Genomic DNA, 144,179 nt, shown 5'->3' on the forward strand with positions numbered 1-144,179 from the left:
CTTAGAAACATTAAATACATATGCTAAAAATGAGCAAGTCGATTGGACCCAAAAATACGTACATATGAGTGCGTTACACATGTAGAGTCACACTCATCATCAATAAAGAAATGGCAGATATGGCATCACTCTACGTTACACACGTAGAGTCACACTCATCATCAATAAAGAAATGACAGATATGGCATCACTCCTTATGTTCTATCTCAAATCATGGGTCTTCAACCATTGTTCTTGCCATCACCTTTGCATATTGGGGCAGCCAACTTTGCATTGAAATCAAAACAAAAATAGGTTATAGGCATAACAAACAAGTTTGAACATTCCAATCCCTATCTCACACAACCATGCATTGACCATACCTTATTAGAGGTACAGCCAATTCATAATTACCACACACAAAATTGTCTAGCAACCTGGCATCATTAATAAGGCTATAGCAACACAACTATGCTTGGCATTAAGTGAGTAAATAATCATTGGAATCCACAACCAAATTGTAACACCCAAAATCATAGACAACCACAATGTAAACCTAATGTGAAATCCATAACAATTGAAAGCCTCAAAAGACAAGGAACAATTCAAAAAATACAAACAAATAGTCACCCCACTGAAACTAAGAAAAAGGTGCAGATGCTCACTAGTCATATGGATTATCTCCCGCACATGTGTCAATCTCATCGTTAGCAACCTGTGAACTACTAGCCTCCCCACGTCTTCCCTGATTCCTAGAGCAAGAAGCAAGGGTGGCACATATAATGCAATAAATCTCATCTCTGTCCCCATCAACCCAAGGAGTTGCACTTACATTAACTATACCAAAAAACTAATAAATTAATTGGCCGAAGGAGTTGCACTTACATTAACTACACCAAAAATATTAAAAAATTAATTGATTAAATACTAATATATAAATATCCATATAAATTCTAAATATAATCAAGACGAGGCAACCAAATACCGCACGCATATATGGAGTCGCTTGTGTGTGATCAAGGCCGACTACTACAACCGTCCAAATTCCAAATATAATTGAGACGACGTAACTAATACTCCACACATATACAAAGTCACTTGCGTGTGATCAAGATTGGCTTCTACAACTACCTGGATTTAGAAAGGCATCTTGATCTAAGCCTATTTAGGAGAATCCATAAATAATAGAAAATGTGGGAATTAAATTCCATGAATTACCCTTCATAACATGCCTTGAGGTGAGAGGAAATTGCCCTCAATTATCTCAAAAGAATAACCAATCATGGGCGAGCATCCTTGTAAGATGTTATTAGGATGGATAGGCAACAAGGGCATGGTTAGGTAAGCATTGAGCCTATTCTATGGGATGGCCTTTATACTTCACCAAGAATACCTTGCAAATATTGATATCATGAGAAAGTCATAACAAGGATATGAACTATTAGTTGGTTCGATTAAATAAACGTCAAAAATAGTTTACAATTTTGAATTAAAATTTTCATGAAAAGGTTTGATGGAAAATTTTGGTATTTAGCTCAAGTGGTAGCCGATTGGAATAGGTTTTTACTAGAGTAGGAAGTCTTTTAACAAGGCAAAACTACAATGGTTATACAAAATTTATAATGATATTTCTATATATATGTATTATAAGCTAGTTTTAGAGAATTCTAGGAACATGGACATGACAAGGGAGAACAATCTTTTCTTGGGAGAAAGTCAGGATTTGAGGTACTCTAACCTTTCCTGGGAAATGCTCATTCGTAATGGTTGGATCATCCACTATAGGGTATCCACAAATAATGACATATTACTCCATAATTTGGAAAATTCTAGTACACTTGTAGTGCCCCCCATTGGAAAATTCTAGTTTTTTTGTTATCAACTAAGGATGAGAGAAGGGGTTGAATTGAAAACAGCTTTAAAGATGAAAAGAGGGTTGTTTCAATTCATGGTTATGCCGTTTGGACTTTGCAATTAATGCACTCTCTACTTTTCGAACCCTAATAAACAAGGTGTTTCAGCCCTTCCTCTTCAAGTTTGTGTTGGTATTCTTTGATGATATTCTCATCTATAGAAAGATGGAGGATGAGCATCCCACGCATGTGGGAAAGGTACTTATGGTGTTGATGAGCAATCAATTATATAGAAAGGAAAGAAAATGCACATTCATGGTGAAGTTGAGTATCTTGGTCATATTATGAGTAAGGATGGTATAAGGGTTGATTCAAAGAAGGTGGAGCGTATGAAGAAGTGGCCCAAACGTGCAAATACCAGTCCACTTAGAGGGTTTTTGGGTTTATCCTCTTTCTATATAAGGTTTATTAAGAAAAAAATGCACATTCATGGCCGCAAGTGAAGTTGAGTATCTTGGTCATATTCTGAGTAAGTATGGTATAAGGTTTGATCCAAAGAAGCTGGAGTATTGCATGAAAAAGTGGCCCAAGCATGAAAATACCACTCCACTTAGAGGTTTTTGGGTTTATCCTCTTTCTGTAGGAGGTTTGTTGAGAAGTATGCTCAAGTGGCAATGCCACTCACACTGATAAGCTAAAGAGAGAATCCTTTTTTTGGGATGCCATTATCGACAAAAGCTTTAAAGAGATGAAAAGATTACTCACTTTTGCTCCTATCTTGGTGTGCTTAGATTTCTCAAAGGCATTCACCATTCATGCAGATGCATGTGGTAAACATAACCTTAGCAAAATCTAAGCAATATATGTTATTACTAACTATAGATTAATTTCTATCTACATTTATGGGTGCATACTCAAAACTTTCAAGTCCTTGTGGCATGTCTAAAGGAAGAGACCACCAAACCCCCACCAAAAGCACCTGTTTACATGGAAACCTTGTTTTCTTTCCTCTAAAATCACCCACATATTTGTTCTATTTGCCATCTCTCCATATCCCTCTCTAACCAGCTTCCTTCCACCTCCTAGGCACATGCCGCCATAGGCATAGTGAAATATGCACACATGCATATGCCCACACACACACACACACACACACAAAAATGGGGAGAGAGAGAGAGAGAGGGGGGGGGGAGAGAGGGAGGGAGAGGGAGGGAGAGCATTCATAGAAAATATCTCTTACTTAAATGTCATAATAAAAAAAGCATCAAATTTTATGTTTTCTTGTTATACAAAATCTTCAAATAAATAGTTTTCTTGTGATACAAAACCTTCAAATAAATAGTTTTTGTTCTATTGTAAATTAATGTATTATTGTTTGGATAGCTAATAATCATTATAAAAGTTTCTCTCAAGGTAAAGTTTTTTTTAATCATTACATACGTATTGTATTCATAAAGTAGCATAGGATAAAAATGTTTGACTTGAAACAAAGGTTACATGCTTATATAGGAGCTATGTTCCATGTTTCAAAAAACCACATACACACATTAGAATATTTGACAAACATTGTACATAGCTACAAATTCTGACCACCCATTATGGGGCCATGGTGGAAGTCAATCATAATGCATGAGAGAAAAGACACATGACACTTGGCACAATTCCTAGGTAGCACATGGCACATGGCATGTGACACAAAGCAAGAACCCTAAATCTCAAATTTTTGGTTTTTTGGATAGAAAGTGCAATCTCTCTCACCAACCCTAGTTTTTATTTGAGTTTTATATTTGTAATATAATTGGGATAGTGCGTCTACGACATTCTTTGAAGGAGCCATGTCAATTATATTTGTTTTTCTCCCACACTTTAGTGTTAAGGTAGCATGCTAGTTTGAAAGGGATGTTCAATAGATTCTAGAAAATAACTTTAAGGCTTGTCAAATTATTGCTACTAAAGCTCCAAGCTCCTTACTTTTGATTTAACCCATGTATAATGTATAGGCTTACATAACTTCATAATGGTAGTTTTTCCTCCCATTGTGTAAATCAAATATACTAGGATTCAAATGATATCACATTTTGTTGCCCAAGTTTCTTTGGTGACAAATATCAAAGATAGAGTATTTTAGCCTTTTCATTCTAGCTATGATTGGTTCTCACATAATATGGATGTTTGAGAGTGAGACTCTATGTGGAAGAATTTTTGTATCTAATTATATCCTTCCACGTAGGAGGTGACCTTGCGCATGGAAGAATGATTGTATCCAATTATATCCTATCTTTTTTTGTTTGATTCTATGCATGATTAGGTTTGATTTTCCATGGCATGAAAAAGCTTGAAAAGGATTTTCATGTTCATATGTCATGAAAAGGCTTGAAATGGATTTTTGTGCATGTAACTACCTCATTTCATCCCATTGCATGGGGAATATTCAATGTTTGTAAGTTTGTCGTCATGTGGTGGGTATCCATTATTGTAAATTGAAGCCATGAAGAGCCTCTCTCTCTCTCTCTCTCTCTCTCTCTCTCTCTCTCTCTCTCAAGGTTCTTAGGACAGCTTTGGTCGGATAACCCTTCAAGGGTTATCTTTGGTTAGATAACTCTTAAAGGGTTCTTGATATATTCTTCTAATGATGTAAAAATAACTCTTCTCTTCAAGGGTTCTTGGCATAACGTTGGTTGGATAACTCTTGAGATATTCTCCTACGACATAAAAACAACTCTTCTTAGGGGGGTTTGTTAATAAAAAAACGCTCTCTCACGACCCTTGTGTTGTGGGGACATTTGTGTGTAATAAAAAAGGACTCTCTGGGAGAAAAGGTGGTTTGTGCAAGAGCCCTTATAGAGGCATGGATCCTTTCAAGGGTTCTTGGGATAGTCTTCTCCAAAGTAAAACACCTTTATGACAGTAAAACACCTTTTTAAGGGTTCTTGGGATAGTCTCCTTTTAAGGATTCTTGGGATAGTCTCCTCCAAAGTAAAACACCTTTATGTAATAACAAAAGTGGTTTGTGGAAGAGCCCTTAGAGAGGCACCTCCAAAAGTAAAACACCTTCTTGGGATAGTCTCCTCAAAAGTAAAAGACCTTTATGTAATAAAAGTAAGCCCTAATTGCTCGCATTATTGTATCAAAGGGCCGAACCTTACAAAATGAAAGAAAGTTGGTGGTAGATTTTGAGACGCTCGACTTTGAGCATCGAGATAGATAACTATTTCATTCTGTTGAAGCGCCCATCGTTTACTCTATTTTAGGTAACATCCATAGTAATTATTAGCATCAAATAATTATTTTCAAAGAGCATGTGAAAGCTCTCTTGTATACATTTAAATTTGATACAAAGGTTGTAAATATTATTGGGTCAAAGGTTATCACCCAATCTTGATACAAAGACTTGCACATGAAGAAAAGCATGTTATTTTTCTGTTTTGAGAGCTATTTTGAGTCCCAAAAGCTATTTTTGAGAATAATCGATTAACATATACCATGAGGAAGCATGGGCTCGCTCATGTGAGGGGTCAAATTGAACCCAATCTTGCTATTATCTATGCTTTGTGCAATTTGATTTTATTAGCACTGTGTAATTTAATATGCTCATGTCTTTGTCTCCCAACATATCTAGAGAAGCAAGAATTAGCAATACTATTACAATTTTTTCTCTTAAATTATTTACCTTATAAATTACTTCATTTTATACATGTTGTATCCCATAAAGTAGCATAGAGTAAAATTCAAACAAAGGTCACATGCTTATATAAGAGCTACATATTCTGTGTTTCGAAGGTTGGCATATGCATGTTTCAACATGTTTGACAATAGTGTAATCACCCATGTTGAAAGCCAATATAATGCACAAAAGGAAAGACACAATTAAGCTAGCACATGGCACATGGCATGTGACCCAATCTCAAACTTTTTAGATTTTTGGATAGGAAGTGTAATGACTCTCACCAACTATTTGTGGTGATTTGAGTTTTCTTTTGCAACATGATTGGAATAGTGTGTGAAGGACATTGTTTCGAGGAGCCATGCCCATTGTCTTTGTGTATTGCTCCACTTTTATGGGTATTTCTATGTTAAGTTATCATGATAGTCCCAAAGGGATGGTTGGTAGATTGTAGAAAATATACTTTAAGCTCGTTGTCTAACTATTGCTCCTTCCACCAAAAATAGAAGATGGTGTGTACATAATTGGATTTTTTCCATCCCAAATGTAATTCAAATATATTGGACTAATGATAATATATATGTGGTAGATTTTAAAGAGACCTAAAAGATAATATATGTATGGTAGATTTTAAAGATACGAGGTAAAGACCATCTTGTTTGCACTCAAGTGATATCATATTTTGTTGCCAATGATATCATGCAAATGTCTTTGAGGTTTCTTTTCTTAAGAATATCAAACGTAGGGTTTTTTAAAACCTTTTCATTCTAGGTATGTTTGATGTGCACTTTGTGGAAGCATATTTGTACCCAAAAATAGCTTCTTTTTTGTTGGATTTCATACATGATTGATATTGATTGAGCATGTTCATAGGCTAATGTGTTTTCAAATAGTTTTTTTTTTGGGGTATAAAAAGTAGCTCATCATTGTTATTGCATTTAAATGCATGGGTGGTAGTGTGCGAAAAAAACCCAAATACAGTGTAATTGCATCTTCAAAATTTTAAAAATATTTTCAAAATTAAAATTTAAAGGTATAAATACTTGTAAATTTTGAGAGGTTATAGAACAAGAACCCTCAAAAAAATTTTAAAAAAAATCTTTATTAATAATTTCTCAGATTTGTAGGTGAAGGTTTTGCAAGTTTTGGGAAAATAGTTTTCTTTTTTTTGAGAAGTGATTGTTGGGGGTGGGGGTGGGGCTTCGTGTGGTGAGCATTCACTGTAGATTGACGTCCCAGACAGGCTCCTCTCTCTCACACACACATACTTACACGTGAATCTCTCTCTCTCTCTCTCTCTCTGTCTCTCTCTCTCACACACACACACACTCTCTCTCTCTCTCTCTCTCTCTTTCACACACACACACACACACTCACGCACGCGCGCGCACCATGATTGACATTGAGCAACCTCAGATTCGAAGCATCAAGGAGCTTGTAGATTCGGGACTTCGGCACGTGCCTGCCCAGTATATACGCCTTCCCGAGGAGAGACCTTGCCTCTCCCACACTTCTACCTGCACCCTTCAAACCTTGCAAACTTCCATGGACAAGGCAGAGCCCAAATCATCAATGAAATTGGGCTCGCCTGTGCCGACTGGGGCATCTTTCAGGTACTTGAACACACCAATCAAAGCCCAAATTACCATATGAACAAAAAATCAGGTTTTGATTTGAAATTTCGATGTGATTATGTAAGGTGATTAATCATGGTGTCTCGCCGACCTTACAAAGCCAACTTTGGGGTGCTGTTTCCGACTTCTTTGCATTGCCAACCGAGGACAAAATGCGATTAATCTCGGAAGACCCATCTTGTCCATTGATCTTCTTCACCGGCTTTGTTACCAACGAAAGGGTTCGCGAGTGGAAGGATACCTTAGGATTCAAACCTTCCCCTACCATGGATGTCAAGCTCCTACCACAATTTCTAAGGTAAGCTTCAACCATGCAAAATGCTTAATTTCCTAAGGTTAATTGTAATACAAGAGAATCAAGATTATTTAACCGCTTAATTTCCTAAGGTTGATTGTAATACAAGAGAATCAAGAATATATTTGATCGCTTACTTGGTGTAAGTCCATTATGAACCCTCTCCCATACATTCGACCTTTGATGCAAATTAAATATCTTCATCAAGATATTAGACCAACTAATGCCTCCCCAACCTAGAAAAAATCATAGCTTGTGATCGACAAAGGCTATTGAAAATTCGTCACCATAGGAATTTTTTTCCCGATGCAGAAAAAATTCTTATGGAGATCGAATTTCCTTAGAACAAGGAGGAGGCCGAGGCAAAGATCTCTGAAGCCTATGAGGTGAGTGCCCATGTGATGCTTGCCTAAAGATGCAAGTAAATGAGGAAAGAAAGAGGGAGGGAGGGACGGAGGGAGGGAGGGACGGTGCCTTTCCTTGGGGCATCGTCTACCTTGCACACATGAGAGATGGCGAGAGATGCCTCTGAAACACAGCGTTGAAGCGATGAGGAAGAGATGACGGAAACCGAAAAAACTGCAATGTGTACGTGGTACGCGACGTTTAATTGGTGTCATAATAACGTTTAGATTAAGGTTCCACCTTAATAAAATAAAGTTTTACACGATGTCTCTTGCTTGGTTAATTAATGAATTCGATTTTTTCATCGTTATCAGCCCCTATTGGGGTTGTTGAACCATCATTTTTTCATAATAACAGAGGCCCCATGTTTGACTTTCATAAACAAGTGAATTCCCTTCAACACGTCCTATGTGAAGCAATTTTTACAAGTTTGGCATTGGAGGCTAAGGACTTTAGCAATCATTTTTCTCGAGAAACCATGGCATGCAACTATTACCCTGCTTGTCCTCAGCCAGATCTTACATTCGGGTTGAGTTCCCATTCAGATTTTGGGTCACTCACAATCTTAATGCAAGATGAAGTGGGAGGACTACAAGCTAGAAAAGGAGATGAATGGGTCAACGTGAGACCTATATCAAATTCATTTGTTGTCATCTTGGGAGACCAAATTGAGGTGAGTACCTGACATACATCATGCATGAAGCATTAGGGGCAATCACAACATTTATGACACATCAGGACATCTATATTATCATTTAATGATTTCTCTTGTACATTTCTTTTTCACAGATACTAACAAATGGAGTCTATAAGAGTGTGGAACACCGAGTAGTGACAAACATGAAGAAGCCAAGAATGTCCATTTCTTGTTTCTACGGTCCAAATGACCATGAAAAGGTTGGACCTATAGACAAGTTTATGAGTGATGAAAGTCCAACTATGTATAAAGAAACTATTTTTAATGAATATCTTAAGAATGGATTCAGCAAAGGACTAAACGGCAAGTCCAATCTTGAATTCAGTAGACATTTATCAATTGCCTCCAAGTAAGCAAGTCCATTGTCTTACAAATGTACACATTATAGCAGTTTATGGTCAAACTCAATTGACCTCACTCTATGTAGTAATAGATGAAGAAAATGAACACATTGAGGCTTATGTTAGGTGTGTGCTATATCCTTTGAAGTAATGTGAAAAGAAGGACCTTTTTCCCCTTAAAGTTGAGTTTTTTTAAGTTTTGAACTAGGCTTGTGTGTGTGTGTGTGTGTGTGTGTGTGCACATGCACATACAAGTGGTTGTGTGTATGTGTGTGTAAAGAGTCCTTTTCTTATGTGTGTGTGTGTGTGTGTGCACATGCACATACAAGTGGTTGTGTGTATGTGTGTGTGTGTGTAAAGAGTCCTTTTCTTATAAATAAAACTAACAAAGTATAATAAGTTCAATGGCCTAAAGTAGAAATATTTCAAGTTTTTTCTAAAACCAATGTACATTTACAAATAATAACTTTCGAAGCAATTATAATAGTTTGGGAATCACATAATTGAGTAAATCCTAACCACATTTGTAAATATTACCATTTCATGGGCATGTATACACTTTGACTGCCATAATGTGTGATGTGAGAAACCAAAGATAAGTTCTTTAGTTGTTGGGTTTCATGGACATTCCATGGGCAACAAACCATTATACATATGCGGGTTTATATATAAGACATTTTGAGTAATAAGAAAAGGGGCCAAATTAGGCTTCTTGTAATCTTGTGTTGGTATCTTGGTATGTTCATATGAGTGGATTGTTGCTTGCTTCTTATAAGTGTTTACTTGCATACTTTCTCCTTCTCTCACTCTCTATCTAGCTTTCTCCCTTGCTCAATTTATTGAAACATCATCACAAGGTATTTAGGTTGATATTGACATCTTCCATATGAAGCAAAAAAAAAAGTTCAATCAAATTTGTGAGGATTTTATATATGTAGAAGACTATGTAAATGTATATATTGTAATAATTATGGGATTAGCCAAGCTTACAAAATATAGCTAATTATAGATAATCTCTTAGCTTTTGGTGGGTTTCACTAATATTGCATGGGTGGGCAGTTGGCCCATTATGCATATGAGGCTATGTATACAAGACATTTTAAGTAATGAGAAAAGGAGCAATCCTAGTATCACTATCAAGTTATCACACTTATGCTCTTGTGCAATGTCTCTCTATATGTGCATATGAGTGGATTGTTTCTTACTTCTTGTGCGTGTTTGCTTCTATCACTCAACTATAGTTGCCGATTGAAGAAGCTACAAGATTGGAAAATCATAGCGATTGGAGAAGCTCATGATTGGTGAGCCAGTGCAATTATTCCAACGATTGGTGATCCAGTGCAATTATTCCAACGATTGGAAAAATCTGACAATTGAAAAAACCTACTCGAAAAAACACACATATGATTAGAAAAACTTGTAACGATTTAAAAATAAGACAATTACACACTGTCGAGCGATTAGAGAGCTAGACGATTAGATAATGTGCATTTGTGGATTAAAAACTGCACACGATTGAAGAATTTGATGATTGCATAGAGTGATAATTACAATGTGTGGTGGGTTATCTGCCATGCATTAGAAGCTCATGAAGTGGTGGTTTTTTGGTGAAGCAAGTTTGATAGATCTCGTTGTTGCCAATGGAAATTGTCAACTGCAATAATTAATTGACGAAAGTTTGGATGTTACAATGGACAAAAATGCAACTACCTTCACTGGGTAGTTACAATGGACAAAAATGCAGCTACCTTCACTAGGTAGTTACATTGTATCTCGAGACTGAATGATTGATGTCGAGAAACCGTCTCAGAGACTGGAGACGACGAAGCTGATGACAAAAGTGTTTGTCTGTTCGAGTCTCAGAATGAGCTTGCTCGCTTCTGACCTCGGCTTGAAAAACAAAAAAGAAAACCGATTATTGTGTACCTACCGAGGATTATAGAGTGTGTTACGTGATTGTATGCTATAGTCTATACTCAAATAGAAAACACCAAAGAAGCTCATGTAGCTGACTGTGTGAGCTATTTTCACACACAGGTGTGAAAATTGCACAAAGTAGAGAATTGTTTATAGGCAAGGAAACCACCTGAGCTCCACACTATAGAAAATTAGAAATTTGCACACACTCTAGGTGTGAAAACTCCACAAAGTAGAGAATTAATATAGGTAAGGAAACCACATGAGCTCCACACTACAGAGAACTGTAAATTTGTATGAGAGCAACAAGCTATGGAAAGCTTGTAAAGTTGTGAAACTTGAAGGCCAAAAAAATAAGAAATGGAGAGCTTGGACATAGTGTAGTGAAAATCACCAGAAAGCAAGGTATGGAAAAGCCTTGCTCTGATACCACTGTTAGCTTTTGAATGGAAGAAAAGCTATAAATAGTCACTCACTCAATGTTCACACTACATAGATCAAAGAAAACACAAGGGGGACAGAGAGTGTAGAAGCCTAGTTCACTAAGAGCAAGAGCTTAAGGTATAATGAAGTACAAAATGAACATAAACTGTAAACTAAGGATGAGGTTACTTATACACTAGCTAACGGTAAGTTGCCCATTCACACCTGGATAGCCATGGGGGAAAATCCAATGGGACAAAAGCTCCCATGTCATAAGTGCATGACCTTACAGTGTAGTACTACTATATATCTAACAAATGAAACTTTGTAAGTGTGTGGAGAGCGGTACTACCCCACACACACTTATAAAATTACAGTCACCATTGGACATCATTTGGGAATGATGGGATCGAGAAAACCCACATTTTCTATGTCTGGTCCATCTTGGAGAAACTTGCATTATATTGAGATTAGATCTCCTCGATATCTTTGATGGTGATAAAAGTTTGCAAGTGGGATATCCTACACATACAAAGTGTGTCAACAGGGATACCCCACACACGCTTGCAAAGTTTGGTCAACCATCCAATGTTGTTCAGGTATGAAGAGATCGAGAAAACCTATATTTTCTGCATTTGGGTCCTCTTGGAGAAATCCACATAGAAAACCTGATATGGAGCCCTATATCTCAGTCGAATGATGCCCGATGGTAAGAAAACTTTGTAAGTGTGTGAAGACGTGTACCCCACATACACTTACAAATTTCGATCTACCATTAGACATCTTTTGGGCATGACATGATTGAGAAACTCATATTTTCTACATTTGGGTCGTCCTATTGGAGAAACCTTCATAGAAAACATGAAATGGTGCACCATACCTTGGCTGAATAATGTCGAAAATAATGTTCGATGGTTATTAAACTTTGCAAGTGTGTGGAGAGGGGTACACCAAGCACACTTGCAAATTTTGGTCACCATCAAATGTTGTTTGGGCATTGACAAGATCAACACAAACCTTATATTTTTTTGCATTTGGGTTCTCCAAAAGAAACTTCCACGGAGAAAACGTGAGATGGAGGACCATATCTTGATTGAATGATATCCTATACTAACGAAACTTTGTTGAGAAAAATCATATTTTCTACGTTTGGGACCTCTTGGAGAAACCAACATAAAAACTGCAAGATGAAGCACTATATCCTAAACAAATCTATGATGGTGATCAAACTTTGCAAATGTGTGGAGAGGGATACCTCATACACACTTGCAAAGTGTGCTCACTATCGAACATCGTTCGAGCATGATGAGACTGAGAAAGACCATATTTTTTGCATTTAGGTCCTCACATGGAGAATCCCACATAGAAAACTTGAAATGGAGCACCATATCTCACCCGAAGAATGTCCAATGGTGATTGGACTTTGCAAGTGTCTAGAGAGGAGTACCCCACATATACTTATAAAGTTAAGTCGCCATTCAAGCATGACAAGATTGAGAAAACCCATATTTTTATGTGTTTAAGTCTCGGGGGGTATACTTTTAGGAAGACCTACATACAACGTGCCTTCAAAGGATATTAAAAAATACCTTTTTCTTTACAAACTTATGGGTTTTTTTTTTCAAAATACCATTTAAAATCCCCTTATGTAAGTAGATTTTTGTAAATGTTTCTCAAAATCTTGGTTTAAAAAATCCCTCTTAATGATCGCACGTAGTAGACTTACATATTTTTAAGTAAACCCCCCAAGGTTTGGGTCCCTCCTCTTGGAGAAACCCACATAAAAAACTAAGATGGAGCATTATATCTCACCTGAAGGACGTTCGATGGTGACATAACTTTACAAGTATATGAAGAGGAGTATGCCACACATACTTGCAAAGCTTGATCAACACTAGACATTGTTCAGGCATGACAAGATAGAGAAAACCCATATTTTCTACGTTTGGGCCCTCTTAGAGAAATTTTCATAGAGTAATCGTGAGATGGAGTACCATATCTAGTCCAAACAACATCGAATGGTGACCAAACTTTGCAAGTGTGTGGAGAGGGGTACCTCCCATTCACTTACAAAGTTTTATCACCATTGGATGTCATTTGGACATGATAAGATTTAGGATTTTTTTTTGGGTGCATTTGGGCCTTCTTGGAGAAACCCATGTAGAAAACATGAGATGGAGCACTATATCTTGCTCGAACGATGTTTGATGGCAGTGGAACTTTGCAAGTGTGTGGAGAGGGATATCCCACAAGCATCGAACATCGTTCGAGCATGAGATCATCAAGAAAATCCATATTTTCAATAGTTGGGTCCTCTTGGAGAAACCTGCATAGAAAATGTAAGATGGAGCACTATATCTTGTGTGACAACATTTTATAGTGACCGCACTTTTCAAGTGTGTGGAGGGTACAAAACACACACTTGCAAAGTTTAGTCACCGTCGTATGCTGTTCGGCCATGACATACTACGTTTGGATCCTCTTGGAGAAACCTACATAGAAAACATGAGTTGGAGATCTTACCCGAACGACATCTAAGGGTGACTAAACTTTGCTTGTGGGTGGAGAGGGGTACCCACCACACACTTGAAAAGTTTGGTTTCCATTGTATGTGGCTCAAGCCTGATAGGAATTAGAAAATCAATATTTTCTATGTTTGGGCCCTGTTTGGAGAAACCTGCATAGAAAACGTGAGATGGAGCACCGTATCTTGCCTATCTTTATCTTTTTCCTGCATGGTAATCTAACTAATTCTTATGGGATATTTTTGGGGCTATCTTTTCACAGCCTTGATGTGATTCTGTACAGGAAGAGAGAGAGAGAGATTTTGGGATTGGGCCGACTAGTACTGTTTACCCACTAGACACAATGAATGAGATTGAAGCCCTCTGGGATCCTTGTGGTAGAACCCAGAGAGGACGAGATTGAGAAGGAGGCATACCCAAGATTTCTACGTCCAATGTGGAGGTTGGGTGGACGGACGCCAGAGAAAGCCCTAGATTGGTTGGATTTTCTATTGGTGAATATCTCTTAGAAATGATTATGGTTATTGGGTAAATCTCTTCTTTCTCATGAAGTGTGATGTGATTTCTGAATATTTGAGAAATATTGTGAACTTTTATGTTGAACTAAATGGAACAAAATATCGAGTACATTACAACGTGACTACCTATCACACTAAGCTTGTAGACATTGTCATCAATAGTTTTGCCAGCTACTTCAAAGGTTTCATGTGATTGTTCATGAGCTTCCCAAGCCGTTTTGGAAGTAGCTCAATTTTATGGCGAATTGACTTACAATTGCTCATGTGTTTGTTCATACCCTCTTCGTATAATATGTGTCCATGGGTGGCTACATTGGAATTGATTTTGAATGTCATAAATTGAAATTCAAATTGAAATTCAATAGAACACTGAGGAACCATTTTGGTTGGAGAGGATTGCATGGGCTTCCTCCATGTCTATGCCCCAAACGCCGCAAGAGGTAGAGCCATCTTCTCGAGCATGGTCCGTCTCATAGGCCCTTCTTCAGGTTGACTTTTGGTTCATGGGTGGAGACTTTAACATGATTGAGGAAGTAGGGGATAGACTTAGAGGAGGCACGGCCACAATCTCAGGCACAGAGTACTCTGCCTGGGAGGAGTTGAAAAAGGCACTCAAGGGACAAGATCCTTGGTATCTTCTAGAGTTTGGGCATGGCCCTGGGAGCATGTGCTTCTCACAGTCTCTGATAGGAGGAGCATCGGCTCCAACCTCTCTCGACTTGATAGGTTTTATGTGGATGAGTGGGCTGAGGGCCAAGGGGGCAATGATTGGCATCTTGGCAAGTTATACTTTTTTGGATCACACTCTGGTTATTCTGTCCCTTAGAGGACTCCTAGAGGCAGGACATGCACACGAGCTCTAGGATTCAAGATAGCCTTATACAGGACCTCAAGATTTGCAAGATAGAGCAGATATGGGCAGGGCTGGATATTATTTCAGGCTCTGTCGCATGCACCTTGAATGCGGGCCTTGGTGAGATCAGTAAATTTTTTTTTGGAGGAGGCAGCTCAGAGCGGATTGGAGGGATTTCATGAGAAGGCGAGGAATATGAGGAGGGGTCTTACTTCCCTTCAATGGCTTTAGGAGAGTTCCCTGATAGCCCTTGGATTAAGAGTTAGCTTGCTGCCGCCCCGTGTACGGAGATAAGATCCATTGAGGAGAGGAGGGTGAGCTACAGGTACCATGCCAGAGCTTCCTTTTGGACCCAGGACGGCAGTAGAGTCACAAGGGACTTCTTTGAGATAGCCGGCCCCCACAGGAGGTGAGATGGTATTCACAAATTGCATGGCTAGGATGGAGCCATCCCACTGATTGCATGGTATTCACAAATTGCATGGCTAGGATGGAGCCATCCCACTGATTTTTTTCAATCTCTCCTCACATGGGTTCCCCATTATCCCCATAGGTGATGGACATGTGCGAGAGAGTTTGGCAGCACATGAGAGAGGTGGTTCCCCCCCGCTCTTCAGTCCTTCTTATTGACTCCCTTCACTATAGAGGAGCTCGCATAGGCATTGACGGCTCTTCCTAGGGGAAAATGCCTGGGGGCAGATGGGCTTCCAATTTCCTTCTTTCTTCTCCATTGGGGGACCTCATGGGATGCGACTTTCAAGTTGCCTTCATGCCAAAGAGGCTTTGAGAGGATTTGATACAATTGATTCCTAAGGAGGGTGGTGACAGATTGAAGATCCGGTAGTGGTGGAAACCCATCACCCTTCTTGGGACCGCCTATAAGATCTTGACCAAGGCCATCAGTAGAAGACTTCAGCCTTTCCTCCCTGACTTGATTCATGACAGCTCAAATAGGTTCTGTTCAGAATCGGAGCATTTTGGACAACATTTTCACCTTTTGGGAGGCAACCGCTTTGGCCTAGATACGGCGATAGGACCTCATATTCCTAGTCCTAGACATTGAGAAATATTATGATAGGGTTGATTGGAGCTTTGTGGAGGGCATGATGAGATAGATGCGGTTCTCCTTGGAGTGGATCTGTGGTGTTTTAGGACCTTACTCAGCCTCTCATAGTCAAGTTCTCATTCAGAGAGACCGATAGATTTCCCCTTTCCCACTCAATCCGATGGGCTGTCCTCTTGCACCTTACCTTTTCTTATTCGTCTCGTCCTCGAGACTCTCCCTAGCTGGTAGAGTTGTGGTGCTGAACCAAGTCCTTCTTGCTACCACCATGTGGTACATTACTTCTTGTTGGGCCTTCTCACGAGCATGTATTAGTCTCAGGTACAGTGGTTGATCTAGAACTTCTTATGGGCCGATAGTGAGACGAGAGGCCTGCCAAGGCCAAGGTGGCATGGAGAGTCATTCATCCAACGTAGAGGGGAGCTAGCCATCATTGACCTTGATATTCAAAGCCATGCCCTGCCAGGAAAGCTGATTGTTAGACTCCTTCCCGATGGTGAGCCTTGGAAGGACTTCCTCTTAGACTAGATTTCAACCTGCACCCCGAGTCTAGGGGGACCTTGGCCACAAAGTATCATATGGATCTTCACTGAGATGCGAGCCCGTGGACGTAGCCTAGCTTTGAGGACACATTTTTAGCCGGCCCTTAGGTAGCTAGCTTTGGTAGTCTCACAGGAGCATCTTCATCAGCAACCGATTGATCTAGAACCACCCTGATCCATTTACTCAATGGCCATATGTTGGGGGCCCGCCGACCTCATGTATCATGGGCATATGACCTTAGAGATTGGCTTGCACATAGATACTTACCCCCATAGGTTTAGGAGGGAGGCGTGGCAAGGATTTGGGGTAGAGACAAGTTTAGCATTGACATCGACTCTGCTATTCCTCAGGAGTGGCTGACACCTATCTCAGACCCAACCCCCCCACTATGGCTAGTAGGTGTGTTTACTAGGCATGATATTCTTTTTGCAATCCACGGAGCAGATGAGGGAATTGTTTTGCTCACTTTTTCTATTGGTCCCCATGGAAAATTAGAGAGATCCAAGGCCCCCTTGGAGGATTTCAGGGTTGCACCTTACAACAGGTGAGGGTGATTGTATTTCAGGCATGTGAGCAAGGTGGCCAAGGAGAGATTATAACAGCTATGGATATGGAAGACAATACCTCTCACGTGCCTCCACGTGAGCAAGGTGGCCAAGGAGAGATTATAATAGCTATGGATATGGAAGACCATACCATGATAATATGATGGATGATAATTTTGAAATGAAATACTCCTTGGCTAAATCGATGGAAGCAAGAACTGAAGAAAAATAATGACCTCTAAAATGTCAATCATAGAATCCTACATAGCCTTGCTTGAAAACTTTAGGAAGAAACCCCAAAAAGGAAATGAGGTTACTCAAACTCAATTCCTAAACCCTCTCCTACTGGTGGACCAAATGTGTTGTGTACATTTCCAGTCTATATTGTAATCACTATCACCCCAACTCAAAGTTTCCTTTACCCTAAATATGAATGTAGTAAAATCCTTGTAAAAATTTGGGTCATAGTGTGCAACAACACAACAAATTTGGGTCATGACACAGCATAGTGTAAAACAACACTACAAATGTTACCAGAAATCCAAGAAACCCCATGTGCATATATCAAGTTTCCTTGTCCAAAGAAAAATGACCGAAGGGGTAGAAACGCCCAACGAAGTAGCTAGACAAACTTTATAATACTTCTATTATCATGGGGATAACATAAGGTGGTAGATTGGTGGACTGTCGTACTTGGAGTACTTCAACACCTACACTTCTTGATAGTTCACAACCCCTATGTGATCTGCTATAATGCTATAACCATTCAAAGACCCTACTCTAATAGGAAAATGACACTAAATAACCCTATAAAGCAAGAGTAAAATGCTAAAACAATAAACAAAGATTCCAAGAGCCAAGATTGGGGCCGAAAAAGCATGATGTTATTTCCATTTTATAATATCTTTTTGTATAAAAAGAACCATAACACTAACCACCAAATACATTTTAACACCCTATTTGGTCCCCTTTGGGCCCTCTTCTCCACACACAAGGCCCAAAGATCCTTTCTAATCCACCATTTACAAGTTATTATAGGAGTTAAATGTTTCATTATCCTCAATGAAAGAAAATAAAAGAGGTACAACTCCAAGGATTATAACAATTAGCTAACCTTAGACCATCATCAACCAATGAATATGTTATTTATAAATTTGGTTGCTCCTAAGAAAATGGGCATCCTAATGGGCTCTCACACATGTTGCATACCCCTATGCACTAGCTCTCGTTCTCTTTTTAATAGGAAACTAGCTCCTATGACTAAACACCACCCCTCTTCACACAAAGACCAAGATTAGTTTTATAGAATAAATTGGGTGCCAATGTATGACAATGTTCCATGTGGCATACCCCTATGCACTAGTCATTAGGCAAAATTTGGACTCAAAAAGGGGGCCCTCCAAGAACTGCCATGTCAGCTTTTTCTTTAAAAAATGGGTTGATGGTTAATTTTTTTTGCAAATAAAACCAAAATTTGTTGAAGATTGTAGATTGAGAATCTACTCTTGGAGATCTTTCTGATGATATATAACATGATGGACAATTTTGCATAGGAGATTATAGATTGAGAATCTATTCTTCAATGATATATAGCATGATGGGAAATTTTGCATATTCAAGAAGTTCCCAAATTGGTGATGTGGTAGGTTATGGAAACTTCTTGAATATGCAAAATTGTCCATCATGCTATATATCATTGGAAAGATCTTGAAAAGTAGATTCTCAATCTACAATCTCTGACAAATTTTGGTTTGATTTGCAAAACTTTAACCATCATCCCATTTTTTAAGAAAAAGCTGACATGGCAGTTCATTCTCTTTTTAATGAGCAACTAGATCATATGACTATGACTAAACACCACCCCTCTTCACACAAACACCAAAACCAGTTTTATAGAATAAACCAAGTGCCAATGAGGGAGGTAAGGGGGATAGAAACATTCACATCACTTGCACAAAGAGAGGGGTTCACATGAGAGAAGAGATGCATGAAGACATGGACACATAGCACACACACCAAGCTAGTCACATTCATAATACCAAGAGCCACGTTTCCAACATTATCAAGAAACACACACACACACATGCACAATTCAACACATAGATAGGAAAACACACATACACACACGCACAATTCAACACATATATAAGAACATTTCAGCACACTAAGGAGACGCACTAAGGAGACGTGCTCATATACACCATAGCAATAAGAGAGAGAGAGAGAGAGAGAGAGAGAGAGAGAGAGAGAGAGAGAGAGAGAGAGAGAGAGATGCACACTCATTATCAAGAGAGGAAGAGATGGTCATGATGCACACTCATTTTTTAGAGAGAAAGATATGCTCATCATAGTAATGAGAGGAAGAGAGAGAGAGATCAAATGCAATGAAGGGATCTTAGGATAGAGTAGAACTTTATGGTTGGAGTACTCATAACTAGACTCAATGGCTGGACTCCACATAGGTTGTTCATCAATGCCTAGAGTAGCCATAGGTTCATGAAGAAAGCCATGAAATCTTGTACAAGAAACTAATAGCTCTAAGAAAGGTCAACTGTATAATATGTTAGAAAGGTATCAAAGCATGCCTACTAGGTGACTTATAGAGCCACTATTATTAAGCTTAACTGAATATAATGGTCCAAAGCTTCCTCTCTAGCTAACTACAACTCCTAGAGATCCAGCAACCTCTCTGTATATTCATCTAAACCCATTTCTTGATGCTTCAGAAGAAACTGTACACTGGGAATCTCAACTTCAATGGGCAACATAGCCTCCTTTCCAAAAACAAGATGGTAAGGTGAAAATTCATTAGCTGATTTGACAGCTGTCTTGTAAGCCCATAGTGTTAAGGAAACATGCAAATCCCACTGCTTGGGATGCTCTTCCAAAAACTTTGTCAACATTGTGCACAACTCTCCAGTGAATCTCTCTACTAGCCCATTACATTGTGGATAATAAGGAGTAGAATACCTATGTGGGATATGTAGCTTCTACATGAGCTCATGTACAATCTGTCTCCTAAATCTAGGCCCCTATATGTCAACAGCTCTAATGGCATACCAAATCTGGCACATATATCTTCAAAACAAAATTTGGCAACCTCTTTAGCAATTATTTGTTTCATACATCTAGCTTCAACCCATCTCATTAGATAGTCCACTCCAGTCAAAATATAGGTCTTGCCCCCTAGCAGTAGTGGGCAGAGAATCAATTGCATCCAATCCCCACTTTTCAAAGCCCCATATGATACAATAGTATTTCTCAACTCATAATGCAACACCTTTCTTCCTTGTTTCTGACAGCTCCTGCACTAGTGAGATAAACATCTCTTCTCAAGCTGGGCCAAACATATCCCAGCATAGTCAAATTCTTCCTTAATGTCAGCTTCAAGGCAAAATGCCCTCCGCAGACCCCTTCATGGCAGGAGGCCATAAAATCAAAGATCTCTTCCCTATTTGGCACTCTCCTCAAAATTAGGTCCTTGCCTTTCATATACAACTGATCATTCAGAATAGTGTACTATAAAGCCTTCTTTCTGTCTTTTAGAAAATTTTGTAGGTACAAGACCTATGTGCAAGAAATCTTCAATGTCCTATAAATTCTCTCTTCCAATATATATGGGATGGGCTACAGTGATGGCATGCACTTCCATATCCTTGCCCAACCCCTGCTTTGCTAATGCATCTATAGCTTGATTGAACTCTCTCTTCACATGTTGAATATGGACTTCCTGGAAATAATCTGAAAATTCCATTCTAATCTAGGGTTCTTGGCTTTCCAAATAGCCTGAAGAAGCTGTTTAATGACCAACAAGCTATCTCCTTTAATGATAAGTCTTCAAATTCCTTTCTTGATACATTGTTGAAGACCATACTCCAAAGTGGCATATTCATCTTCATTACTGGTCTATACTTGCAGTTTAATTCCTTCTTAAAATACTTCCTTACCCTCTGGATCTAATAAAACTATTCCTCCACTAGCCACTCTTGAGCTTCTCTTGAAAGCCCCATCAAAAATAGGGTGAAAGCACATGACAACCCTATTTTAGGGTCTTTCCATTTGGGAATCTTCTTCTTTTCCACTGTTTCCTGCTTCAGCACCACTGGATTCTGCCTAGATGTCAGAATATCAGCTCTAGTGCAGCCCTTATGCTATCCTCCACCATACATGTAAATTGAAACTCTTGCAGCTCAATCAACCACTTAGACAATCTTTTAGAAGGAATGTCACACTGAATCAAATGAGGCAGCAAAGAAAAATGGGTAAGAATTGTAAAAGGCTTTGGGAGTAAGTAGGATCTAAATTTCCTCAGAGTAAATACCATAGCCACAATCACCTATTCTGCTTTAGAATAAGTCATCTCCCCTTATGTCTTTGTCTTGCTAACAGAATATACAAGCCTCAGAGAGGAGTGTTCCTTCCCTTGCTGCAATAGTACTGCTCCTAGAGCATCCTCACCCACACTAGGGTTCACAAAAAATTCTCTGTTCCAATCAAGAGGCATGACTATTGGCAAAGTACTCAAGATGTCCTTCACCTGCAGAAAGCCCTCTTCCTTCTTGTCTTGCAAAGTAAAGGTATCCCTTTGGGATGCCTGATGTAATGGATATAAAGCTTGAGACAAAAGAAAGGTAAACTTGGCAAGATATCTTACCTTGTGGGTAAAAGTTAGCAACAATTGCTTCACATTTTGAGGAGCTTCCAAAATAAGAGCAAAGCCTTCAGCTTTTCAGGACCAGCTTCAATTCCATTCTTTGAAACCACATGACCAAGTAGCGTTACTTTGGCCTGAGCCAAATGACATTTGTTAGGGTTTAGCTAACCACCCAGATCATCCAGTCTCTTCAGAGCCAACCTCAGCTTCTCATAATGAGTCCATCTGCCATTGTATATACAAAAATCATCAATAAACTCTGATGAAGGACCTTAGATAGGGCTCAAATACAAAATTCATAAGGTTGTAGGGGCATTTGTTAGCCCAAATGGCATAACCTTGAAAGCAAAACACCCCCAAAGGTGGTCTTCCTCTAATCCTCTAGAGAAATTGAGAGCTGAAAGTAACCTGAATATCCATCACATACACTATATCTTTCATGCCCTAGCCACACTATCCAGAATAATCTCATCTTGTGGAAAGGCAGTGGTGGGTAATGATCTATTTTGGTTACTACATTCAAAGGTTTAAAATCAACACAAACTATTCATTTACCATTCTTCTTTGGGATAATCACTACTAGAGAAGCCCATTCTAAATTCTCAACTGGTATATAAATCATGTCTTTAATAATTTATCCACTTCCTCTCTTAACACCTACTGTTGTACAACTCCCAATCTTCTCAACCTCTATACAACTGGCTTAGCCTTTGGCTTCAACTAGATCTCATGCTGCACTGTAGTCACTCCCTTGGCCTGTGTATAAGAAGAAATGAACAAGTCTTGAAATTGTTGCAATATTCTTATATACTCCTTCCTCTCAGCCTCAGCTAGATCCTTAGCCATCATCTTCTGTAGTAACACTCCTTCTCCCCTTGGCTGAACATAAACTTCAGATTTCAGCTCTTTGCCTTCCTCAATACATAGTTGTATAGACATACACATAAGGTCAGAATCGAGCTACATCAACTGAGCCTCTTCCCCATCATCAGATGAACTAACCTCCTATGTTTCTGAATCCTCAGTAGAGTTGGTTTCCTCCTCTTTTTCTTTAGATGTACTACTGTCTGGAATCAATTCCCTTCCTTTATCCATGTCATATCTGACTTGTCTTCTCATAGGCTGGTCCCCCAAGATTAGATGTCCTCTCCACCAGTCCTACCCTGCTCTCATGGCAATCAGCCATGGCCTCCCAAGAATCAATGGATATTCTTCATACCTTCCAGGAATTACATGCACATCTAATTCTTCTTCTAATCCCAAAACATTTACTTGCAGCTTCTTTACAATTCCCAAACATCTAACTTTACAACTATTTATTTGCAGCTTCTTTACAATTCCCAAACATCTAACTTTAGCACTATTTACCATTCTGACTTTTAACTCAGATGGGGCTCCAACCTTCAGATGTAAAGCCTCCATTGTCTGCTCGGTCATTACACAGACTTGGGCACCACCATCAATATAGACTTTGGGAACTATGTGCTTGTTTACCCAAGCATCCATAACTGGTAGGTAATCTTTGTCTCCCTTCACCTACACTATGTGAATATGTCCACTCTTCTTCTCTTTCTTAGGGTGTCTTGTGCTGACCCATTTACTCCATGTCCTTATGAGTTTGGGGCACAATTGCAAGAGCTAGGTCCATGTTAGACTATGACCCTTCTATTGAAGGTCTCTCATCAATCATACTCTTCCTCATGGACACCCAATGGAAAATTATGCATGCCTATGTGTCTCCTGCACACAAGCACCTTCACTCTCCATGATTCTCTCTCACAACTCTCTCCTCTCTTGCCATCCACACAAAAACCCAATTATCTCAACCATGAAAAATCTCAACTCTCTTCATAGCTTCCCGCCACCATGCGTTTTTCTCCTACCTCCTTCTGTACATGCAATTACTCTCCCTTCAGTTCACTGGAGTCATCACAATGGCTAGTTTTCATTTTTTAGAAAATGGCCACGTAGTAGTCTCTAGTTTCTAAGGTTTCCAACCATATTCCATACTTTGTCTTATTCCTCGGGTCTTGGGTGGGCATCTTCTTTGGGCATATTTCTTGAGCACAAAAAATCCTATAAACGTGTGAAGAATGGAGAATCTACATCGACTTCTCCTACTACATCAAAAGGGCACACTGCTTCAAGGTGTCCACAACATGCCTCCCGAGATGCCTCTAAACAAGAGGCGGGGAACTTTGTATCCAATACCTCTACTCCTAATAAGGGAATCCTTGCGAGATCAGCCCATAAGACCTCCATGAAAACTGCTAGAAGAGAATAGGGCAACTCTCCACACCTGACCGTCGGATATAGGAACCCTAGCTAGCTAAAATAGCCCTACCCATCCACACATGTCCGAACTCCCAACTACCCGACTCCTGCCTAGTCCTATCGGTGTCCTGACACTACCCCCTTTTGGAAGAGTTTTCATCCTTGAAAACAAAGGTAGGATATCGGGTCTTGAGAGTACTAACGTCCTCCCAAGTTAAACCTTCTTCTGGTCTGTCCTTCCACTTAACTAAACACTGGTGTCTAATTTTGTGATGAGTTCGCTTCTCTTAAAAATCCAAGATACACTCTCGCTTATGCGGTAACACCGGAGGCTCAATCAAATCTACAGGAACACCTTTATCCACCACATTGTCATCTTCACCTAGTCGTTTCCCCAGATGACTAATATGAACAACTGGATGAAGCTTAGAATGTTCTCACACAGAGCTAACTTGTAGGCAACTTCACCTACATGTTTAAGTATTATGAAAGGGTCCACAATACCTAGCCGACAACTTTGGCACTTTTCCTATCTTTAAAGTTTTAAAGTCTTTGTCCGCATAATGCTTGTATAATGATCTTGGGCCCGTTTAACATTTTCCTTAGAGATTTTCAGCATATCGTTATGATCTTGTAGAAAATATTTAACCTTTTGAATTGATTCAGTAGCTAACCCCATAGCTACTGGAGATCAGGGTTGAAACCCATACATAAGCATGAAAGGACTAAAGCTTGTAGTGACATGCTTTGCACTATTGTAGGCAAATTCTAACATTGGTAAGTAATCTTCCCAATTCGTTTTCCGTTTACTCACATATGCACTTAGCATATCCTCGGGTACTTGGTGGACCCTTTTTGTCTGACCAAACTTCTCGTCTCTATCACTGACTATATTAGTGGCAGCCCATAAAGTCAATAGATATTCTCAATGAAAAGCCTAGCTAACTTTGACGTTTTCATTGTGGTTTTAGTCAAAATAAACTGAGACATCTTGGTCAACCTGCCCACTACAACCTAGATGGCATCTTTCACACATCCACCCGTCCACACATGTCCGAACTCCCAACTGCCCTAGTCCTATCGGTGTCTTGACACTACTCCCCCCTTTTGGAAGAGTTTTCGTCCTTAAAAACAAAGGTAGGATATCGGGTCTTGAGAGTACTAACGTCCTCCCAAGTTAAACCTTCTTCTGTCCTTCCACTGATGTCTAATTCTGTGATGAGTTCGCTTCTCTTAAAAATCCAAGATGCACTCTGGCTTATGTGGTAACACCGGAGGCTCAATTAAATCTATAAGAACACCTTTATCCCCACCACATTGTCATCTTCACCTAGTCGTTTTCCCATATGACTAATATGAAAAACTGGATGAAGCTTAGAATGTTCTGGCACAGAGCTAACTTGTAGGCAACTTCACCTACATGTTTAAGTATTATGAAAGGGCCCACAATACCTAGCCGGCACTTTTCCTGTCTTCAAAGTTTTCAAACTTATACTTGTTCACCTTCTTTAAATGTGACCACTCTGCGTTCTTTATTCGCATAATGCTTGTATAACGATCTTGGGCCCGTTTAACATTTTTCTTAGAGATTTTCAGCATATCGTTATGATCTTGTAGAAAATATTTAACCTTTTGAATTCTTTCAGTAGCTAACCCCATAGCTACTGGAGATCAAGGTTGAAACCCATACATAAGCATGAAAGGACTAAAGCCTGTAGTGACATGCTTTGCTTTATTGTAGGCAAATTCTAACACTGGTAAGTAATCTTCCCAATTCGTTTGCCGTTTACTCACATATACACTTAGCATATCCTCGGGTACTTGGTGGACCCTTTTTGTCTGACCAAACTTCTCGTCTCTATCACTGACTATATTGGTGGCAGCCCATAAAGTCAATAGATATTCTCAATGAAAAGCCTAGCTAACTCTGGCGTTTTCACTATGGTTTTAGTCAGAATAAACTGAGACATCTTGGTCAACCTGCACACTACAACCTAGATGGCATCATGACCTTTGCTAGTTGTAGGTAGACCTATAGTAAAATCCATAGAGATGCTTTTTCACTTACCATCAGGGATCTCTAACGATTGTAATAGCCTGTCTATCTTAAGACGCTCAGTCTTATTGACCTGGCATTTTTAACACATATTCTTAGAAGTCTCTATAAAAAAGTCCAAGCCAATAGAATTGCCTTCTCACTTAGGCATAGGTCTTCCTAATTCGAGGATGACCTGTACTTGGACTATCATGACACTCATAAAGTATTTGGTGCCTAGTGTTGGAGTCCAAGGATACACACACTCTTCCTTTGTGTAACAAGTACCCATTATCAATGGAAAAATGCTTCCAACGATTAAGCTTGTCCCTAGAAAGAGGAGAGCTAGGTGTGGAACTATCATCTGCACTCGCTACTGCGGAGTGGGAGGGATCCCTGCATGTACCAACTTTCCACACATGTGCATATGACTGATCATGTTCGCACTTACCTTTGAGTGAATCTAAAAGTTCACTTTTCAACTCCGTGAAACTCAACGATTTGACTTAAAGGCATGCGACTTAAGGCATCAGCCACGACATTGTATCGGCCTTTGCGATACGTTAGTTGAAAGTCAAATTCTTGGAGGATTTCTGTCCACCAAGCTTTACGACCTTTCAAATCAGTTTGAGTTGTCAATCATTTGATACTCTCATGATCAAAGAAAGTCTCAAACTTAGTACCGTAGAGATAATGTCTCCACTTGCCTAGAGCATGAATGATGGCATAAAGCTCACGCTCATATGCAAAATAATTCCATTGAGCTCTATCCAATTTCTTGCTCTCAAAAGCTACCGATCTTTCTCCTTGAAGAAGCAGAGCACCAAGTGCATGGCCACTAGCATTCATTTCAACCACAAACAGCTGATTAGGATCTGCTATTGCCAACATAGGTGTGATAGCTATGGCAACCTTAAGGCAATCGAAACTTTGTTGTTGGTGGTCAGGACCCCAAACAAATTTGTGACCCTTAGCCTTTAATTGTTCCATCATGGGAACTGCTAACTTAGCATAATCTCGGATGAATTTGTGATAGAACCTTACCAATCCAAGGAATATTTATAATTCCTCTAAATTGGTTGGATGAGGCCACTTAAGGATTGCCTCTACTTTTGTAGGATCCATCTGAATTCCATCTACGCTGAGATGATGTGACCCAAATAATGGATCTTAGAGGTAAAAAACTCACACTTACTCTCTTTAGCATACAATGTGTTTTGCCTTAGCAATTCGAACACTAATCTTAAATGTTGCAAATGTTCTTCCTTGATGCGACTAAAGATCAAAATATCATCAAGAAATACTACAATGAATCGACCAAGATACAGGCATAAGACACTCTCCATAAGCATCATAAATGTAGCTGGAGCATTAGTTAGACCAAATAGCATAACTAAAAATTCATAATGCCCAAATATGGTACAAAAAGCTATCTTAGGCACATCCTCCATGCAAATGTGAACTTGATGATAACCTGGCTGACCTTAAGTCAATCTTGCTAAAGTATTGCATACCTTGCAATTGATGAAACAGCTCATCAACTCATGGTAACGGATACTTATTCTTTATCGTGATTGCATTCAGACCACAATAGTTCATGCATAAATGCATAGACCCATCTTTCTTTTCACCAATAAAATTGGTGATGCCTATGGCGAATTGCTAAGCCTAATGAAGCCCCTAGCGAGATAGTCAGCAAGCTGACACTCTATCTCACCGGTTTCACTAACGCTAAGCCTATACGGAGGCTTGCAGACTGGCTTTGCATCCTTGAGAGCTTTGATGGCATGCTGGACATTGCGCTCAAGGGGCAAACCAGATGGCAAGTCGCTTGGAAACGCATCATGAAATTCATGCAAAAGACTTTGCAAAGAATTAGAAACTTGTTGAGTGAGCTTAGGAAAGATTTTAGTTTGTTCATTAGTATGCATAGCACTAACATGTTATTTACATATGACAGAATTGAGATATTCAATATTCAAACTGGAATTAAAATCACCACTACTAGCATCATCATGAGACAAAACTGAAGGAGACATGTAACACGAAAAGAGATTTTCTATTTCATGAGCATGTACATGGCAATCCACTTCAGCAGAACAAATTAGTGGAGATGGGGGCACATCATGTTCACCTTGCAAACAAACTTGTTTATCATTGACCTCAAAATCAAAAGTATTATCTAAATAACTATGAGAAAGAGATGGTCCTAAATGAAACAACCATGCATGACCCAAAATAACATCAGCTCTCATAATATGCATAACCTAAAAATCTAAGTGGATTTCATGTACCTGAATACTAAGTGGCAACCACTGTGTCCCATACATGCTTATCATGCCAATTAGCAAGAGATACCATGTATTTATGATCACTAGGGATTCATGTCGTAGGTCGATCGCTCTCACTGAGACTTGGCCTTGCCCTCAAGCGTGAGACTTGCCTCGAGCGCGCGAGCAGCATCAAGAGAATGCTTCAGAAGATGCAAGTTTATCCACTTTTATAAAAAAGTGTTCACTGCATCTTTATTACACTCCTTCTCTTCCCCACGGAACATAGGAGGCTTCATACTCTTGAGTATAGCTGCCACTTCCTGATTCTCGGGCGTTTCGGTGTCTTAAGTTGACCCCCCAGGAGTAGATGCCCCTAGAGTATCAACCGAGACACTTCAAAACCCTGAACTAGCGACCAACTGCTTAAGAGTCTCTTGCATGGTCTCTGAACTTTGAGAAAGAATAAGTAAACTTTGTTCAATACGCTGTGTGCGTGATTCTAACAAAGTATGTGCATGCAAATCCACAAATCCGTGATCACCCACATCTAGATAAGCCATATTGGTATCCAAAGATGGATGACTGCCATCCTCGGGTGCATGGAATCTTCGAGGTCATGGTAACAAATCAAATTCAAATGCGAGATGAAGATGAATACCTGACGAAAATCGGCTTGGCCTTGTTGTTGATTCCACTGTAATCCCCTTGTTGTGTGCGGGCTGTAGAGAAATAGAGAGGAAAATACCTCCTCATTGTGACGGCGGTAGAGAAAACGAGAAAGAAAGCCTCCAAGAGAGAACCTCCTATGGCCTGTATGGGTGCTCCTTCCCATGGCCTGTATGGGTGCTCCTTCGCGTGCGTATAAGTAACGGGAGAGAGAAAGCGGAACTCCCTTCCCGTGCAGTAAGTGAACGAGAGAGAGAGAGAGAGAGAGAGAGAGAGAGAGAGATTAATTTCTCGCTTCACGGGTATACGCCAGTAGGTAGCATCGCGCTGTTGTGGTAGAGAAAAAGCACAGCAAGGAAAAGCTAGCCTTGCTGTTGTGGGTCAGCCGCCTCGTGCCTTGGCTACACCTTGCCATGTTGAGCACCAGCCCCACCTCGCTTGTTGCCTTATTTGCCCTTTCTTTGCGACTAAGAGCCGCTTCCACTTTCCTTGGTGTGCCAAGCGCCTCTCGTCTTCTCTTGCTTTGCACTCTGGCTGTCGTGCGGGTCGCCTCTTGTACGCTTTGATCTCCTCATCGCCGATACAAGAATGAGAGAAAGAGTAAGGTGTAAATTCTCACCGTGTTGAAGCTGTTGGGCTACGCAACGCCTGAGAATGGTCGTGTTGAGGCTGTTGTGCGCCGGCTATGCTATTGGTTGAGCCATACATGATGTTGTGACTTTGTGCGTCATGTCGCTGCCACCCTCCCGTTGCTGTCGTGGCCAACTATCGCCCTGCTGTGCGCAGCGCTGTTTGTTGCCCATGGCCAGCTATGTGACCCGGAGAGGACAACGATATCTCGGCCGGCTGCTGTGGTGGCTGAGAACAGCCGTTGGCTGGCTACTGTTGTGGGAGCGAGTTGGCTGCTGTAGCGCGCAACTTTCTCCTCGTGTTGTGGTTTGTAGTCGGCTAGGTGCGCCTTTAGAGATGCGGTTGCAGAGAAAGAACAAAAGAGAGATTACCCTCCAACGCGGCTGTGTGCCACTTCTACGAGATGATGCAAACAACATGGGTTGTTGTGCGCTTCTTCTCCTCCCACGGTTGATGCGAACCATGGCGATGGTGGCATAGCCTATTGTGAGATTACGCAGAGAAAGTAAAGGATGATAGTACCATGCTGTGATACCAGTGCTAGATCAGCCATGAGATCTCCATGAAAACTACTAGAAGAGAATAGGAAAACTCTCCACCTGACCGCCGGATATAGGAACCCTAGCCTGCTAAAATAGCCCTAGCCATCCACACATGTCCAGAATCCCTTGAACCGCTTGACTCTCTCCTGCCTAGTCCTACCGGTGTCATGACACTCTTATGATAAAGGAGTGTAGTAATAAGCACACATTGTAACTAACAAACCAATTCTTGTACAAGCCTATGTTATAAAGGCTTTCCCCTTGTTTTTGGTGTATGCGTATGTCCAATGCCTTGCCATGTCCCATGGTTAACATTGAGGGGGGGGGGTGTTGAAATTGTTGTATGCTGATAATGAGATAAGGTGTGTGTGTGTGTGTGTGTTTGTAGCAAACCATCTCATGTTGAGATAAGGTTTGTGTGTATCAAACCCTAGCCTAGAAGCTATAAAGGGAAAAAACTCTCTCTCATATGGTGTGAGAGGAGAAAGGCATGTGTAAGTCTTTATTTTAGCTAAAGATTTGATAAGCTTTTTGCTACATTGTCTCTCTCTCTCTCCATGTTGTCTTATCCTTATTTTGCTATTGTCTCTCTCATCCATGCTTCCTTTTATCAACAATTCTTTCCCCCTTTTAGGAATCATCGTCCTCGATGAAAAACTCAAGATAATACTTACGAAACTAAAACTCTATTTCCCAAGTTGCATCTATCAAGGGACGTCCTTTCCATTTTATAAGGAAATCCCAAAGAGTACGTCCTCGATGACAAACCAAGGATAATGCTTACGAAACTGAAACTCTGTCCCGATGAAGCATCTCAATTCTTCGAGGAACAAGTAGAAACATTTTCTCCCCCTCTTTAAAAGAGCTAGCTATCCCCTTGCGATTAGCATACTGAACTGCTCAATTCGTAGCCCGACAGATATAATCTTGAGCTCTAGCTAAATTTAACTACATCTGAGACAAAAACTCAGTTGCACTGTGTGTCTTCTGAGGTAATCCAATTGTGCCTGGCATCAATGGATTATACCCATAATTCAATTCAAATGGTAAATACTTTTCCCAATCACTTTGTCACTCTCCAACATAAGCTCTCAACATATGCTCCAAGACTTGGTTGACTCTCTCGATCTACTAATGGTCGAAGTTTATTATTTAACCCCAAGGTGAATTTATGAACCTGTAAGAAATCTGGTAAAATTTAGGGTATTTTCATAAGTATTAAGTGCTCTACTCTACTCATCGGTGGCACAAATTTTGAATAAACGTATCCTTAAATTCCTCCCAAGTGTCCAGGATTTCCTTGTCCTTTTGACTTTCCTCCACCAACAATGAGCCACATCTTGTAAATTATATGTAGCACACTCGATTCTAATGTTCATCTATGATATCACATAAGGTAAAGCATTGTTCCCACTTAGAAAGCCACTAATCTACTACATTAGCCATGTGAGAAGGTGAAGGTAAAGTGCCAATGTACTTTGGTAGTTTCAAATCCTTTAATGGAAGTTTTGGCTTTAATCCCTTTTTCAGAGTACTCTCATGATTACCCAAGGGATGGGTATCCGAAGTCATTTGAGGTACTATAGGTATTATCATAGTGCCGATATCATTTATAAATAAATTCATTTGCTCCCGCAAATCATGCATTTGTTGGCGAAGAGGGACAAAATCCAATGATTGTGGGGCAAAGTGGTCAGATTTCATTTTTAATCAATAATATGCAAGAAGTACCAAACGACAAAAAAAAGAAGGGTTGAGTGAGTCTCCTGGTCATATGGAAGTCAAACTCGATGAATTTTGAAGCCATGTAGAACTACAGCTTCAAAGATCATGCCAATTGCTATAAGAAATAGTTCACCGAAAAGAAACTCTATTTGCCGAAATAAAAAACCTTCGGCTTTCTCTTCTTGTTTTTTTGTAATAAGCATTTTTTGTTGTAATGAAAATCGTGGGCTTTTTTTGTTTTGTTTTCTCTGTTGGTGACGAGATCGACAGTGGCTATGGCTAGTCCTATAGTCCCATCGAGTAGAAGGTTTTTGGTGGCGGTTCCAGATCTTGAACGCTTGCTCAAACTTGAAACCATGGCTACAAGCTTCACGATGCCCTTACATGTATGGGCACTAGCATCCACAACAAACAACTTATGCCCATGTCACCTCTTCAAAAGAGACTAGCTAAGCATGGAAAGCTTGATGAATGGTGTGGTAGTGCTGGTGGAGTGGCCTGTGAAGTAGCACAAGGACGACACCAAGGTGTGGACTTGCCACCACACCTTGCAAGCGACAGTAGCTTAACAGATGTGACAATGGATGGAGGTCGACGATGATAGGGATGGAACGGTGACAATGGCGGAATTTTAGCATAGCGAGACGGACACAAACAAAATGGACGACTACAGTGAACAATTCTACATGCTTCTCCTTGCTTAAATCAATCACCACAGCCAATAACAAATATAATGAGTAGATTTGGTTGCACATGCACATGGGGGATGGGACTTAGGCACTTGGGCTTAGGGTCATTTACATCTATACTTTTGGGGGCCTTGGGCTATATTAGGCATAGGGATCATGGGCATTATACCTTTTTGATCATATTTTACTCTATAGACATCTATGTCTACTTGGTGCTCATGCCCAAGCTTCCATAGTCTTCTTGGCTATTGCCTTAGGATGGTGACCTACACCCATGCTTACTCCATGCCTAAGCTTTCATGGCCTTCTTGGCTATTACCTTAAGATGGTGACCTACACACATGCTTACTCCATGCCTTGAGTATTACCTTAGGATGGTGACCTACACCCATGTTGTCATTCCATGCTTTGAGTGGCCAACCTTCTTGTAGTGGTATCAGAGCCCTTGGCTTAGATCTTTGCTTAGGGAGTGATTAGATGATAATCATTTTTTATTATTCTTAATCTAATTTTTAAAATATATTTTCTTGATCATGATTAGTGATTACTATTAATTGAGTTTTTCAAAATGCATTTTCTTGATCATGATTAGTGTTAATTATTTTTGAAATTGATTTTTACACAATTTTCAGATTTATTAATTTCTTAACTTGAGAAGATTAGCAATGAAATTTGTGTTGATCATTTTTTAATTTTATTAATCACTATCTTCAAAATCCTAATCCACTTTATTGTTTGATTTCTTGAAGTTCTTGATCTTGATTTTTGAAATTAAGGTTTACAGAAATTTCAGCAACAACAGTATTGAGTGATTTCTTGCTTAGAAAGCATACTTTTTCAGAGATTAGTCCTTAGAGCCCTTATTCTTCAAGATTGAAACCCTAAATTGCCAAATCTTTGAGTTCTTGAAAAAATATTGCAAGGAGAAAGTTGCTGTGTAAAATCTTGGTGCTGTTTCAAGAAGTGAAACCCTAGATTACCAAATCTTTGAGTTCTTGAATATTGCAAGGAGAAAGTTGTCGTAAAAAATCTTGGTGTAGTTTCAGGAAGTGTGCAGAAATTTCAGATTGTTGTGCAAGATATGGTGTAAAAAGTTCATATTACTGTGCAAAATCTTTAGATTGTTGTGCAAAGTTTTCCAGGCTGCTTGTGCAGAGTTTTGGTTCTTGTGCAGAGTTTTCCTGGTTCTTGTGCAGAGGTTTCAGTTCATGTGTAGAGTTTTTGGAGCAATTCACAGTTTTCAAAGGTTGCGTGCACAGTTTTTCAAAAGATTTTGTGTGAAATAGTGCAGAGTATTGAAGATTGTGCAGAAATTAGTTTATTGCAAAGATTTATGTACATATTGCTGGAAACAGTTGTAAGCATCTAATCCCTACTCTCTGCTATAATCCCTACTCTCTGCTATCAATCTTCTTGATTTTTGTGGAAAGAAGATCTTTATCAAGATTAAGGCATAGGGAAGACATAACATGGAAGTGTTGCAAGATTTGTAAATCTTTCTAGAATTCAAGAAAAAAGAGACATTTACATGTAACCTTGGTTCATGCAAAGCAAATCTTGATGCCTAAAAGTTACACGATTGTTAATATTTCAAGGTTTATGTAAAATCCATAACAGTTTGATGCTCAAGAGCAACTTGAATAGTTTCTTGGCCAAGATTAACATACAACGGCAATAGCTTAGCAACAAAACCAGGAAAGTCATTAAGCTTTAGCTATATTGCTATTGTGCAAGCATTTTCAAGGCTATTGATCAATAGAATTTATCTATCATACTGAAAATGCAACATGCATGTTGACATGGTGAAAGATTTGATGTTTGGACACACATGCTAAAGCTGTAATACATGCAAAATACTGTAAAACTACCACAATCTCTCTCAGATTTGAACTGAGACCAATGGTTAGGCCAATGTGCTTCCATTACACCAAGGGATTCTGGTTTTGCCATGCATAATGTTTAAGAGTGGCATATAAAGCAGAGTGCAAGTGACAACAAGAAGCTGAGTCACACATGCTACTAGCCATTAAAGGATACATATGGCATGTAAGGTATTGGGTTAGGTGTGTTAAATTTGCAGTAATGTGATGAGCTATGGTGGATGAAATGCAAGAATCAACATAATTAGCAATGATTAAGATGAGATTAGTGAGCAATTGATCTAATAGCTTAATGTAGGCATGGATACTCAAAAACCAGCAATTTCTCATTAGGCCAATGCCTCAATTTATAGGTTTTACATCCACAAGATGCCAAGCATCCAATCCCACTGATTTCTCCTTGATTTGTGCCACCTCCCCTACATTCGTCGGGGACACCTTTTCCTAGGATATTTCCATACCCCTATATTCACTCATGCTACCCTTGATTCTCTCATCAGTAGATTCCTCTCACCCTTTCACTACTACCCACTTAATTACGGACTCCCTTTTCTAATCTCTTGCTAAGGGCTTGTTCCCCGCACACACCCATTCACTTGCATATTTCAACGCCTCCCCTCAAGTGAATAACTCTAGCACACCTGGACCCTATATACCAAGTTTCCCTCTTACTTGGTAGCCCAAACCAGTGCCTCAAGTCCCTAACTCATAGTCCTTGACACACTCTCTCTATGTGTCCAAGGCTACTACAAGTGCCCATGACCTTGACCAAAGTGCTCACACATATATCTACCACATGGCCTTCATCACATCGGTGGCTTAGAGGTGGTTTTACTTTATTGGGGCAGGTTACATTGGATTGTGGGGTTTCTCTCTCTTTCTCTCTCAGAAAAGATGTCCTAACTCCTCTTCTTTTTTAAGAGTCTCCATGAAGTTTACCGATATCGATCCTTCTTCATTGGGTTTGCTGAGCAGTCTCTAGCCATATGTCTTGGCTTCCCACAATTGTGACAAGTGAAGGTCCTTCCTCCTCCCCTACCTCTTCCTCGTCCTCGTCCTTGTAAGAGTCCTCCTCGAGTGTAAAATGCTCTCTCCTCTCCAATTGTTGGGTCCAACCCTTTCTTCTCTTTGACCTTGTTCTCTTGCTCTAGTAGAGCTCCTTCTATCTCATGTAGCTTCAATTCTGGTACATTCTTTAAGGTTGCCACAATGTTCTCATAATCTCCTTTGTCCACACTCTTCAGAAGCACTGCTAATGTCTCATCATCCTCTACCTTCTTACCAATAGCTACAAGTTATTGCTTAATGCTTTTGTATTTGTTCAAGTGTGGTTAGAGGTTCACTTTCCTTCATTTCAAGTTTGTAGAATTGTATTAGAAGATTTATCTTTGAATTTTTGCTTGAGTGCCAAATAATTTGTTAAGTTCATCCCATGCATCTTTAGCCCGTTGTATCCCTGCAATGTGGTGAATGATTTCATCATTTAAGTTAAGTGCAATGAGTCTTAATGCTTTCTCATTCCTGCTCTCCCTAATCTTCTCTAGACATTCATCTCTTCCCTCAACTAACCCCCACAGATTCTTCCTCATGAGCAAATACATGGTCGTTGTTTGCCATGTATGGAACTACTCTCCATTAAATTTAGCTATTTCTTGTGCAGTACTCATGAAGGGAGTTTTACCTCTTTATCCAATTCAAAATTCAAGAGCAATGTCTACCCTTTTACATGTCCAATTTGATGTTTAATGATGATTACAATAAGTTTATCAACATGAATTCACCAAAAATTACATAAAGCCAAAGGTAACTGAGCTGTACTAAATGGTTGGGATATCAAACCATCTCCGATTTGTAATATGAAGTGATAGGGATATGTATCAGATACCCAATGGTAAAATTTGAACCATCGATTGCACTAAAATAAAATGATTACTACTAATTAATCTTGATTAATAAAATAATCTCTTATTTTGTGTACAAAAAATAAAGTGTACTAGGAGACCAGATCTGGTACCTTAGAGTTCAAATGAGCTCAAATCCTTTCAAAGGGATCAATAGCAATTATTCTAGTAGAGAATCAAGCCAAAAAACAAAAGATTTGACCAAACATTGAATGCTTAGTCTCAATTTTACCAAAGTCACTTGTAGATTTGATGCAGAGCTTGATTCCACTTCTCCTTGAAGAATTTCAAGATTCTGAGGTCATATGCATGTAGAGCACCCTTGAAAACCCCTGGGCTTAGAGAAATTAGACTAATTCCACTTATAGAAGTGTAGATCTAGGTTTTTCTTCAAAAAACTGACGCCTATAGATTCGTGAATTTCGATAGCTTCGAGCAGCGATTCGACTCATCGATTCGATGGACTGACGTGGATAAGGTGGCTATGTGTGCCTAAGAGCTTGATGCCTACTATTAAGGCTGGAGGGAGATCAAGCCCCTTCACCAGCTGGGGGTGCAGAAAGTTAGTTGAAAAAGAGCTTAAAATGGATTAACTCTTAATTATAATTAATAGAGTAATTAACAAGATAATTAGGCTCAAAATTCAAATAAATACTAAGCTTAGCTCTGATACCATGTTAAATTTACAACAATGTGATGAGATATGGTGAATCAAATACAAGAATCAACATAATTAGCAAGTAATTAGATGATGATTACAACAAGATTAGTGAGCTTCTAATAGCTTAATGTAAGCATAGATACTCAAAAACCAACAATTTCTTATTAGGCCAATGCCTCAATTTATAGGTTTTACATCCACAAGATGCCAAGCATCTAGTCCCACTGTTTTCTCTTTGATTTGTGACACCTCCCTTACATCTGGAGATACCTTTTCTTAGAATCTTTCCACACCCCTATATTCACTCATGCTACCCTTGATTCTCTCATCAGTAGATTCCTCTCACCCTTTCACTGATACCCACTTAATTACAGACTCCCTTTTACAATCTCTTGCTAAGGGCTTGTTCCCGCACACACCCATTCACTTGTATATTTCAACAAGGTGTAGATTGAAGTTCTTACAGAGAGAAGCTGTTAGAAGCACAGCATTCCTGCATAATACCAATTTCAAGCCCATTAAGTGGCTATAATATTGGGTGTTTGGAGTGAGATAAGCTTACAATTACAAAATAAAGATTCCTTGTAAGGCTTCATCACCTTGATTATTCAAGGCTCAGCATAGCAAGTCAAAGAGAGTGAATAAAATTAGTCACCAATGACACTTGATGCAGGTAGAACTTAAGATCTACAAAGTTTTTATCTTGAATGAGCAAATTCTCGCACAAGTTCATGGCATCAAAGTGCAACAAAGGTGCTCTGCCTTTGTGAGAGCATCCAGTGAGGAGATTTGGGAAAGCTGATGGAAGGATGGGCTACAAACATAAGTGCAATTCGCAAGTCAAAAGATACAGCTAAGTGTAGATTCTACAGCTGGCTTCATCGCCTCTCTGAGGCCTTGCACAATGCTCTTTGCAAATCAGTGCAACTCGTACTCTCTACAGCACTTCAATAGTGGACGAGCAGTGGTATTTGCAGCTGCATGTGCAAGATCTTGAGAAAGGAGCACTGTAGCCTCGCTCTAAGCTTGCAACAACGCTAGGGTAAGGGAACGTGCAAGACAGAGCTTCCATTGTAAGCAAGACGCAACAGAGCTTGTCATCATCAAGCTTCATTGCTTTTTTCTTTCGACGACTAATCCAAATTTCAAGCGTATCATTGCTTCATACTCTTCTCAGCTTCTACAGAGCATCTTAACCATAGCTACAGAGAGCTAGGTGTAGTGTTTTTGGCATTTGAGGCCACAACAGACCAAGCCCGAGGCAGTAAAGATGAAGTTGTCATGGAATTGTCTTTTGTATCAATGAGAGTGCACATTCATGTGAGAGGAAAGACTGTTTGGAAACTGGCGAATCTACGGGGGTGTGAAAATGCACATGAAATTGGTTCAATAGCGTACACAACTCATGGAGAGGGGAAGGCATCCACCGACAGACGTGTGGTTCATAGACGGCAGCATGGACAAGCAACGCGCTACTGTTTTAAAAAATAGATAAAAAGCAAGCAACGTTGACGTTTAAAGGAACGCTTTCTATTGCCGTCTCTTACAGTGCGTAAGGTCGTCAGCGCCATTACCTTCAGGCTTCAAATGTCATTTTGCATTTTAAACAAACAGAGAGAAAATAAAAAAAGTGCTTCATCACCTTCTTTTTGGTTAAGGCTCAAATCAGCCAACACTGCTGCGCATCCAATTTTATCAGGCGCGCCAACGTTTCCTGTCTACTGCAACACGGCACGAGTTCCTTCCTTGGCCACAACCTGCAGCATGCTTTTTGCACGAGCTACAAGCATAGCAGGTGCTCATTGTTGGCAATGTAGCGTAGCTCACAACCTCGCGAAGAAAGCGTTTCAATGTATATTGCATGACAATTTGGTTGCTTAGGGTTCGTTTATCCTAAAACCTAAATCTATAGCACCTCTCAAGTGGCCGTCCGCCCACATGCCCACCCACATTTGTGTTTTCAAGCCATTCACACTTGCCTTGATCTCACAAATTGTCTTTATGCCCTTGTCTCTTTTTTCATTTACACTCACGGTACATACATACACCCCTTGAGAGAGAGAGAGAGATATGGGCATGTTTGGAGATTGATGGGGTTGTTTAACATGTGAGTTACTACATCGACATCGGACATCTGTGATGTGCACCATATCTATCCATTTGACCCAGGAGGGTTGACCAACCGCGTCATCGACATTGGTTCTCCACATTTTCCATTCAATCCAGGTGGTTCGAGGGCCATTGCTTTGGAGTCTACATGGTGTGGGTTTCTCTTTTATCCAAGCAGATACGGTTGTATGAATTACTTCATCTTTGGGGCGACATTCATATCTTTTCCATTTGACCCTAGAGGATACCTGACTGGCCTCATCATCATCGAGAGGAGTCCTTTATCTTTTCCATTTGACCCCGGGGGTCGTGAGATTCATGTATTGGTATTGGTGCTCTGCGATGGTGACACTTAGTCATGTATTTAGTTCCTTGTATGTAGCCTTTGTATTTGTTTTGTGCACGACCGCCCTTCGATTTCGAGGACGAAATCATTGTAGGAGGGAATGGTTTGTAATGAAGTAGATTTGGTTGCACATGCACATAGGGGATGGGGCCTAGGCACTTGGGCTTAGGGTCATTTACATGTGTACCTTTGGGGGCCTTGGGCTATATTAGGCATAGGGATCATGGGCATTGTACCTTTTCGATCATATTTTACTCTATAGACATTAATGTCTTTTTGGTGCTCATGCCCAAGCTTCCATGGCCTTCTTGGCTATTGCCTTAGGATGGTGACCTACACCCATGCTTACTCCATGCCTTGAGTATTACCTTAGGATGGTGACCTACACCCATGTCATCATTCCATGCTTTGAGTGGCCAACCTTCTTGCAACAAAAGCCGAAGATTTGATACCAAATGTCAGGCCTCCAAGGCAACCCAAATCTTCGATTCAAGCCTCATGCAAAAAACGTGATAGAGAAGAAGATGAACTCAAGAATAGCAAAAATAAACCTAGCTTGGCATACCATGTTTAACCACCCAGCCATTATATATACTAGTGACCTTGGGGCATCTAGTGTGTACATTACCAGCCACACACCATACTCACACACCCCTGTGTCCTCGCTAGTACCCCCATGCTACACATCATTGAGTCTTTGGCCTACAACCGTCACCCACGAACATTACCCCTTCACACTTATTATTATAAGTGATGATGTGCAATAGTATGCCACCATTGGTTTTCCCACCCAATGCCCACGTGTCCCACGCATTACTGGCATGTAAATCATGTGTGCACATCCCATGTGCTGCCACATGTGAGTCCCACATGTTTCCACGTGTAAGGGTCATAACACTCCTTGGGAGTTCGGTTGTGCTTGTCTGGACATGCGGATAGACTTGCACATAGTGAGGTCCATCACAAGAGACATCACTCACTCACTCACTCCCACTCTGTGTGTGTGTGTGTGTGTGTGTGTGTGTGTGCTCACTTGTGTATCCTCTCTCTCTCAACCCACACACGAGCACACACACACGCACGTGCGTGTGTGTGTGCTTGCACCCAAGGAGGTCTAGCTACATTTGTGGGGTTAGAAGTGCAACTCATAGTGGCCTTGCCTAATGAGCAAGTGCATGATGCTATAGTTAGCAAGTATGCATCTAGACTGGGTGCAGGTGAACGTAGCCAGACACTTGCTCCAGCAACCAAAATCACCGCCATAGCCATTGGCAACGAGGTTTTCTTAAGCACAAGTAGTACTATCAAGCAACTAGCCACCTTGCAAGCCATGTGAAAACGTCGATGTTGCTTTGGCTGAGCTTCATCTAAACACCCAAATAAAGATCTCTAGCTCTCATTCTCTTGCTACCCTCTCTTTCTCATTCTTTTGCCACCCTCTCTTCCTCTTATCCCCTTGCCTTTGATAGCTCCATAGCCAACTCTAACATCAAACCAACTCCTACATGTGTATCACTGCTTTGCATATGTATCAATGTACTCTCTCTTAGTTATGCTCTTTTTGAGAGAGGTTATAGATGTTATAAAAAAATGAATCAATTAGTAGTTTGCTTTAGCTCTCGCTCCAGTAATGAGCTCCCTTGCTTTTTAGAAAACCCACTTTCTATTCTTTCATGGCACATCAAAACCTATGAGGAACGTTTCACCTACCTTAGTGCAACCATGTGCAGTGAGGGTGCAGAGTAACAAGGGCGTAGAGAGAGTCCATCATCCTTGATTGATATTGGTCTATGTGTGCCAGCACCCACATCTTCCTGTGTTGCTTTAAAATGATCCCCTCAACAACTCTTTGTGTATAGGCTAGTGGCTATATATCCCCATGAGCACAAGGTCCCCGAGTCACTCCGACAATGACCTATGCAACCACTCTCGTCGTCCTCTCTAAGTGAGAAGCATCTCATCAACCTTACATGGGGCTGTAGTACATGAATATCTTTGATGCATAGCTTGACAGGCTGAGAGAGAGAGAGAGAGAGAGAGAGAGAGAGAGAGAGAGAGAGAGAGAGATTCCTCTCTGCCGTGGGATGGTGAAGCCCCTACCTCATTGAGGTTGGAGTGCCTCAAAGAGGCCCTTGTGCCCTAGCTCATGCATATGAAGGGTGGTACTCGCTTTGGCATTGGGAGGATCTCTATGCAAAGGTGGTAGTTTTCAAAGGAGGTGGTTGCTTCATTACTTGCATGAGGAACAGTGTTTTCTTACGAAGGAGCTTAGATAGGAATGGGAGAGATTTCGTGAGCGCTTAGGGTGAGCTCTCAGAGCTTGACTAGAGTTGCACTCTCATAAATCTTTCTCTCTTGTGGTAGTACATACCTCATGGTCCTCGTAGGTTGGGCATACAAGTTTAGGGCAAGTTGATCGAGACGTCTAGGGCATGTGCTCCGAAAAGATGCAAGGCGTGTGCTGCGACATGGGGGTGGAGGAAATTCAAAATTCTCACTCTCCTAACGCTCACCATGTGTCAGCCTCCCAAAAGTCTCACGCTCCTCTCACAAACTCCGCCATCTCGCAACACGAGTAAATAAAAGTATATAAGGCACCAAAATGTTCTTTTGTATTAATTAATCAACGTAGAACCTCAATAACGTCAGCATCGAATTACGAACCTCAGCATCAAATAAAGGTTTTAATTTAGCAATGATTCAATGTGGACATATGTTCGTCTCTCTCCCCACTTTTGCATGCTTCTCGACGGGCACTCGACGGCGCCTTAACCGAATAAAACCAGCACTCGACGGCGCCTTAACCGAATAAAACCGACACTACACAGCCATCATCAATTGTTAATGGACTCAGGCTAAAGGCATTCCACTCAGAGTAAATTGGGGTAGAGTCAAGTTGGAATAGTCGCTTGATAACCCGCCACACACTGCCAAGTAGATCTTCTGATGATAAACATCAGAAAAATTTGATGAGAAGAAGAAACCAATAGAAAAGCCCATGCTTTCCGATGAATTCGTGCTGTTGAACCTTGGGGAGCTCATAATAGGCAAGAAGGCGCCATTGTCATAGGTTGCAATGGGTGCAGTTTTGACAAAGATGAGAAGTATACTTTTTACTTTTTAGAGAGGTCAAGTCAAGAGCTCTTTTGTAAAGGCGTGCGTAGGGTAACCATAAGGTTGGCGATGGAGAAGAAGAGAGGCATGCATAGGGCTCGTCAAGGGAGGGAGAGAGAAGAGGAGGAGACGGAGGGGGTGGCCGTGGAGCATATGACCACGACGACGGAGGGGGTGATGGTTGCCGTGCAAGCTAGGCGGACTAAGGTCCATGTTTATTGCATTAAATAATGCTAACGTGGCATTATTTGAGCAATATAAACGGTTTGTCATATAGAATATAAGCGGTTTGTCTCATCTAAATAGAAGTATATATATATAGAGAATATAGATAGATAGATTAAAGACGCCATGTGGGCTCCACGTGGCTTAAATCTGGCCATAGCAGTCGTCAAGAGCTCTGCCGTTACTAGTTTCTGATGGCGGCGAAAGTAGAAGAGCTCCCACCACCGCCGCCGGTCCCTCTCCTGCATCACCGTCAGCCCTCGCCGCCGCCTCACCACCATCACCTCCCGCCTCCTCACCACCATCACCCTCCGCCTCCTTTTCACCCCCACCACTTTCAACTCCCTTCACCTCCCCCTCCTCCGCCCCACCACTCTTTCCATCACCACGGCCCCTTCTTTCCCCACCACCACTACCATCACCACCTTCACAACGTCCCCCCTCCACCGCCTTTTCTCTGTAGCCGCTGCGGATTATGGAACCTTCCCCCCTCATTACCCTTTCCTTACCCCAACCCCAACCCCAACCCTAACCCTAACCCTAACCCGGTCCAAGCTGCCGATTGGAAGGCCCCAGAAATCCTCTCTGAAAGGTCAGTATGCTTCATCTCATTGTTTTCTCGTGCTTTTGGGCAGTTTCACCTAGCATATTTTCTATTTTCCTGGATATCTCAGATGCCAAGAAGTAGAGGATGAAGAAGAAGGAGAAGAAGATTATGAGTTCGTGCTGACTGACGAGTGGATGGAGTTCTTTGCAAAGTCCGAAGCTCGCCGCCAAGAGAGTAATACAAACACACACGCACGCGCACGCGCGCACGCACACACGCACATACATAGATGCATACGTTTCACAATATGAACTGGTGTTACATGCATATCTACTTACATACTTACATATCTATGCTTATCTTGTGTTACCCTGGTTTGTTTACAGAGAAGAGGCAACAAAAGAAAAGTGCTAGAGATGCACGGAGGGCAGCAAAAGAAACTTCCCAAGCTCAGGAGCCTTCAATAGTTGAATGAGGAGGCTACATGATGGGTATGGTGCCCCATTACGTTTCCCTTAAGTGTAAAGATGTTCAACACTCCATCAGAGTTCACCCCTTTCAACATATCCTTGCCTGTCGAAGACTCTTTGTGCTCTCATAAGCGAGCCACATCATAATGAGCCACATTTGGCATAGATATAGTGTATCCACATAAGGGTCGCCTTTCAATGATTTTAGTATGACCTTCTCAACCTGCTTCTAAAGCTTTCAGGCGAGTTCATGTTTACCATAACCTGCAAGCACTAGCTTTCAGGCGAGTTCATGTTTACCATAACCTGCAAGCACTGCAGTCCACAAGCCTAACAATCTCAGGATGCTGCAAGCTTTCAAGCAACAAATATAACTGGTGGCATATGTCAAAACACCTTCCAGCTCTAAGTTCATTTGTGGCATGCCCTGTAATTAATGTACTCCAAAATACTATGTTCTGAACCAGAAGCATGTTAAACATTTCACGCACTTTTGCAAATGACCCACATTATTGTCTTGGCCACTCATGGCAAGCCCCTTTTTAGCCATCTCAGCTTGGTTGTGGCTCCTACGTTGCAGGCAAGCTGAATTTAGCACCTCATTTAGCTTAGAAGACCACCATTTAGCCATGTATTGTGGCTGTTATGCTGCGTCAATCTTTCAGCCTCAAGAGCATTGCAACATGCAACCAGTATGATTGTGTTTTACACAAGGCCTTCTTTCTACCTTTATTTAGTGAGCATGAAGCAAACCACTTTAATCTTTATTCACAGGAGATAGAGTTGTAGAGAGAGAATGTAGAGTCGACACCAGATTGGGTCCCAATTTACCCACGTGAGGCCCCCCTCCCGCAAGCAGGAGTATTTGCTTTATTGCTTTGGAGAACTTCTTTACAATGTAGAAAACTTACTGAAGACGGTTGACTGAGTATTGCCAAACGCAAGGATGATGTAGACCAAACGTTGGCTGAACCATCAAATAGTCTAAAGACAACTGTGAAGCCACTTCGGAAGCCATATACACACCCAGATCTGCTGAGGGAGATGCAAGAATGAAGGCTGAATGCTGAAGAAGACTTTGGGATGCCCTGGACTGAAGCGCACAATGAAGTGCTTGGCTGAAATTATGTAAGCGCAAGCCCTAGGACTTAAGCACACATACTTCTGCACTAGAGAATGAGATGATTTATGCTTATATATGCTCATATGCTGCTGGTCAGTTTTCCTTACTGCTGTGGGCCAGTTTATCATGCTCACAACTACTCAAAATAAGCATTAAATGCCGCATTCCATGCTATCGCCTCACACGTGCAAGAATGGCTGTCCTTGCTATTGGCTGAGAGGCCTGAATGGGCTGCCAGCTGGCTGCTGGCCTTGCTGGCCGCTTGGTAGCACTAGGTGGCCCTTGGTTGGCCTCCTTTTGGTGGTTGACAAGTTCAAGGCAACTAGGCTGGCCCTTGGGCTGGCCTCAAGCCTTGACTTATCAATGCTTCTACATGCTATATGGACCCCTATGCTAGGATGACCTACTTGAAGTGACTGTTCTTGTCATGGCCCTGTGAAAATGGAGCAGGACAAGTGTGGGCATGGTGGTTGCAGAGTCAGAATATTTTATGATTCACATGGGGGGTGCCCGGACAGTGTTTAAGATGTGTGGACATCCCTAGGTGTGAAGGGGGGAACTAAAAACATTAAGTTTTAATGTTTATTGGAGTTTGCCCCTAGGCCTTAGTGGCCCTAGGAACTTATTAAAGTTGGGGCCCTAGGGATTAAATTGGGGAGGAGTTTTCTCTCTCTTCTCTCTCTCCCTTCCCTTTTTGGGGAGTCGTGTAGCAAAAGTGGAGAAGCCCTCATGCGCTTGAGAACTAGCGTGGAAAAAGCTCAAGAGAAAGGAGAAGGCGACTGATTTGCTGTGTGCTGTAGCTGTTTTTCTGAGTAGAATCAGCCGTACAGCACTGTACGGCCAGAACTGGGCACACTCTCTCTCTCTCTTTCTCCTCTGTTGCTGGCGGCGCACAGAACTGCTGCTGGTTTGGCTGCACAGAAGCCCTGTACAGGCTGTACAGTCTGTTTTCCAGCAAGTACACATTGTACAGCTGCCGTACAGTGTACGGGCAGCAAGGTACAACAAGTACAGTCGCTGCAGAGGTGCTGACAGGTGGCTGGACAGACCTGAATACACAGATTCAGGCAGGTACAGAAGTGGACAGCAGGCTGTTTATGCTAGTACAACTCCTGGCACGTATCCCGAGGCGGTACAGACGGGTACTGTGCTGATTTTCAGATCTGTACTTTTCAAGGACAGCATAAGAGTGAGCATCAGGAGGAGGATACAGGCAAGTGCAAGCACATGTGTGAAGCAGGGTTGTGGATTCAAGTGCCTGCAGGCACAGATTGGTGCTGTTGCTTCCTCCAGTGCTGTTTCACGAGCTGAACTTGGTAAGCTCTGTTTCTGTTCATCCATCTCTCTTTCTATTGCTTGATGTCTGCTGCAGGTATGTGTTATCTGACTCCTTGTGAGAGGAGGGGTATGGCAGATTGACAAGAGATTAAGACAGAGATTGGACAGCACATGTATGTTTGAGCTGAGAAGATGTATCATGCTCTTGAGTTATGCCAGATGTATGCCCATGGCTGGCCTGCTTAGTGATCTTGGCTGATCAGAGGGAGGTCACGAAACCACTTCCATATGATAATCTAACGCCTATGGGAAAGGCGAAGGATTACAAGGAAGGGGGAGCTGCAGTGAAGTTTGACACTTTCAGTGGGGCCAAGGATAAATTGAAGGCACTTACCTTTTTACAGCAGTTTGATGCTGCTTTTTCTGGTGGGAATTACACAGAGTCCTCGAAGGTGAGGAAAGCTGCCACTTTTCTCAAGGGCAATGCTTTGCAGTGGTGGTCTACTCTTCTTTTGCAGGGCATAGCACCCACCACATGGGTCCAATTCAAACAGGTTTTCTCTTCCGTATGGCTCACATCTACATTTGAGGTGGATGTTATGACTGCATGGCACAAGCTGGATGCTTCAAAGTGTGATAGTTTGGAGGATTATAACAAGAAGTTTTGGGAAGCTCTACTCCCAGTGACTTCTTATCGTGCCGTGCCATTATCTGAGCAGGTTGAGAAGTATTGTTGTGGGCTGTCCAAGGAGGTACGAGATTACTGTATAAAGACGAGAGTAACGAACATGTCACAGATGATTGAAAATGCTATGACAGCTAATGCGTTACTCACAGGTGGTTCATCTGGGTTTAAAGGCAGTAAGAAATTGAGCAAGAAAGCTGAAAAATTTGGGCATGCTTCTCGTGATACTAAAGGGTCTTCAGAGACAAAGTATAAGAAGTTGCCAATGCCCAAAAGGACTTCTGAGGAAAGACAGGCTTTGAGAGATGCTCAAAAGTGTTTTTACTGTACTGAAGAGGGACATATGTCATTCAATTGTCCCAAGAGAACGTCCAAGAAGGACCCTGACAACAAAGGAGAGCCCAAGCCAAAGAAACCAAAGCCTTCTGCAGGCTTAGTTCCTGATCTTGTGGGGGAGCAGCTAAGTGGTGAAGCATCAGAGTTGTGCAGGGCATGGGGCAAAGTGAGAGATCAGAATGCTTTGATCTTCTTTGACACAGGTGCTAGAGCCAACTTCATTTCACCAGATTTGGCTGGCCGATTGGGGATTCGCGCAGAGGAGATGGGGCCGTTACATGAGGCAAATATGGCTTGTCCAGGGTATGCAGAACCCGTTACTCCTATTATTGGGAAGCTTCGGCTTCATTTGCAGGGTTATGTGGACAGTGAGGAGTTCTTCATCATGCCTTTGGATGGCTATGATGTTTTGTTGGGGATGCCATGGTGCCACAGGGTACATGCAGTGGTGGATACTTACAATAGGAAAATCACTCTGACTCATAGAGGGAAAGAGCATGTATTGGATGTAAAACTCAAAGGGGAATCTGTTCCTATTGTATCCGCTTCGGCGATTTCATCAGTAATGAAAAAGCATCTTTCCGCGTACTTGATTTATGTAAAGGATGCACAGGATGATGAGTCTAAGTCTAATTTGTCAATGTTAGATAAGGACAGGGCTGATTTCTTAAGTGGGTTTCAAGACTGTTTTTCCGAGTCATTGCCAGGAGAATTACCTCCTGAGAGGCCAGAAGATCATGCCATAGATCTGATTCCTGGTAGTACTGCACCGAATAGACCGCCGTATCGTGTTAGTGCAGCCCAACAGGAAGAGATTATGAGTCAGGTGCAGGAGCTATTGAATAAGGGGTTGATTCAGCCTAGCTCATCACCCTTTTGCTCACCTGTGCTCTTAGTGCAGAAGAAGGATGGTTCTTGGCGCATGTGTATTGATTACAGGGCGCTCAATAAGAATACCATCAAGAATCGATTCCCCATACCGAGGATCGATGACATTTTGGACCGCTTACAGGGCTCCACAGTTTTTAGTCGTATTGACTTGAAAAGCGGGTATCATCAGATACGCATTAGACCTGAGGATGTGCATAAGACAGCATTCCGAACCACGTTTGGGTTGTATGAGTTCTTGGTTATGCCCTTTGGTTTGACGAATGCGCCTGCCACATTTAACAGAATGATGGACAGGATTTTCAGACCTCATAGAGAGTTTGTGGGCACATTCTTTGATGATATGATTGTGCATTCACGAACTGAGGAAGAGCATAGAAGGCATTTGGCCATTGTGTTTGCAGAACTCAGAAACCATAGATTGGTGGTTAATGGCAAGAAGAGTGAGTTCTTTTTGCAGGAGATACATTTCTTGGGGCATATTGTGTCTGGTCATGGAGTCCGTATGGATCCAGCAAAGGTGGAAGCAATACTTAATTGGCCAGCTTTGAGGACCGTGCATGATGTACGCAGCTTTTTAGGATTGTGTTCCTATTACAGGCGTTACATACGGCACTTTGCTGAAACTGCTTCGCCTCTTCATGCTTTGACGAAGAAAGCAACTCCGTTTAGATGGGCTGATCGGGAAATTACAGCATTCAAAAAGCTCAAAGAAAAGCTTACTTCGGACCCAGTATTGGTGTTACCGGACCTCCGAAAGGCTTTTGTTGTCCAGTGTGATGCATGTGGAAGTAGCATTGGTGCAGTTCTCATGCAAGAGGGACATGTGATAGCCTATGAGAGTAGAGTTTTGCAAGATGCTGAGAAGCATTTGCAGGTGTATGAGAAAGAGATGTTGGCTGTAATTCACGCTCTTTCTACATGGAAACACTACTTGCTTGGGGCTGATTTCACTGTGCAGACAGATCATCAGACCTTGCGATATTTCCTCACGCAGACTAAGCTTTCAGAGAAGCATATGCGTTGGGCAAACTTTTTGTCAATGTTTCACTTCCAGATTGTGCATGTGGAAGGCAAAAAGAATGTAGTGGCAGATGCTTTGTCACGCAAGCCACAGGTCTCCGCAGTTTCACTTGCTTATCATCATGAGCTTGATGAAATGAAAGAGCAGTATGCCCATGATGAGGATTTTGAAAGGTTGTATGACCAGATGTCTGAGGGTCAGCGGCATGAGCATTACACTCTCAGAGATGGGTTTTTATTGATGCATGGCAGACTGTGTGTTACCAGGCCATTGCGCCTCAAGGTTATGATGAAAGTCATGCTCCACCGTATGCAGGTCATAGAGGTATTGACGCCACGGTCAAAGCAGTGGAGACTTTCTTTTATTGGCCAACCTTGAGAAGAGATGTTGATGCCTTTGTGAGGCAATGCATCGTATGTCAGAAGGTAAAGTTTGACCGTCAGAAGACACCAGGGTTATTACAGCCTTTACCTATTTCGGATAGACCTTGGGAGAGCATTGCCATGGATTTTGTATTTGATCTTCCACGGACACAAACGGGAAATGATGGCATCTGGACTATCATATGCAGGTTCAGTAAGCAGGCTCATTTCATTCCTGTGCGGAAGACAATTAAAGTGGATCATATGGTGAAGTTGTTCATGGCGAACATCTTCAAGTATCATGGCTTGCCTATGAAAATGTGCAAGAAATGGGTGCTGAAATGTGCATTAGGATCACACGTGAGAGAGAAGGAAGAGAGAGAGAAATGTGAGAATGGAGGGGGCGTGGTGAATCCCACGATCAGCCCCCTTTATTCATGTTAATAAAATTAAAAATATACATGTCCTTTGGTTACATCATTATTTGTACCTTAATGTTTGGTACTTACTTTGTTCATCATCTAAATAAATGTCCTTGTGCACAAATGTGCACCTAGATTGATTTCATTATTTCTAACACTCCCCCTTAATGATCAATCTATTTTCTTTTACATTCATCATATTTCTAAATCTTTCCAACTTATCTCTAGACAATGCTTTAGTATGCATGTCTGCTGCTTGATCTTCAGTAGAGCAATAAACAAGCTCTATCTCCTTTGCTTGCATCTTCTCACGAACAAAATGATAATGGATTTCAATATGCTTTGTCCTTGCATGGAATACTGGATTCTTGGCAATCTGAATACAGCTTTGATTATCACAATAAATCACTGTTGCATTTGCCTGTACATGATGTATTTCAGCCAATAAAGATCTCAGCCATACTGCTTCACAAACGGCACTCTTTGCTGCAATATATTCAGCTTCTGTTGAGGATAAAGCAACCGTAGGCTGCTTCTTACTTTTCCATGAAATAACTCCGGAACCAAGTGAGAAACAAAATCCTGAAGTAGATCTTCTGTCATCAATACTGCTGGCCCAATCAGCATCACAATAACCAGCCAGCAATAAATCACAAGATGCAACATATTCGAGACCATAATTATAAGTACTCTTCATATATCTCAATAACCGCTTTGCTGCCTTCATGTGGCTTTCCTTTGGATCAGCCATATACTGACTTAGAGCACTCACAGCATATGAAATATCTGGCCTCGTGATAGTAGCATAAATAAGACTGCCAATCAGCTTTCTATAACCTGTGCCATCCACTTTCTTTTCATCTCCACGTGAGGTTAGCTTTTCATTCAATTCCATGGGGGTATGCATTACTTTTGAATCTGCCATTTCAAATTTTTCAAGTACATCTTTCACATACTTGGATTGGGTCAGGAACATACTATTTTCCTGCCTCCAAACTTCAATACCAAGACAGTAATGAAGCTGTCCCAAATCCTTCATGTCAAATTCAATTGACAAACTCCTCTTTATGCGCTCAATCACTGAGGCACTGCTTCCTGTGATTACCAAATCATCCACATAGACAATAATCAACAATAAATCTGCATTTTCATGAAAGATATACAAGTTGGAGTCATTCTTACTCCTCATAAAGCCATTCTTTGTAAGATACTCATCAATTCTTGAGTACCATGCCCTGGGAGCTTGCTTTAAGCCATATAACGCCTTTTTAAGCTTGCACACAAGCTTTTCCTTGCCTTTGATTTCAAAGCCTTGTGGCTGTTGCACATACACCTCCTCTTCAAGGATGCCATTGAGAAATGCAGACTTGACATCCATTTGTGCGACAGACCACCCATGATGAGTAGCCACCGCCAAAACCAATCGTATGGTTGTCATCTTTGCAACTGGAGCAAATGTCTCCTCATAATCAATTCCTTCTTGTTGCACATAACCTTTTGCAACTAGCCTTGCCTTGTACTTGTCCAAGGTTCCATCTGCCTTGTACTTTATCCTGTAAACCCACTTAGTACCAATGGTCTGCTTCCCATGAGGTAACTCAACAAGAGTCCAAGTGTTATTCTTCATAATAGAAGAGTATTCTTCTTCCATTGCTTCTTTCCATTTGCTGTTTTTTATTGCTTCAGAAAATGAAGTGGGTTCATCATTAGAAAGAACTTTTGCCATCAAAGCAAAGTTCACATGAGTCATACCTTTGTCTTTGATTCTTTGTGATCTCCGCAGCCCATCATTGCTACTTTCAGCTGATTCCAAAGTACTACCATCTTCAATGGTTTTAATGTACCATCTAGGCAATTTCTTCACACTTTGTGAATTGTCTGCATCAACATCTTCCATGGGAACTACATGTGGACTGTTTGGGGCTGATTCATGCACATCTGGAGGCTGAATACCATCATTCATACCTGCTGGTCTGTTTTGGACAGCCTTGAATCCTTCATCTTTCATGTCTCCTGTCTCTTCATTAACCTCAAAGAAGATAAGAGGATCTTCATCCTCTTCCACCAAATGAAAATCAGCACTATTCTTTGTCTCATCAAACAATACATCTCGTGTGAGTAGAACTTTCTGACTCACAGGATCATAAAGTTTATAAGCCTTTGAACATGTTGCATATCCAATAAAGATACACTTAATTGATTTATCATCCAATTTCTGCCTGTTTTGCTTGTGCACATGAGCATATGCCAAGCATCCAAACACACGAAGATGAGACACATTTGGTTTCTTACCATAATAAACTTCCTCTGGAGTCATACCATCAAGTGCTTTTGTTGGAGATCTATTTTGCAAATACATGGCTGTGTGAACAGCCTCTGCCCAAAACTTACGTCCCAATCCTGAATCTTTGAGCATACATCTTGCTCCTTCCACCACAGTTCGGTTCTTTCTTTCCGCTACTCCATTTTGTTGAGGGCTATAAGCTGTAGTAAGTTGATGAAACATACCACTTTCATTGCATAACAAATCAAACTCATTTGACATAAACTCACCTCCTCTGTCTGTGCGGAGGGTCTTCACTTTCATACCGGTTTCATTTCCCACATGAGATTTCCATTGCTTGAACACATCAAGAGTTTCACTCTTACTTGTGAGAAAGTACAGCCAGCACTTGCGTGAATAATCATCAATAAGAGACATAAAATAACGTGATCCACCAAGTGAATTCACTTGAGCCGGTCCCCATAAATCACAATGTATCAATTCAAGAATATGAGTTGCTCTCCATGAGCTTGCTTTTGGAAATGGAGTCCTTGCATGCTTGCCCAAGGCACAAGGCTCACATATACCCGGAATCTCACCAATCTTTGGAATTCCTGTGACCAAGCCATTGTCAAATAAATACTTAAGTGCTTTCATATTTAGATGACCATACCTCCTATGCCAAAGCTGAGAGGTTTGCTCTGTTTGAGACATCAATACTTGCTGGTCACACATTGTAATGAGCTTGTACAGCCTGTCATTGCTTCGTATGCCACGAGCAACTTCTTTTCCCTCATTCTTGAGGTCTTTAATGATGAAGTACTCCTTGAAAAACTCAACACTCATGTGCTGATCTGTTATGCAGCCCACAGAAAGCAAATTTCTTGCCAAATTAGGAATCCATAAGACATTTTTGAGAGTACCAATCTCACCATTTTTGAGCTTGATAGGTATGTCGCCATATCCTTGAATGTTTTGAGTGGAATCATCACCCAAAACTACTTTATTACTGCCTTCTTCATCAACATATTGAGAAAACCAATCACCATTGCCGGTCATATGAGCCGTGGCACCCGAATCAACATACCATTCCCCACGATAGTGGGACTGATTTGTATGACCAGCCATCAACAAAAACTCATCCTTGCTTTTTCTTTCATCATTCTGATTTCCTTCACCCACAAAGTTGTTGCTATTTTGCCTTTGCCAATTTGAGAAGCCTCTGCCTCTCCCTCTTGTTTGCTGTGCATGCTGTTTTATGCGACATTCACTCTCCACATGACCATCTTTTCCACAATAGTAACACGGGCCTCTTCTTGAAGTATAGGAGCTGCGTCCTCTTCCACGAAAGTTGCCTCTATATCCTCCTCTTCCTCGAGGGGTAAATGGCCTTCTTTCTTGATAGGAGGAGTTTGAATCTCCCCCTTCTTCATGGCTGCCCTGATTTTGCCTTTCATTATTCCGATTCCATCCACCTCTTCCACGGCCACGCCATGGTCTTCCTCTCACGGTGAATGCTTCATCTTTATTCTTGGAACTCTTCATTCCGCTTCCTTGTCTTCTTAACTCTTCTTGTAACAAGAGAGCACTCAACTCCTCAAAGCTAGGAGTAGTCTCCCTCACCATAAGTGAAGTCACCAAGTGTTGCCATGGTGAATTGCTTTCATTCATGGTAAGCCCATTCATGGCTATGCTTACCATATCCACATCTGTTACCACTTCATCCACTGAGAGCAATTGGTCAGTGATATCCTTCAAACGAGTCAAATAAGCAGTGATTTGCTCATTTGGTTCCTTCTTAAAAGCATGCAACTTTTGTTTAAGAAACAACAACCTTGTTGTATTTACCGATTCAAAGAGAGTTTGAAGGATTGTCCATGCTTCATCTGGAGTTGTAGCACCACTTATTTGAGGAATGATGCTGTCCTTCACATTCATGTTGATATAACAAAGAGCTTGTTGAGCCCTTTTATCAAATTTTGCTTGAACTTCAAGTTCATCTTCATACCTTTTGTCCTCAGCCCTTTTCTCTTGAGGTGTCATACTAGGCACCATAACTGGCTTCATCACATCAGGTCTCCCATCTTTGCCTTCTACAATCTCCCACAAGTCTTTCAACTTCAAGAGATTCTTCATCTTAAACTTCCAAATTGGATAGTTTTTGCCATCAAGCTTTCCACTTTCTGGGAGCACAAAATCAACCTTGCTGTCCGCCATTTTTACTGAATTTCAGCAAGCAACAAATTAGAATAATCACCCCAAAAATGCACTTCAAACACACAGCAAATACCTTGCTGTTTTGGGGTCTTCAAATCCTCAATTTAGAGGTCTTTGGCTGGTCTTTTGGGCTGTAAATCTTCTACACTTTCATGCCTTCTTCATTGCTGGTCATGCATGCCATTGGTCCTCTTCCCGGGCATTCTTTTACATGCAAAATTCTTCAAACCTTCAAGATGCTTGTCTTGCACAAGCACATGGATTGTGGACAGCAGCACATTGCTTCCATCTTTGACCTAAAATCAGGTCCCATCTTCAAGAATTCATTCAATGGACACTTTCTAGTTGAAGTGCCTCCTCTTGCCTTGAAAAATCAGCAATTAATTGACCAATTTGTCAACATAGGCATGGCTGGAGCAGCAATCTTCTCTTGGACAGCAACTTGGGCATCATTTGCCTCAACATTCTCCATGTTTTGGAAACCCATTGATAGGGCCATCAATTAATCATTCATTTGCCCCGATTTGGGCAAGTTTTCCATCAATTTTGGAAGACAAAACAGGGCTGAAACCCTAATTTTAGATTTTTCATACCTTCAATTGAGAAATTGGCATTGTTTTTGGGGCTGATTTGCAGATTTTTGAGGGCTGAATCATCTCCAAGCAGGCCTTCATGAAATCGCCTCTTTATGGGGCTGATTTCTCCATTTTTCTGCATCAAATCTGGTCGCCCCTCTTCTCTGGTGCAGGCTGGTTCAAATCGCCTCTTCAGTGGGCATCCTATGGGCTTGAATTAGGGTTTTTAACCCTCTAATTCATTGCTGGTCTCTCCTGGGCAGAAATCGATTGCATCAAGGCTCTCCAATTCCCACGAATATGCTGTCTCTAGACTCCCCTTCTTCTCCTCTACACGATTTGCTCTGATACCATGAAAATGTGCAAGAAATGGGTGCTGAAATGTGCATTAGGATCACACGTGAGAGAGAAGGAAGAGAGAGAGAAATGTGAGAATGGAGGGGGCGTGGTGAATCCCACGATCAGCCCCCTTTATTCATGTTAATAAAATTAAAAATATACATGTCCTTTGGTTACATCATTATTTGTACCTTAATGTTTGGTACTTACTTTGTTCATCATCTAAATAAATGTCCTTGTGCACAAATGTGCACCTAGATTGATTTCATTATTTCTAACAGCCTACGTCTATCATTAGTGACCGTGATCCACGGATGACGAGTTTGTTTTGGAGAGGGTTGTTTGACAACATGGGTACAACTCTCAAGTTTTCATCGTCATTTCATCCACAGACAGATGGTCAGTCAGAAGAGGCTAACTCTACAGTGTTGGATCTTCTCAAGTGTTATGTGTCAGAGCACAAGCAACAATGGGAAAAGTATCTTCCTTTGGTGGAGTTTGCATATAACAACACTGTACATAGCTCGACAGGCAAGGCGCCTTTCGAGATTGTAGAAGGATGGAAGAAGATACCACCCATTTAAAAACTTGATCGCTCGCTGAAGCTCCCGCCTCCCCCTGCTCTGCGCGCCATCGCTCCCCCCCCCTCCTCGCGGCCTTTTTCCTTCCGCCCCCCGCTTGCTCCCCTCTGCTCGCCGCTGCGCCCCCCCTCTCCTTCCTCGCTGCTGCGCCGCCCCCCCCTCCTTCCTCGCCGCTGCGCCTCCCCCCCCTCTTCGCCAGTTCGCCCCCCTCCCCCTCTTCGCCATTTCGCCATCCCCCCCCGCTGCCGCCTGTTCGCCATCCCCCCCCGCTGCCGCCTGTTCGCCCCCCCGCCTCTTCGCCTCCTCACGCCCGCCTCCATTCAGCAGCGCCCCGCCCCCCTCCTTCTCGCGTTGTCGCCGCCCCCCCCCTCTGGGCCTCTCCTCCGTTTTTCGCCGCCCCCCCCCTCCCTCCTCTGTCGTGCTGCTTTTCACCCCTAGGGGGTTTTTGTTTTTTTTTCCCTCATCGTCATCCGTCCTTCCGCCTCTTGGTGTGCAGCCCGCTTCTTGCAGGTTTCCGCTTTCGCCTCGCCTTCGCTTGAGCTTCAGACTCTGATGGAGACTCCTCCCGCCTCGCCTCAGAGGGACTCTTCCGCAGCCCCCTCGCCCGCCCCCGAGGTCATCCCCATCAGGCTTTCTCTTTCGCTGGAAGAGGAAGCGAGCCTCACCGCAGAGGTGGAACGCCTTCAGGCTCACTCCACCATCTGCCGTATAGTCGGCACTCGCCCCAGCAGAGGGGAGATCAGGGATCTACTTCAGGCTCGCCTTCTTGCAGATGTGGGCAAGATCCTGGATGTACAGCTCTTGGGCCGGGGACATTATCAGATCGAGTTCGAGGCCGCCCAGAGCGTTGCCAAGGTCCTTGCCATGAGTCCTCTGGATATCAGGGGTGCTCGGGCTTTCTTCAGGCCTTGGCAGCATGGATTTGACCCAGCTGCGGCGGAGCAGGGAGAGCGCCTCTTCCATATTACAGTTTGTTTCCCTGGTCTCCGCCGGAGTATCTTCCGCTCCTCTCCAGGCTCGGAGCATTGGTGGGCTCGGTTCTTGAGACGGGCCCCTCAGCAGCTTCAGTGGTGGCCAGAGCAGCTGGGCTACCTTCGGTCAGAGTGTTGGTATCTGACATCTCCTCCCTTCCTAAGGTCATTCAGCTACCTAGGATAGGGGGGGGGTGGATAGATCAGAGAGTGGAGTTCTCGGGGCTCCCGAACCAGTGCTTCATTTGCAGGCAGGTCGGTCATTTGGCCAAGGCCTGCCCTCGCAGGAGACCTCGGCCCTCACCACAGCAGCAGGCCACGGATGGCCCGCCCACAGATTCGGCTCGGCAGGCTGCCTCAGGGACACCTGCTCAGGCCACAGAGACCTCGGAGTGGCAGCCTGGACAGGGGCGCCGTCGAGGGAGACAGCCACAGCAGCGCGACCAGATACCGCTTCAGCAGCAGCCACAGTCTCAGCCTCACTGGGTTCCCGTGAGGAACAGATTTGCTCCCCTTCAGGAGGAGACCCCTGCAGCGACCGAGGACCAGGAGATGCCAGCTCCCCCTCCTTCACCTCCCCCACACCCACCCCCTCCCACCGCCTCGCGTCCACCATCGCCTCCTCCCGCCCCCGCTCCGGTCTCGGCAGCGGCTCCCTCTCCTCCTCCCTCGCCTCCCCCTCCTCCCCCTCCGCCCGCCTCGCCTTCCCGGGAGGTCCTGGCAGTTCCCTGGCGCTCACCTGCAGTCCGGAGGGCGCTGAGCACTGACCTCGCTCGAGCATCACAGAGGAGACCCATGCCGATTAGGGCCTCACGGATTTCATCTATCCGCAGTCGGCTGAGTCGCCTCGGCATTGGACAGCGCTCGGAGTTGTTTGATTATACCTTTACACGGCTTTTTGGAGCAGAGGGCCCTCATGAGCCAGCACCCATCCGAGTGCATGTAGTGATACCTCCGGCCCGCGGGGAGGAGGCACTAGACTCAGCGGTGGCCTTCTCGTTCCCTCTATGTGGACCTTGTGACCGGGAGTGGACTCTAGAGCTCGCTCTCAGCACGTTGAAGACTCAGGCAGTTGAGTTTTCGCATCACATGAGCGATTTGGAGGTTACAGATGTGATAGGCCGACTTTGGGAGTTGGCTCATTTTTTCTTGGATCCCGGGAGTGTGGACACATCCGGGATTCGGCATTTGGTCGTGCGCATAGTTGCAGATTTGGCACGCGACCCAGGATATGTGAGTATACACGAGGTTACTATGTCAGAGCAGGAGGCAGTCGCCATGGGTCACAGCCACTGGTGCCTGATCCGGGATTCTTGCAGTACACCGGGTGGGCAGGCTCGCAGCCGTTCGGATGGGGACTACTCTCCATCCAAGCCGCTTGCGAAGGCTCGCCGCACGGCTGAGACAGCATCCACCTCAGTAGGACATCCATGAGGATCATCTCATGGAATGTACAGGGCCTTGGCGGAGCACACTTTATACGCTATCGAGGGTGCTTGAGGCAGGAGCTACAGAGATGCCTGGTTGGGGGCAGCATTGACATTCTGATGATGCAGGAGCACCACTTGGGTGAGAGCAAGATCCGGAGATATGGTTCGGTGATGCCTGGTAGATGGGACACTTTCTGGTCTGCAGGGTTTGGTCCTTTGGGTGGACAGGGAGGAGTATGCATGGTTATTGCAGATGCATGGCGGCAGGCCATTGTGGATCGAGGGATCATTGTGCCTGGTAGAGCACAGTATGTCATTCTGAGGATGCATGATGAGCTATTGGGTGTGCTCAACATCTATGCGCCCAATCATGCTAGTGCCAGAGCAGAGTTCTGGACTCAGGTTACAGATGCATTGCCAGAGGCCGCACATTGGTGTGTTGGGGGAGACTTCAACATGCTTGAGGACCCGGCAGATAGGGTGGGAGGCAGTCATGTTACAGTGCACGGCACGGAGCTTGCAGCTTGGGACCGGTTTTGCATGTCACTAAGGATCACTGATGCATGGCAGCATGGGGCTTTCTCCCGGTCTCAGGACAGTCTTAGTTTCTCTCGGTCGGATCGCCGGCAGGGAGGGACTAATCTATCTCGGATTGATCGCTTTTATGTGGGCGATTGGTTGGGGGAGCGAGGGGGCTCCGTCGGCATTCTTGCTGGTACCTCATTTTCAGATCATGCGCCAGTTATATTGACTTTGGAGGAGGGGACACGGGAGCCCAGCTTGCAGTTGAGGATCCCAGAGCGGGTACTTGCAGACCCCAGTCTCGCTGAGGACATTGAGAGGATCTGGCATGATAGTCAGTGCTCTGACCAGGATGCAGTGGGCCAGTGTGCCCAGGGACTCATTGATCTTAGCTCTTTTCTGCACGCTGCAGCTTTGACTCGACTGGGAGAGATTCGCGAGCGGGAGCAACGGCTGAGACGCAGCCTTGCTTCGCTACAGCGCCTTCAGGAGCAGCAGCCAGCATGTGAGTGGGTGGCGTCCCAGCTGAGCCAGGCACGCCAGGAGGTTAGAGAGGCAGAGGAGCAGAGACATGAGTTTTACTATCGTCGTCAGGCCTCTCAGTGGACGCAGCTTGGTGATAGAGTGACTGGGGAGTTTTTTGAGATCACTGGACCCCGTCATGCGCGAGCAGGGGTTCGCCAGCTTGGTAGACCGGATGGATCGATAGCTACTGAGCTCGGGGAGATCAGAGCCATTGCCACTGCTTTTTATAGTGACTTGCTTTCAGCGGAGCCAGCCACTGAGGATTGAGATGTATGCAGACAGACTGTGTGGGCCCATGTGCAGAGGAGGGTCACAGACCATATGCGCACAGTTCTAGGTGCGCCTCTGTCAGAGATTGAGCTTGCCGAGGCCTTGAGGGTCCTGCCGCGACATAGTTGCCCAGGGGAGGACGGACTGACGCCGGCCTTTTTTATGCGCTATTGGGACCTTTTAGGGCCAGGCCTCCGCAGGGGCTTTCAGCATGTTTTGGACACTGGGGTGATGCCGCAGAGCTTTTCAGAGGGCTTGATCTATCTTATCCCCAAGGGAGAGGGAGTATCAGATGATATTCGGCATTGGAGGCCTATTACGATCCTCAATACTGTCTACAAGGTCTTGGCAAAGGCCTTGAGTTTGAGGATCCAGCCTTTCCTGGGGGAGTTGATTCATGCTACTCAGACAGGATTTGTCAAGGAGCGCAGTATCCTTGACAACATCTTTACTTTCTGGGAGGCGACGGCCCGAGCTAGGTTTCTTGGCGAGGACTTGGTCGTGATGCTTCTCGATTTTGAGAAGGCATACGATAGAGTTGATTGGGGATTCTTAGAGGGCACTATGCTACGCCTGGGCTTTGAGCCAGGATGGATCAGAGGGGTGGCAGCTTTGTATTCCACAGCTCGCAGCCAGGTGCTGATTGCAGGAGGTCGGGGGCCGAGTTTTGAGCTGACCAGATCAGTCCGTCAGGGGTGTCCTCTCGCCCCTTTCCTTTTTCTCTTCTTTGCGGAGGCTATGAGTATGTATTTGTCGGCAGAGGAGGTTGGTTTGAGAGGACTTCAGCTCCCAGTCCGGGGGGAGGATTTGCTTGATGCTGAGTTTGCAGACGACACGGGCTTATTTTTGCATGGCCAAGAGGCCAATCTTATTCGGGCAGAGCAGTCGCTCCAGGTTTTTAGTGCAGCTTCGGGAGCATTGATCAATTGGCGCAAGACAGTGGCCTTTTGGATCAGTAGTGCTCCCACTCCGGCATGGAGTCCGGACCCCGGTTTTAGATGGATTCCTCCCGGCACAGCAGTGCGGTATTTGGGATGCCAGATTGGCCTTGATTTGTCACCTGAGCAGCAGATTGCCCCGCTTCTTCTGAGCATTCGGAAGAAGCTATTGTATTGGAGTACAGCTCGACTATCCTTGGCTGGGAGGGTGGTGGTGGCAAATCAGGTGCTGTTAGCGACTATGTGGTACATTACGTCTTGCTGGATTTTCTCGAGCTCTTGCATCAGCCAGGTACAGAGGCTGATCAGGAACTTTCTGTGGTCTGGGCGGGACGGTCAGCCAGCTCGGGCAAAGGTTGCATGGGCAGTTATTACACTTCCGCTGGCTCAGGGCGGTTTGGGCATTATAGATCCAGTCGATCAGAGTAGAGCCTTATTGGGGAAGCTTATTGTTCGGGGGTTGCTTCCAGGCGCTGAGCCTTGGAAAGAGCTCCTCTTGCAGCGACTGCAGGCCCGGGCGCCTCCTGCAGGGGGTACTTGGGCACCAGAGATTCGCTGGATCTTCATAGAGATGAGGAGGACAGGCCTCAGTAGAGGATGGGAGGACAGATTTGCTTTGAGTATCCTGAGAGCTTGGGAGTTGCTGAGACCGGGGCTTTCTCAGCGGCCTCCTTCTTGTGTTGAGGAGCGGGCCAGGCAGCCGCTCATCTGGAGCCCAACGGTTCGTACAGAGCAGGGTCATATGCTGGGTTCTCGGCCTCGTCTAGCCTGGGGACCTTTAGCGGCAGGCCCAGCTCGTAGTTTTGGAGACTGGCAGGCTTTCTGCAGTCTACCAGAGGAGACCCAGGTGGAGAGGCTGAGTCACTTCAGAGGGGGGTTGATTATGAGGGATGATATTCAGGAGGCCCTTTCAGAGGAGTGGTTCACACCTCTCGAGCCAGTGGCCCCACGGTGGATGGGAGCCTTTACACAGTTGGAGATCCTGATTGCTGTCAGAGCTAGCACTGAGGATGGCAGATGCCTCTATTATGAGATTCAGGATGAGGGCAGACTCCAGAGAGTGGAGGTGGAGTCGCCTTTGGTTGCAGAGTGCACCTTTCAGAGGATTCGGGTAGTGGCTGCCGCTTCTCGGAAGTGGCATATTGACCCCGACCCGGCTGACGTGCTCCCGGATTGGCGCATATGGGCATATGCAGCGCGCCCCTTGGCCCGGCTACAGTGGGACCCCGGAGAGTACGAGTGGCATGATCCTTATGCATCCCTTGAGGCCACAGAGATCACATTTTTCCAGTATACTGTTCGGCTGGGACGGCATATTTTGACGGCGAGGAGGACGGTTTCTCCAGCGGCAGCGGGGCATTGGCGATTGCAGGGACTATCACAGGAGTTCCTGGAGGATTTTTGGGCTAGTCGACAGGCCCGCAGGATCTCGGTTTTTCAGTGGCTGGTCGCCCACAGGGGCTCAGCAGTTGGCACTTGGCTTGTTTACAGCGGTCTTTCGGCGGCCTGCGTCCGATGCGGCCACCCTATGGAGACACAGAGACACTGCCTTTGGGACTGCCCTCAGGCACAGCAGATTTGGCTGCGGATGCTGCGTATTCTGGCCCCCCTCTCTCCAGAGGATATGTTTACGTGGGGTGCCGCTGCTTGGTCGACTTCGTCAGGGCCTGCTATGGGCTATGAGATGGAGCAGGGCAGTCAGGCCATCAGATTTATTAGGGGCCAGCCTCGCCTGGTTCCGGCACCGGATTTCTCGTCCGCCAGCTGGACACAGGAGAGGGATTTACGATGGGAGCTCCTCAGCAGCCTCACCATCTGGTTCACCTGGAGGGCCCGGTGCTTTACGGCCTTTGAGGGGAGATTAGAGCCACCAGCAGAGACTGTTCGGGGGATTTGGCAGGAGTTGATCCACACCCTGCGAGGACAGTACGACCGCATCCGGGGAGACTCGGATGAGGCGATCTTACGGCGCCAGGCCTTTCATACCACTTGGCGCTGCGGCCCGTTCTACACCCTACACACGGGATCCCCCCGTTGGCACTACAGGCCACCTGTTTGGCTCTTTCCCCCCCCCATTGTATGATTTAGCCGCTCAGTCCTTTAGACTGATGCTTGTATTTTGCAGCACCTAGGGAGAGTCTCCCGGGCTGCCATGATGTATTCACTGCTCTTCTCTCTGTTAGGAGCAGCAGAGATCTCTTTTGTAGCCCTACGGGCGTTTTTTACATAACTAATGAAAGGATCTTTTCTCGGAAAAAAAAAAAGATACCACCCATTTTGCATACAAAGGATAAGATCTTTGAGGCTGATCAGTATGTGGAGAGCTTGGATGAAGCTTATCGGAGAGTTAAGTTGGCCCTCCAGAAAACTCAGCAGAAGCAAAAGAAAGCCGCAGACCGTCACAGACGTGATTTACAGTTTGCATTGGGTGATTGGGTTCTTTTGCGCTTTGAAAAGGCTAGACTCAAGAAGATGAAGGGTAAAGAGCGCTTATTCCCTAAGTTGAGCATGCGATATTATGGGCCTTTTCAGGTTTTGGAAAAGATTGGTGAGGTAACCTATCGTTTGAAGTTACCAGATCACTGGAGGATTCACAATGCTTTTCACGTGAGTCTTCTTAGACCTTTCCGTGGGGATGTGCCTGAGGATATATCAGATGAGGCTCAGCCGGAAGTTGAGGAACTTGATGAGGTTCTGATTCCAGAGCAGATACTGGCACATAAAGAAAGGAAGGTACGAGGTAAAGTTTCCCGTCGCTATCTTGTGAAGTTCAAGAACTATTCACCGATGGATGCGAAGTGGATGGAGGAAGGTGACTTAACAGATTCACCTCAGGTTTTGCAGCTTTATCTCGATGCCTTTGAGTTAGAGCCGACTCTTATTGTGGCTCATTCAGGTTCAGCAGAGCATGGGTCTGGAGCATTACCTGATGCTCAAGAGGGGGGTAGCACCTCCACTCCCTTGATACAGACAGGCTCAGATGACATCTAGAGGTCGCTTGGTGCAGATTTTATCTCATCCGAAGGTACTGAGGCTGACAGTACATCTGTTTATGGGACTTCTATGATATATGTGTACTAGTCACATGGACATTTTTGTGATATGTATGGTTCACAGTGGTATACAACTTGGACTATTACTATGCCATTGGTTTGCAGTGAATGTTGATACATGTGTATGGCTCAGAGAGATTGGGACGCTGATCTTGCCATATTGTATATTTCACTTTGGATATTTTGATGCATCACCAGAATGCAATCGAGGACGCTTGCCATCTTTCAAGAGGGGGGTATGTCATGGCCCTGTGAAAATGGAGCAAGACAAGTGTGGGCATGGTGGTTGCAGAGTCGGAATATTTTATGATTCACATGGGGGGTGCCCGGACAGTGTTTAAGATGTGTGGACATCCCTAGGTGTGAAGGGGGGAACTAAAAACATTAAGTTTTAATGTTTATTGGAGTTTGCCCCTAGGCCTTAGTGGCCCTAGGAACTTATTAAAGTTGGGGCCCTAGGGATTAAATTGGGGAGGAGTTTTCTCTCTCTTCTCTCTCTCCCTTCCCTTTTTGGGGAGTCGTGTAGCAAAAGTGGAGAAGCCCTCATGCGCTTGAGAACTAGCGTGGAAAAAGCTCAAGAGAAAGGAGAAGGCGACTGATTTGCTGTGTGCTGTAGCTGTTTTTCTGAGTAGAATCAGCCGTACAGCACTGTACGGCTAGAACTGGGCACACTCTCTCTCTCTCTTTCTCCTCTGTTGCTGGCGGCGCACAGAACTGCTGCTGGTTTGGCTGCGCAGAAGCCCTGTACAGGCTGTACAGTCTGTTTTCCAGCAAGTACACATTGTACAGCTGCCGTACAGTGTACGGGCAGCAAGGTACAACAAGTACAGTCGCTGCAGAGGTGCTGACAGGTGGCTGGACAGACCTGAATACACAGATTCAGGCAGGTACAGAAGTGGACAGCAGGCTGTTTATGCTAGTACAACTCCTGGCACGTATCCCGAGGCGGTACAGACGGGTACTGTGCTGATTTTCAGATCTGTACTTTTCAAGGACAGCATAAGAGTGAGCATCAGGAGGAGGATACAGGCAAGTGCAAGCACATGTGTGAAGCAGGGTTGTGGATTCAAGTGCCTGCAGGCACAGATTGGTGCTGTTGCTTCCTCCAGTGCTGTTTCACGAGCTGAACTTGGTAAGCTCTGTTTCTGTTCATCCATCTCTCTTTCTATTGCTTGATGTCTGCTGCAGGTATGTGTTATCTGACTCCTTGTGAGAGGAGGGGTATGGCAGATTGACAAGAGATTAAGACAGAGATTGGACAGCACATGTATGTTTGAGCTGAGAAGATGTATCATGCTCTTGAGTTATGCCAGATGTATGCCCATGGCTGGCCTGCTTAGTGATCTTGGCTGATCAGAGGGAGGCACAGTGTGTTGTTTGAAGACAGAGATCTGTGTGCATAGATCCTCTGTGCTGAGAAGGATTTGTGGGCAGTCAGATTGGACTTACAGGTGTAAACTCTTGGCTGGTCTTTGTGTTGTACTCAGCCATACATATTATTTTAATGGAATAAAGAAATACCGCAAGGGGCGCCAAGCTTTGGGGCCAACAGGTGTCGTTGTGTTTTCAGATTTGGGCACTCTAGCTCCAATCTGTGTTTTGTTTCTCATCTAGACTACAAGTGGACGGGTGATTGCTCCTACCGCACTCTGGTTTTCTATCAGAGGCCGGTTTCAGTTCTCCAAGTGGATTAAGTGGTAGACTTGACACCTAAGGCTTGAAAAGACCTATGTAGCACGTGCCTGACATGTCCCTAGATTGGGGCTCAGAATGGGGTCACGACGTACGACAAATAATTCTAAAAAAGTTATGTAGCACTGATGAGCGAGTGTGTCACATGGCACCTCAGTGCATGGGTGCATGTGACATTCCCTCCTGCTTAGCTTGGCGGTAGTTGCATGGCATCCAATTAGTTCACCAATATCTATCTATGAGTACTCTTGGAAATCTGCTCGGGCTCGATAACCTCTACTTCGTCGACCACTTCAGGCTGTTGCTCATCCGGAACCTCTTGCAAAGATGGTCCAACAAAGGCTTCAACCCATGAGATGTGAAAGACATCATGCATAGTCCAATTGTGTAGAACACTTGTGCCTTTGTGCTAGGGTTTTTCAAAGATAGAAAGAAGAGTGCAGCGGAATCACACATACAACTCCTAAACTACTGCATTGTATTATGTACAAGAAAGAAGTAACACAACTGAGATTCAAACACAAGATGTGGCTGAAAATCTCGGGGCGGTCACTCGTTAGAAATGTATGATATCACTTGAGTTAACAATCATGCCATATACAATGTATACAAGGGGTATATTTATAGGGTTCCTTTGTAGTATTTATACATAGGAGGTGTAAAAAATATGAAAGGATACATGCATACATACATTAAGCCCTTTTATAGGAAGGAGTTTGTATATACGATAGGGGATCCTTTAAAAACAAAAAAAAATGTAAAAAGGGGGTTTATATATAGAGCCTTGAATGTACGTGATATGGACATCTCTTGAAGAGTTGCTGTCTTGGGTTGAGAATGAAGGCATCAAATCATAGCCTTGTGATCTACTGTAGCTAGCACTTCGCCCATAGAGAAACACTCTACACTGAGGAAAGCCGATAAATATGACGATTTGGCCACCCACGTTTATATATGCACGAATGCTCCTATTTTGTCGGCTATACACGATTGCCACATCGTCGATGCCATGTCATCAGTAAACGTTACCACCGCTATATCATCATTGCCATGTGGCAGTGCCACTTGTCACTTGCGCTGTATGACTCTGTCTCTTGGTTGCTATCTGATGTCTAGCTGTGCCTTTGTGTCACATTCTCCCCTACTTGCATGTAGTAGGTCATGCACCACTGAATTGTTGGATTTTATGGCCTCACAAACAAGTACCACTATAACTGCCCGATCGAGTGGAGATCCTGAATTGTTTGAAGCGAGCTGCACGGTCTCCATATAAAGTGCCCTTCCATAAAAGAAAAAGTTCTAAGCAAAGTGTCACATGCACTCTAGTGCATGGTGACAAGATGGCTCATCATCATCATCAGTGCAACATTGTCTAGTATTAGCACCCTTTAGGATGATATTTGTCGTACGCCGTGACCCCATTGTAATCCTCAATCCAGGATATGTCAGGCATGAGCTACGTAGGTCATTTCTCAGCCCATAGAATTAGTCGGTCAATCAAGTCCCTTAACCCACTTGAAGAGATTCATTCATGCATGTAGAGTCAGTAGAAACCTTAGGGTTTGCATTAGAAAGCACTCTGCATATTGCATATCATTTATCCATTGCATATAGTCCATTGCAGAAGCCTTGAAATAGCATCTAGTATTTTTAGAATATTTATTAGCATTTATCTGGCATTTTTTCCATAATTTACAGCATTTAAATATCATTATTTTACATGAACAAGTCGTGTAGCATTTTATGCCACATTCGTTCAGCATTAAATGCCAGCCGACTAGCACTTGTGCATATAAATAGGCATGCTTTTGCATCATTCCATCATTCATATCATAAATCAGCAATCAAGCATTAACGTTGGAGCCTTCAGCATAAGGAGCAGAAGCGATTGAAGCATTCATCACCTCAGCCCTCAACGTTTCATCCTTTAGTATCTAGGAGCATCCATGCATGTGCGATCAGCATCCATCATCAAAACGCATTAGCATACAGCATTCAGCCATCGGGATTCCTTGTGTTTTCTGCATAGGAGCAGTTTTCAGCACTGAGGATACCTATCTTCATCGTTTTGCTACTTCACTTTGGTGAAGGTTAAACTCAGCATTCATATTCATTTCAGCATTCATTCATAGCCTAGAAACAGTCCCAATCAATCCCTACCTCAGCCTCAGATTTGCAGCCTTCCCTCATTTCATTGGGAAGAGTGTATAGGCTCGAAATCGGTCATCATTGGTGCTTCTACAGCTAGTACGGTCTCTCTCTCTCTCTCTCTCTCTCTCTCAATCTCTTAAAGTTTGAAGTCATAAAAGTGGATTGCTAAACTCGCGAAACTGAGGATGCAGAAGGCGGTGTGAGACTTGTGTGACAAGATCCTTAATTACAAATACTTTTGTTGTATGTTACATTGGTATCAGATTCAGCTTGTCCACACATACTGCATCCTAGCGTGAGGTCATCCTTGGATGGTCAGATTGCGTTCTGGTACGACCACCGACTTCAGCATCATGTCTACAGAGGAGAGTACACATCAGCTGAAAGACGTCTCCCCCGAAGGAGACCTTGCTCTTTCGACTACCGCAAACACCATAGCTCTACTCAGGGCTCATAACCAGCTTCTTATGGAGCGTCTCCAACTTTTGGAGGCAACAACAGCACGACCTCCTCCTCCTCCAGCAACCCCTGACTACATCTCTCTCTTCTTTTAGATGGAACAACAAAGAAGAGAAGACGAGGTTCGACGGAGAGAAGAAAAAGCTGAAGCTGAAGCAAGAAAGTAACAAGAAAAAGCAGATAGACGAGACTATGAGGAAGCCCAACGCAGGATCGAAGAAGACCGGCGTCAGGCCGAACTCGCCGCTCGGGAGCACCAATGAGAGCTCGATCGAGAACGTATGCTACTCGAGCACCAAAGGGAAAAGGAGGCCATGCATCTGAGATATCAGCACCTCTCTTCAGTTTCCCTAGCCTTAGATGCCACTAGCCAGCAGCCCGCGACGTCAACTACCGTCATTCGAACTCCACCAAATTTTAGTAAGTATGATGGTAAGTGTGATTATTTTGCAGTTAATCAGTTCATTCATCAATTTACAGCTCATTTTCCATTAGCTAGGATTACAGATCCTCAGGATAGAGTCCACGTAGCGGCTCCCCACCTTACGGGTGAGGCAGTCACTTGGTGGCAACATTGGTCTAGTCTTCATATAGACTAGACCATAGGTGTCACAGCTTTCAGCTGGGATACATTTGTCCATGACCTAAAGACCAGATTTCTCCCTCCCCAGTATATGACCAGCTTGGCAGATGAGTTCTATGGACTCAAACAAAACGGGCACCAGTGCTTCAGTTTTTCGACAAGGTTATAACTTTAGCACAACAGTTAGGGTTATCTGAGGAGGCCAAGATGGATCAATTCATTCATGGATTAGATCATAATATCCGGTTCACAGTTCGTAACTTTGAACCCATGACCGGGTTTTGACTCTGACTCAAAATGAAGAAATGAAGATGAACGGAGGCAAGCCTAAGGAGTCGTCGCAGTCTAATATCAAACCCTAGCAGCAACAATTTGTTGCGCAGCTAGGGAAAGGTAATGCATCTTCTAAAGATGCTAAGGACGGCAGTAATAGCTCTAGTTTAGGAGGTAAGAAGGATAAGGAATCCAAGCCTAAGAAAACCCCTGAGGAAAAGGCTAAAGCATGCATCACTAGAGGTTATCTTCCTCTAGAGTAGCAAAGGAAATACTAGTCAGAACACAGATGCTTTTTCTGTCATACCATCGGGCATGGTAAGAAGGATTGCCACAAATGGCAAGCAGAGCAAGCCTCCAAAGCCTCTTCTGCCACAGTTGCCACAGAATCTTCCGCTTCTCCAGCCTTGCCTACTACCGCAAATGCAGTTCAGCTTTTACCTTCTATGCATCCCATGCCATTTGTGGTATTTGATGCTAAGCAGGAGAGTGAGAATGATTTTGCACAGAAAAGCCTCATCCGAGCGCTTATGGCTCTGCCAAGGGCCGACAATTTGTAGTCCTATTTGACATGGGCATTTCTGAGGACGCCATCTCTCCCCAGTTGGCTAACAAGATGAGCTACACATTAGTGCCATATCATTTTGTCATGTGCATCAGCAATGCCATGGACCTTCTCAAGACTAAATCCAGAAGGGGCAAGCAGATAAAGACTGAACCAGTAGAAGATGGACATGGAGTAGGACTTGGAGCAAAGCATGGATCAGAAGGGCTGTCGGCTGCATGGAGGCCGACGTCAGCAGTACCAGAGGGCTGTCGGCTGCAGGACAGAGGGTGCTGGCAGCAGGCGCATCCAGAATACCCAGTCGGCTGCACTTAATGGATTTTATGAATTAGTAACTGGCCGACCAGCAGTCGGCCAGTTTTCCCACATGCTCCAAGGCCTATATAAAGGCACACTTGCTCTTTGTTTTATTCATTCAACCCACTAGGGGTTTGAGTCAGTAGGAGTCCTAGTCTAGGGCAGCAGTTTTGGTGTGTTTTTGCATCAGAAGGTTTCCAAGAGTGTTTAGGGCTGAAAGAAGACTACCCAGAGCTTCCGCATGTTACATTGGTATCAGAGCATCAGGCTCAGCAAAGCTAAACACTGATTCAGTCCCATATGATGGTGTACAGGTCCAAGGTACAGGAAAGTACACGGATTCGAAGCCCAAGGCGGGAACACAGATCGGGAAGAACTCCCAGGAGGTTTGTTGGTGGTGTTCCACAGTGCCAGATGGGGATGGCAGTTCCGTGAGCCAGATAGGTTCTAAGGGAACGGTCCCAAGGGAGGTTGATCCTCCAAGGGTGATGTGAGAGTGCGAGACTCAGTTCCAGGAAAGAAGACCAAGACGGTGTTCAGAGTCAGGGCAGGAATGGATTGTGGACTAGAGGAAGACCAGATGCATAGATCTTCATCAGAGACAGAGTGGTTTGGAGAACAGACCGGATTTTCAGAGAAAAAAGGTTTGCCAGGGATGGATGATGACAGAGGGACTTCGGAACAGGATTGGGATGATGACAGTCATCCAAGAGCAGGTTGGATTCCCGTCATCAAGTTTAGCAGAGGGGGATGTCATGTGCATCAGCAATGCCATGGACCTTCTCAAGACTAAATCCAGAAGGGGCAAGCAGATAAAGACTATGAACCAGTAGAAGATGGACATGGAGCAGGACTTGGAGCAAAGCATGGATCAGAAGGGCTGTCGGCTGCATGGAGGCTGACGTCAGCAGTACCAGAGGGCTGTCGGCTGCAGGACAGAGGGTGCTGGCGCATCCAGAATACCCAGTCGGCTGCATTTAATGGATTTTATGAATTAGTAACTGGCCGACCAGCAGTCGGCCAGTTTCCCACATGCTCCAAGGCCTATATAAAGGCACACTTGCTCTTTGTTTTATTCATTCAACCCACTAGGGGTTTGAGTCAGTAGGAGTCCTAGTCTAGGGCAGCAGTTTTGGTGTGTTTTTGCATCAGAAGGTTTCCAAGAGTGTTTAGGGCTGAAAGAAGACTACCCAGAGCTTCCGCATGTTACACATTTGGATGTGGACGGGTTCACACCTGGTCTCCGCACCCATATATCTCAGAAGGCACAGCAGTTTGCCTTTGAAGTTCAAAAGGTCTCATTCCAATGAGATTTCATTGCCTCGTCTCTTCTGGGGTGTGACATGATCTTAGGAATCCAGTGGGTTTGTCAATATTATGCTTAGGGACGATCTCCCGTCCACTGAGAGGCCTGGAGACGATAGTAAAACTCATGTCTCTGCTCCTTTGCCTCTCTAACCTCCTGGCGTGCCTGGCTCAGCTGGGAGGCCACCCACTCACATATAGGCTGCTGCTCCTGAAGACGCTGAAGCGAAGCAAGGCTACGTCTTAGCCTACGCTCCCTCTCGCGGGCCTCTCCCAGCCGTGTCAAGGCTGTAGCGTGCAAAAAAGAGCTGAGCTCGATGAGTCCTTGGGCACATTGGCCTGCTGCATCCTGGTCAGAGCTCTGACTATCATGCCATATCCTGGTCAGAGCTCTGACTATCATGCCATATCCTCTCAATGTCATCAGCGAGACTAGGATCTGTAAGTACCCTCTCTGGGATCCTCAACTGCAAGCTGATCTCCCGTGTCCTCTCCTCAAGAGTCAAAATAACTGGCGCATGGTCTGAAAAAGAGGTGCCAGCGAGAATGCCAACGGAGCCCCCTCGCTCTCCTAACCTGTCGCCCACATAAAAGCGGTCAATCCGTGATAGATTAGTCCCTCCCTATCGGCGATCCGACCGAGAGAAACTAAGACTGTCCTGAGAGCGGGAGAAGGCCTCATGCTGCCATGCATCAGTGATCCTCAGTGTCATGCAAAATTGCTCCCAAGCTGCAAGCTCCGTACCAGGCACTGTAACATGACTGCCTCACACCCTATCGGCCGGGTCCTCAAGCATGTTGAAGTCTCCCCCGACACACCAATGTGCGGCCTCTGGCAATGCATCCGTAACCTGGGTCCAGAACTCTGCTCTGGCACTAGCATGGTTGGGCGCATAGACATTGAGCACGCCACAGAATGACATACTGTGCTCTTCTAGGCACAATGATCCCGCGATCCAGAATGGCTTGCCGCCATACATCCACAATGACCATACATACTCCTCCCTGCCCACCCAAAGGGCCAAATCCTGCAGAGACCAAAAGGTGTTCCATCTACCAGGCATCACCGAACCGTATCTCCGGATCCTGCTCTCACCCAAATGGTGCTCTTGCATCAACAGAATATCAATACTGCCCCCAACTAGGCATCTCTGAAGCTCCTGCCTCAAGCACCCACGATAACGTATATAATGTGCGCCGCCAAGGCCCTGTACATTCCATGAGATGATCCTCATGGATGACCTGCTGAGGTGGATGCTGTCTTAGCCGTACGGCGGGCCTTCGCAAGCAGCTTGGATGGAGAATAGTCCCCATCCGAGCGGCTACGAATCTGTCCACCCGGTGTACTGCAAGAATCACGGATCAGGCGCCAGTGGCTGTCCCCCATGGCGACTGCCTCCCGCTCAGACAGAGCATCCTTGTGTATACATACATATCCAGGGTCGCGTGCTAAGTCTGCCACAATGCGAACGACCAAATGTCGAATCCCTGAGGCATCCACACTCCCGAGATGAATGAAAAAATGAGCCAACTCCCATAGTCGGCCTATCACATCTGTCACCTCCAGATCGCTCACATGGTGAGAAAACTCAACTGCCTGAGTCTTCAAAGTGCTAAGGGCGAGCTCCAGGGTCCACTCCCGGTCGCAAGGGCCACAGAGGGGGAATGAGAAGGCCACCGCTGAATCAAGTGCCTCCTCCCTGCGAGCCGGAGGTATCACTACATGAACTCGGATGGGTGCTGGCTCATGGGGGCCCTCTGCTCCAAAAAGCCGTGTGAAGGAGTAATCAAAAGCCTCCGAGCGCTGTCTGGTGTCGAGACGACTCAGCGGACTGCGGATAGAGGGTATCCGTGAAGCCCGAATCGGCATGGTAAGTCTCCTCTGCGGTGCTTGAGCAAGGTCGGTGCTCAGAGCCCTCCGGACTGCAGGTGAACGCCAGGGGATTGCCAGGGCCTCTCGAGGAGCTGAGGTGAGCGGGGGGGGGGAGGAGGGGGGGAGAGGGGGGTGGGGAAGGAACCGTTGCCGGAACCGGAACTGGGATGGGAGGAGGCGAAGGAGGAAGCGAGGCGGGAGGGGGGGTGGGGGCGAAGGAGGGGGTGCTGGCATCTCCTGGTCCTCAGTCGACGCTGGGGTCTCCTCCTGGAGGGGAGCAAAGCTGTTCCTCACGGGAACCCAGTGGTGCTGAGTCTGTGTGGCTGCTGCTGCATCGGTCTCTGGGCGTGCTGCTGGGGCTGTCTCCCTCGGCGGCGCCCCTGTCCAGGCTACCACTTCGAGGTCTTTGTGGGCTGAGCAGGTGTCCCGGAGGCTGCCTGCCGAGCCGCATCTGTGGGCGGGCCATCAGGGACCTGCTGCTGCGGTGCAGGTCGGGGTCTCCTGCGAGGGCAGGCCTTGGCCAGGTGGCCGACTTGTCTGCAAATAAAGCACTGGTTCAGGAGCCCCGAGAACTCCACTCTTTGATCAATCCATCCCCCCCTATCCTAGGTAGCTGAATGACCTTCGGAAGGGAGGAGATGTTAGGAACCAAGACTCTGACCGAAGGTAGCCCAACTGCTCTAGCCACCATTGAGGCTGCAGTGGGGCCAGTCTCGAGCACCGAGCCCACCAGTGCTCCTAGCCTCGAAAGGAGCGGAAGGTACTCGCGGTGGAGTCCAGGGAAGCAAACAGTAACATGGAAAAGGCGCTCTCCCTGCTCGGCCGTTGTGGGGTCAAAGCCATGCTGCCAAGGTCTGAAGAATGCCCGAGCGCCCCTGATGTCAAGGGGACTCATGGCAAGGACCTGGGCCACACTCTGGGAAGCTGGAACTTGATCTGAGTGTCCACGGCCCAGAAGCTGAACGTCTAGGATCTTGCCCACTTCTGCAAGAAGGCGGGCCTGAAGAAGATCCCGGATCTCCCCTCTGCTGGGGCGAGTGCCGACTATACGGCAGATGGTGGAATGTGCCTGGAGGCGTTCCACCTCTGCGGCGAGGCTCGCTTCCTCTTCCGGCGAGAGAGAGAGCCTGATGGGGGTACCCTCGGGGGCGGACGAGGGGGCTGCAGAAGAGTCCCTCTGTGGTGGGGCGGGAGGAGCCTCCATCAGAGTCTGAAGCTGTGGCGAAGGCGGAACAAATGCGAAACCTGCAAGAACGGAGCTGCACACGGAGGGCGGAAAGGGTAGGCGAAAGGATTAAAAAAAAGGAAAAAAAGGAAAACCCCTAGGGGGCGGAAAAACCAGCAAGAAGGGAAGGGGCGGGGGTTGGGATAATGCGGCAAAGAATAGAAAACCCCCTGGGGGGGGGGGGGGGGGCAGCGCGAAAGGAGAGGCGGGGGGGGGAGAGATCTGGCGGAGGGGGGAGGACGGGGCGCAGGCGAGGGGAGGGGGGGGCACGATGGCGGCTGAAGGGGGGCGGGCGCTTCAGTGCGCAAGAGGGCGAGCAGGCGAGAAGAGGGGGGGGGGGGCGATGGCGAGATGAGGGGGGGGCGCAGAAGCGATGGCAGGCGGGGGGAGGAAAGGGGCGCGAGGGAGGGAAGGTGAGGGGCGAGCAGGCAGCGCGAGCGTGAGCAGGGGTGAAGGCGGGAGCTTCAGCGAGCGAGTGTTCGGGCTTCTTTTGCTATCCTGGTTTGTGCAATTTCGGACCAGCCTTATGGTCCTTACCCAAACATGCATTTATCCTCTTTGTGAGGTGCTTCCCATGCACTTTTTCAGCTAACATGGCTGAGGCAAATACTTGTTGAAAATTCTTACGAGGGTAGAGGTCTAAGCTGTCCTGAATGATAGGTTGTATACCAGCTTCAAACTTTCTCAGCTTTTTTGCCTCAGAGATATGCAGAAGAGGTAAAACCTTGAGGAAGACTTTCCAAAAGCCTGCATGGTATGATTGCCCTTTTCATGCTCTTTTTGCTCAAGAGAGTCCCACTCTTTAATGATCTCTCTCTCGAAATGGGGAGGTAGAAACTGTTTGCGGAATGTCTCTTTAAAACGCCTAGAAGCTTCTCGGCGAACCACCAAGAGCTAGCAGTACCCTTGAGATGCTGGCCCACTTGTTGAAGCTTTTATTTCTCTATATAAATCTTCTTCCAAAAAGGCTAGATCAAATTGAGATGTAAAGGCGAGTGCCTCATCTACATGCAAATCCCCATGATAATCATCATCTTTACCCGTTTATTACCCTGTTTTAAACTCTACACTCCCTCCATACTGAGGGGTGGAGTCCTCTGAGCATCTTCCATATTACATACATCCTCCTTTCTTCTCCCTTTACCTGCATCATTAGGCACTGCATCACCACCACACATTTGTCCTTTGTTCTTCTTTAACACATACATTAGGCACCTTGCCATAAATGTGGCTTTTGGAATTCAATGCATAGCCTTTCCTGCAGAGGTTTTGGGCTGCGAGTCACCATGGCTCTCTTTCTACTGGTTGGCTACTTGACCAGAAGTCGTCTTCCTGGAAAGGGATTTTCTTCTTATCCCCTTTTAAAGGATGTTTGACCTTCAGCCCTTGTTCGGACCTTAAGGGCACATTGCAAGCTACAGGGCTACCCAAGCCTGTCCAAATCTGTCTGGTCTGGTCTGATCTGCACCTGCTTTTGCCCAAAACTGTACACATGCACAAGGTCGTTCCATTGCAGCCCCTTGTCTTCTGTTGCTCTTTGGCTCCTAGTCTGCTCATTTTCATTGGTCTATTTCCTCAGGGAACTATTCAGAGGCCGTAGAGTATAGTCATGAAATGAAGCGGGTTTTTATATTACGCTCCACAATAAATATTGAGCTTGTATGTGGAGTAATTGCTGCAGTACCTTATTTTTTGAGGTGTTGAGTTGTGAAGGGACAGGTGCAGCTTGGAAATAACTCTTCTTGTTTGGCTCCAGGATGTTGATGATAATTTTCTTGGATGCAGGCTGCAGCTGGAAGGAAAGTACTTGAAAAGTGGAAGCTGGTACAACCCTCGGAATGTTTTTAAAATTTTGAAGTATAACCGTGGCGACGGTATCATTGGCTGCAAAGAAGATGCCATGAACTCACTTGTTTGTGGCCTAGTGCATCTCTACGAATTGTTGTGTTTCAAATATACCTTGATTGAAAAATTAGTAGGTCATGTTTATACCACCCAATGGGCTACTTCCTTGTGTGTATGTTCGTGTGCATGTGTGCCTGCGTGTGGGGTTTGATCAACAAAAAGTTGTCCTCGTTTGATTGTTAGTGGCAGATGTCGATAAGCTGGTGGTGGGTAGCTTCATGAGTAGACGCTTACTGATCACAATATTGAGATACGAGAGGTTTGTACAGTAACGTATGTCTATAATTCATAACATGAGTGGGGTTGCCATGATACATAAGTGGTGACATGTCTGATGGAGGTGGTAGATAGGGATGCTGTAGCAAGAGCATTGCATGGGGGGAACCTATTAATTACTGATCAAGGATGTTAGAATATGGAACGGTCCATGGCTAACTTTTATTGGGAAGCCTAGGGTTGATCGCCATATTGCTTACCTGAAAATGCAAGAATAGAATAGAGTTAGACTATCTAGATTTCAGATAAAGGAGCTAATTTGGTGGTGGCGGTAGGGTATTTGACATCCCAAAATCCTAGCACAAATTAAGAGATTCTTAGTACAAGATGGCATGCTGTATAAACTTACTCGTCTTGTTTTGAGTCAACAAGTCTTTAGATCTCCCACCTTGCTTGGTGATCCAACAAAGCCTTTGAGTAGCAACTCAAGCATGGCATTGAAGGATGGATCAGATTGTTTTTTTCTTTCTACAAATCAGAGATTAGTATCATTTGTCATCTTTTTTGAAGGTGCAAAAATGTCAAAACAATTGAGATATGGTTAGATGATGTTTGTCAAACCCTAGGGATTCTAAAATGTAAATGGAGTCTTCAAATTTGAAACAAAATAGAAGTTTTGTCTTTGTTCATATTTGAAATTGCCAAAAACCATTTACCTTTTTAGTAGGATTTAAAGCTAGGTATGGGCAAGCAACTATTCATCAAATTGATTTATTTTGAAATGTATGTCTTTATTTTGTTTGCATAGACAATCAAAATCATGAACATGGAGCCATAAATTTTTGTTTGTAGGTCTCTTGGGGAATATATGCCACGTGTAGGCCATAGGTTTCATCACCCAACACGTATGTGAAAAATTAATAATTACAAGATCACATGGGAGTTTAACTTGCAAGAGCATGGCGTATAGCAGACAAAACCCAATATACAATAATCCAACTACTCATTAAAAATAAAGGGTGTTGACTCCTATGTTAAGATGAGCATTTGGTGGTATTAATAAGTAGGCTAATAGTGTTTGGCTACCTAAGGGGATGCCTAAAGCATATTCAAAAGCCTTCATATTCTACCTCGTCGTCGTCGTCCTCCTCTCTCTCTCTTCACACACACGCACACACGCACGTGCGACGGCATGCACACATGTATATTTTTTTACTGTTGTGGGTAACTTACAAAATAATGGGTTTAAAGAAGTTGAATTCTAAAAAGTAGTTTTTCTTTTTTAAAAAATAAAAAGGTGTCATTTCAATGCTCAAAATGCACAAATAGGGGACAATCCTTGAGCCATGTGATATATAGGTTTTTAATAGTGGACCCCCCTTAGAAAAGAATGCTAAAATATCTACAAAAGACATTAAGTAGGATATTGACAATCTCAAAAAGACTTATGTTGAAAATATAAACCTCACTTAAATTGAATGATATTGATTGATGTAAAAATGTATATGTTTCATAGCGATGAGCTATAGGTATAGTTTGTGGATTGTATAAGAGTGGGTTTTTTAGCATTTACTAGTTTTGTCTAGCCTTATATATATTTTAGTTGGATTATTTTAAAACTTGCATGTTAAACTGGTTTTCAATTTCTAGATGCTCTCCTCCATACATGAGTAGGGATAAGTGTCACGAAAATGCACTATATCAGTTGTAAACTTTATAAGGTGTTTTTTGAGAAAAAGAAGAGAAGAATGGATGTTTTAGGTTTATGAATACTTGAGAAGTCTTGAGAAAATAAAACCTTCCAATTTTGCAAACTTTTACATGTTTTTATCATTGCATATTCACACTCCATGCAACTACATGGTTTCTGTTTTTGTGTGCATATTTTGAAAAATTATTAAAATAAAGAAAAGATGTTAAAGTGAGTCCCATTAAAAGAAAAATTGCATAATTTATGGTTAGGAGACTCAATTTGGCCAAAAACATCTATTTCTCGAAATTTAAAAATTATCATTTTTTTGGTTTGTCCTCTAGTTTTTTACGCTTGTGAAAATTGTTTTACACATGCTCGAAAAACTTCTTGAAAACACATTGTGATTTTAGGGATTGTCTTGTAAAATATATAAAGTCCAATAGTATTGTATCTTCTCCTTCAAAAATCCAATAGCCTTTTGGACTATGCCAAGGGACTATTTGGATTGCAAGTAGAGAGACTGAACAAGAAGCTCAATCATCTGACTATGGTCAAGTAATGAGTAGTGGATTAAGCGAATGGTGAGGGTAGGAAAGTTACTCAAACAACAATAATAGTTTAAGAACAGACTCTTGATATTATGTCTGAACAACCACAGTTCAACTAAAGTAGTTCGCCCACAGTTGATTCCCCACACTAGGAGAGATGTTGCTAGTGCTCTTAGGATTGGAGAAACATTCTTTCCTACTATGGGGAATTGGAAGTAGAGAAAGAGGCTAGAGAAGCACAACTATGAATACAAATGTTTAATCCCAGAAAGCAAGGCTTGGATGTGTGAAGAGTTAATGTTGAGTGGGGAAACAATGAGAGACTACAAGCTCTAGAATCATTTGAATTTTAGCTTAAGCTTCGAGAAGATGCGGCTACACAAGCCCACGATCTAGTTTTTAGAAGGCTTGAAGGAGGTTTTGGGAGACAACTACACAACCTAATGTTGTAGAGCCTAACCTTGACATGATGAAAGGACTATTTGTATAGAAAAGGAAGAATAAATAATCTATTGTCTGACCCAGAGTTCCTCACACACATGCAAACATTATTGTCATAAAATCATGTGAGAACTCTAGTCGAAGACATCTAAGCTAGAGGTCAATAAAACTCTTATATTTAACACTTCATATTCTCCCACACCTCCACTTGAGGTAGGAAACTTGCTTTTACATGAGTTCATAGCCTGGTCACTATGTCCCCTTTCAACCTTAGACAATGGACATGAGTTTTGGTGTGTTTCTCACAACAACATGAGTTTTGATTGTGTTTCCCATAAGGTTCAAGGTCAATACATGGTCCATCGAAAAGGATGTATTGATGTAGGAAATGACAATACCTCTTCAACAAAAAGGACCAATAGGCCAATGATAGACTTGCAACTTCTCGAGGAGTTGGTGGTACTCGAGGATGAAGAGCAAATTCAAAATCTAGAAACAACTAAATCTCTATTGGCAAAATGTCAAGTAAATTTTGAGGGAAAACTAAGGGCTAACAAGGTGCCGTCCAGAAATGTTGTATCCATGCGATGAAATTTGGAGTGAAAGAGGATTAAATGCACTTGAGCTAATCCTTGAGCTAAGCAGAGAGGAAGAACATAGCTCTGACCATTACTCTAGCTCTGACCATTACTCAGGAGATGATCATATGGCACATATGTTTGCAAATGAAGATGCAATTCTTCCCCAAATGATTATATAGAAAAACCCACCATGGAAAACAATAAATCAGGAAGAGACCATGCGATATGGCCACTCTTGTAGTATTCATATCATCATAGATTAACATGCTAATAAGGTCGTTGCTCTGCAAAGTACCTTACACTATGGGTGTAGACCAAAAGTTAACCATGAAAGGGTGCTAGTTGAATCCACACACGAAAGGGGTTTTTTTCTTAGCAATACACTGTAGCATGTTCTCTTCTGCGCTTTTTGCATGTGGCTCCCCTTTACTTGCCGTCACCATCTCCCCCTCCCTCATCTTCGCCCCTTCTGCTTCCGCCCCTCCTAGCCCCCGTTCCCCTTTCCGCCTCTTCCCCCTTGTGTTGTGCAATGCCAACCCGCTGTTGTGCCGCCCCCTGCTGCACAGCCCTCTGTTGTGCCACCCCTGCTTCTTCGCTCTGCTAAGTTTTCCCCCCCTCTTTCAGCATCGCCCCCCCCCCCCCCCCCCCCCCCCCCCCCCCCCCCCCTTTTGCGCCATCCCCCCTTTTTTCCTCTCCTACCAGTGCTCTCCCACACTCCCTTCCCTCGCTGCGCCCTTGTTTTTCCCCAGCCTCTCCCCTTCTCCATTTCTCAGCTTGCCACCCCCCCCTCCCCCCCCTTTTTCTTTGTTTTTTCCCTTGCCATTTTTTCTCTCGCCACCCCTCATCCTCCTCCCGTGTCTCCCCTTCCTTCTAGCCTCTCCTCCATTTCGCCTCCTATGTCGTCTTCAGGTAGACTTCTCCGTTCTAGGGGCTTTCTCCTATCGGGAAGTATCCACTTTTTTTTATCTTCACCCTCAGGAGGACTCCACGGCAGCCGCTCCATCAACCTCAACCAGGACTGCCATTACTTGCTTATCTTTTTTCTTAAGTGGACCTTCAGGTTCTTGCTACAACTCTTGCATCATTAGAGGCATCCACTCTGACATGCAAGATTGTTGGTAGCCGCCCAGCATGTGGACAACTCAGAGATATTTTGCAAGCAAGCCTCATCGCAAAGATCATAGAAATTTATTCACTAGGGCGTGGCTACTATCAGGTGGAGTTCGACTTGCCAGCAATATCAGATCGTGTCATGCAACTGAGCCCTGTTGCACTGCGTATGGCCCATGCCTTCTTTGCACAGTGGCAACATGGCTTTGACCCCATGTCCAACCCTTTAGCTAGTGTATTAGGCTTCCCAGTGATAGTCTACTTCCTAGGTCTAAGGAAGGAATACCTTCCTCTTATCTCAGTGATCGATGGAGCCATAGGGAGAGTGATGGAATCCCTCCCCCATTGCTGCCTCGTCTCTCGCACACGGGTGGCCAGGATTTCATCCCTTCGCATTTGTATTGCCTTGCTAGAGATAGTGCCTCATGTCATATCTATCCCATGTCTTCGGGACAACCCCATCATTCAGTGAGTGGAGTACTTAGGCCTTACAGGCCAGTGTTTCATTTGCAAGTAGATGGTAGATCTTGCCCTCGGTGCCAGTCTAGGAGATTGCTGCCAATGGTCTCCCACGGTCCTTGTTCATATTCTCAGCAGGGGGTAGAGAGAGAGAAAAGATCTCAGGTAGTGGAGCACTAGAATCTAGCCGTGGATGACCCTGTTGCTAGAGAGTGGCAGACGGTTGGCCCATACTCGGAGCACCAGCAGCAGCCGACTGCGAGAGCTGAGCATCGTCACTATACGCGCTAGGTTGGTAGAGTACAAAAGGATTTGGTTCTATGAGAGAACCATTTTGAGCATTTATCACAACACCCACCCATCGGTGATGGTACCCCTCCAACCATCGAGAGGGTCCCTCTAGCCCCTCCGATTTGGCGGTCACTTCCCCACGGAGATTCCCCCTCCAATTTTGAGTTTCCAATGAGGCCAACTGGCTCCACTAAACCCCCAACAAGGCCCTCCCAGCAATCTCCCTCTTCGATGGATCACTCTTAGTCCCTTCTCCTTCCTCTTCACTGCCCCACCCCTTCCCCCCCCTCCACCTCCTTCCCCATTCTTGCCTCTGACTTTTCTCGTAGCAGTTCCCTCCGCCCCATCCTTTTCTATCGAGTCCACACTCCCATCTCCCTTTACCTCTCAAGAGCACTCCCATCCGCCGCCCGCGAGTAGTACCCGACCTAGAGAGCAGAGGTAGTCGACGAGTTTTGTTTGCTGTTTGATCCATAGATTCTTGGAGCTAGTAGAGATGACCATTGATGCTTCCTCGGTGTGTGGGCTCTCCTGCTAGAGTCCCGGGTGGGCCCCCTAGGATCTTGGGGCTACCTATGGATTATAGTTTCTTTCATTGTCTCCCAGTAGAGGGGGCATATCTCTTTTTGAGGAGATAGTAGTGCCCATTTGGATATGTGTGGTGTTCCATCACTCCAGACCTTCTACGTGAGAGAGTGGCGTGATGATCAATTCTTTTCCTTTGAGTGCATCCTCGGAGACGGAGTGGGACTCAAAGTCGGTGTGGCTATCACAATCCAAGGGCAGACAATCGAGCTTTCTCACCATCTTCATGATCTTTGCATTAGTGATGTGCTCACCCATCTCTAGCCCTTGGCAGGATGGAGGTTGGAGGTTCAGGCCATAGGGACCAAGATGGGGAGGTGGCCGCTAGCTTGGAGGTACTTCTCTTTGTGCTCCTGCATATCTTAGTAGCAGTATCACTCTCCCTCTCGTATAAATACCTCCATTTTAATCGATGGAGTTCAGAGTATGCCTACTCTCACACTCGGGCAGATTGACAATGCGTGGAGGATAGGATCCGCGCCCACTTGTTGGCGTGCCTACGCCCCAGGACTGATAGTGATTATTTCCCATCTAGACCCATGCCCAAGACTCTTCGAGTGAAGGGAAGCTCTGATAGTTTCGCTTCCCATAGAGATTCGTATGCGGATAGCCTCATGGAAACATTCAGGGTTTAGGGGGGCCGTAGTGCTTTTAGAGACAAGGCATCCTGAGAGGCGAGCTTCACAAACCTAGAATTTGGGGATCCATTGGCATTCGCTTCTTCCTCGAGGAGCATCACCTCTCTAAGGGCATACCCGCCGCACGGGAAGATTTTACCGGGCCACTTTTTAGTCACCCTCTGTGTTGGCCCCTCGGGGATGCAGGGAGTTTGCATCTCTGTCAGTGAGGAGCTCTTAGCGGCAGTGATAGCCTCAGGTATCATAGTCTCTAGGCAAGCATAGTGGGTCACCGTTGCGATTGGAGAGGATTGCATGGGCTTCCTCTATGCCCCGAACGCCATAGGAGGTAGAGCCATGTTCTAGAGCATAGTCTATCAGGCCCTGGCTGACTTTTGGTGCATGGGGGGAGACTTCAGCATGATAGAGGCAGCATAGGATAGATTCAGAGGAGGCACATCCATAGTCTCAGCAGGCGCAGAGTACTCTACATGGGAGGGTTTGATGCTCACAATTAGGGGAAAAGATCTTTGGCATCTACCAGAGTTTGCACGTAGCCTTGCGAGCGTGTGTTTCTCGCGATCTGATCGGAGGAGCACTGGCCCCGACCTCTCTCGACTTGTCATATTTTATGTGGATGAGTGGGCTTGTGGCCGTGGGGGTATGGGTAGTTTTCTCTCAGCATAGGAGACCAAGATTTAGGGATTGCATCAAGAACTTCTAGACTCAGAGTTTGCATATGACATAGCAACTTACCTTTTAGGATATGTGGGGAATCTTCATAGATTTGCATAGGCGATCGAGATCTTTTATCACGCATCAGGAGCATAGATCAATTGGCACAAGTCATGTGGTTTTTGGGTAGGCTTTACACCCACCCGACTTGGCGCCACCCAGTTGAGGCTTTTCAGTGGATCTAGAGGGGCACTCTAGTTTGCTATCTTGGATGCCAGCAAGCAGCAAGTGAACATTGACATCTCTTGTGAGAAACAATTCGCCCCTCTTCTTCTGAGTATTTGGAAGAAGCTTTTGTACTAGAGTTTTGTGAGGCTCTCCCTAGCTAGTAGAGTGGTGGTGGCGAACTAGGTTCTTCTTGTGCTACCATGTGGTACATCAATTCATGCTGAGACTTCTCTCAAGCATGTATTGGCCATGTGCAGTGGTTGATCTAGAACTTCTTATAGGCCCACAGTGAGGGGAGTCCTGCTTGGGCCAAGGTGGCATGGAGAGTGATCATTTAACCATGACGTAGAGGGGGGCTAGGCATCATCGAGCTTGCTATTCAGAGTCATGCCCTACTGGCCAAGTTGATTGTTAGAGGACTCCTTCTTAGTTGAGCCTTGGAAGGACTTCCTCTTGGCCTAGATTTCAGTTTGCACCCCAATTCTAGGGAGATCTTGGCTGTAGAGTACCAAATAAATCTTCACAGAGATGCAAGCCCACGGTTTTACCGTAGCTTTTGAGGATAAATTTACAGCCAATTTACTTCAAACTTGTGATCACCTTAGGCCGCCCTTAGGCAGATAGCTCCGGTAGCCTCAGCAGAGGAGCAGCTTTGGCATTGGTCTGGAACCCCCTGATCCATTTACCCAGTGGCCACATATTTGGGGCTCGACCTCATGTATAATGGGGTGCATTGAGCATAGGACCTGCTAGGTCCCTTGGAGATTGGATTGCACACATGCAATTACCCCCAAAGGTGCAGGAGGAGAGAGGCCTGATAGGGATCCAAGGTAGAGACAAGCTTAGCATCGACATCATCAACTCAATTATTCCTCAGGAGTGGCTGACTCCTATCCCAGGCCCAACTCCCCCAATGTGGCTATGCATGTTTACCACACACATGATATTCTTGTAGCAGTCCACGGAGTGGATGAGGGTAGTGGTCTGCTCACTTTTTCTATTGGATCCCATGGAAAATTAGAGAGATTCGAGCCCCCCTTAGAGGATTGCAGTGGCTGCACCTTATAGAGGGTGAGGGTGACTAGATTTCAAGAACAGGAGTGGCACATAGACCACCACCGGCCAAGGTGGCCACGGAGAAATTTTGGTGGCTATGGATATGCGAGTGCCGACCTCTCACAAACCTCTAGTGGGACCCAAGAGAGTGGACTTGGCATGATCCCACTTATCGGGAGGAGACTTTGGATGCCCCTTCTTTGCGTATACAGTGTGGCTAGGCCGTAGGATCCAAATGCCAGAGATTGATGACACCTCGACACAGCAACAACACATTGGCAGTCATAGAGCCTCTCACAATGCTTTCATCATAGATTTTTGGAAGAGGATCTGGGATAGTTTTTGGCCTCAAAAGATCACCCTCTTTCTCTGGTGGCTGATGGTACTTAGGAGCTTGGTGGTGGGCACATGGTTGGCCATTGGAGGTTGACCAACAGCTTGCAGAAGGTTTAGTCACCCTCAAGAGTTTCAATGACATTATCTTTGGTGTAAGATTCCTCCCGAGCCTCTCAAAATGTCCAGCATCTTCCCCTGTAATCAATCCCTCCTCAGAAATATAAAAGACTTGTTTCTAACTGTCTTAATCTAGAGAGAGAAAATATTCTAGAGAGAGAATATTCAGATTTTTAATATTTTTGGATAGAAAATTATCTCATCTTATTAAAATAAGTTCCCCTTAAACAGAAATTCAAAAAGAACTTTCCAATGTGCAATTGGAATGAATTGGAAATGGGTATAAAGGACCTTAGCAGCCTAAGGGTCTAGATTTTCAGAAATTTTTGGATTATGATCCAATTAAGGTTCCTATGGGCCAATAGCATCAATCCATGTGTAGGGAGGAGATAAATCCAATTTTGTAAAAGAAGATACCTAAAAATGAGTAAATGCTCACATAAGATGAAGAGTTGAAAATGTACAAGGTTTATTAGTAAAAAACTATGAGCAATATTAAAAATATGAGATATTTTGGGTATCCAAAAATGAGTAAATGCTCACATAAGATGAAGAGTTGAAAATGTACAAGATTTATTAGTAAAAAACTATGAGCAATATTAAAAATATGAGATATTTTGGGTATAATGATTTCATATTGACACTATGTAAGAAAGGGGAGTTCTTTAAAGGAGGTGCATATTTCACATAAGATGAAGAGTTGAAAATGTACAAGGTTTATTAGTAAAAAAACTATGACACATATGTAAGGAAGAGGAGTTCTTTAAAGGAGGTGCATATTTTACATAAGATGAAGAGTTGAAAATGTACAAGGTTTATTAGTAAAAAACTATGAGCAATATTAAAAATATGAGATATTTGGGTATAATGATTCCATTTTGACACATATGTAAGGAAGGGGAGTTCTTTAAAGGAGGTGCATATTTCACATGCTTGAATGAGTTTTAAACTCATAAAAATTGAGATATTTTATCTCTCCTCTCTCTTAATTCAAGTCTAGTTACAAAAAGTTAGCTCAACTGACCTAAAAATGGTCAAAAATTGACCAAACTGAGTTGGAAAATTCTAAAATCAGTTTGTTTGGTTAGGAGCTCAATTTTTCCTATAAATAGAAGCCTCCCCTTATTGAAAAAATAAATATATAGTGTTTATGCATTGTTACTCTACTCCACCTAAGCCAAGAACTATGAATTCATTAATAATTCATTAGTTTTTGGCACTTCTCTCTTTCTTCAATCCCCATTGGTGGCTCCATCAACATAATAAACCAATTGATTGGTTGGGGGCCTCTACCGTGAACAAAGAATCAAGCAATTTGTAAGGTAATTAGTGAATATTGATCTTTTCTATAATTTCTCAATGTTTCTCTCTTCTCAACCCCTCTCAAGCTTGAGAAGCTTAATTGGTATGGTTTTTTTTAAATGCTATTGAAGTTAATTGGTGAATAGTAGTGAAGAGTTACATAATTTTTAAATGATATTGAAGTTAATTGGTGAATAGTAGTGAAGAGTTACATAAAGAATTACATAAGTTCTATTTATGTTTAAATTCTAATGGTTTTTATGTAAATTCTCTCTCTCACTCAAGAAATGGTCATACTCATGACCCATTCTCAATCCAAATAAAGCTTTTCCTTAACCCAAGATTAAGCTATGCTTGAGGCCAAATTAATGCCTTTTTTCTATGCTTTTAGTTTTTGTATATTGATGATTCAATCCATTATGGATTAATGATCTAATTAAAGATCATTTTAATTATTTTCTTAATGATAAGCTTTATCCCTTAGAAAATTGAGATTTATCAGTCATAGTAGCGGAGCTATGGCAAAATTTTTATAAAAATTATGCATAAAATAATTTCATTCAAAGCATAAAAAGAGGATTTCCTACCATATTCTAGGAATTATCATCCTAGATTAATTGAAAGAATTTCATTATAATCATGGAGATATTGAATTTTAATATTATGCATAAAGGATAAGTTTTTATATCAAAAGTGTTATTTTTACCATTTTTATTTTCATGCATAGAAGTATGCATAATGGATAAATTTTTATATCAAAAGTGTTACTTTTATCATTTTTACTTTCATGCATAGAAGTATGCGTAATGGATAAATTTTTATATCAAAAGTGTTATTTTTATCATTTTTATTTTCATGTATAGAAGTATGCATAAAGGATAAATTTTTATATCAAAAGTGTTATTTTTACCATTTTTATTTTCATGCATAGAAGTATGCATAATGGATAAATTTTTATATCAAAAGTGTTATTTTTATCATTTTTACTTTCATGCATAGAAGTATGCATAATGGATAAATTTTTATATCAAAAGTGTTACTTTTATCATTTTTATTTTCATGCATAGAAGTATGCATAAAGGATAAATTTTTATATCAAAAGTGTTACTTTTATCATTTTTATTTTCATGCATAGAAGTATGCATAAAGGATAAATTTTTATATCAAAAGTGTGACTTTTATCATAATTGAATTTCATGCATAAAGGTATGCATAAAAGTTGATTATTTTATTATAAAAGTGTGACTTTTATTATAATTGAATTTCATGCATAGAGGTATGCATAAAAGTTGATTATTTTATTGTAAGAGTGTTACTTTTATCATATTGGATTTCATGCATAGAGGTATGCATAAAAGATATTCTTTTTATACTAAAAGTGTGATTTTCATCATAAATGGATTTTATGTATAACTTAGATGCATAAGAGAAATTCTTTTATTCAAAAAGTGTAATTCCTACCAAATTGAATTTATGCATAAGAAGATGCATAAAAGTTTGATTTTTAATTCAAAGTGTTATTCTCATCTAAATTGAATTTATGCATAGGAAGATGCATAAAAGAATAAGATTTCAATTCAAAAGCGTTATTCTCATCCAAATTGAATTTATGCATAGGAAGATGCATAAAAGATGGATTTGTAATTCAAAAATGTCAATTCTTATCCAAATTGAATTTATGCATAGGAAGATGCATAAAGATTGAATTTTAATTCAAAAGTGTCATTTTCATTTAAAATAAAAATTATGCATAGGAAGATGCATAAAGGATTGATTTTTAATTTGAAAGTGTTAGTCTCCTTAAATGGAATTTATGCATAAATAAAAATGTAGAGAAATCTTATATTAAATATAAGAATTCTCTTGTATTCTATAAAAAGATATGAAATGTGATAAGACGTGATAAGAGGTGTATGAGATGTGATAATATGTGATAAGATGCGTATGGGAACTGATAAGATGTGATAAGAGGTGTATGAGATGTGATAAGATGTGTATGAGATGTGATAGGATATGATAAGATGTATATGGAATGTGTAGGGCGAGAATGGATGAAATATGGATGTATGGATGAAGATACGGATATGTATGTATGAATGTGAATGTGGATGTGGATGTGTATGTATGAATGTGAATGTGGATGTGGATGTGGATGTATGGATATGAATGTAGATGTGGATGTGGATGTATGGATGTAGATACGGATGTGGATGTATGTATGTGGAAGTGGATGTATGAATGAGGATGTGAAAATGGATGTATGCATGGATGTGTATATAGAATAATGAATGTGAATGTGTATGGAAATAATGTGTCGTCGATATGAGTGAATGGATGATGATGAATACATATGAATGGGATGTGGAATAAGTAATGTGGACTAAGGAGGATAAAATGGAAAAGACGAGAGTTCGATATAGAAACTATATTTTGTGAACTGTTTGTAAATGACTATTTTATGTCAAGAATGCTGGGGAAGCATTTTGACCGTCTTGTGGATTAAGGTCATGGAGACCTAACTAATAAAGTTGCAACTGCTGACAGAGAGTCAATGGAGGACGTCTCGCGTAGCAAGGTCGGCCGAGGTCTTGACCAGCCTCAGTTCGATTCAAATGGTGAGCTTCCGGTACGGTGGATTAGGGACCAAGGAAGCGGCCTATGAGTGAAGCGCTAGGTCACCTGTGCGAAGGATCCTAGAGGGTGCTGACCATACGGTGCTCGGGCTCTGGGTCGCCGAAGATACCCACACGTGCGTCGTGGAAGATATTAGAACAAAGAGTAAGAGTTGCTTTCTGAAACCGGGCATGGATCTGGTTGATTGACCTTGCTGGTCTTCAATGGATGAGTCCATGGCTCTTTTTATGGATCTGTTGGTTGATCTTGCCGATCTTCAACGAGAGTCCATCTAGATTTTTATAAGTGATTATATTGCCGAGTATTATGGGCTAGGAACTATTGAAAAGGCCCCTGAGTGGACAGGTGGGGAGCGTTCTAGTTGCCAATGATGCCATAGATACTCTGATGAAGGAATGATGGGAAATTATGAATCAACCGGATAAATTGGAAGATTGTGATCAGTGGTACTATGGTTTCATTAAAGGATTGTTTTAAAGTTAGCTGATGCTAAGAAAAAGGCAATTTCATATTGGGTGTGTAAGTGGTGTGGCTAGTTTTATGTTTGCATGAACTTCTGGCTAGGGGGCCTTGGAACTCTTTTCCTTGGTACCCGGGACAAAACCTAACCAAATTCCAAATTGGATCCCATCACTACAGTGGTTGGGCGGTTGGCTAACCCATGGGATTGGATGGGGTTAGGCTGGACTGATGGATCCATAAATCGAGACTCAACTTTTGTTATTACGATAGATAAAGTAAATCCCGGATAGTAATTGTTCTATGGATAGGAATCAACGGCTGTGCCTCTTGAATGGGGAAAAAAGCGTTGATCCCAATGATCCAAGTGCAAGTTCTTCCTTGATCCGACCAAATATTTTATAGATGCAATTGGATCAGTTTGATCAGAAATGATCTTGACTACGTTAGAGTAAAAAGTTATCCTGGTGGAATCGCCCGTGCTTTCCGGTAAAGGAAGTTTTTTCGGGTTCGGTTTTGGAACAATTGACGGATTAGTCTCTTATCCGGATATCCGTGGGTGAGGCCCCGACGAGTGTGGGACCCCTGTCTCGCGCGAGAAGTGCTACTTCCGCTGCTAGTACCCCGAATCCGTTGCTCGGTGGGAACAGGGATCTCACAGTTGGTATCAGAGCAGGTTTAAAACTAATACGGATAAGCAAATTCTTATCATAAATTGATAATAAAAATTCAAAAAAAAGCATTTTTCATAATGTATTTTCATTCCGTAAGCATCTTTAATGAAGAATTTTTAATCAAAGAATTTTTTATTATAGATGGAAGTTCCCTACTTATCTGGTATTCCCGACCTCACCCAGTCTCAAGATATGACTGCGTTCGCCTTCGAACATCTCATCTCTTCCGCTTCTACTCAATCAAGCCGAGCAAGACTCGCACGCCATTTCGCGGATTTATATTTTCCTACCCCAGCGGAGAGAATACAGCATAAGTGGTTTGCAGGGCAATATGTCCATGCCCCTTGTTTGCGACCGCGGTACAATGCTGTGGCAGAATCTCTCATTGACTATGATCCTGTTAAAGCTGAAAATGGTGCGTGGTGTCATTCTATATCATTCGACGCCTCGAAATTTCAGACTTTCATGTCGAATTTATAGACTCCTTAGTCGATTTATCCCTAAAGAGAAAATAATAACTCCCTTCGCAGTTAGAGAACTTATGTAATAGGGCATGACTATGGCCCAGTATGGTCCTCTTATATGTCTTCCGAGGAGATTTTGAACTCAGAACCGAGTTGCTCTATGTACATATTGCAACTTTTATATAAATAAAGAAACGTTTTTCGGTGAAAAAAATTCATGTTGGATAAATGATTGGACGACCTGCTGCTGATTTTTTTTAATAATAAAAAAAAACTTTTATCGGACATATGTCATAGATCTCCATTAAGATCTTGTCTTGTATAAGAAATTATTTTCCGAACTCTTAAGTCTTAGGATCTCGTGAATAATATCAAAATAAAAATTTAATAATATATAAATTTTGGCAGAATCATGAGACGAGGAAACCGTGGTCATTAGCCAGGACCCTTCAAAGGAGAAGGGGAGAACCTGGGCGAGGCTGTGGAGAAATGGGTGGAAGCCTTGTAAGAGTATTTTAACGTCACAGGATACAATCATCAGAGCAATTGGCTAATAAAGATCAACTGAGAAGCCAAATATGTCAAAAATTTATCAAGAAACACAAAAAGATTGTAATTGTGTGATATAATTCATACAATTTGATATTCAAATTGAAAAATTTGTAATTTAGTAATTGGGTCTTCAAATGGAAGTACCGCAATTATATAGAATCCCTGACTTGCTTGAGGCCTAGACATGATGGTATCTATCTTATAGTTCCAAGTATCATGACTACCCGTATATACCGAGAGTATAACTGCAGCTCTTTACTGACAGTATATATGAGTAAATCTAAGACTTGAAATTATAAGCGTTAATGCTATCCAGAGGATGATTTCGAATGTGGTTGATATGATTTTTAATTCTGTTTGAGAATTGATGAATTGATTTGGATTCTGATTGAAAAATGATGATCCCTGAAAATTGGTTGAAATATAATAAGCTGAGCGAAACCTCAATGAGGATGAATGGGACGAGTCCCTGTGATGATATTCATAACTGGAATGATGATAATGATTTCAGCAAATCACTATGAGATTAGTGGATTGTGCTGTCAAAGTGCTACTGTTAACACTTGACTCGGTATATCAAGTTAAGGGATGACAAATTGAAAACTTGCTTGACTGAAATTCCCGTGGAGGAATGTTCAGAAAGAAAAATTTTCGATCTGATGGACCATTATCGTGTTAAAGATATGAATGATATGACCTGAAATGAATTGTTATTTAATGATGAGTTCTATATAAGGGATATTTATCCCCGTATTCTGTTGGGTTGACCAGAATATAAGGAACCCCAGAATAAATTGGATCTTAAGAAAAAGAGTTGTCCTCTACTTTACGAGATGAGGACATCTCGCACTTTTTTAAGTGGGGTAGAATGTAAGATTCCTCCCCAGCCTTCGAGGTATGCAGGAGTAAGAACCTCCTTTCTGATCTTATAAATTATTCCCTCTCTAAAATAAAAGAAAGATTCTGTTTAAAAAAGGAAGACACTTTACCCAGATTACCTTCTCAGGAGCCCACTTGTTTTAAGGATTCAGAACAATGAGTTCAGAGGTGAAAATCGGTGTTTTGGATACCAAGGTTTTGGTTTTCATTTGAGTACGGCCCAAAAGAATTCCTTTATCTCTTGGGAAGTATAAGAAGTTATCCCCCAGATATTGTGAACCTTATATCTGAATTCAATGAAAGTAGGTGACTTAGTCTACAAGCTTCTTTTACCTCCTCATCTCAAAGTTCTTAATGTATTTCATAGAAATATGTGCCAAACCCAAATCATGGAAAGACGGTAAAACTTCAGTGACAAGATACCGTTGGCTTCTAAGTTACGCTAACTCCTTCCTTTATATAAGTCGTAACTTTTACCTGTCGCTCACAGTAATATTACTCCCATCGATCTCCTTTCTTCTTAATATCCTTCATGGCTTGGCAACAAGAATTAGTTTTATCCATAATGATTCCTCACCTTCAAGACGCAAGCGAGTCTGTGAAGAAAGATTTTATAGAACAGTATGAGCGCTCACTTTTTCCTCACCTAGGAACTTCTGTAGCTCAGACCAAATGGCGGACCTATCAAGACATAACTAGGGTAACACCCTAGGGTCAGCACTTTCGTAACAATGTCCGCTTGGCCATGGTTATTGAAGCTTTGGGTTTGGGTCCCCGATATTACTGTGTCATGAGATCAAGGCATCTTGGGTTTTCTGAGCGGGTCTTCTTACTGGCGTGTTTTCTTCCTCATCAGAAGATATGCCTTTACCCCGTTTTTGGCTTGCCTCTCAGAGGTCCTTTTGTTAGATCACCTCATACCACTGAGATAGGTGCGGCAATAACCAACAGAATTATTCCCATAGATGAGTTACCATATACATGCGCAGCTTGTGAGTGCTGCTTTTGTGATCATATGATGGACGGGCTTATGGAAGTGTAAAGAGTTCTTCTATCTTTACTGTATATGTTCCAAGAATGAATAAAGTTTAAATCTTGTTCTTGTCTTGACCCTTACTCTCTTTGAGATTTTTTAATTGGTGGTTAATCTTAATTAAAAATTTTCTCTCAGTCTCTTACTTGTACATCTTGCGAAATTACCCCCAGTTTGCGAGATGAGGGCATCTCACATTTTTCAAGTGGGAGAGAATGTAAGATTCCTCCCGAGCCTCTCAAAATGTCCAGCATCTTCCCCTGTAATCAATCCCTCTTCAGAAATATAAAAGACTTGTTTCTAACTGTCTTAACCTAGAGAGAGAAAATATTCTAGAGAGAATATTCAGATTTTTAATATTTTTGGATAGAAAATTATCTCATCTTATTAAAATAAGTTCCCCTGAAACAGAAATTCAAAAAGAACTTTCCAATGTGCAATTGGAATGAATTGGAAATGGGTATAAAGGACCTTAACCTAAGGGTCTAGATTTTCAGAAATTTTTGGATTATGATCCAATTAAGGTTCCTATGGGCCAATAGCATCAATCCATGTGTAGGGAGGAGATAAATCCAATTTTGTAAAAGAAGATACCCAAAAATGAGTAAATGCTCACATAAGATGAAGAGTTGAAAATGTACAAGGTTTATTAGTAAAAAACTATGAGCAATATTAAAAATATGAGATATTTTGGGTATCCAAAAATGAGTAAATGCTCACATAAGATGAAGAGTTGAAAATGTACAAGGTTTATTAGTAAAAAACTATGAGCAATATTAAAAATATGAGATATTTTGGGTATAATGATTTCATATTGACACTATGTAAGGAAGGGGAGTTCTTTAAAGGAGGTGCATATTTCACATAAGATGAAGAGTTGAAAATGTACAAGGTTCATTAGTAAAAAAACTATGACACATATGTAAGGAAGAGGAGTTCTTTAAAGGAGGTGCATATTTCACATAAGATGAAGAGTTGAAAATGTACAAGGTTTATTAGTAAAAAACTATGAGCAATATTAAAAATATGAGATATTTGGGTATAATGATTCCATTTCGACACATATGTAAGGAAGGGGAGTTCTTTAAAGGAGGTGCATATTTCACATGCTTGAATGAGTTTTAAACTCATAAAAATTGAGATATTTTATCTCTCCTCTCTCCTAATTCAAGTCTAGTTACAAAAAGTTAGCTCAACTGACCTAAAAATGGTCAAAAATTGACCAAACTGAGTTGGAAAATTCTAGAATCAGTTTGTTTGGTTAAGAGCTCAATTTTTCCTATAAATAGAAGCCTCCCTTTGTTGAAAAAAAAAATATAGTGTTTATGCATTGTTACTCTACTCCACCTAAGCCAAGAACTATGAATTCATTAATAATTCATTAGTTTTTGGCACTTCTCTCTTTCTTCAATCCCCATTGGTGGCTCCATCAACATACTAAACCAATTGATTGGTTGGGGGCCTCTACCGTGAACAAAGAATCAAGCAATTTGTAAGGTAATTAGTGAATATTGATCTTTTCTATAATTTCTCAATGTTTCTCTCTTCTCAACCCCTCTCAAGCTTGAGAAGCTTAATTGGTATGGTTTTTTTTAAATGCTATTGAAGTTAATTGGTGAATAGTAGTGAAGAGTTACATAATTTTTAAATGATATTGAAGTTAATTGGTGAATAGTAGTGAAGAGTTACATAAAGAATTACATAAAGTTCTATTTATGTTTAAATTCTAATGGTTTTTATGTAAATTCTCTCTCTCACTCAAGAAATGGTCATACTCATGACCCATTCTCAATCCAAATAAAGCTTTTTCTTAACCCAAGATTAAGCTATGCTTGAGGCCAAATTAATGGCTTCTTTCTATGCTTTTAGTTTTTGTATATTGATGATTCAATCCATTATGGATTAATGATCTAATTAAAGATCATTTTAATTATTTTCTTAATGATAAGCTTTATCTCTTAGAAAAATTGAGATTTATCAGTCATAGTAGCGGAGCTATGGTAAAATTTTTATAAAAATTATGCATAAAATAATTTCATTCAAAGCATAAAAAGAGGATTTCCTACCATATTCTAGGAATTATCATCCTAGATTAATTGAAAGAATTTCATTATAATCATGGAGAAATTGAATTTTAATATTATGCATAAAGGATAAGTTTTTATATCAAAAGTGTTATTTTTACCATTTTTATTTTCATGCATATAAGTATGCATAATGGATAAAATTTTATATCAAAAGTGTTACTTTTATCATTTTTACTTTCATGCATAGAAGTATGCATAATGGATAAATTTTTATATCAAAAGTGTTATTTTTATCATTTTTATTTTCATGCATAGAAGTATGCATAAAGGATAAAATTTTATATCAAAAGTGTTATTTTTACCATTTTTATTTTCATGCATAGAAGTATGCATAATGGATAAATTTTTATATCAAAAGTGTTACTTTTATCATTTTTATTTTCATGCATAGAAGTATGCATAAAGGATAAATTTTTATATCAAAAGTGTTATTTTTACCATTTTTATTTTCATGCATAGAAGTATGCATAATGGATAAATTTTTATATCAAAAGTGTTATTTTTACCATTTTTATTTTCATGCATAGAAGTATGCATAATGGATAAATTTTTATATCAAAAGTGTTACTTTTATCATTTTTACTTTCATGCATAGAAGTATGCATAATGGATAAATTTTTATATCAAAAGTGTTATTTTTATCATTTTTATTTTCATGCATAGAAGTATGCATAAAGGATAAATTTTTATATCAAAACTGTTACTTTTATCATTTTTATTTTCATGCATAGAAGTATGCATAAAGGATAGATTTTTATATCAAAAGTGTTACTTTTATCATATTTGAATTTCATGCATAAAGGTATGCATAAAAGTTGATTATTTTATTATAAAAGTGTGACTTTTATTATAATTGAATTTCATGCATAAAGGTATGCATAAAAACTGATTATTTTATTATAAAAGTGTGACTTTTATCATAATTGAATTTCATGCATAAAGGTATGCATAAAAGTTGATTATTTTATTATAAAAGTGTGACTTTTATCATAATTGAATTTCATGCATAGAGGTATGCATAAAAGTTGATTATTTTATTGTAAGAGTGTTACTTTTATCATATTGGATTTCATGCATAGAGGTATGCATAAAAGATATTCTTTTTATACTAAAAGTGTGATTTTCATCATAAATGGATTTTATGTATAACTTAGATGCATAAGAGAAATTCTTTTATTCAAAAAGTGTAATTCCTACCAAATTGAATTTATGCATAAGAAGATGCATAAAAGTTTGATTTTTAATTCAAAGTGTTATTCTCATCTAAATTGAATTTATGCATAGGAAGATGCATAAAAGAATAAGATTTCAATTCAAAAGCGTTATTCTCATCCAAATTGAATTTATGCATAGGAAGATGCATAAAAGATGGATTTTTAATTCAAAAATGTCAATTCTTATCCAAATTGAATTTATGCATAGGAAGATGCATAAAGATTGAATTTTAATTCAAAAGTGTCATTTTCATTTAAAATAAAAATTATGCATAGGAAGATGCATAAAGGATTGATTTTTAATTCGAAAGTGTTAGTCTCCTTAAATGGAATTTATGCATAAATAAAAATGTAGAGAAATCTTATATCAAATATAAGAATTCTCTTGTATTCTATAAAAAGATATGAAATGTGATAAGACGTGATAAGAGGTGTATGAGATGTAATAATATGTGATAAGATGCGTATGGGAAGTGATAAGATGTGATAAGAGGTGTATGAGATGTGATAAGATGTGTATGAGATGTGATAGGATATGATAAGATGTATATGGAATGTGTAGGGCGAGAATGGATGAAATATGGATGTATGGATGAAGATACGGATATGTATGTATGAATGTGAATGTGGATGTGGATGTGTATGTATGAATGTGAATGTGGATGTGGATGTGGATGTATGGATATGAATGTAGATGTGGATGTGGATGTATGGATGTAGATACGGATGTGGATGTATGTATGTGGAAGTGGATGTATGAATGAGGATGTGAAAATGGATGTATGCATGGATGTGTATGTAGAATAATGAATGTGAATGTGTATGGAAATAATGTGTCGTCGATATGAGTGAATGGATGATGATGAATACATATGAATGGGATGTGGAATAAGTAATGTGGACTAAGGAGGATAAAATGGAAAAGACGAGAGTTCGATATAGAAATTGTATTTTGTGAACTGTTTGTAAATGACTGTTTTATGTCAAGAATGCTGGGGAAGCATTTTGACCGTCTTGTGGATTAAGGTCATGGAGACCTAACTAATAAAGTTGCAACTATTGACGGAGAGTCAATGGAGGACGTCTCGCGTAGCAAGGTCGACCGAGGTCTTAACCAGCCTCGGTTCGATTCAAATGGTGAGCTTCTGGTACGGTGGATTAGGGATCAAGGAAGCGGCCTATGAGTGAAGCGCTAGGTCACCTGCGAAGGATCCTAGAGAGTGCTGACCATACGGTGCTCGGGCTCTGGGTCGCCGAAGATACCCAGACGTGTGTCGTGGAAGATATTGGAACAAGGAGTAAGAGTTGCTTTTTGAAACCGGGCATGGATTTGGTTGATTGACCTTGCTGGTCTTCAATGGATGAGTCCATGGCTCTTTTTATGGATCTGTTGGTTGATCTTGCTGATCTTCAACGAGAGTCCATCTTGATTTTTATAAGTGATTATATTGCCGAGTATTATGGGCTAGGAACTATTGAAAAGGCCCCTGAGTGGACAGGTGGTGAGCGTTCTAGTTGCCAATGATGCCATAGATACTCTGATGAAGGAATGATGGGAAATTATGAATCAACCGGATAAATTGGAAGATTGTGATCAGTGGTACTATGGTTTCATTAAAGGATTGTTTTAAAGTTAGCTGATGCTAAGAAAAAGGCAATTTCATATTGGGTGTGTAAGTGGTGTGGCTAGTTTTATGTTTGCATGAACTTCCGGCTAGGGGGCCTTGGAACTCTTTTCCTTGGTACCCGGGACAAAACCTAACCAAATTCCAAATTGGATCCCATCACTACAGTGGTTGGTGGGCGGTTGGCTAACCCATGGGATTGGATGGGGTTAGGCTGGACTGATGGATCCATAAATCGAGACTCAACTTTTGTTATTACGATAGATAAAGTAAATCCCGGATAGTAATTGTTCTATGGATAGGAATCAACGGCTGTGCCTCTTGAATGGGGAAAAAAGCGTTGATCCCAATGATCCAAGTGCAAGTTCTTCCTTGATCCGACCAAATATTTTATAGATGCAATTGGATCAGTTTGATCAGAAATGATCTTGACTACGTTAGAGTAAAAAGTTATCCTGGTGGAATCGCCCGTGCTTTCCGGTAAAGGAAGTTTTTTCGGGTTCGGTTTTGGAACAACTGACGGATTAGTCTCTTATCCGGATATCCGTGGGTGAGGCCCTGACGAGTGTGGCACCCTTGTCTCGCGCGAGAAGTGCTACTTCCGCTGCTAGTACCCCGAATCCGTTGCTCGGTGGGAACAGGGATCTCACAGTTGGTATCAGAGCAGGTTTAAAACTAATACGGATAAGCAAATTCTTATCATAAATTGATAATAAAAATTCAAAAAAAAGCATTTTTCATAATGTATTTTCATTCTGTAAGCCTCTTTAATGAAGAATTTTTAATCAAAGAATTTTTTATTATAGATGGAAGTTCCCTACTTATCTGGTATTCCCGACCTCACCCAGTCTCAAGATATGACTGCGTTCGCCTTCGAACATCTCATCTCTTCCGCTTCTACTCAATCAAGCCGAGCAAGACTCGCACGCCATTTCGCGGATTTATATTTTCCTACCCCAGCGAAGAGAATACAGCATAAGTGGTTTGCAGGGCAATATGTCCATGCCCCTTGTTTGCGACCGCGGTACAATGCTGTGGCAGAATCTCTCATTGACTATGATCCTGTTAAAGCTGAAAATGGTGCGTGGTGTCATTCTATATCATTCGACGCCTCGAAATTTCAGACTTTCATGTCGAATTTATAGACTCCTTAGTCGATTTATCCCTAAAGAGAAAATAATAACTCCCTTCGCAGTTAGAGAACTTATGTAACAGGGCATGACTATGGCCCAGTATGGTCCTCTTATATGTCTTCCGAGGAGATTTTGAACTCAGAACCGAGTTGCTCTATGTACATATTGCAACTTTTATATAAATAAAGAAACGTTTTTCGGTGAAAAAAATTCATGTTGGATAAATGATTGGACGACCTGCTGCTGATTTTTTTTAATAATAAAAAAAAACTTTTATCGGACATATGTCATAGATCTCCATTAAGATCTTGTCTTGTATAAGAAATTATTTTCCGAACTCTTAAGTCTTAGGATCTCGTGAATAATATCAAAATAAAAATTTAATAATATATAAATTTTGGCAGAATCATGAGACGAGGAAACCGTGGTCATTAGCCAGGACCCTTCAAAGGAGAAGGGGAGAACCTGGGCGAGGCTGTGGAGAAATGGGTGGAAGCCTTGTAAGAGTATTTTAACGTCACAGGATACAATCATCAGAGCAATTGGCTAATAAAGATCAACTGAGAAGCCAAATATGTCAAAAATTTATCAAGAAACACAAAAAGATTGTAATTGTGTGATATAATTCATACAATTTGATATTCAAACTGAAAAATTTGTAATTTAGTAATTGGGTCTTCAAATAGAAGTACCGCAATTATATAGAATCCCTGACTTGCTTGAGGCCTAGACATGATGGTATCTATCTTATAGTTCCAAGTATCATGACTACCCGTATATACCGAGAGTATAACTGCAGCTCTTTACTGACAGTATATATGAGTAAATCTAAGACTTGAAATTATAAGCGTTAATGCTATCCAGAGGATGATTTCGAATGTGGTTGATATGATTTTTAATTCTGTTTGAGAATTGATGAATTGATTTGGATTCTGATTGAAAAATGATGATCCCTGAAAATTGGTTGAAATATAATAAGCTGAGTGAAACCTCAATGAGGATGAATGGGACGAGTCCCTGTGATGATATTCATAACTGGAATGATGATAATGATTTCAGCAAATCACTATGAGATTAGTGGATTGTGCTGTCAAAGTGCTACTGTTAACACTTGACTCGGTATATCAAGTTAAGGGATGACAAATTGAAAACTTGCTTGACTGAAATTCCCGTGGAGGAATGTTCAGAAAGAAAAATTTTCGATCTGATGGACCATTATCGTGTTAAAGATATGAATGATATGACCTGAAATGAATTGTTATTTAATGATGAGTTCTATATAAGGGATATTTATCCCCGTATTCTGTTGGGTTGACCAGAATATAAGGAACCCCAGAATAAATTGGATCTTAAGAAAAAGAGTTGTCCTCTACTTTACGAGATGAGGACATCTCGCACTTTTTTAAGTGGGGTAGAATGTAAGATTCCTCCCCAGCCTTCGAGGTATGCAGGAGTAAGAACCTCCTTTTTGATCTTATAAATTATTCCCTCTCTAAAATAAAAGAAAGATTCTGTTTAAAAAAGGAAGACACTTTACCCAGATTACCTTCTCAGGAGCCCACTTGTTTTAAGGATTCAGAACAATGAGTTCAGAGGTGAAAATCGGTGTTTTGGATACCAAGGTTTTGGTTTTCATTTGAGTACGGCCCAAAAGAATTCCTTTATCTCTTGAAAAGTATAAGAAGTTATCCCCCAGATATTGTGAACCTTATATCTGAATTCAATGAAAGTAGGTGACTTAGTCTACAAGCTTCTTTTACCTCCTCATCTCAAAGTTCTTAATGTATTTTATAGAAATATGTGCCAAACCCAAATCATGGAAAGACGGTAAAACTTCAGTGACAAGATACCGTTGGCTTCTAAGTTACGCTAACTCCTTCCTTTATATAAGTCGTAACTTTTACCTGTCGCTCACAGTAATATTACTCCCATCGATCTCCTTTCTTCTTAATATCCTTCACATGGCTTGGCAACAAGAATTAGTTTTATCCATAATGATTCCTCACCTTCAAGACGCAAGCGAGTCTATGAAGAAAGATTTTATAGAACAGTATGAGCGCTCACTTTTTCCTCACCTAGGAACTTCTGTAGCTCAGACCAAATGGCGGACCTATCAAGACATAACTAGGGTAACACCCTGGGGTCAGCACTTTCGTAACAATGTCTGCTTGGCCATGGTTATTGAAGCTTTGGGTTTGGGTCCCCGATATTACTGTGTCATGAGATCAAGGCATCTTGGGTTTTCTGAGCGGGTCTTCTTACTGGCGTGTTTTCTTCCTCATCAGAAGATATGCCTTTACCCCGTTTTTGGCTTGCCTCTCAGAGGTCCTTTTGTTAGATCACCTCATACCACTGAGATAGGTGCGGCAGTAACCAACAGAATTATTCCCATAGATGAGTTACCATATACATGCGCAGCTTGTGAGTGCTGCTTTTGTGATCATATGATGGACGGGCTTATGGAAGTGTAAAGAGTTCTTCTATCTTTACTGTATATGTTCCAAGAATGAATAAAGTTTAAATCTTGTTCTTGTCTTGACCCTTACTCTCTTTGAGATTTTTTAATTGGTGGTTAATCTTAATTAAAAATTTTCTCTCAGTCTCTTACTTGTGCATCTTGCGAAATTACCCCCAGTTTGCGAGATGAGGGCATCTCACATTTTTCAAGTGGGAGAGAATGTAAGATTCCTCCCGAGCCTCTCAAAATGTCCAGCATCTTCCCCTGTAATCAATCCCTCTTCAGAAATATAAAAGACTTGTTTCTAACTGTCTTAACCTAGAGAGAGAAAATATTCTAGAGAGAGAATATTCAGATTTTTAATATTTTTGGATAGAAAATTATCTCATCTTATTAAAATAAGTTCCCCTGAAACAGAAATTCAAAAAGAACTTTCCAATGTGCAATTGGAATTAATTGGAAATGGGTATAAAGGACCTTAACCTAAGGGTCTAGATTTTCAGAAATTTTTGGATTATGGTCCAATTAAGGTTCCTATGGGCCAATAGCATCAATCCATGTGTAGGGAGGAGATAAATCCAATTTTGTAAAAGAAGATACCCAAAAACGAGTAAATGCTCACATAAGATGAAGAGTTGAAAATGTACAAGGTTTATTAGTAAAAAACTATGAGCAATATTAAAAATATGAGATATTTTGGGTATCCAAAAATGAGTAAATGCTCACATAAGATGAAGAGTTGAAAATGTACAAGGTTTATTAGTAAAAAACTATGAGCAATATTAAAAATATGAGATATTTTGGGTATAATGATTTCATATTGACACTATGTAAGGAAGGGGAGTTCTTTAAAGGAGGTGCATATTTCACATAAGATGAAGAGTTGAAAATGTACAAGGTTCATTAGTAAAAAAACTATGACACATATGTAAGGAAGAGGAGTTCTTTAAAGGAGGTGCATATTTCACATAAGATGAAGAGTTGAAAATGTACAAGGTTTATTAGTAAAAAACTATGAGCAATATTAAAAATATGGGGTATAATGATTCCATTTCGACACATATGTAAGGAAGGGGAGTTCTTTAAAGGAGGTGCATATTTCACATGCTTGAATGAGTTTTAAACTCATAAAAATTGAGATATTTTATCTCTCCTCTCTCCTAATTCAAGTCTAGTTATAAAAAGTTAGCTCAACTGACCTAAAAATGGTCAAAAATTGACCAAACTGAGTTGGAAAATTCTAGAATCAGTTTGTTTGGTTAGGAGCTCAATTTTTCCTATAAATAGAAGCCTCCCCTTGTTGAAAAAAAAAAATATAGTGTTTATGCATTGTTACTCTACTCCACCTAAGCCAAGAACTATGAATTCATTAATAATTCATTAGTTTTTGGCACTTCTCTCTTTCTTCAATCCCCATTGGTGGCTCCATCAACATACTAAACCAATTGATTGGTTGGGAGCCTCTACCGTGAACAAAGAATCAAGCAATTTGTAAGGTAATTAGTGAATATTGATCTTTTCTATAATTTCTTAATGTTTCTCTCTTCTCAACCCCTCTCAAGCGTGAGAAGCTTAATTGGTATGGTTTTTTTTAAATGCTATTGAAGTTAATTGGTGAATAGTAGTGAAGAGTTACATAATTTTTAAATGATATTGAAGTTAATTGGTGAATAGTAGTGTAGAGTTACATAAAGAATTACATAAAGTTCTATTTATGTTTAAATTCTAATGGTTTTTATGTAAATTCTCTCCCTCACTCAAGAAATGGTCATACTCATGACCCATTCTCAATCCAAATAAAGCTTTTCCTTAACCCAAGATTAAGCTATGCTTGAGGCCAAATTAGTGGCTTTTTTCTATGCTTTTAGTTTTTGTATATTGATGATTCAATCCATTATGGATTAATGATCTAATTAAAGATCATTTTAATTATTTTCTTAATGATAATCTTTATCCCTTAGAAAAATTGAGCTTTATCAGTCATAGTAGCGAAGCTATGGTAAAATTTTTATAAAAATTATGTATAAAATAATTTCATTCAAAGCATAAAAAGAGGATTTCCTACCATATTCTAGGAATTATCATCCTAGATTAATTGAAAGAATTTCATTATAATCATGGAGAAATTGAATTTTAATATTATGCATAAAGGATAAGTTTTTATATCAAAAGTGTTATTTTTACCATTTTTATTTTCATGCATATAAGTATGCATAATGGATAAAATTTTATATCAAAAGTGTTACTTTTATCATTTTTACTTTCATGCATAGAAGTATGCATAATGGATAAATTTTTATATCAAAAGTGTTATTTTTATCATTTTTATTTTCATGCATAGAAGTATGCATAAAGGATAAATTTTTATATCAAAAGTGTTATTTTTACCATTTTTATTTTCATGCATAGAAGTATGCATAATGGATAAATTTTTATATCAAAAGTGTTATTTTTATCATTTTTATTTTCATGCATAGAAGTATGCATAATGGATAAATTTTTATATCAAAAGTGTTACTTTTATCATTTTTATTTTCATGCATAGAAGTATGCATAAAGGATAAATTTTTATATCAAAAGTGTTATTTTTACCATTTTTATTTTCATGCATAGAAGTTGCATAATGGATAAATTTTTATATCAAAAGTGTTATTTTTACCATTTTTATTTTCATGCATAGAAGTATGCATAATGGATAAATTTTTATATCAAAAGTGTTACTTTTATCATTTTTACTTTCATGCATAGAAGTATGCATAATGGATAAATTTTTATATCAAAAGTGTTATTTTTATCATTTTTATTTTCATGCATAGAAGTATGCATAAAGGATAAATTTTTATATCAAAAGTGTTACTTTTATCATTTTTATTTTCATGCATAGAAGTATGCATAAAGGATAGATTTTTATATCAAAAGTGTTACTTTTATCATATTTGAATTTCATGCATAAAGGTATGCATAAAAGTTGATTATTTTATTATAAAAGTGTGACTTTTATTATAATTGAATTTCATGCATAAAGGTATGCATAAAACCTGATTATTTTATTATAAAAGTGTGACTTTTATCATAATTGAATTTCATGCATAAAGGTATGCATAAAAGTTGATTATTTTATTATAAAAGTGTGACTTTTATCATAATTGAATTTCATGCATAGAGGTATGCATAAAAGTTGATTATTTTATTGTAAGAGTGTTACTTTTATCATATTGGATTTCATGCATAGAGGTATGCATAAAAGATATTCTTTTTATACTAAAAGTGTGATTTTCATCATAAATGGATTTTATGTATAACTTAGATGCATAAGAGAAATTCTTTTATTCAAAAAGTGTAATTCCTACCAAATTGAATTTATGCATAAGAAGATGCATAAAAGTTTGATTTTTAATTCAAAGTGTTATTCTCATCTAAATTGAATTTATGCATAGGAAGATGCATAAAAGAATAAGATTTCAATTCAAAAGCGTTATTCTCATCCAAATTGAATTTATGCATAGGAAGATGCATAAAAGATGGATTTTTAATTCAAAAATGTCAATTCTTATCCAAATTGAATTTATGCATAGGAAGATGCATAAAGATTGAATTTTAATTCAAAAGTGTCATTTTCATTTAAAATAAAAATTATGCATAGGAAGATGCATAAAGGATTGATTTTTAATTCGAAAGTGTTAGTCTCCTTAAATGGAATTTATGCATAAATAAAAATGTAGAGAAATCTTATATCAAATATAAGAATTCTCTTGTATTCTATAAAAAGATATGAAATGTGATAAGACGTGATAAGAGGTGTATGAGATGTAATAATATGTGATAAGATGCTTATGGGAAGTGATAAGATGTGATAAGAGGTATATGAAATGTGATAAGATGTGTATGAGATGTGATAGGATATGATAAGATGTATATGGAATGTGTAGGGCGAGAATGGATGAAATATGGATGTATGGATGAAGATACGGATATGTATGTATGAATGTGAATGTGGATGTGGATGTGTATGTATGAATGTGAATGTGGATGTGGATGTGGATGTATGGATATGAATGTAGATGTGGATGTGGATGTATGGATGTAGATACGGATGTGGATGTATGTATGTGGAAGTGGATGTATGAATGAGGATGTGAAAATGGATGTATGCATGGATGTGTATGTAGAATAATGAATGTGAATGTGTATGGAAATAATGTGTCGTCGATATGAGTGAATGGATGATGATGAATACATATGAATGGGATGTGGAATAAGTAATGTGGACTAAGGAGGATAAAATGGAAAAGACGAGAGTTCGATATAGAAACTGTATTTTGTGAACTGTTTATAAATGACTGTTTTATGTCAAGAATGCTGGGGAAGCATTTTGACCGTCTTGTGGATTAAGGTCATGGAGACCTAACTAATAAAGTTGCAACTATTGACGGAGAGTCAATGGAGGACGTCTCACGTAGCAAGGTCGGCCGAGGTCTTAACCAGCCTCGGTTCGATTCAAATGGTGAGCTTCCGGTACGGTGGATTAGGGACCAAGGAAGCGGCCTATGAGTGAAGCGCTAGGTCACCTGCGAAGGATCCTAGAGAGTGCTGACCATACGGTGCTCGGGCTCTGGGTCGCCGAAGATACCCACACGTGCGTCGTGGAAGATATTGGAACAAGGAGTAAGAGTTGCTTTTTGAAACCGGGCATGGATTTGGTTGATTGACCTTGCTGGTCTTCAATGGATGAGTCCATGGCTCTTTTTATGGATCTGTTGGTTGATCTTGCTGATCTTCAACGAGAGTCCATCTTGATTTTTATAAGTGATTATATTGCCGAGTATTATGGGCTAGGAACTATTGAAAAGGCCCCTGAGTGGACAGGTGGTGAGCGTTCTAGTTGCCAATGATGCCATAGATACTCTGATGAAGGAATGATGGGAAATTATGAATCAACCGGATAAATTGGAAGATTGTGATCAGTGGTACTATGGTTTCATTAAAGGATTGTTTTAAAGTTAGCTGATGCTAAGAAAAAGGCAATTTCATATTGGGTGTGTAAGTGGTGTGGCTAGTTTTATGTTTGCATGAACTTCCGGCTAGGGGGCCTTGGAACTCTTTTCCTTGGTACCCGGGACAAAACCTAACCAAATTCCAAATTGGATCCCATCACTACAGTGGTTGGTGGGCGGCTGGCTAACCCATGGGATTGGATGGGGTTAGGCTGGACTGATGGATCCATAAATCGAGACTTAACTTTTGTTATTACGATAGATAAAGTAAATCCCGGATAGCAATTGTTCTATGGATAGGAATCAACGGCTGTGCCTCTTGAATGGGGAAAAAAGCGTTGATCCCAATGATCCAAGTGCAAGTTCTTCCTTGATCCGACCAAATATTTTATAGATGCAATTGGATCAGTTTGACTAGAAATGATCTTGACTACGTTAGAGTAAAAAGTTATCCTGGTGGAATCGCCCGTGCTTTCCGGTAAAGGAAGTTTTTTCGGGTTCGGTTTTGGAACAACCGACGGATTAGTCTCTTATCCGGATATTCGTGGGTGAGGCCCCGAGTGTGGGACCCCTGTCCCGCGCGAGAAGTGCTACTTCCGCTGCTAGTACCCCGAATCCGTTGCTCAGTGGATGTAAGATTCCTCCCCAGCCTTCGAGGTATGCAAGAGTAAGAACCTCCTTTCTGATCTTATAAATTATTCCCTCTCTAAAATAAAAGAAAGATTCTGTTTAAAAAAGGAAGACACTTTACCCAGATTACCTTCTGAGGAGCCCACTTGTTTTAAGGATTCAGAACAATGAGTTTAGAGGTGAAAATCGGTGTTTTGGATACCAAGGTTTTGGTTTTCATTTGAGTACGGCCCAAAAGAATTCCTTTATCTCTTGGGAAGTATAAGAAGTTATCCCCCAGATATTGTGAACCTTATATCTGAATTCAATGAAAGTAGGTGACTTAGTCTACAAGCTTCTTTTACCTCCTCATCTCAAAGTTCTTAATGTATTTCATAGAAATATGTGCCAAACCCAAATCATGGAAAGACGGTAAAACTTCAGTGACAAGATACCGTTGGCTTCTAAGTTACGCTAACTCCTTCCTTTATATAAGTCGTAACTTTTACCTGTCGCTCACAGTAATATTACTCCCATCGATCTCCTTTCTTCTTAATATCCTTCATGGCTTGGCAACAAGAATTAGTTTTATCCATAATGATTCCTCACCTTCAAGACGCAAGCGAGTCTGTGAAGAAAGATTTTATAGAATAGTATGAGCGCTCACTTTTTCCTCACCTAGGAACTTCTGTACCTCAGACCAAATGGCGGACCTATCAAGACATAACTATGGGTAACACCCTGGGGTCAGCAGCACTTTCGTAACAATGTCCGCTTGGCCATGGTTATTGAAGCTTTGGGTTTGGGTCCGCGATACTACTGCGTCATGAGATAAGGCATCTTGGGTTTTCTGAGCGGGTCTTCTTACTGGCGTGTTTTCTTCCTCATCATAAGATATGCCTTTACCCCGTTTTTGGCTTGCCTCTCAGAGGTCCTTTTGTTAGATCACCTCATACCACTGAGATAGGTGCGGCAATAACCAACAGAATTATTCCCATAGATGAGTTACCGTATACATGCGCAGCTTGTGAGTGCTGCTTTTGTGATCATATGATGGACGGGCTTATGGAAGTGTAAAGAGTTCTTCTATCTTTACTGTATATGTTCCAAGAATGAATAAAGTTTAAATCTTGTTCTTGTCTTGACCCTTACTCTCTTTGAGATTTTTTTAATTGGTGGTTAATCTTAATTAAAAATTTTCTCTCAGTCTCTTACTTGTGCATCTTGCGAAATTACCCCCAGTTTGCGAGATGAGGGCATCTCGCATTTTTCAAGTGGGAGAGAATGTAAGATTCCTCCCGAGCCTCTCAAAATGTCCAGCATCTTCCCCTGTAATCAATCCCTCTTCAGAAATATAAAAGACTTGTTTCTAACTGTCTTAACCTAGAGAGAGAAAATATTCTAGAGAGAGAATATTCAGATTTTTAATATTTTTGGATAGAGAATTATCTCATCTTATTAAAATAAGTTCCCTTGAAACAGAAATTCAAAAAGAACTTTCCAATGTGCAATTGGAATTAATTGGAAATGGGTATAAAGGACCTTAGCCTAAGGGTCTAGATTTTCAGAAATTTTTGGATTATGGTCCAATTAAAGTTCCTATGGGCCAATAGCATCAATCCATGTGTAGGGAGGAGATAAATCCAATTTTGTAAAAGAAGATACCCAAAAACGAGTAAATGCTCACATAAGATGAAGAGTTGAAAATGTACAAGGTTTATTAGTAAAAAACTATGAGCAATATTAAAAATATGAGATATTTTGGGTATCCAAAAATGAGTAAATGCTCACATAAGATGAAGAGTTGAAAATGTACAAGGTTTATTAGTAAAAAACTATGAGCAATATTAAAAATATGAGATATTTTGGGTATAATGATTTCATATTGACACTATGTAAGGAAGGGGAGTTCTTTAAAGGAGGTGCATATTTCACATAAGATGAAGACTTGAAAATGTACAAGGTTCATTAGTAAAAAAACTATGACACATATGTAAGGAAGAGGAGTTCTTTAAAGGAGGTGCATATTTCACATAAGATGAAGAGTTGAAAATGTACAAGGTTTATTCGTAAAAAACTATGAGCAATATTAAAAATATGAGATATTTGGGTATAATGATTCCATTTCGACACATATGTAAGGAAGGGGAGTTCTTTAAAGGAGGTGCATATTTCACATGCTTGAATGAGTTTTAAACTCATAAAAATTGAGATATTTTATCTCTCCTCTCTCCTAATTCAAGTCTAGTTATAAAAAGTTAGCTCAAATGACCTAAAAATGGTCAAAAATTGACCAAACTGAGTTGGAAAATTCTAGAATCAGTTTGTTTGGTTAGGAGCTCAATTTTTCCTATAAATAGAAGCCTCCCCTTGTTGAAAAAAAAAATATAGTGTTTATGCATTGTTACTCTACTTCACCTAAGCCAAGAACTATGAATTCATTAATAATTCATTAGTTTTTGGCACTTCTCTCTTTCTTCAATCCCCATTGGTGGCTCCATCAACATACTAAACCAATTGATTGGTTGGGGGCCTCTACCGTGAACAAAGAATCAAGCAATTTGTAAGGTAATTAGTGAATATTGATCTTTTCTATAATTTCTCAATGTTTCTCTCTTCTCAACCCCTCTCAAGCTTGAGAAGCTTAATTGGTATGGTTTTTTTTAAATGCTATTGAAGTTAATTGGTGAATAGTAGTGAAGAGTTACATAATTTTTAAATGATATTGAAGTTAATTGGTGAATAGTAGTGAAGAGTTACATAAAGAATTACATAAAGTTCTATTTATGTTTAAATTCTAATGGTTTTTATGTAAATTCTCTCTCTCACTCAAGAAATGGTCATACTCATGACCCATTCTCAATCCAAATAAAGCTTTTCCTTAACCCAAGATTAAGCTATGCTTGAGGCCAATTTAGTGGCTTTTTTCTATGCTTTTAGTTTTTGTATATTGATGATTCAATCCATTATGGATTAATGATCTAATTAAAGATCATTTTAATTATTTTCTTAATGATAAGCTTTATCCCTTAGAAAAATTGAGATTATCAGTCATAGTAGCGGAGCTATGGTAAAATTTTTATAAAAATTATGCATAAAATAATTTCATTCAAAGCATAAAAAGAGGATTTCCTACCATATTCTAGGAATTATCATCCTAGATTAATTGAAAGAATTTCATTATAATCATGGAGAAATTGAATTTTAATATTATGCATAAAGGATAAGTTTTTATATCAAAAGTGTTATTTTTACCATTTTTATTTTCATGCATATAAGTATGCATAATGGATAAAATTTTATATCAAAAGTGTTACTTTTATCATTTTTACTTTCATGCATAGAAGTATGCATAATGGATAAATTTTTATATCAAAAGTGTTATTTTTATCATTTTTATTTTCATGCATAGAAGTATGCATAAAGGATAAATTTTTATATCAAAAGTGTTATTTTTACCATTTTTATTTTCATGCATAGAAGTATGCATAATGGATAAATTTTTATATCAAAAGTGTTATTTTTACCATTTTTATTTTCATGCATAGAAGTATGCATAATGGATAAATTTTTATATCAAAAGTGTTACTTTTATCATTTTTATTTTCATGCATAGAAGTATGCATAAAGGATAAATTTTTATATCAAAAGTGTTATTTTTACCATTTTTATTTTCATGCATAGAAGTATGCATAATGGATAAATTTTTATATCAAAAGTGTTATTTTTACCATTTTTATTTTCATGCATAGAAGTATGCATAATGGATAAATTTTTATATCAAAAGTGTTACTTTTATCATTTTTACTTTCATGCATAGAAGTATGCATAATGGATAAATTTTTATATCAAAAGTGTTATTTTTATCATTTTTATTTTCATGCATAGAAGTATGCATAAAGGATAAATTTTTATATCAAAAGTGTTACTTTTATCATTTTTATTTTCATGCATAGAAGTATGCATAAAGGATAGATTTTTATATCAAAAGTGTTACTTTTATCATATTTGAATTTCATGCATAAAGGTATGCATAAAAGTTGATTATTTTATTATAAAAGTGTGACTTTTATTATAATTGAATTTCATGCATAAAGGTATGCATAAAAACTGATTATTTTATTATAAAAGTGTGACTTTTATCATAATTGAATTTCATGCATAAAGGTATGCATAAAAGTTGATTATTTTATTATAAAAGTGTGACTTTTATCATAATTGAATTTCATGCATAGAGGTATGCATAAAAGTTGATTATTTTATTGTAAGAGTGTTACTTTTATCATATTGGATTTCATGCATAGAGGTATGCATAAAATATATTCTTTTTATACTAAAAGTGTGATTTTCATCATAAATGGATTTTATGTATAACTTAGATGCATAAGAGAAATTCTTTTATTCAAAAAGTGTAATTCCTACCAAATTGAATTTATGCATAAGAAGATGCATAAAAGTTTGATTTTTAATTCAAAGTGTTATTCTCATCTAAATTGAATTTATGCATAGGAAGATGCATAAAAGAATAAGATTTCAATTCAAAAGCGTTATTCTCATCCAAATTGAATTTATGCATAGGAAGATGCATAAAAGATGGATTTTTAATTCAAAAATGTCAATTCTTATCCAAATTGAATTTATGCATAGGAAGATGCATAAATATTGAATTTTAATTCAAAAGTGTCATTTTCATTTAAAATAAAAATTATGCATAGGAAGATGCATAAAGGATTGATTTTTAATTCGAAAGTGTTAGTCTCCTTAAATGGAATTTATGCATAAATAAAAATGTAGAGAAATCTTATATCAAATATAAGAATTCTCTTGTATTCTATAAAAAGATATGAAATGTGATAAGACGTGATAAGAGGTGTATGAGATGTAATAATATGTGATAAGATGCGTATGGGAAGTGATAAGATGTGATAAGAGGTATATGAGATGTGATAAGATGTGTATGAGATGTGATAGGATATGATAAGATGTATATGGAATGTGTAGGGCGAGAATGGATGAAATATGGATGTATGGATGAAGATACGGATGTATGTATGTATGGATGAAGATACGGATATGTATGTATGAATGTGAATGTGGATGTGGATGTGTATGTATGAATGTGAATGTGGATGTGGATGTGGATGTATGGATATGAATGTAGATGTGGATGTGGATGTATGGATGTAGATACGGATGTGGATGTATGTATGTGGAAGTGGATGTATGAATGAGGATGTGAAAATGGATGTATGCATGGATGTGTATGTAGAATAATGAATGTGAATGTGTATGGAAATAATGTGTCGTCGATATGAGTGAATGGATGATGATGAATACATATGAATGGGATGTGGAATAAGTAATGTGGACTAAGGAGGAAAAAATGGAAAAGACGAGAGTTCGATATAGAAACTGTATTTTGTGAACTGTTTGTAAATGACTGTTTTATGTCAAGAATGCTGAGGAAGCATTTTGACCGTCTTGTGGATTAAGGTCATGGAGACCTAACTAATAAAGTTGCAACTATTGACGGAGAGTCAATAGAGGACGTCTCGCGTAGCAAGGTCGGCCGAGGTCTTAACCAGCCTCGGTTCGATTCAAATGGTGAGCTTCCGGTACGGTGGATTAGGGACCAAGGAAGCGGCCTATGAGTGAAGCGCTAGGTCACCTGCGAAGGATCCTAGAGAGTGCTGACCATACGGTGCTCGGGCTCTGGGTCGCCGAAGATACCCACACGTGCGTCGTGGAAGATATTGGAACAAGGAGTAAGAGTTGCTTTTTGAAACCGGGCATGGATTTGGTTGATTGACCTTGCTGGTCTTCAATGGATGAGTCCATGGCTCTTTTTATGGATCTGTTGGTTGATCTTGCTGATCTTCAACGAGAGTCCATCTTGATTTTTATAAGTGATTATATTGCCGAGTATTATGGGCTAGGAACTATTGAAAAGGCCCCTGAGTGGACAGGTGGTGAGCGTTCTAGTTGCCAATGATGCCATAGGTATTCTGATAAAGGAATGATGGGAAATTATGAATCAACCGGATGAATTGGAAGATTGTGATCAGTGGTACTATGGTTTCATTAAAGGATTGTTTTAAAGTTAGCTGATGCTAAGAAAAAGGCAATTTCATATTGGGTGTGTAAGTGGTGTGGCTAGTTTTATGTTTGCATGAACTTCCGGCTAGGGGGCCTTGGAACTCTTTTCCTTTTATCATTTTTATTTTCATGCATAGAAGTATGCATAAAATGAGATTATTTTATTATAAAAGTGTGACTTTTATTATAATTGAAATTCATGCATAAAGGTATGCATAAAAGCTAATTATTTTATTATAAAAGTGTGACTTTTATCATAATTGAATTTCATGCATAAAGGTATGCATAAAAGTTGATTATTTTATTATAAAAGTGTGACTTTTATCATAATTGAATTTCATGCATAGAGGTAGGCATAAAAGTTGATTATTTTATTGTAAGAGTGTTACTTTTATCATATTGGATTTCATGCATAGAGGTATGCATAAAAGATATTCTTTTTATACTAAAAGTGTGATTTTCATCATAAATGGATTTTATGTATAACTTAGATGCATAAGAGAAATTCTTTTATTCAAAAAGTGTAATTCCTACCAAATTGAATTTATGCATAAGAAGATGCATAAAAGTTTGATTTTTAATTCAAAGTGTTATTCTCATCTAAATTGAATTTATGCATAGGAAGATGCATAAAAGAATAAGATTTCAATTCAAAAGCGTTATTCTCATCCAAATTGAATTTATGCATAGGAAGATGCATTAAAGATGGATTTTTAATTCAAAAATGTCAATTCTTATTCAAATTGAATTTATGCATAGGAAGATGCATAAAGATTGAATTTTAATTCAAAAGTGTCATTTTCATTTAAAATAAAAATTATGCATAGAAAGATGCATAAAGGATTGATTTTTAATTCGAAAGTGTTAGTCTCCTTAAATGGAATTTATGCATAAATAAAAATGTAGAGAAATCTTATATCAAATATAAGAATTCTCTTGTATTCTATAAAAAGATATGAAATGTGATAAGACATGATAAGAGGTGTATGAGATGTGATAATATGTGATAAGATGCGTATAGGATGTGATAAGATGTGATAAGATGTGATAAGAGGTGTATGAGATGTGATAAGATGTGTATGAGATGTGATAGGATATGATAAGATGTATATGGAATGTGTAGGGCGAGAATGGATGAAATATGGATGTATGGATGAAGATACGGATATGTATATATGAATGTGAATGTGGATGTGGATGTGTATGTATGAATGTAAATGTGGATGTGGATGTATGGATATGAATGTAGATGTGGATGTGAATGTAGATGTGGATGTGGATGTATGGATGTAGATACGGATGTGGATGTATGTATGTGGAAGTGGATGTATGAATGAGGATGTGAAAATGGATGTATGCATGGATGTGTATGTAGAATAATGAATGTGAATGTGTATGGAAATAATGTGTCGTCGATATGAGTGAATGGATGATGATGAATACATATGAATGGGATGTGGAATAAGTAATGTGGACTAAGGAGGATAAAATGGAAAAGACGAGAGTTCGATATAGAAACTGTATTTTGTGAACTGTTTGTAAATGACTATTTTATGTCAAGAATGCTGGGGAAGCATTTTGACCGTCTTGTGGATTAAGGTCATGGAGACCTAACTAATAAAGTTGCAACTGCTGACGGAGAGTCAATGAAGGACGTCTCGCGTAGCAAGGTCGGTCGAGGTCTTGACCAGCCTCGGTTCGATTCAAATGGTGAGCGTCCGGTACGGTGGATTAGGGACCAAGGAAGCGGCCTATGAGTGAAGCGCTAGGTCACCTGCGAAGGATCCTAGAGGGTGCTGACCATACGGTGCTCGGGCTCTGGGTCGCCGAAGATACCCACACGTGCGTCGTGGAAGATATTGGAACAAGGAGTAAGAGTTGCTTTCTAAAACCGGGCATGGATTTGGTTGATTGACCTTGCTGGTCTTCAATGGATGAGTCCATGGCTCTTTTTATGGATCTGTTGGTTGATCTTGCTGATCTTCAACGAGAGTCCATCTTGATTTTTATAAGTGATTATATTGCCGAGTATTATGGGCTAGGAACTATTGAAAAGGCCCCTGAGTGGACAGGTGGTGAGCGTTCTAGTTGCCAATGATGCCATAGATACTCTGATGAAGGAATGATGGGAAATTATGAATCAACCGGATAAATTGGAAGATTGTGATCAGTGGTACTATGGTTTCATTAAAGGATTGTTTTAAATTAGCTGATGCTAAGAAAAAGGCAATTTCATATTGGGTGTGTAAGTGGTGTGGCTAGTTTTATGTTTGCATGAACTTCCGGCTAGGGGGCCTTGGAACTCTTTTCCTTGGTACCCAGGATAAAACCTAACCAAATTCCAAATTGGATCCCATCACTACAGTGGTTGGGCGGTTGGCTAACCCATGGGATTGGATGGGGTTAGGCTGGACTGATGGATCCATAAATCAAGACTCAACTTTTGTTATTACGATAGATAAAGTAAATCCCGGACAGTAATTGTTCTATGGATAGGAATCAACAGCGGCTGTGGCTCTTGAATGGGGAAAAAAGCGTTGATCCCAATGATCCAAGTGCAAGTTCTTCCTTGATCCGACCAAATATTTTATAGATGCAATTGGATCAGTTTGATCAGAAATGATCTTGACTACGTTAGAGTAAAAAGTTATCCTGGTGGAATCGCCCGTGCTTTCCGGTAAAGGAAGTTTTTTCGGGTTCGGTTTTGGAACAACCGACGGATTAGTCTCTTATCCGAATATCCGTGGGTGAGGCCCCGAGTGTGGGACCCCGGCCCCGAGTGTGGGACCCTTGTCCCGCGCGAGAAGTGCTACTTCCACTGCTAGTACCCCGAATCCGTTGCTCGGTGGGAACAGGGATCTCACATTTGGGATTTCCCAAAGGCTCAATAGGTTTGGCAGTGGGTTCTTTGCATCTTCATGATGGATAGGGCCTCAAATTGAATCATTACTTGGGACACTATTGCATGGGCCACAGAGGCTGAGGTGGTAAGGGCTTATGATGAGGAGGATTGTGGGGGGATAGCCCTTCAAGTCTCTCGTCTCTGCATTTTGGTAGTACTAGTCCCAGCCTCATCTATAGATCATTGGCAAGCCTTTGGGCTTATGAGGATGGTGGTAAGGGCTTATGAGGAGGATGGTGGGGGGATAGCTCTTTAGGTCTCTCACCTCCGCATTTTGGTAGTACCAATCCTAGCCTCATCTATAGATCACTGGTGATCGGGCTCATGTCAGGGAGATTTCCAGTAGTATTGCAGCCTGAGATGCCCTTGAAGGACATGTTGAAGAAGAATTCATATAATTCAAATGGTGCAGAATATGAAAATATCCAAGATGAAGCTGCCGAGAAGGCATGCAGGGCAATGTCCTTAATGATGTAGATAAATCTTGTCGACAGATATACAACAGAGTGGGTCTCAATAGAATAGCCAAAATACATGAAGAGAAGGAAGAAGATTAGGCATTCTGTCTACATAAGGAGATGGAAAACTATTTGAAGGCCCACCAATCTAAGATCTCTAACCCTTACTTCTCACTCAGGTGCTCAATCATGTCGCCAAAAGACCTCTCAAGGAGCCTAAACCGGAGGAACACATGCAGCGGGTGCTGCTACCAGCAGATCAGCCCACATTAACAGCCGAAGATGTACAAGAAGGGCAGGCCATCTTAATGGAAACTAAGGATGCAATCAAGCAGATAAAGAAAGATCAAACGAAGAGAATAGATACAAGGATGAGGGGAGTAATAACCGATGTAGCAGAGTCACACAGACTAGAGGAAGAAGTGGCCAACGAAATTCGGACTTACCAGGAGGCACTGAAGGAAAATATCCTTAGTTAGGTTACATAGGAACCCATCAACAACATACTCCCCCAGCCAGCCCTGCTCAACTCATATTTACCGACCTATCTCCTCTCAAGGATTCTAGTCTGCCAGACACACCCATAGAAATAGCTCCAGAGGTAGCAACACTCATACAAGGTGAAGAAACAAGAGAAGAAGATGCAGCCCCAGCCCCAAGTACTAGAACCTGAGGTAACCATGGAGGCAAGTAATCGCCAAAGAACTCGAGAGCCGTCCAGTCCGAGCAAGAGGAGGAGATTGGAAGACAAAGAAAGACCACCACAGCTTGCCTCCCTTCAAAATATCGATTACCAACAATCCTTGCAGGAGATTGTAGAGGGCTTTGATGAGCTGCTCAACCAACCAGCAAACTGGGCTGGAGATAGAATCAGGGACCAACGCAATATGGGTGCAGGAGCAGAAAGTGTGACGATGCCATCTACCAACAACACATATGCTCCATGACCGCAACAATGCACTGTGGAAGCAAGTCAAAGATTCATCAGCACAAGTGCAATAGTTATAGGACAACCTGAAAGCAGTAGAGTCAATCCACAAGGAAGTCATTTTGAAGAGTTTGAAGGCTATAGAAGAGCAAAAAAAAAGGTTTAACTTGCTGGAGAATAATAACCTTGTGTTGAGCCAGACAATAGTACATAAGATCAAAGAGAATGCGGAGCACAATGCCAAGCTGGAACAAGCAAAAGAACAACTCTAGAAAGAATTAAAATACACAAAAGAAATCACGACATTGCATGCGCAGCAAATACAGGTCTTTTAGGACAATGCCAGGACCAAAGAAGCCGCATTGCAAGATCATATTACACAACTAACAACACTGCTCAAAAAGTAGAGGAAGAGAAGACACTACGTCTGGAACAGGAAAGAGAACAGACCAACACGGCACATGATGAAAAGATCAAAGGTCTCAATGATACATTAGCTGCATGCCAGGCCCCGAAGCACACAGAGGTGAGTTGGCACACAAGGCAACATTGGCAAAATGCATGGAACAACTTCAAGGCACCGAGAGGTTAGCAGCACGACTACAATAGATCACCGAGGCTCAGGGAAAGGAAGAAACAGCTAAGTGAGCCCAAGACGAAGCCACCTGAAGATTTGAAGAACTAGATGCTGCACGGATGGTCATAGAAACTACAATATCAAATCTCATGAACAACATAGAATCCCACATGCAAGCATTGGAAGGCCAGCTCACCATACAAGAAATAATTCAGTGGCCAAAATGCAATGAAGACCTTCGTCTACTCCTTGAGCGAGCCTCCGAGTCTTGGGGCAGTTTGCGAGTAACTCCTCGGGCCCCTCCTCACACTCTCTCTTTGTTTTTGTTCTACACTAACCCTCTCTTTACTTCAATATGACATAAATCTGGCTAATGATATAGGCCTAGGGGAATTGACCCTAATCAAACAAAATACAAAAAGAGACACTGATCCCACCATAATCATGGGAATTTTGTGGGGTGATGTAGTATTGACTAACCCTCAGGATATCTTTTTCTATCCTCTACATCCTATCGTCTCTTAAACCTTCATAGTTGGTGTCGCGTGTTCCAAAACTCAGAAATTCTGGACAACTGTGTCGAAAAATTATACCTGTTTGTCCTAGATGACATTCGAGAGACGCCTGCCAACTACGAAGTCATAGCACATAGCTACCAGTGGATCATATGTCACGTGGCTGGTTAGAGGTCTATAACACTCACCAACATCTAAACCTCTGTGAGTCCACTCTCTATCGCCCTTATGGCATTCTAAAACTACAGTAATATTTACAAACATTTAGAATCTATGCTGACAACTGTATAATACAATTTTGATGCTACCCATATAGAGTATCCAACTATAAACGAAGAGGAAATTCCAGACTTACGAGAATTTTTTAGTCTCATAAGCCTAGTCACCCGCCACCTAGCACACGACAAGGTCTAGAATAAACTTCTTCTTCATTTTCAAAATCCACTTACCCTGTATATGCTAATGTCGCTAGTAAGCTACTTAACCCATATCCTAGCTCAAAACCTACTAACACCTCTCAGGCAGCAGAATGCATTTTCTCATCTTTTTATCCTCTTGAAATAGATTTTCCCACTAGCACTCTCGCCGTCGAGGAGGTACTGGCACCTACCCCATCTCCAACAAGGCACGCTCAAGAGGTAAGACAAAATGTACCACAAGATAATCTGCAACTGTTTACTCATGAAATAGTATTGGATTCTTTGTCAGCTCTGTAGGATACGAGGGACTCATAAGAGAAGGCAATCCTCTTTTGAAGCCCAAACTAATGCTCAAGGTACTAATGCAGATTATTCCCTTTGAGCCTACACGACGGATCATGCCTGAAGCATACTCAGAGGTCACTCCAACAAAGCAACATAATGTACCATGCCCTCTCCGCGCCCCATGACTTGTTGCACCTTATGGGCAAATGTGGCCATGCACACAGCTCACCAACCCACAATTAGCCAACTTACTGGTGGAGATCAAAATAGTAACATTTATGATCAGCTACTATTTCCGTTAGGTGGCGAAAAGCGAACCCCGTGCTGCACACAAGAGGCGGCTATGCCACAATCGTAACTACTAAATAACGAGCACTCTTGCCTAGATGATTTCAGAATTCAACGCGAATGGAGGAAGGAGTACCTAGTGATTCCAGAATAAAGCCAGGTGTACATGACCGCGCCACCCACATTGCGGGTCGATCCATTATACATGCCAATTAAAAGACAATGGATGCAGTTGGAGTTTCATGAAGCCAAAAGACGTGATTCTCATGTGTGCTACAACTTCCCAATCTTTGTACTAGCAACTTTTGGCCACTTACAGGAAAAAAGACAATAAATATTGACATGGATCTAGGCATGGCGCAACATCGCCGACCCCGCTATTATAGCTAGTGTCATATTTTTGAAGTTAGTGGTGGCCGTCATAGACCAACCAAAGGAACATTATGATGATCATAAGGCAGAAAACTTGAGGTTCGACATGAACCAAGGCCCATCAGATACAGGGATCATGCTTTATTACCACCGTCTTTGTTGTTCTCCAGGATACATGCACATCACTTTTGAAGATATGGTGGATACTGGATTTTGGACATCCCATTCAGCTTTTAGACGTACACTTAAAAAGCTCCAATGTAGAAGAAATTTTTATTGACATGAGTTCGGTGACCAGGTCTTCTGACCTAGGTAATAGGTTATGGATAGAACCTACATCAGGAAGGGGGGGATGTTAATCCCATTTTGGATTAACCAACATGATTCTCAATTGAGGACATTAATAAGTGTCATGAAACGGAACTATAAAAGTTGTACATTATGAGATATTGGCCACCCAAGGCCTCGTAAGTGAGTTTTGGGTGTCCAAGTGTGAATAAGGGCCAAATGTATATAAAGCATTTTCTCATAAATGAAAAGACACAATCCCCTTTGTTCTATTGAGAGCTCTCCCTTGTGTCTTGTGAGAGATTGGAGGTGTGAGAACATTCTAGCATTGTGCCTCTTTCATGCTTGTGTGATTCATGCTTGTGTGAGAGAGAGTGATTGCCTATGTGAAGGTGTGAGCGACTCCGCAGTGGCAGTGTGGAGGTGGAGCTTGGAGTTTGGAGCTTAACGAGCAAGCTTGGAGGCCTCAAGGGACTCAAGATCCAAGCATTGGTAAAAAGTACCCTACAACAATTGTGATCTATTGCTCACCCATTAGGTGAATGTGTAGAGCTCCCTCTTGGAGGTGTGGTAGCCCATAACAATGGGTGATGATGATCATAGTGATAATTCATGGGATACATTTGGTGAGTTATGGCAAGGCAAGATTCGATCCTTGAAGGATGCATATCAAGCATTCTTACACTTTCGTCACTCTATCACAGTGGTTTGCATGGGCCTTGATAGCTTCTATGACTCACCCATGACATCGACTAGCCATCATCTCATTGATTCTCATTTACTTATACCAACCCATTCATTATATTATGATGGGGATGATGATGTATTGTACACACACACATGACGATATTGATGTATCGCACACACCTGCACATGGTCGTAGTGATATACGTACACATGATGTAATTGACATATATGTACATGATGATAATGTATGTGATAGTGATGTGTGTGAGTTAGATCATGTGGGCATGATCTCGAGACGGCAGAGATGGTAGTGAGCATAGCGAGCATACTGAGCATTGACATTTCTATGCCTATCATCTTTCCTACGGATCTTGAGGATACTCTAGTTGATTGTGTTGACATTCTAGAGGATCATGTGCATTTTATTAGTGTCTCATCCATTAGCACATTTGGGATGGTTGAGATACCATTACGATAAGCAAAGTTGTACTCCTCATGCAAAGGAGGACGGTTCACCATATTTTCCTATGTTAAACACACATTAAAAAAGAACAATTTATATAATTTTTAATTCTTTGGAAACCAAAGTTTTGAGTACAAAGTGTTAAGGATTTAAATACTTACAAATTAAGCAAGGAAAGATGGCCTTCCAAGTTCCGATCCAAGATAATATAGCTTGTGCATAGAGCATATGACAGCATAGAGCCTATAACAACATGCATAGAGCTTATGACATGCATAGTGCTTAAAGCTTAAATAACATAAAACTTCTCTAAGATTAAATAACACAAGAACACATTAGAACTCTTATACTTCTCATGTGATATTAGAACTTTATTAAGTCCTTCTAGAATATTGCTTCTTAGATAAGCAGGGTGGATAGTGCCCTTTTGGATCGTAGCTTCTAAGTACTTTCCACTGTAAAAGCTAAAGAAAACTTCTCTTTTACAAGAGAAATATAGTGAAAAATTTGAGGAATCCCCCTCCACTATAGCCACCTACTTGCAAATAACAACTCCTAACCTGACTTAACCAACATTATAAATGGCCTATAATAATGCCCCATATCTGTATACATAAGGCTTATGCATAGAGCTTATGCATAATCTCTATCCATAAGATCTATGTATAAGCTCCATGCATAAGCCTTTTTCATAAGCTCTATGCATAATCCTTATGCATAAGCCTTATGCATAAGCCTTATGCATATGCTCTATACATAAGCCATAAGCTCTATGCATAAGCCATAAGCTTGCAATCCAAATAAAGTATAAGAGAATATAAAAATTGAAACCCCAGCACCTAAGGATGCAAACCAAATAAATGAGAAGAATAAAAACATTAGAGTTTACCTTAAGAGATAGAGTGATGCTCGGGATACTCGAGTCTCTCTATGTAGATAGGACATAGAACTTTTTCACTACTCTAACATAAGAATGCTTAAAGCTTAAATAACATAATATCTCTCTAAGCTTAAATACCACAAAAATGCATTAGAACTCTTATAATTATCATATGATATTAGAACTTTATTAAGTCCTTCTAGAATATTGCTTAGACAAGTAGGGTGGTTAGTGCCCCTTTTGGATCGTAGCTTTTGAGGACTTTCCACATGCTCCCCACTATTAAAGCCCAAGGGATAACCACTCCTAACTTGACATAACCAACATTCTAAATGGTCTATAATAATTCCCCATATCTATTATCACTTCACTAAAACTATGCAATGCAAGACATACAAAACATAGCATGAAAAAACTATTAGTAACACATTTATGCGCATAAGCTCTATGGATAAGCCTTATGCTCTATGCATAAGACATGCATAATGCTTGCATAAGGCTTATAAAAATAAGCCTTATGCAAGCTTTATGTACAAGGCTTATGCAACCTTACGCATAATAAGGCTTGCAAGCCTTAAGCATAAGCTTGCATGAGGCTTATGCACAAGCTCTATGCATGAGGCTTATGCACAAGCCTTAGGCAAGCTTTATGCATAACAAGAGACTTGCAAGCTTTAAGCATAAACTTGCATAAGGCTTATGCAAAGCTCTATACATGAGGCTTATACAAGCTTTATGCAGAAGACTTATGAAAGCCTTATGCAAACTTTATGCATAAGAATAATGCATAATATTTATCCATAATGCATGTCTTATGCATAATGCTTATACATAAGCTTGCATAAGGTTTATGCATAAAGGTTACATAAGGCTTATGCAAAAGCTTGCATAAGGCTTAAGCAAAAGCTTGCATAAGGCTTATGCATAAGCTATAAGCCTTATGCACTATACTAAACTCTAAACCCAGCACACAAGGGTAATAATATTTATCCATAATGCATAAGTCATGCATTATGCATAAGACTGCAAACTTTATGCATAAGAATAATGCATAATATTTATCCATAATGCATAAGTCTTATGCATAATGCTTATACATAAGCTTGCATAAAGCTTAAGCATAAGCTTGCATAAGGCTTAAGCAAAAGCTTGCATAAGGCTTATGCATAAGCTATAAGCCTTATGCACTATGCTAAACTCTAAACCCAGCACACAAGGGTGCAATAAACATTATCTTTCATTAACTAATTACATGAATAAGAGAGCTTACCTGGACAATGTCAAGCCAAAGGAGGGGGAAACAATGCAAGACCTACAAAATGTAACATCAAAAAAGTGATTAGTAACACATTTATGAGGAAAAACAACACATGGTTTAAACTTTATGCACCATGATGTCCACAACTATAAAGCTTAATATTCTTAGTATTCAGCTTAATATACTAACTCTAATACATTAAGCTTTAAGCTCCTCTATGCATGATCTATATGCATGCATGCATGAATAGAGCCCAAATAGAGCCTATGTATTCTTTAATAAGCTAGAGGATCCCTCTTCACAATACTTTCTAGACCTCCTTACATTAGCATGCAATGTCACTTCTCACACTGAACTCTAACATACAGAGGCCTAGTAAGCATTGTGATGACTATGTCTATACACATGTAAACTTTATGAATAGAGAGAATACCTTATGCATAGAAAAAGAGAGCCTAAGAAATATATGCTATATGCAGAGAGTATAAACATTCAAAAAACTTATACTCTCCATCCATGCATAGAACTCCACATCAAAAAGGATTTACACATAAAAACATAACACATGAAGTCTTTTGCATAAAGATCATCCACAAGCTTTATGCATAAAACCTTTGGTATTAAGCTTTATGCATAAAAACATATGCACTAAGCTAAACGTAAACCCGGCACCCAAGGGCGCAATAAACAAAGAACTTGCATTAAAGAATACAAGAAAAAGAGAGCTTACCTCTATATTGTCAAGCCAAAGGTGAGGATTAATGCAAGACCTACACAACATAAAATGACAAAAGAGGGATTAGTAACACATTTAATGAACTCTACCTACCAAAAAAAAAGACATACAAAAGACCAATACACATTGAGCATGGCCACAAAGAGGAGAAGAAGAAGAAGCTAAAGTAAGGTTAGTACTCTAAACTTTGACCCTAATCTCATTATGTTTCCTATATTAATCAATAGGTTAAGTTTAATAGAAGAAAACCTTCATTAGGTCACACCATCACTTGTAGAGTGATGAATAGGAAGAGGAAGAGGAAGAGGAAGAAGAAGGAGGAACAAATGCATTAGGGTTAAGTAGAAGAGAAGAATACCTTCAATAGCTCACACCATAGACATTTAGTGTGAATAAGGAGAAAGAGAAAGATTAAGATGAAAAGGAAGGGAAAGGGGAAGAGGAAGAAGAATATAAAGATTACAAATGCATGTGATAGACCTAGATTGATGGAGGAGTCAATGCAGTCACTCAAAGAAAGGAGTGGAGGAATTTTTTTGGGGAAGAAAGATAGGCGCAGAGCACTGTAGATTCAAAAAGTTAAATTTCCCACCATCGCTATAAGTGCCACTATAAGCATTACTAAAAACGATGCCCAATGTAACTTATAGAAACATTTATAGCGATGCTAGGGAACACTACAACACGTCAGGAGCATAGCAGCATTTGGAAGGAAAATATCGAGGGTTTTCAAGATGCTCAGCAACAACGATCTATTGCTGCTCCACAGCAGTGCTTTTAGCAACGCAATATTGCTACCCAGCAGCGAAAAAGCGTTGGCCCCAGCAGCATCTATAGCAGTGAAAAATAAAGCGTTGCTTAGCAGTGTTTATAGGAGCAGCGAAAAATGCTGCTATACTATAAAAATATCCCGCTTCTTTTACCGTCGCATAGTTTTATCTTTTAAATACAATAAACTTGTACTCTGAGTTTTTTTTTGTAGGTTTTTGCCTTGTCTATTACTTATACCTCTCCTACCCTATCCTCCTGAAGCTTAAGGTATGTCTACTGTTTTCATTTATCTCCTATGCAAACAAGCTTTCCACCATGAAAGCTATCTTTTGAGTATTTCCTCTCTCTTTTAAGTTTTTCTTTTCTTCTTTTTCACTTATTCTTTTTGCCTAATTAAGAGCTCTCCATTAAAGATTCATATGGTAAGAGATCTTGATTTTTCTTAATACTTTTTTTTTCTTGACTTGGTTTAATTTTGTAGGTTCTCAACACATACAAGCCTCACAAGAGATCTCTTTCTTTTATGTTTCTTCTTTCATGCTTTATATGTTTATAGGGTTTGTAAGTTTTAGGGCTTTTAAGATTAGGGTTTATTATTAATACATTTTTTCCTTATTTTGGTTTGATTTTGTAAGTTTTCAATACATAAAAGTCTCACAAAGGTAAGAGATCTCTTTCTTGTATGTTTCTTCTCTTATGCTTTTACATGTTATAGGGTTTGTAAGTTTAGGGTTTTAAGATTAGTGTTTTTTTTAAATTTTCCTATTCTCCATGCTCTATGCATGCCGATAGCTACCTATGCATGCCAGTACCTTCCTATGCATGTCGGTACCTACCTATGCATGTCAGTAGCAACCTATGGAAGCTGGTAGCAACCAATGCATGCCGGTAGCTTCCTACACATGTCGATAGCAACCTACGCATACCAAAAGTAACCAATGCATGCCGGTAGCTTCATGCGCATGCCGGTAGCTTCCTACACATGCCAGTAGAAACCTATGGAAGTTGGTAAAAACCAATGCATGCCAGTAGCTTCCTACGCATGCCGGCAACTTCCTACGCATGCCGGTAGCAACCAATGCATGCCAGTAGCTTCCAATGCATGATGCCGGTAGTTTCCAATGCATGCTAGTAGCTTCCAATGCATGCTAATAGCAACCTATGGAATCCGGTAGCAACCAACACATGCTGGTAGCTTCCAACATATGCTGGTAGCTACCAACGCATGCCAGTAGCTTCAACCAATGCATGCCGGTAGCTTCCTATGCATAAGAGTTTTAAGAATTTATGTTTTTTCTTGGATAGATGGCAAATAACTTGAGGCGTGATGTTACAAGCAAAGGAAACGTCGATATCCCAAAATAATATTTGTAAGTAGATACTAGCCTCAAATTGTATCTTATCTTTGAATTAAAGAAGGTTATCTTAAATAACAACTTGCTAAAATGTTCATTTGTTTGTATGTCTATAGCTTGAAGCACTGGACCGCCCCCTACTACGCAAGATGAATATGATTTTGTATTACAACGGGGTCTGCAAGCTCTATTTGATAGGGTGCAAGATGAAGGATATATTGTTATTACTGGTGGAGATGATTGGCAGGCATGACAAGTAAGTACATTCCTAGACCCTAAACCTCTTTGTTTTTGCAAAACTAATTCTCAGTTATGTTAGTTTTATTGTGTTTTCGGATCATGTAACTAGAAATGGTGGTGCAAATGTCCATGCCGGTAGCAATGGAAATGTGAGAAGCGAAGGGGTTGGATTTATGACCACTTGGAAGTACTTCAAGATCACTTTAAAGTACCCATAAGTTCTTTATGATATTTTAAACACTTTAGGACCACCTAGCACCTAAAAGTGCTTTAGAGCTATTAAAAGTACTTCATGGACGTTGCAAACTACTTAAGGATCATGTATTAGTACCTATACATGCTTCTCAAGTAATTTACACTGGCCCTAAAGTATTTTTAAAAGCTCTAAAGTACTTTAGAAGGTCCTACAAAACTTTCAATGGCACAAAAGTACTTGTAAGTATTTTCAAGTGATACTAAAGTTTTTCCAAGTGGTACTCAAATACTTGATGGTACTTCAGTATAACTTTAAATTTTTTACAAGTTCTTTTATGCCATTGAACGTTCTGAAGGATCACCTAAAAGTGCTTTTCAGAGCTATTAAAAGTACTTTAGGACCATGTATAAGTTTTTTAGGATCACCTAAAAGTGCTTTTCAGAGCTATTAGGGCTAGTGTAAAGTACTTTAGGACCATGTACAAGTTTTTTAGGACAACTTGGAAGTACTTCAGTATCACTTTAAAATACTTACAAGTTCTTTTCTACTATTGAACGTTATGTATGACCACCTAAAAGTGCTTCAGATCTATTAAAGGTGTTTTAGGGCCAGTGTTAAGTACTGTCTACTTTATACAAGTTTAAGAGTTTGTTAAGGTGCTCTAGGACTGATTTTAATTTTGTTTTGATAAAAGTAGAGTACGAACTTGAGGCTCATCAAGCAAATGTATGGAATCTTTACAACAACATGTCTCCCCGTCCTCTTCCTACAAACATCTTTTTTGTTGGGGGAGACTCATGCCTCAGTGTCCACCAAAACTAAAAAACAAGACCTTTAACCTCATGTGTGATGATGTTCCTTTGAGGTTGCTATCTTTGGCATGTTTGCAGGGACAAGACTCCATCCTCTTCTAATTGTAGGCGAGCATTGGCTACACAAGGTTTCTCTAGTGGATACCTAGAACCTTTTCTACTGCAAAGCTAATAGATTCGTTGTTGCCACCATGTCCATTGAAACCATTACCATTAAGTACCATCATTAGAGATGACCTCTTCAAGAAAAGTTTATCTTTTGATCGAGGCACTTTGACATGTGTCAAAGTGTTGCGAATGTTGCCCAGCATAACTCCTTTTGCAACCCATTCCTTAAGGTTGAACATACCTGAAATTGGGATGAAGGAGGAGTTCTTCAAATATTTACATACGAGTAGCTTTGTCGAAGCCCTTCATCTACTCGTACCAGGAGTTAGCTACAACTCTACAAATCTTCTTTCTTTCCTTCTCATTGACGACGGACCTATTCTCTTCAGCCCTTCGATTTTCCTTGGCTTTCTGTTGATGCTCCCTTTGCTTTGCAGCCCAATATTGCCTGATTTTTTGAGTGCCTTCTTGACCAATTCTTTTAGGATTAATAGCATTTTCCAGTTCATCAAAAGTTGGTGCATCAGTTTCTTGAGCATTTTTCCCTTGCAGTAGCAAATGAGGCAATAGGCAAAATCTATTGAGTATCCAAAAGACATTGACACTAATAATAAACCATCAAACATGTATGGGGAATTGGCATAATTATGTTTGTTTAATTCCATCATAGGATAGACAAAATTTTCATTAATGAGAAAATTCCTACTGACAATGATTTTCTTTGTAAGAGGATTGTAGAGACAATAGCCTTTGGTTTTTGAACTATAGCCAATAAAAACGCATTTCATTACCTTATTATTAAGCTTAGTCCTACTTTGTGCTGGCACATGTGCATATGCCAAACAACCGAAAACACATGTGCAAGCTTAGGTTTTCTATTGAACCAAGCTTAATAAAGAGTGATGGTTTTCAAAGCTTTGATGGGGAACCTGTTCAGCACATAGGTAGTGCAAATAATTTCTTCCATCAGAACTTGTGTGGAAGTTGCTATTAACCATGTATCTAACCATCTCCATGAGAGTGCAGTTTTCTTCTCTCAATAACACCATTTTATCATGGTGTATAAGCAGTTGTGCATTGATACATGATGCCTTCTTGTGTCAAAAAGTCTTTGAAAGCATTAGATAAATATTTTCCCCCTCTATCTATACGAAGGGTTTGGATTTTTAAACCAATTTTATTCTCAACCAAAGCAAAAAAGTGTTAAAAATGTGAAAATACCTCTAATTGGGGTAAGAACAGCCGAATTTGTTGTAATTATCAATGAAGGTCACAAAGTAATGATTTTCTCCCAAAGATGGAGTCCATATTAGACCACACACATTACTCTATATGAGCTGCAATTTGTGGTCATCTCTATCTGTTGGCATTCTTTGGGAAAGGCTGGTAGGAGCGTTCTCCAAGGATACATACTTCACAAACATATACATACAAATATGTGGGGGATCAAGTTGAGGAAGGTCCACATCCCATGTTTCTACAAAAGCATTAATTGATTTATGGCCAAACCCAATGTGCAACAACTGGGAACCTTTCATTGCATTTGAAGTGTGCCAAACAAGCATTGTCACACTTATTATCATACATGTCTTATATGTACAAACCATGGTTTGAGAGTCCCAATAAGCACATTGTGCTTGTCGTCTTCTCTATCAGAGAATCCATTTATCAACTATGAATTCAACATTAAGACCCCCCTTGCTAGAGTGGGCACTAAAAGCAGAGTTTTCTTTAGATAATAACTTGTAAATGGTGGATTAGAAAGGATCTTTGGGCCTTGTGTGTGGAGAAGAGGGCCTAAAGGGGGCCAAATAGGGTGCTAAAGTGTATTTGGTGGTTAGTGTTATGGTTCTTTTTATACAAAAAGATATTATAAAATGGAAATAACATCATGCTTTTTCGGCCCCAATCTTGGCTCTTGGAATCTTTGTTTATTGTTTTAGCATTTTACTCTTGCTTTATAGGGCTATTTAGTCTCATTTTCCTCTTAGAGTAGGGTCTTTGAATGGTTATAGCATTATAGCACATCACATAGGGGTTGTGAACTATCAAGAAGTGTAGGTGTTGAAGTACTCCAAGTACGACAATCCACCAATCTATCACCTTATGTTATCCCCATGATAATAGAAGTATTATAAAGTTTGTCTAGCTACTTCCTTGGGCGTTTCTACCCCTTCGGTCATTTTTCTTTGGACAAGGAAACTTGATATATGCACATGGGGTTTCTTGGATTTCTGGTAACATTTCTAGTGTTGTTTTACACTATGATGTGTCATGACCCAAATTTGTTGTGTTGTTACACACTATGACCCAAATTTTTACAAGGATTTTACTACATTCATATTTAGGGTAAAGGAAACTTTGAGTTGGGGTGATAGTGATTACAATATAGACTGGAAATGTACACAACACATTTGGTCCACCAGTAGGAGAGGGTTTAGGAATTGAGTTTGAGTAACCTCATTTCCTTTTTGGGGTTTCTTCCTAAAGTTTTCAAGCAAGGCTACGTAGGATTCTGTGATTGACATTTTAGAGGTCATTGTTTTTCTTCAGTTCTTGCTTCCATCGATTTAGCCAAGGAGTATTTCATTTCACAATTATCATCCATCATATTATCATGGTATGGTCTTCCATATCCATAGCTGTTATAATCTCTCCTTGGCCACCTTGCTCACGTGGAGGCACGTGAGAGGTATTGTCTTCCATATCCATAGCTGTTATAATCTCTCCTTGGCCACCTTGCTCACATGCCTGAAATACAATCACCCTCACCCGTTGTAAGGTGCAACCCTGAAATCCTCCAAGGGGGCCTTGAATATCTCTAATTTTCCATGGGGACCAATAGAAAAAGTGAGCAAAACACTTCCCTCATCTGCTCCGTGGATTGCAAAAAGAATATCATGCCTAGTAAACACACCTACTAGCCACAGTGGGGGGGTTGGGTCTGAGATAGAGGTGTCAGCCACTCCTGAGGAATAGCAGAGTCGATGTCAATGCTAAACTTGTCTCTACCCCGAATCCTTGCCACGCCTCCCTCCTAAACCTATGGGGGTAAGTATCTATGTGCAGGCCAATCTCTAAGGTCATATGCCCATGATACATGAGGTCGGGCCCCCAACATATGGCCATTGGGTAAATGGATCAGGGTGGTTCTAGATCAATCGGTTGCTGATGAAGATGCTCCTCTGAGACTACCAAAGCTAGCTACCTAAGGGCCGGCTAAAAATGTGTCCTCAAAGCTAGGCTAAGTCCACAGGCTCGCATCTCAGTGAAGATCCATATGATACTTTGTGGCCAAGGTCCCCCTAGACTCGGGGTGCAGGTTGAAATCTAGTCTAAGAGGAAGTCCTTCCAAGGCTCACCATCAGGAAGGAGTCTAACAATCAGCTTTCCTAGCAGGGCATGGCTTTGAATATCAGGGTCAATGATGGCTAGGTCCCCTCTACGTTGGATGAATGACTCTCCATGCCACCTTGGCCTTGGCAGGCCTCTCGTCTCACTATCGGCCCATAAGAAGTTCTGGATCAACCACTGTACCTGAGACTAATACATGCTCGTGTGAGAAGGCCCAAAAAGAAGTAATGTACCACATGGTGGTGGCAAGAAGGACTTGGTTCAGCACCACAACTCTACCAGCTAGGGAGAGTCTCGACGAGACGAATAAGAAAAGGTAAGGTGCAAGAGGACAGCCAATCGGATCGAGTGGGAAAGGGAAAATCTATCGGTCTCTCTGAATGAGAACTTGACTATGAGAGGCTGAGTAAGGTCCTAAAACACCATAGATCCACTCCAAGGAGAACCCCATCTATCTCATCATGCCCTCCACAAAGCTCCAATCAACCCTATCATAATATTTCTCAATGTCTAGGACTAGGAATATGAGGTCCTACCGCCGTATCTAGGCCAAAGCGGTTGCCTCCCAGACGGTGAAAATGTTGTCCAAAATGCTCCGATTCTGAACAGAACCTATTTGAGCTGTCATGAATCAAGTCAGGGAGGAAAGGCTGAAGTCTTCTACTGATGGCTTTGGTCAAGATCTTATAGGCGGTCCCAGGAAGGGTGATGGGTTTCCACCACTACCGGATCTTCAATCTGTCACCACCCTCCTAAGGAATCAATTGTATCAAATCCTCTCAAAGCCTCTTTGGCATGAAGGCAACTTGAAAGTCGCATCCCATGAGGTCCCAATGGAGAAGAAAGAAGGAAATTGGAAGCCCATCTGCCCCCAGGCATTTTCCCCTAGGAAGAGCCGTCAATGCCTATGCTAGCTCCTCTATAGTGAAGGGAGTCAATAAGAAGGACTGAAGAGCGGGGGGAACCACCTCTCTCATGTGCTGCCAGACTCTCTCGCACATGTCCATCACCTATGGGGATAATGGGGAACCCATGTGAGGAGAGATTGAAAAAAATCAGTGGGATGGCTCCATCCTAGCCATGCAATTTGTGAATACCATCTCACCTCCTGTCGGGGCCGGCTATCTCAAAGAAGTCCCTTGTGACTCTACTGCCATCCTGGGTCCAAAAGGAAGCTCTGGCATGGTACCTGTAGTTCACCCTCCTCTCCTCAATGGATCTTATCTCCATACATGGGGCGGCACCAAGCTAACTCTTAATCCAAGGGCTATCAGGGAACTCTCCTAAAGCCATTGAAGGGAAGTAAGACCCCTCCTCATATTCCTCGCCTTCTCATGAAATCCCTCCAATCCGCTCTGAGCTGCCTCCTCCAAAAAAAAAAATTACTGATCTCACCAAGGCCCGCATTCTCAAGGTGCATGCGACAGAGCCTGAAATAATATCCAGCCCTGCCCATATCTGCTCTATCTTGCAAATCTTGAGGTCCTGTATAAGGCTATCTTGAATCCTAGAGCTCGTGTGCATGTCCTGCCTCTAGGAGTCCTCTAAGGGACAGAATAACCAGAGTGTGATCCAAAAAAGTATAACTTGCCAAGATGCCAATCATTGTCCCCTTGGCCCTAAGTCCACTCATCCACATAAAACCTATCAAGTCGAGAGAGGTTGGAGCCGATGCTCCTCCTATTAGACTGTGAGAAGCACATGCTCCCAAGGCCATGCCCAAACTCTAGAAGATACCAAGGATCTTGTCCCTTGAGAGTGCCTTTTTCAACTCCTCCCAGGCAGAGTACTCTGTGCCTGAGATTGTGGCCGTGCCTCCTCTAAGTCTGTCCCCTACTTCCTCAATCATGTTAAAGTCTCCACCCATGCACCAAAAGTCAACCTGAAGAAGGGTCTATGAGACGGACCATGCTTGAGAAGATGGCTCTACCTATTGCGGCATTTGGGGCATAGACATGGAGGAAGCCCATGCAATCCTCTCCAACAAAAATGGTTCCTCAGTGTTCTATTGAATTTCAATTTGCGACATTCAAAATCAATTCCAATGCAGCCACCCATGGACACATATTATACGAAGAGGGTATGAACAAACACATGAGCAATTGTAAGTCAATTCGCCATAAAATTGAGCTACTTCCAAAACGGCTTGGGAAGCTCATGAGAACAATCACATGAAACCTTTGAAGTAGCTGGCAAAACTATGGATGACAATGTCTACAAGCTTAGTGTGATAGGTAGTCACGTTGTAATGTACTCGATATTTTGTTCCATTTAGTTCAACATAAAAGTTCACGATATTTCTCAAATATTCAGAAATCACATCACACTTCATGAGAAAGAAGAGATTTACCCAATAACCATAATCGTTTCTAAGAGATATTCACCAATAGAAAATCCAACCAATCTAGGGCTTTCTCCGACGTCCGTCCACCCAACCTCCACATTGGACGTAGAAATCTTGGGTATGCCTCCTTCTCAATCTCGTCCTCTCTAGGTTCTACCACAAGGATCCCAGAGGGCTTCAATCTCATTCACTGTGTCTAGTGGGTAAACAGTACTAGCCGGTCCAAATCCCAAAATCTCTCTCTCTCTCTCTTCCTGTACAGAATCACATCAAGGCTGTGAAAAGATAGCCCCAAAAATATCCCGTGAGAATTAGTTAGATTACCATGCAGGAAGAAGATAAAGATAGGCAAGATACGGTGCTCCATCTCACGTTTTCTATGCAGGTAACTCCAAACAGGGCCCAAACATAGAAAATATTGATTTTCTAATTCCTATCAGGCTTGAGCCACATACAATGGAAACCAAACTTTTCAAGTGTGTGGTGGGTACCCCTCTCCACCCACAAGCAAAGTTTAGTCACCCTTAGATGTCGTTCGGGTAAGATCTCCAACTCATGTTTTCTATGTAGGTTTCTCCAAGAGGATCCAAACGTAGTATGTCATGGCCGAACAGCATACGACGGTGACTAAACTTTGCAAGTGTGTGTTTTGTACCCTCCACACACTTGAAAAGTGCGGTCACTATAAAATGTTGTCACACAAGATATAGTGCTCCATCTTACATTTTCTATGCAGGTTTCTCCAAGAGGACCCAACCATTGAAAATATGGATTTTCTTGATGATGATCTCATGCTCGAACGATGTTCGATGCTTGTGGGATATCCCTCTCCACACACTTGCAAAGTTCCACTGCTGCCATCAAACATCGTTCGAGCAAGATATAGTGCTCCATCTCATGTTTTCTACATGGGTTTCTCCAAGAAGGCCCAAATGCACCCAAAAAAAAAAATCCTAAATCTTATCATGTCCAAATGACATCCAATGGTGATAAAACTTTGTAAGTGAATGGGAGGTACCCCTCTCCAATGGTGAATGGGAGGTACCCCTAAATCTTATCATGTCCAAATGACATCCAATGGTGATAAAACTTTGTAAGTGAATGGGAGGTACCCCTCTCCACACACTTGCAAAGTTTGGTCACCATTCGATATTGTTTGGACTAGATATGGTACTCCATCTCACGATTACTCTATGAAAATTTCTCTAAGAGAGCCCAAACGTAGAAAATATGGGTTTTCTCTATCTTGTCATGCCTGAACAATGTCTAGTGTTGATCAAGCTTTGCAAGTATGTGTGGCGTACTCCTCTTCATATACCTGTAAAGTTATGTCACCATCGAACGTCCTTCAGGTGAGATATAATGCTCCATCTTAGTTTTTTATGTGGGTTTCTCCAAGAGGAGGGACCCAAACCTTGGGGGGTTTACTTAAAAATATGTAAGTCTACTACGTGCGATCATTAGGAGGGATTTTTTAGATTTTGAGAAACATTTACAAAAATCTACTTACATAAGGGGGTTTTAAATGGTATTTTGAAAAAAAACCCATAAGTGTAAAGAAAAAGGTATTTTTTAATATCCTTTGAAGGCACGTTGTATGTAGGTCTTCCTAAAAGTATACCCCCCGAGACTTAAACACATAAAAATATGGGTTTTCTCAATCTTGTCATGCTTGAACGACATCCAATGGTGACTTAACTTTACAAGTATATGTGAGGTACTCCTCTCTAGACACTTGCAAAGTCCAATCACCATTGGACATTCTTTGGGTGAGATATGGTGCTTCATTTCAAGTTTTCTATGTGGGATTCTCCATGTGAGGACCTAAATGCAAAAAATATGGTTTTTCTCAGTCTCATCATGCTCGAACGATGTTCGATAGTGAGCACACTTTGTAAGTGTGTATGAGGTACCCCTCTCCACACATTTGCAAAGTTTGATCACCATCATAGATTTGTTCAGGATATAGTGCTTCATCTTGCATTTTTTATGTTGGTTTCTCCAAGAGGTCCCAAACATAGAAAATATGATTTTTCTCAGCAAAGTCTCGTCAGTATAGGATATCATTCAGTCAAGATATGGTCCTCCATCTCACGTTTTCTCCGTGGAAGTTTCTTTTGGAGAACCCAAATGCAAAAAAATATAAGGTTTGTGTTGATCTTGTTAATGCCCAAACAACATTTGATGGTGACCAAAATTTGCAAGTGTGCTTGGTGTACCCCTCTCCACACACTTGCAAAGTTCAATAACCATCGAACATTATTTTTGACATTATTCAGCCAAGGTATGGTGCACCATTTCGTGTTTTCTATGAAGGTTTCTCCAATAGGACGACCCAAATGTAGAAAATATGAGTTTTCTCAATCATGTCATGCCCAAAAGATGTCTAATGGTAGATCGAAATTTGTAAGTGTATGTGGGGTACACGTCTTCACACACTTACAAAGTTTTCTCACCATCGGACATCATTCGACTGAGATATAGGGCTCCATATCAGGTTTTCTATGTGGATTTCTCCAAGAGGACCCAAATGCAGAAAATATAGGTTTTCTCGATCTCTTCATACCTGAACAACATTGGATGGTTGACCAAACTTTGCAAGCATGTGTGGGGTATCCCTGTTGACACACTTTGTATGTGTGGGATATCCCACTTGCAAACTTTTATCACCATCAAAGATATCGAGGAGATCTAATCTCAATATAATGCTCCATCTCACATTTTCTATGCAAGTTTCTCCAAGAGGGACCAGACATAGAAAATGTGGGTTTTCTCGATCCCATCATTCCCAAATGATGTCTAATGGTGACTGTAATTTTATAAGTGTGTGTGGGGTAGTACCGCTCTCCACACACTTACAAAGTTCCATTTGTTAGATATATAGTAGTACTACACTGTAAGGTCATGCACTTATGACATGGGAGCCTTTGTCCCATTGGATTTTCCCCCATGGCTATCCAGGTGTGAATGGGCAACTTACCATTAGCTAGTGTATAAGTAACCTCATCCTTAGTTTACGGTTTATGTTCATTTTGTACTTCATTATACCTTAAGCTCTTGCTCTTAGTGCACTAGGCTTCTACACTCTCTGTCCCCCTTGTGTTTTCTTTGATCTATGTAGTGTGAACATTGAGTGAGTGACTATCTATAGCTTTTCTTCCATTCAAAAGCTAACAGTGGTATCAGATCAAGGCTTTTCCATACCTTGCTTTCTGGTGATTTTCACTACACTGTGTCCAAGCTCTCCATTTCTTATTTTTTTGGCCTTCAAGTTTCACAACTTTACAAGCTTTCCATAGCTTGTTGCTCTCATACAAATTTACAGTTCTCTGTAGTGTGGAGCTCATGTGGTTTCCTTACCTATATTAATTCTCTACTTTGTGGAGTTTTCACACCTAGAGTGTGTGCAAATTTCTAATTTTCTGTAGTGTGGAGCTCAGGTGGTTTCCTTGCCTATAAACAATTCTCTACTTTGTGCAATTTTCACACTTGTGTGTGAAAATAGCTCACACAGTCAGCTACATTAGCTTCTTTGGTGTTTTCTATTTGAGTGTAGACTATATCATACAATCACGTAACACACTCTATAATCCTCGGTAGGTACACAATAATCGGTTTTCTTTTTTGTTTTTCAAGCCGAGGTCAGAAGCGAGCAAGCTCATTCTGAGACTCGAACAGAGAAACACTTTTGTCATTAGCTTCGTCGTCTCCAGTCTCTGAGACGGTTTCTCGACATCAATCATTCACTCTCGAGATACAATGTAACTGCCCAGTGAAGGTAGCTGCATTTTTGTCCATTGTAACTACCCACCAGTGAAGGTAGTTGCATTTTTGTCCATTGTAACATCCAAACTTTCGTAAATTAATTATTGCAGTTGACAATTTCCATTGGCAACAATGAGTTCTATCAAACTTGCTTCACCAAAAAACCACCACTTCATGAGCTTCTAACGCATGGCAGATAACCCACCACACATTGTAATCGTCACTCTATGTAATCATCAAATTCTTCAATCGTGTGCAGTTTTCAATCCACAAATGCACATTATCTAATTATCTAGCTCTCTAATCGCTCGACAGTGTGTAATCGTCTTATTTTTAAATCGTTACAGGTTTTTCTAATCATATGTGTGTTTTTTCGAGTAGGTTTTTTCAATTGTCAGATTTTTCCAATCGTTGGAATAATTGCACTAGCTCACCAATCATCAGCTTCACCAATCGCTATGATTTTCCAATCTTGTAGCTTCTTCAATCGGCAACTATAGTTGAGTGATAGAAGCAAACACGCACAAGAAGTAAGAAACAATCCACTCATATGCACATATAGAGAGAAGGAAAGCATGCAAAGACATTGCACAAGAGCATAAGTGTGATAACTTGATAGTGATACTAGGATTGCTCCTTTTCTCATTACTTAAAATGTCTTGTATACAGAGCCTCATATGCATAATGGGCCAACTGCCCACCCATGGAATATCAGTGAAACCCACCAAAAGCTAAGAGATTATCTATAATTAGCTATATTTTGTAAGCTTGGCTAATCCCATAATTATTACAATATATACATTTACATAGTCTTCTACATATATAAAAACCTCACAAATTTGATTGAACTTTTTTTTTTGCTTCATATGGAAGATGTCAATATCAACCTAAATACCTTGCGATGATGTTTCAATAAATTGAGCAAGGGAGAAAGCTAGATAGAGAGTGAGAGACGGAGAAAGTATGCAAGTAAACACTTATAAGAAGCAAGCAACAATCCACTCATATGAACATACCAAGATACCAACACAAGATTACAAGAAGGCTAATTTGGCCCCTTTTCTTATTACTCAAAATGTCTTATATATAAACCCGCATATGTATAATGGTTCGTTGCCCATGGAATGTCCATGAAACCCAACAACTAAAGAACTTATCTTTGGTTTCTCACATCACACATTATAGCAGACAAAGTGTATACATGCCCATGAAATGGTAATATTTACAAATGTGGTTAGGATTTACTCAAGTATGTGATTCCCAAACTATTATAATTGCTTCGAAAGTTATTATTTGTAAATGTACATTGGTTTTAGAAAAAACTTGAAATATTTCTACTTTAGGCCATTGAACTTATTATACTTTGTTAGTTTTCATAAGAAAAGGACTCTTTACACACACACACACATACACACAACCACTTGTATGTGCATGTGCACACACACACACACACACAAGCCTAGTTCAAAACTAAAAAAAACTCAACTTTAAGGGGAAAAAGGTCCTTCTTTTCACATTACTTCAAAGGATATAGCACACACCTAACATAAGCCTCAATGTGTTCATTTTCTTCATCTATTACTACATAGAGTGAGGTCAATTGAGTTTGACCATAAACTCCTATAATGTGTACATTTGTAAGACAATGGACTTGCTTACTTGGAGGCAATTGATAAATGTCTACTGAATTCAAGATTGGACTTGCCGTTTAGTCCTTTGCTGAATCCATTCTTAAGATATTCATTAAAAATAGTTTCTTTATACACAGTTGGACTTTCATCACTCATAAACTTGTCTATAGGTCCAACCTTTTCATGGTCATTTGGACCGTAGAAACAAGAAATGGACATTCTTGGCTTCTTCATGTTTGTCACTACTCGGTGTTCCACACTCTTATAGACTCCATTTGTTAGTATCTGTGAAAAAGAAATGTACAAGAGAAATCATTAAATGATATTATAGATGTCCTAATGTGTCATAAATGTTGTGATTGCCCCTTATGCTTCATGCATGATGTATGTCAGGTACTCACCTCAATTTGGTCTCCCAAGATGACAACAAATGAATTTGATATAGGTCTCACGTTGACCCATTCATCTCCTTTTCTAGCTTGTAGTCCTCCCACTTCATCTTGCATTAAGATTGTGAGTGACCCAAAATCTGAATGGGAACTCAACCCGAATGTAAGATCTGGCTGAGGACAAGCAGGGTAATAGTTGCATGCCATGGTTTCTCGAGAAAAATGATTGCTAAAGTCCTTAGCCTCCAATGCCAAACTTGTAAAAATTGCTTCACATAGGACGTGTTGAAGGGACTTCACTTGTTTATGAAAGTCAAACATGGGGCCTCTGTTATTATGAAAAAATGATGGTTCAACAACCCCAATGTATGGGAGAGGGTTCATAATGGACTTGCACCAAGTAAGCGATCAAATATATTCTTGTTTCTCTTGTATTACAATCAACCTTAGGAAATTAAGCGGTTAAATAATCTTGATTCTCTTGTATTACAATTAACCTTAGGAAATTAAGCATTTTGCATGGTTGAAGCTTACCTTAGAAATTGTGGTAGGAGCTTGACATCCATGGTAGGAGAAGGTTTGAATCCTAAGGTATCCTTCCACTCGCGAACCCTTTCGTTGGTAACAAAGCCGGTGAAGAAGATCAATGGACAAGATGGGTCTTCCGAGATTAATCGCATTTTGTCCTCGGTTGGCAATGCAAAGAAGTCGGAAACAGCACCCCAAAGTTGGCTTTGTAAGGTCGGCGAGACACCATGATTAATCACCTTACATAATCACATCGAAATTTCAAATCAAAACCTGATTTTTTGTTCATATGGTAATTTGGGCTTTGATTGGTGTGTTCAAGTACCTGAAAGATGCCCCAGTCGGCACAGGCGAGCCCAATTTCATTGATGATTTGGGCTCTGCCTTGTCCATGGAAGTTTGCAAGGTTGATGATTGGCACTTGAAGGGTGCAGGTAGAAGTGTGGGAGAGGCAAGGTCTCTCCTCGGGAAGGCGTATATACTGGGCAGGCACGTGCCGAAGTCCCGAATCTACAAGCTCCTTGATGCTTCGAATCTGAGGTTGCTCAATGTCAATCATGGTGCGCGTGCGTGAGAGTGTGTGTGTGTGTGTGTGTGTGTGAGAGAGAGAGAGAGAGAGAGAGAGGGAGAGAGAGTGTGTATTGAGACTGTGTGGCGCTGTGTGTGTGTGAGAGAGAGAGAGAGAGAGATTCACGTGTAAGTATGTGTGTGTGAGAGAGAGGAGCCTGTCTGGGACGTCAATCTACAGTGAATGCTCACCACACGAAGCCCCACGCCCCCCCCACCAATCACTTCTCAAAAAAAAGAAAACTATTTTCCCAAAACTTGCAAAACCTTCACCTACAAATCTGAGAAATTATTAATAAAGATTTTTTTTTAAATTTTTTGAGGGTTCTTGTTCTATAACCTCTCAAAATTTACAAGTATTTATACCTTTAAATTTTAATTTTGAAAATATTTTTAAAATTTTGAAGATGCAATTACACTGTATTTGGGTTTTTTTTTGGCACACTACCACCCATGCATTGAAATGCAATAACAATAATGAGCTACTTTTTATACCCAAAAAAAAAACTATTTGAAAATACATTAGCCTATGAACATGCTCAATCAATATCAATCATGTATGAAATCCAACAAAAAAGAAGCTATTTTTGGGTACAAATATGCTTCCACAAAGTGCACATCAATCATACCTAGAATGAAAAGGTTTTAAAAAACCCTAAGTTTGATATTCTTAAGAAAAGAAACCTCAAAGACATTTGCATGATATCATTGGCAACAAAATATGATATCACTTGAGTGCAAACAAGATGGTCTTTACCTCGTATCTTTAAAATCTACCATACATATATTATCTTTTAGGTCTCTTTAAAATCTACCACATATATATTATCATTAGTCCAATATATTTGAATTACATTTGGGATGGAAAAAATCCAATTATGTACACACCATCTTCTATTTTTGGTGGAAGGAGCAATAGTTAGACAACGAGCTTAAAATATATTTTCTACAATCTACCAACCATCCCTTTGGGACTATCATGAGATAACTTAACATTGAAATACCCATAAAAGTGGAGCAATACAAAGACAATCGGCATGGCTCCTCGAAACAATGTCCTTCACACACTATTCCAATCATGTTGCAAAAGAAAACTCAAATCACCACAAATAGTTGGTGAGAGTCATTACACTTCCTATCCAGAAATCTAAAAAGTTTGAGATTGGGTCACATGCCATGTGCCATGTGCTAGCTTAATTGTGTCTTTCCTTTTGTGCATTATATTGGCTTTCAACATGGGTGATTACACTATTGTCAAACATGTTGAAACATGCATATGCCAACCTTTGAAACACAGAATATGTAGCTCTTATATAAGCATGTGACCTTTGTTTGAATTTTACTCTATGCTACTTTATGGGATACAACATGTATAAAATAAAGTAATTTATAAAGCAAATAATTTAAGAGAAAAAATTGTAATAGTATTGCTAATTCTTGCTTCTCTAGATATGTTGGGAGACAAAGACCTGAGCATATTAAATTACACAGTACTAATAAAATCAAATTGCACAAAGCATAGATAATAGCAAGATTGGGTTCAATTTGACCCCTCACATGAGTGAGCCCATGCTTCCTCATGGTATATGTTAATCGATTATTCTCAAAAATAGCTTTTGGGACTCAAAATAGCTCTCAATACAGAAAAATAGCATGCTTTTCTTCATGTGCAAGTCTTTGTATCAAGATTGGGTGATAACCTTTGACCTAATAATATTTACAACCTTTGTATCAAATTTAAATGTATACAAGAGAGCTTTCACATGCTCTTCAACAGAATGAAATAGTTATCTATCTCGATGCTCAAAGTCGAGCGTCTCAAAATCTACTACCAACTTTCTTTCATTATCCAACCCAAGGAGTTGTACTTACATTAACTATACCAAAAAACTAATAAATTAATTGTCCGAAGGAGTTGCACTTACGTTAACTACACCAAAAATATTAAAAAATTAATTGATTAAATACTAATATATAAATATCCATATAAATTCTAAATATAATCAAGATGAGGCAACCAAATACCGCACGCATATATGGAGTCACTTGTGTGTGATCAAGGCCGACTACTACAACCGTCCAAATTCCAAATATAATTGAGACGACGTAACTAATACTCCACACATATACAAAGTCACTTGCATGTGATCAAGATTGGCTACAACTACCTAGATTTAGAAAGGCATCTTGATCTAAGCCTATTTAGGAGAATCCATAAATAATAGAAAATGTGGGAATTAAATTCCATGAATTACCCTTCATAACATGCCTCGAGGTGAGAGGAAATTGCCCTCAATTATCTCAAAAGAATAACCAATCATGGGCGAGCATCCTTGTAAGATGTTATCAGGATGGATAGGCAACAAGGGCATGGTTAGGTAGCCATTGAGCCTATTCTATGGGATGGCCTTTATACTTCACCAAGAATACCTTGCAAATATTGATATCATGAGAAAGTCATAACAAGGATATGAACTATTAGTTGGTTGGATTAAATAAACGTCAAAAATAGTTTACAATTTTGAATTAAAATTTTCATGAAAAGGTTTGATGGAAAATTTTGGTATTTAGCTCAAGTGGTAGCCGATTGGAATAGGTTTTTACTAGAGTAGGAAGTCTTTTAACAAGGCAAAACTACAATGGTTATACAAAATTTATAATGATATTTCTATATATATGTATTATAAGCTAGTTTTAGAGAATTCTAGGAACATGGACATGACAAGGGAGAACAATCTTTTCTCAGGAGAAAGTCAGGATTTGAGGTACTCTAACCTTTCCTGGGAAATGCTCATTCGTAATGGTTGGATCATCCACTATAGGGTATCCACAAATAATGACATATTACTCCATAATTTGGAAAATTCTAGTACACTTGAGTGCCCCCCATTGGAAAATTCTAGTTTTTTTGTTATCAAATAAGGATGAGAGAAGGGGTTGAATTCAAAATAGCTTTAAAGATGAAAAGAGGGTTGTTTCAATTCATGGTTATGCCGTTTGGACTTTGCAATTAATGCACTCTCTACTTTTCGAACCCTAATAAACAAGGTGTTTCAGCCCTTCCTCTTCAAGTTTGTGTTGGTATTCTTTGATGATATTCTCATCTATAGAAAGATGGAGGATGAGCATCCCACGCATGTGGGAAAGGTACTTATGGTGTTGATGAGCAATCAATTATATACAAAGGAAAGAAAATGCACATTCATGGGTGAAGTTGAGTATCTTGGTCATATTATGAGTAAGGATGGTATAAAGGTTGATTCAAAGAAGGTGGAGCATATGAAGAAGCGGCCCAAACGTGCAAATACCAGTCCACTTAGAGGGTTTTTGGGTTTATCCTCTTTCTATATGAGGTTTATTAAGAAAAAAATGCACATTCATGGCCGCAAGTGAAGTTGAGTATCTTGGTCATATTCTGAGTAAGTATGGTATAAGGTTTGATCCAAAGAAGCTAGAGTATTGCATGAAAAAGTGGCCCAAGCATGAAAATACCACTCCACTTAGAGGTTTTTGGGTTTATCCTCTTTTTGTAGGAGGTTTGTTGAGAAGTATGCTCAAGTGGCAATGCCACTCACACTGATAAGCTAAAGAGAGAATCCTTTTTTTGGGATGATGCATGTGGTAGAGGGGGCCTTATAAACATAACCTTAGCAAAATCTAAGCAATATATGTTATTACTAACTATAGATTAATTTCTATCTACATTTATGGGTGCATACTCAAAACTTTCAAGTCCTTGTGGCATGTCTAAAGGAAGAGACCACCAAACCC

General features: G+C 40.9%; 2 protein-coding genes and 1 pseudogene across 3 annotated transcripts; 2 read left to right on the forward strand and 1 right to left on the reverse strand.

Moving 5' to 3' along the window:
- The first annotated feature begins 6,805 nt into the window (after positions 1-6,805).
- Positions 6,806-9,049, forward strand: LOC147619312 (fe(II)/2-oxoglutarate-dependent dioxygenase 4-like; annotated as a pseudogene). Its single transcript, XR_015261903.1, has 4 exons — positions 6,806-7,109; positions 7,196-7,428; positions 8,188-8,503; positions 8,620-9,049. The product of XR_015261903.1 is annotated as a fe(II)/2-oxoglutarate-dependent dioxygenase 4-like (transcript).
- A 33,886-nt stretch (positions 9,050-42,935) lies between these two features.
- LOC147619313 (uncharacterized) lies at positions 42,936-76,215 on the forward strand. Its single transcript, XM_086772964.1, has 4 exons — positions 42,936-43,571; positions 43,654-43,760; positions 43,913-44,017; positions 76,007-76,215. Exons 1-3 carry the CDS (start codon positions 43,174-43,176, stop codon positions 43,999-44,001), a joined length of 594 nt encoding a protein of 197 aa, XP_086629090.1. The 5' UTR covers positions 42,936-43,173; the 3' UTR covers positions 44,002-44,017; positions 76,007-76,215.
- A 62,564-nt stretch (positions 76,216-138,779) lies between these two features.
- On the reverse strand, positions 138,780-140,548 carry LOC147619314 (fe(II)/2-oxoglutarate-dependent dioxygenase 4-like). The gene is made up of 4 exons (XM_086773507.1): positions 140,167-140,548; positions 139,848-140,080; positions 139,326-139,641; positions 138,780-139,209 (listed from the first exon to the last, which is right to left on the reverse strand). The coding sequence occupies exons 1-4, from the start codon at positions 140,398-140,400 to the stop codon at positions 138,949-138,951; spliced, it is 1,044 nt and encodes a 347-aa protein (XP_086629633.1). The 5' UTR covers positions 140,401-140,548; the 3' UTR covers positions 138,780-138,948.
- Between the last annotated feature and the right edge of the window lie 3,631 nt (positions 140,549-144,179).

This window comes from Cibotium barometz, chromosome 33, assembly GCF_041138505.1.
Source record: "Cibotium barometz isolate CiBa-2024 chromosome 33, ASM4113850v1, whole genome shotgun sequence".
Lineage (NCBI taxonomy): Eukaryota > Viridiplantae > Streptophyta > Polypodiopsida > Cyatheales > Cibotiaceae > Cibotium > Cibotium barometz.

Bases quoted from the DNA above. Each gene is read 5' to 3' on its own strand.
- LOC147619313 (XM_086772964.1), top strand. From the start codon at position 43,174: ATGGCGGCGAAAGTAGAAGAGCTCCCACCACCGCCGCCGGTCCCTCTC. The intron at 43,572-43,653 runs GTCAGTATGCTT...TGGATATCTCAG, and splicing joins CCAGAAATCCTCTCTGAAAG to ATGCCAAGAAGTAGAGGATG. The intron at 43,761-43,912 runs GTAATACAAACA...GTTTGTTTACAG, and splicing joins CGAAGCTCGCCGCCAAGAGA to AGAAGAGGCAACAAAAGAAA.
- LOC147619314 (XM_086773507.1), bottom strand. From the start codon at position 140,400: ATGATTGACATTGAGCAACCTCAGATTCGAAGCATCAAGGAGCTTGTA. The intron at 139,642-139,847 runs GTAAGCTTCAAC...TCATAATAACAG, and splicing joins CTCCTACCACAATTTCTAAG to AGGCCCCATGTTTGACTTTC. The intron at 139,210-139,325 runs GTGAGTACCTGA...TCTTTTTCACAG, and splicing joins TCTTGGGAGACCAAATTGAG to ATACTAACAAATGGAGTCTA.